Source organism: Festucalex cinctus, chromosome 12 (genome assembly GCF_051991245.1).
Source record: "Festucalex cinctus isolate MCC-2025b chromosome 12, RoL_Fcin_1.0, whole genome shotgun sequence".
Lineage (NCBI taxonomy): Eukaryota > Metazoa > Chordata > Actinopteri > Syngnathiformes > Syngnathidae > Festucalex > Festucalex cinctus.
The window spans coordinates 22,683,253-22,827,431 of record NC_135422.1 but is presented as its reverse complement, the minus strand read 5'-3'; the positions used below and the strand labels follow the sequence as shown (position 1 = coordinate 22,827,431).

The window sequence follows — 144,179 nt, the reverse complement described above, 5'->3', positions numbered from 1 at the left end:
TGCTCAGTAGTTACCATGAACACGTTTTATTGTACTGGAAACTGAAACTAAAAATACGTCCTCTGAGAGTGGTTAACCTTAACCATTTAGAATAAGTCGATTAAGTAACATGTAACTAGTGAAAGGGTAGCATTAAATTTAATTAAGCCACGGGGAGGCTGTGCATAGTTACTTTTTATTCTTATACGCTCTGCCATATTTGTCTGTTATAAAATTGTTAGAAAAACCACATCAGGTAAACCTAGCTGTGCATGTAAACACAATGATAACAGGAAGCCTGAGAACAAATCAACATTTTTGTGTGCAGAATTACCAACACCATGTGGTTTACTTACGTGCAACAGCAACAGTTTCTTCTGATGCGATGTTAAAGTTTACACTCTGTATCCACCCGCTTACAAAATAATTGTAAGCCTCCAGGGATTTGTTGGCGTGTTATGGAGCATGTTGTCAACACGAGGTAGGGAAAGATGTCCAGAGATGTCACATTTGGCCAGCAAGCTTTCTCCGTCAAAAAAAAAAATCACCCTTGGTCAGGACGTAATTAGGATCAATCCCGCCACACAGAGACACCTTCTGCCTGTATCGTTGTTTTTGATCTTCCGGTAAATCGTGAAAATACTGCGAAAATTACATCAGGTTGATAAGCTCTACCGTGTAACTCGCGAGTGTACCTTGTGAACCGGCGGACACCCAATATGGCGCCCGAAGGAAAAACTCCCATGATGCATTACGATGTGCAAGCGACCTATAAGCAGAAAATGTGCCCAAATTTGACCATTATTCATTCCATTATTATTATTATTATTATTATTATTATTATTATTATTATTATCATCATCATTATTATTATTATTATTATAGCATATTGTCCCTGCTATTTGAAGAACATGTCACGCCGCCACGCTGGTCATGCTTTTATTTTTGCACTCAGGTTTCCGGTTTACTTTGAAGTCATTAACCACCCTCTCACCTCAGGTCACTTGCCTTTCCCCTGCACAGTAATCACCGGTCCACGCCCATGATGGTTTCCACCTGCTCCCAATCAACCCGGACATAAAAGCCACCTGCATTCTCCCCTCCGTTGCCGAAGTGTCACATCTCAGTGCATGGAAGCGTCCTCACAGTCCTTGTTTCACAGCCCTTGTTCGATGTCTAGCCTTGCTTTGTCTTGCGCCCTTAGTTTGCCCCTTGTTTTCCTCCCTAGCGGAGCGCTTTTAGTTGTTCCTGTTTTTGAGTGCCCTTGTTTTTTCTCCAGTTTGGAGCTCTTTCTGTTCTGCCTTTTTTCCCTCCTTGAGAGGTGTTTTTTGTTCAATTGGATTAAAGCTGCAGCCTTGTTGGCCAACTTACACTCTGCGTCTGAGTCCTACCTCCTCGCTTCGTGTCAGTACACTTCGGCCAGCATGGACCCAGCGGAGAAGTTGGAGGCTGCACTTCGACGACAGGCCGTCCGCCTGTCGCAGACGGAGGAGGTCCAGCAGGCGATGGCCACCCGCATGGGAGAGCTCGTTGGACAGGTGCAGGAGCTAATGAGCCACCTGCGACCCTCCACGCCGGCCATCACGAATCCAGAGACAGCAGAACCACCGATCCCGACTCCAGCCTTGACCGGGGCTGGATTGAGACTGGCTCCCCCGGAGCGATACTCGGGAGACCAAGGACAATGTCAGGCATTCCTAACCGAATGCGACTTACATTTTGAACTTTCGCCACAGGCTTTCCCCACTGACCGTTCCCGTGTGGCCTTCATGATTTCACATCTGACTGGAAGAGCCAGAGACTGGGCCACCACGGAATGGGCAAGGCACTCCCCGACTTGCTCAACCGCAGCCGGGTTTAGCAGGGCACTTCGTCTCGTGTTCGATCCAACTAACATGGATCGGGAAAAGACTCGAGAGCTTAGTAACCTCAGACAGGGCAGAGAATCGGTGAATGACTACGCAATCCGATTCCGATCTCTAGCGGCCAGGAGTGGCTGGAATGACACAGCTCTTTTTGACCACTTTTTAAAGGGGCTTTCCACAACTATGCAAGAACTCCTATTGCCCGTAGACTTACCTGGCGATCTGGACTCATTGATCTCATTGGCCATTCGCACCGATCATCGACGGCGAGATCTTTTGCAGACATCAACAAGGACACGGTTCCGGATTCTTCCGGCATCCGGAAGCAAGAGGCCCTCCGCGAGGTGTCCTTCCCCAGTCACCCACCGCGGGAAGGCCCAGCGAGAGTGACGAGGAGCCGATGCAGCTGGACCGCGCCCGATTGTCTCACCACGAACGCCAGCGACGTCGTCAAGAGGGGCGATGCTACTACTGTGGAGAACAAGGCCATCTGGTGGTAGCTTGTCCCACCAAGAGAGGCTCTCCGGTGAGTACCGCGACTCACCAGCAAGGCAAAAACCGAAAACTCACGCAAGTCACGATTTCCTGCAATACCACTCCCACAGACCTACTAGCTCTCATTGACTCTGGAGCGGACGAGAGCCTCATGGATTGGGGTCTGGTGAAGAAATTGCAGGCCGGCACGGAACCACTTACTACCCACATGAGGGCCAGGGCGCTCAATGGCAAAGACCTATTCCTCATCACGCACGTCACAGAACCACTCGAGATCCACATTGGGCAGCACAGAGAACTCCTTCGCTTCCATGTCTTCCGGTCCCCATCACACACACTGGTCCTGGGTCATCCCTGGTTGCAGTTGCACAACCCCCGCATCGACTGGCGATCGGGGCGAGTCCTGGACTGGGGAGATGATTGTGACCACCATGGGGTGGAGCGGCCAGCGGCAGAGACACCTCCCGCTGCCATCCGACAGGTGTCTCTCGTAAATGACCAGGATTACCCGGACCTGAACACCGTTCCCTCCTGCTATCATCCGCTCAGGGAGGTGTTCAGCAAGACCAAGGCCATGTCACTTCCCCCACATCGATCCTATGACTGTGCGATCGAGTTGATTCCTGGATCTACCATCCCCAAGGGGAGATTGTACTCTGTGTCGGGTCCCGAACGCAAGGCCCTAAACGAGTACATAGACACTTCCTTGAAAGCAGGACTTATCCGGCCATCGTCATCGCCAGCTGGAGCCGGATTTTTCTTTGTGGGCAAGAAGGATGGCTCATTACGCCCTTGCATTGACTACAGTCCTCTGAATGAAATCACAGTCAAGAATCGTTATCCCCTGCCTTTGATGTCTTCAGTATTCGACCAGCTCCAGCAAGCCAAGATATTCACCAAACTGGATCTCCGCAACGCTTATCACCTTGTCCGTATTCGTGCAGGGGATGAGTGGAAGACTGGCTTCAATACTCCCCGAGGCCACTACGAATACTTAGTAATGCCTTTTGGACTCACTAATGCACCAGCGGTTTTCCAGGCCATGATTAATGATGTACTCAAGGACTTCCTCGACCAGTTCGTGTATGTGTATCTGGACGACATATTGATCTACTCACCGGATTTGAAAACCCACCAGCACCATGTCACCCAGGTCCTGAAACGCTTGCTAGAAAACAAGCTCTTTGTAAAGGCTGAAAAGAGCCTTTTTCATGCGGACACCGTCTTGTTTCTGGGATTCATCGTATCTCCGGGCAGAGTCGAGATGGAGCTGGAGAAGGTCAGCGCGGTCCGGGACTGGCCCACACCGGAATCCAGAAAAAAGGTGCAACAATTCCTAGGCTTCGCCAACTTTTACCGTCGCTTCATCCGCAACTTCAGCTCCATCGCTGCTCCACTCCATGCCTTGACCTCGCCACAGCAACGCTTCACCTGGACCCCGGAAGCCAACACTGCCTTCAAGGAACTCAAGAAAAGATTCACAGAGGCCCCGATACTCAGAGTTCCTGATCCTACCCGCCAGTTCGTGGTCGAGGTGGATGCCTCCAATCTGGGTATCGGGGCCGTCCTATCCCAAAGGAGCCAGGAAGATGGGAAGGTGCACCCCTGTGCATTTTTGTCCAGAAAGCTCTCCAAGGCTGAGCGCAATTACAGCGTGGGAGACCGAGAATTGCTGGCTGTCAAGGTCGCCTTGGAAGAATGGAGGCACTGGCTGGAGGGCGCGGAACACCCCTTCATCATCTGGACAGACCACCGCAACCTGGAATACCTACGTCACGCCAAAAGACTGAACCCACGACAGGCCAGATGGTCATTGTTTTTTAACAGGTTTTCGTTTTCTCTAACTTACAGACCCGGAAGCAAGAACGTCAAAGCAGATGCTCTGTCCCGAATCCATGACCCGGAAACCACAACAGCCGAACCTGAACCCATCCTGCCTAGGGACTGCATTGTCGGAACCATGTCCTGGCAGGTTGAAGAGGATGTCAAGGAGGCTCTCCAAGACACGATCGCTCCAAAAGAGTGTCCACCACGACGGCTCTACGTCCCGGAGGGTCTACGAGCACAGGTGATCAATTGGGCACACACCTCTCGTCTTTCTTGCCACCCAGGTACTCGCAGGACCCTGTACGTCGTCGCCCGGAGATTTTGGTGGCCTTCAATGGAGACCTCGGTACGTGATTATGTCAAGGCCTGCCCAGTCTGCGCCCGGAATAAATCATCAAATCAACCCCGGATGGGTCTCCTCCAACCAATGCCGATCCCCTCAAGGCCCTGGGCGGAGATTTCTATGGACTTTGTGACTGGACTTCCCACTTCGCATGGTAAAACCACAATACTCACTGTTGTCGACCGCTTTTCTAAGATGGCCCGCTTTATCCCATTACCTAAGCTTCCCTCAGCCAAAAGAACCGCCGAAGTCATGATCGACCAGGTGTTCAGGATCCATGGATTCCCGCGGCACATAGTGTCGACCACGGTCCCCAGTTTGTTTCTCGTTTTTGGAGGGAGTTCTGCAGAGCCATAGGGGCTAAGGCGAACTTGACCTCAGGCTACCACCCAGAGGCCAATGGACAGGCCGAGAGGCTCAACCAACAGCTGGAGACCGGACTACGATGCTTGGTCTCCCAAAATCCGTCCTCCTGGAGCAAGAACTTGGTCTGGGTTGAACTGGCGCATAACTCTTTACCTACTTCTGCCACAGGAATCACGCCTTTCAAATGTGTGCACGGATACGATCCGCCGTACTTCGCGGACCTGGAGGAGGAAGCCTCAGTTCCTTCGGTCCTCGCCATGACCCGCCGATGTCGCCGAATCTGGTCAGCAGCTCGACTGGCCCTTCAACGTCAAGGCGACAGAATGAAAAGAGCTGCTGACCGGAAGAGGAGGCCCGCGCCACAGTACCAGCCAGGTCAAAGAGTCTGGCTGTCCACAAAGAACCTACACCTCAAGGTACCATGTCCAAAGTTGGCCCCAAGATTTGTGGGCCCGTTTCCCATTGCCAAGTCCATAGGTGCTGCCGCCGTGCGCCTTCGCCTGCCTCGGTCCCTCCGCACCCACCCCACCTTCCACGTGAGCCAGGTCAAGCCGGTCCAGGACAGTTCCCTGGTCCCGCCCGAGCCTGCACCGCCCCCTCCGGAGATGGTGGAGGGGGGTCCGGTTTACAAGGTCAGGAAGTTGTTGGATGTCAGAAAGCGGGGCCGGGGACGTCAGTATCTGGTGGACTGGGAGGGATACGGGCCGGAGGAGAGGCAGTGGGTGCCCTCCCGTTTCATCGTGGACCCCTCCCTCATAGACGAGTTTCATGAGGAACATCCTGACTTGCCTGGGCCGTCAGGAGCCGGCCGTTGAGGGGGGGGTACTGTCACACCGCCACGCTGGTCATGCTTTTATTTTTGCACTCAGGTTTCCGGTTTACTTTGAAGTCATTAACCACCCTCTCACCTCAGGTCACTTGCCTTTCCCCTGCACAGTAATCACCGGTCCACGCCCATGATGGTTTCCACCTGCTCCCAATCAACCCGGACATAAAAGCCACCTGCATTCTCCCCTCCGTTGCCGAAGTGTCACATCTCAGTGCATGGAAGCGTCCTCACAGTCCTTGTTTCACAGCCCTTGTTCGATGTCTAGCCTTGCTTTGTCTTGCGCCCTTAGTTTGCCCCTTGTTTTCCTCCCTAGTGGAGCGCTTTTAGTTGTTCCTGTTTTTGAGTGCCCTTGTTTTTTCTCCAGTTTGGAGCTCTTTCTGTTCTGCCTTTTTTCCCTCCTTGAGAGGTGTTTTTTGTTCAATTGGATTAAAGCTGCAGCCTTGTTGGCCAACTTACACTCTGCGTCTGAGTCCTACCTCCTCGCTTCGTGTCAGAACACTTACGTCCATTTTTACATTTTTATGTTTTTGGGATACACCTGAATCCAGACATCACAAAAACAACTTTAGTTCAAACAATGATAAGCAATATTTATTGAGAAATATCGCAAATATCCTTGCTGAGGCTACTTTGATGAAAAAGTTTAAAACTTGTCTTCGGAATCACAAAAAAATTCAGAAGTTTTTTTTTTTTTTTTTTTTTTTTTTTTAAAAGGAAGACAATAAAACATTCAAAAAGTAACTCTAAAATGTCCAAAAACTAAAGAAGAAATAATGAAAATTACCATAAATTGTAGGGCTGGGAATATTTGACTGTTTCACGATTCGATTCGATTACAATTTTTGTGTCTACGATTCGATTCAGAATCGATTCTCGATTCGACCGATTTTCGATTCAAAATGATTTGATTGACAAATGATTTCTGCTTCAATTTACAGATACGCACAACATTGTCATGATGTACTCCAGTCTGCTTTGAAAGACAAAATGACAAATAGAGACATTAAAGTGTCTTCTTTTTTTTTTTTTTAAACATTTATAAATTTTGTATTGTAAGTGCCTTTTTCCACAAAAACAGCATTTGGGCTACAATTGCCTTTTCCCCTTCTTCTTCATTTCTAATTTAAATAAAATCTATTTTTTCATAGTAAAATAAATAAATAAATAAACAGAAAGAAAGAAATATAGGCATAAAATGTCCAATGTTGCCCTGCGATTGGTTGGCAACCAGTCCAGGGTGTCCCCCGCCTACTGCCCAGAGCCAGCTGAGATAGGCGCCAGCAGCCCCCGCGGCTGCGATTGGTTGGCAACCAGTCCAGGGTGTCCCCCGCCTACTGCCCAGAGCCAGCTGAGATAGGCGCCAGAAGCCCCCGCGACCCTTGTGAGGAATAAGCGGTCAAGAAAATGGATGGATGGATGGAATGTCCAATGTCCCAAAAAGGAAGAAGAGAGGCCGAGAACTACCATGTCCATAAAATTGCCAAAAAAAATCTAAAATTTGACCAAAAAAAGGAAGAAAAGTCAGAAAAGTATGAAAAATTAGGTATAAAAAATTACTAACATAAATAATAAAATAAATAATAATAATAATAATAATAATCCAAAAATGGAAGATGGAATGTATGGAATAAAAGGAATCTTAAAGCATTGGATGCTGCAGTACAGCTCTATTCTATGGCTCTCAGTACATCAGACTAACGCATAATTTCATTCATCATAATCTTCTAATGTTTTGCAGCTCCAGACAGATTTTTGGTTATTTATCTGGCCTAAAATGGCTCTTTTGACAGTAAAGGTCGCTGACCCCTGGGTTAAAGCATCCGTCTTATAAGGTCATGCACGGCTGCCGTGTGGAGTTTGGATGTTCTCCCTGTGCTAGCGTTGGTGTTTTCGGGCTTCTGATCATCAACACACGCACACACCAACACACACCCAAACAGGCACACATTCCAAAGCTATGCATGTCCTTGGGTGTGAATGTGAGTCCGAATGGTTGGCTGGCAACCACTCGAGGATCTACCCTGCATCTTGCCCCAAGTCAGCTAGAATAGGCCCCAGTCAGTCCCTGATGAGGATAAGCGATATAGAAAATGAATGGCTGGATGTTGCTGTAACAAAGCACTTTACAGGACACCAGCCTGGAAAAAGCCTCATCAGCTGCCACTGGATGTCACTGTCTGTCACAGAGCGCCATCTACTGTTTCTTCAAGTGATCCTCTACTATCTCCACATTTTCGCAAAGCACACGAATGTGAACACGCTATTAAATGTGTAGAATGAATATAGTACTGTAGTACTAGGTATATTTTATAGTACTATAAAAAAAATCTAGTATTTTAGCATGTCTCCTTAAACACAAATATCTGTGTTTTTATTGGAAGGTTTAGGTCAACGATGGGCAACATAAATGATGGAAGGAGTCACCATTTTTCATTTGTGCTCTTCTGGGACCACATAGGACCCCACATAACCACTTCCTAAGCAGATGCAAGGCTGAAAATATGTTTTTCTTCTTTGCGGAGCAGTTTTGAGAATCAATGACTTCATTTGAAGAGCACATTTTTAACTTTGTGGAGCATTTCTTTTTGGTTAATCCCAGGCAACTGAAGCTAAGGTTTTATGAAAATATCCATCCATCCATTTTCTTGACCGCTTATTCCTCACAAGGGTCGCGGGGGGTGCTGGCGCCTATCTCAGCTGGCTCTGGGCAGTAGGCGGGGGACACCCTGGACTGGTTGCCAGCCAATCGCAGGGCACACAGAGACGAACAACCCTCCACACTCACAAACACACCTAGGGACAATTTGGAGCACCCAATTAACCTGCCATGCATGTCTTTGGAATGTGGGAGGAGACCGGAGTACCCGGAGAAGACCTACGCGGCCACGGGGAGAACATGCAAACTCCACCCAGGAAGGCCGGAGCCTGGACTTGAACCGGAGTCCTCAGAACTGGGAGGCGGACGTGCTAACCACTCGATCACCGTGCCGCTTTATGAAAATATGATGAACCAAAAAAAAAAAAAAAAAATTGGTTTTCTTTTTAATAAAATCAACAGTTTTTGTCTCAAGTTCACAATGTGTATAGCAGCAAACTTCGTTTTCTTGTCTAGAAGTAAAGCTACACTGATTTTAAAAAGGCTTTGGTTTAATGTCATTTTGTAAAATAAGATTTGTTTAAAATTATTTATTTTGCTGTACATGGGGCTATAAAGAAGGGTAGGGTGGGGTGGGTGGCGTTAGTGTCCAGATAACTTTTGTATAGTTATACATTTGTATCCATATATCCATCCATTTATTACTACTTATCATTATCAGGGAAGCCCAGACGTCCCTCTCTTGTCTGTCATCATTAGACAGCACAAACTAATAGACATACTCACAACAAAGCATGTAAGAGCACCAACTATTTACAAGGAGTGCTGCAAAGTGTTGGGAAGTGTGTGGCCTCACAATCAATATATGTATGTTAAGCAGCAGTTAAGAACAAAGAGCAAACAGGGTTAAATGTATCTCATGCATATGACCCAGAGAGAGTGTGATTGTGTTCTGCGTAATAAATGTAGAGGAAACTTTGAACAGCACCCAGAACTGCCTTTATCCAGTTTCCTAAACCAGATAAGACCATATTTAAACACTAACCCCAGCTTGTAATCAATGACCCAACTTCACCACCAGCATACGTAACAACTCAAGGCCATAGATCAATGGACAGAAATCCAAAAAATAGGGAAATCATGACCAAAGGAAACTGTAACACAGTGCCTTGCTTTTCAGTACGGATTAATTGAGCGGTCACTCAACGAGATCATATTAGTCCCAAAATTGGGACATTTTCAATGAATTAGTTACATGTGCAATATTAGTATATTTCATTTTTTGCGTTTAACCCCCATATTTATGATGAATTGATCAAATATAATATTTGGTATATCAAGTAGACATTGGCCAATACTAGACAGTATTTATATTATATGTTCTTATATGTAGGCCTACTGGCGTGAGATCATGCAAAGCGCTATGATGAAGTGAGAACTTGGCTGGGTGAATGCATTTATTTGAATTTGGTCATCTAACAGGAAATGTTCACTTTTAAATATATAAAAAACAAACAAACACAAACAAACAAACAAACAAACAAAACATAACACAAATTGTTTGATCAAATAAATAGCAGAAGCAGTAGCAGAACAAATTATAATGTTTTTCTCCCCGTTTTTATTATTATCATGTAAACGACTTTAACGTTTGCAACGAACAATAAAAGAGCAATCTGCATTTACCATTGACGTTGAAAAAAGGAAGACCATATAACGCTAGGGGGATACATGAAAAACGGTACACAAGTGCATGATGAAATCGTCCATATTTTTGCCCTAATTTGGGTTTTACAGGCAATAAACCTCCGCTGAAAAATGTCAATACTTTTACGTTTAAATATGTAATGAGCAGATGGTGGCTCAGAAAATAAAAAATAAACAAAAAACAAATGTATATTAAAAAATATAGACGATTCCCCCAAATAAATGTGACGCAACAGGACAATTTGTGGCAAACTGTTCCTGCAAGAAAAATTAATGGTTATATTATAACAAACACAGAAGACGGACGTGACGCATCTATCTTTGGCCAATCAGAAAGTAGGCGTCTACTCACAGAAGCGTATCATTGGGTTGAAGTTTGTTCGCCCCCTTGTTGCTCATATAAATAATAACAACCGCAAAATAGGTTAGCATGTGCCTGCAATTCACGTTGCCACCCCAGCCGCTCTGTGCTTAAACCGAGAAACGACTGACACCACGCCACGACGGCAGCATGTCGGTCGACAGTGTGTTCCGGACCCGCTCGCTCGGCGTGGCCGCCGAGGGTCTTCCTGATCAGTACGCGGACGGCAAAGCAGCTAAAGTCTGGCAGCTCTACATTGGCAACACGCAGAGCAGGACGCAGGAGTACAAAAGCTGGGTGGTGTCACTGCTGAGAAAACACGGGGTCCGGAGGGTGCTGGATGTAGCCTGCGGAACTGGGTAAAGTCACACCGAGGAGGCACGAATGGCTTGCTGAAACTGACACTCCAATCTACATTTGGACCTTTATTCATAAGCAAAGCGGACATACCTCACCAATACATTTTGAGTGATCCAGTATTTTATGACTACAGTTTATTTTCTAGATCGGCATTGATTGTATTCAAATTGGACAGGTTTTAGAAAAACTGGAACGTGAAAATACTGTGCGAGCAATAAACATGCATTCTCAATAGACAATCACGAACTAAGATGCGATGGTTGGAAAACCTACAAGATTAAACGTGCCAGTTCAAATAGTCTGCTAATGAGGGGCTTGTGGAGGGTGCATTTGAACCCATTGAACCGGCCAACTGAGGATAAAATCTGGTTGAGGATGGAGAATAATGAAAGTGCAGAGTTGCACCACCCGTTTGTTTAGTTCCCGTCTCTTTGTGGCAGTAGAGGTGTAAGCAACGTGGCAAATAATCACTTCTAGGTGACTGACACTTGTAAAGGAAATCACTTTAGTGGGTGATGAATAGTGTTGTTCCGATACCGTTTTTTGGCTCCCGATACCGATACTCAGGTTTGCCGTATCCGATACTATGCCGATACTTAACTCTTTGACTGCCAATGACGTTTCATGATGATTAGTAAAATTCCAATGAATGGAATGCGATATTTCATTTCGTAGCCACATTGTATATGTAGTAAAGGAAAACAATATTCTTTTTGCCTTGAAAGATGAGTTAAAATGCTCAAAAGCGGCTGGAACTGTGGATTTTTTTGTTTTGTTTTTATAACGCCTGGCAGTCAAAGAGTTTTAAGGTGTTTTTTCCTCAACATGAAAAAGCTCTCCTGCCATTGGTTTAGAGCATTCAAGGGCTAATAGGATATCTTAGATCGGCATGCAGTGAACATGTCACATATCAGTGAATGTCGTGCATGAGCAAGACACAAGATGCTGCATCCAAAATCCTATATTAGCGTTGGAATTAATGGTATCGGCATGTTACTTGTGAGTAGTCACCGATACAGATACCACTGTTTTAATGCAGTATCGACACCTCTGCCGATACCAGTATCGGTATCGGAACAACACTCGTGATGAACTGGCCTGGAACAGCTGCAGTTAGTGTGACTGGTTCACATTTGTGTCATTTACCTCTTGTGATAGTGTATCAGCTGAGACAAGGCCACAAGTTCACACCAATTGCTCTACATTAGCCTATTTTTCCACTAGAGTTCTGGTGACTATGGCAGCCCCATTTGCACAAAATGTATTGCAGAGTGGGATTTTGGCCATTTTTTCCCACTCCATATTTTCTCATGGTCCATCATGATGGATCATGGGTGGGCTAAATTAGTTCAGGAGGCTCAAATGTGTATTACGGTTTAGCCCTTTGTCTATTACCGTTTAGCCATCTACACATTTGGTCAAGGCTTTCTACAGATGAAATGTAGACAGTGGGAAAGCTTTGTACCACATTTATTTTTTTTCATAATATTAATTTAATAACAACGTATTCACTTAGCAATGTTTTGTACCAAAATATGCAAAAGAGCTTGTTATTCACATATACTGGCTCACCAGGAAATACATATGGACCACCTCCAAGTTCTGTTTCTTCCTAAAATGTCGTGTCAGGTTTAGTTGCATGATCTGTACTGTGACTGCCTTGGCAATTGTTTTGCCACTTTAAAAATCTTGGTGGGCATCCACGGCAATCACGGCCTGTCACGTTTGGCCATTCTGTGACCCTGTTGTCTCATGACCTTCCCATTTGGTCCATGGTGCCGGACACAGGGCTGCCATTTTGTAAAATGACAATATCAGCCATGGTTTTTATTTGCTTTTCCGAACAACATCAATTTGGTCATAGACTGTCACACAGTCATTATTACACATTTTTGTCTGATTACTTGTTTCTAGAAGGAGGTCAGCACTGCACATCTTCATGGCTTTGCATAAGCAAAGTTAAACATTCTTAAATTTGTTATCTCACAGCAAAGTAGTTTGTTTATCTAATAGGGGTGTGAATTGCCTAGTATCTGACGATTCGATTCGTATCACGATTCACAGGTCACGATTCGATTCGATACCGATTAATCCCGATACGAATTTATAAGTCGATTGTTGCGATTTTTTTTCATTCAAATTTAGAAAATACTAATCAGTAAGCTTGTAGAGTGTAAGATTTATATGAAAATGTATTATTTATTTATCTGAAATTTCAGTCTTATAGAGGTTGTAATCTGTTTCATGTTTGAACAGCATTAAAATAAAATATTAAGGCTTAATGTTCCGTTCATATAACATTCTTCCATGCTCAAGGTGTGAATCCTAACCCGAAGTCAGACGTTTTGTTGAATATTTTTCCATTAAAAATGGAAGTTTAAAAATGGATTCACACACACACACACACACACACACACACACAAAAGAAAAGGCAATGATGATAAGACGTTGAATCGGTAAGACTACCGAATGAACAATTCTGAGCTCTTAAAAAAAAACAAAACAAAAAAACGATTTTTTTTTTATTGAATCGATTCGAGAATCGCGCGATGTAGTATCGCGATATATCGCAGAATCGATTTTTTTAACACCCCTATTATCTAATATTTGCTTTGAAATTAGTATGCTTCTCAGTCAACAAACATGTTTTGCCTGTTGCATAGCCATGTAGGGGCGATGTAAACGTGATCAGAGTGGAATGGTGTTACAACTGGCTTCACTGTTTTTAGCACCGCTAAAGAAGCCCAAAATGTTTTCTGTCACATATAACTCAATGGCTCATCTACAGAGATAATAAATTCTTGAAAGATTTGAAATTGTCAATAGGTGTGAATGTGCCTCCCTGGTGACCAGCTCAGAGTCGAGGCTGGGAGTGGCTTGCAGCTCAACTTGCACTGTAGATGGTAGATGAATAGCTCTCCACCCTCGGATCAATATTATTTGTTTCCAGTCAAGCAGCGTTAACACAAATTAGATTATATAATTTGTTGTCTGATTTTCACAGAACATTCCCCTTGCCATAATTAGTTGCTGTTAATCATTGCAGTGCGCTACCTTTTCAGGTCGTTGTCCGCTGCGTATTACCCAATCTGGTTTGTTTTGTTCAACAGGGACACCAACGGGAGCCTTTGAGGTCATGCACACGTTGTCACAAAATATTCCAGATTACAACCTCAATCCTGAATTGGAAATCAATTTCAAGTACAAATGCAAAACAACATATTGTTAAATTGGTACATCTCTCTTACAGTACCAATCAAAATTAAGTGAGTTTTTGAAAGACTGGTTTTTATTTTTGATTTTTTTGCTTGACTTTTATTAGACTGAACTAGTTCAGAGTAAATAGCAATGAGTGAATAGAATAGACACTCTTTATTGTCATGGGCAGATACTGTACAACAGAATTGGAGTGGCATTCCAGGATTGTGTTTAAAGAATGAAAAAATAAAAATAAATAGAAAAGCTATACCAAACAATACAAAATGATACAGTGCAGATGACAGTCAGGCATACACTGGTAAACTATTCGTGCCTCATTACATATTTTTGATTTTCTTGCAGGATTGTGCCCAAACCCGTTTACATGACCGTTTGTGCAGCAAATGTTTTTTGTTTTTTTATTTTATTTTTATTTGTTTTTTATTTTTTTTATGAGCCAAGTTTAGTGCTCACCAAACTTGCCAACAAATACAGACTCCATTTCTACCTACTTCATTCACTGTTGCAATTACATCTAGTCATATAAAGGGTAGATGGACAGGTATAAACCTGTCAACGCAGTTCTCGTAACATTGCTGTCTTACCTGTCCACACACAGCAGGATGGGCCAAACATTTCATTTGACTCACAAAACTAGCAGATTATCTTTAAATGAACCCATTAAACAACACATACTGTATAGTAGAACATAGTCGTAAAGAATTGTAGAGTTTGTTTCCACAACTTTTTTGTTTGTTTGTTTGCAGGGTGGACTCCATAATGTTGGTGGAGGAGGGCTTCAATATGGTGAGTGTGGATGCCAGTGACAAAATGCTCAAGTACGCCCTCAAGTCCAGATGGGAGAGAAGAAAAGAAGCAGCGTTTGACCAATGGGGTGCGATATTTTCGCTCTTGTACAACTTCCATGTTTGGTGTTTGGAAACATCAAAAAGTTCTATCCAGTGGAGTGGAATTTTATATCTCATTCTCACCGTTTTACACATCTTTATTTTTTGTGCAAATGTCCTCTGCCCTTATATGCACTTTAATGTGTGTGTTTGCTAGTGTGACATCACCAACCTGAAACAAATTCCACATTGAGTGTCATTTCATTATTATATTCAGTGCTTAACAAATTGATGAGACTAACATATAATGTGTATTTAATGAATTGATGTGATTATTTTTGTTATAATGTGTGTTTTGGGGGCGTTGGCAGTGATTGAAGAAGCCAACTGGCTGACGCTTCCAGAAGACGTCCAGAAACCAGGAAGAAACGGCTTTGACGCGGTTATTTGCCTTGGAAACTCCTTCGCCCACTTACCAGATTTTAAAGGTACATGTGGTCCAATTCGTGGTGACTTTGTTTTCAGTTACAAAACTTCCATTCTTCTTGATTTCACCAGTCTTGTTGACTCTGAATCTTGTCACAAGACGTGACCAAAATCAATGGTCTCGCATTATGATTGAATTTCATCTAATGTCACGTCTCAGTCATGACATTTTGTTGCGCTGCCCTTAGGGGACCAGAGTGACCAAAAGTTGGCTCTTCAGAACATCGCAAGCATGGTCAAACCCGGTGGCATCCTCATTATCGACCACCGCAATTATGACTACATCCTAGAGACTGGACGAGCACCACAAGGCAAAAATGTTTACTACAAGGTATGAACCATTACAGAATTGAGTGTGTTTGTTACCAAATGCGATGGAACTTCAAAGGCACGTCCAAATGACGTAGCTGGAGGTGATTGAAGTGGACCTTTACGAAACAGTTACGATTGTGATTCACACCTGCTCACTAAGCGATTGAGTACCTCACATCGATCAAGCCATAAAGATCCTGACATCGTGACTTTCTCTGAACATGCCCCCTGCTATAGGAAATTATTGGCCCAGTTTTAATGGGCTACAATGTTGTGGAGGGCGAAAACTAGCGTTTTTCCGTCAACTTTCCGTCCAAGATTATTGACAGTCACTTTGATGAAAAGGACATAGTATACATGGGCGAAGTGGACATGTTGAATTGCCCGATGACGTGTCAGGAGGTTTGTTTGTTTTTTCCCAACTTGGCAACGCTGCTAACATGGAATTATCCCCTCACTTGCTGGTGAGTGCTTTCAAATCTGATCAGACTGAGCTGTATAAATTTGTACAATCCGGATTTATTTCCCCTTTATGTATGGTCAAAATGCCATCGAAATTAGCAGTTTCACGCAAGTCTTGGCAGTTGGCAGTGTTATTTATGTACGTTAGCAACTTAGCTTCTAAATCGGCTGCGACCACCGTCAATTATACCGTATAAAGTCTTCTTTATGGTGTTGGTCAGTTATTAAATTCAACTGTGCAATATCTATTAAACCTTAGTAGCACAAAGGAACGAAACAGATTATTTCCCCCACATTTTGCGTGTGCTAACAGTTAGCATCGGCTGATTTAACCACCATGTACAAAGTGCAACATTGGTGGTTCGTCTTTTGGTAGCCTGGAGCCTGCTCAATTATTCTTCTTATTTTTTGTCTCTTCTCGTTGTGGCAGCTGGTCCACAACAGCTGTCAATCATTGTTCAAGTGTGGCGTTTGCCGTTTAACTCAGTGGCAGATGTGTTTTCTATCAGGCCAAAATGGCTGCGCTAATGGCTGTTTTGGGACGCGTGAGGTCAACATCAGGATCTCTATTGCACTTATATTTAAGTCTAAGTCATCAAAATTTCAGTCTAAGTAGAAAACAAGTCAGTTTGATGTGGATTTTCTTGCCCTGAAGTTCTATTTCTTATTGAATATCATTGTATTGTGTTTGTTAAGGGCAGAACATTGGAGCACGTCTGAGAGAGTCGAGATGTTCTGGGTTCAAATCTTGATTCCTGTATGGAGTTTGCATATTCTCCCCCGTGCTTGCACAGATGATGTCTCTGGCTTCTACCCATACGCTAATGGCGCCCACAGTCCGCTGAAATCAGTCCAGCTGTGTTGCTGGGAAGCAGTTACAGGTTTTAGGTTCTGAACTGAATTGAACACCAAGGTGCTGCTTTTGTGTCCGTTTAGGCAAACCACACCATAAAAATGATTGGGAGGACAACAGGTGGAAAACTGTTATGCGTTTGTTGTTTTATTTTATTTGGATCATCCATGTTTGATTGTATTTGTTTATATCACACCTTCGTTCCTTCTCTTTTTTCCAAACACCCTAGGGACTATACAGATGAAGGTTTGCATATAAATGCTAAATCAACAGTCACATGCTCAACCCTAATCCACTTCATACTTCAGTATAATCCCAGAGTCTGCTCCCATGCGGCAACCGCATGACCAACTACATTTTTGTTTATTTAATGACTCCTAAGCATACAATGATTGAATGAAGAAGCTTCAGCATTCATCCATGTTAAGTCGGACTTAACACACCGTGGAATTGTTTTGTTTTGCAGAGCGATCTAACTCAGGACATTTCCACTTCGGTGCTGTGGGTGAACAACAAGCCCCACATGATCACTCTGGACTACACCATCCAAGTTCCTCAGGTCAGCCCTCAGAGCCTGCCTGAGGTCAGGTAAGTGTTGTGGGATTCAAGACACTGACATTTGAACTCACTCACTGGCAGGGTTGGGAGCGTTACTTTTAAAATACCAAATTGCCTGCTTAAAAAATGTATAATGGTAACGTAAGCCAAGTACCATAATACTGTATTAAAGTAATGTAACTTGATTATTTCGGATTACTTTTGGATTACGTACTCCACTGGCATGCTCACTTTTAAATGTGTGTTCCCAGTAAATTCCGTCTGTCCTACTACCCTCACCGCCTGGAGAACTTCAAAATGCTGCTGCAAGAAGCCTTCAACGGTAAAATGGAGCACAACGTCTACGGAGATTTCATGGCATATGTCCCTGGTCAAAGTCAGGCGCCGTGCTACTTCATCCACGTTTGCAAGAAAACTGCATAAGGCAGACATTTGCACAAATGTCAATGTTTTGAGTTCAACCGCACACATTCTCCCTCATTCTTGTATATTTCATTTGAAAATGTATCTATTGCAAATTGGATCTGTTGATTACAGATTTCTGATCAAAACAATTAACAAGTTTACTCAGTAGCCACTAAAATCCAAAATATGATGGCTATAACTTGGTGGATCATTTCAATCTTCTGCTAATTTTTCACGGTTGGTTTTTACAAGTACCGATAATTCTTTTTTTGTTTACCACTTGGGTCTTAAAACACAGTTCATATAATGGCCTTTTTTTCCAGGGGAGAAAAGGGTAAAGAGAAAAAGGAAATCTCGTTTATACTATTTCAGTCTTTTAAGTAATGAGCATAGTCACAATGCCTTGCATTTGCAGCTGCAGCCTTGCACAGTTGTTGACGTCAATCCAACAAGAAGCCGCAAATGCTTTTGAGAACCGACCTGACGTCTTTTCAATGGAACCTCCCTGCGGTGTTATGCAGGGTATCGTTTTGATTACACACAGTCCTCACAGTTCCTATTGGTGAAGCTTCCAGACTTTAACTTGAAGGCCAAATGATCAAACCGAGTGACTGTTTGACAGTTCCAGCCTTTGCTAACTAACGTTTGGCATCAGACGAGAGAAAGATCGAGTTGAATTTTGTTGAATATTTCTAGGTTTGTGCATCTTTAACTCTGTCTTTGTGATTTCGTTTTATGCTAAACCAGAAAATAGTACCACTAGTATGTGACTTGCAGCAATGTGAGCTGTAGCGTCACAGTAAGTTTGAACACACAATCATCTTAAAATATGCTGTCAACCAAAGATTTGACATTTTGTCATTTACTTTCCTCAGTCTTTGATTTACAATTTGCACAGTAATTTGAATGTGTTGACTTTTTTTTTCCTGCTTTAACCATGCAAAATTAAATGCATGGAGCGAGTACAGTAGATTAGAACGGCAGGGTAAATCAGTGCCTCGTGTTAAAATGTATAGTAGAGTGATTTGTTGGAGAACAATATCCTGAAATACACTGAATGAAGGCATTTCGACACGTTTCACAACAGTCTTATGCTTCTGCTTCTTTAAAGATGTTCAATTGTAAGATGTTGCTGCAACATTTATTAAACCTCATTTCATTTTGTGCTGTTGTGTGTGTTTTGTTTTTTAATTTGCCTTTCAAGTAGTGGAACATTCAACATTCTGCTGGCGTTGGGCCAGAACCTTGGACCCCCAAAGTTGTCACTTTTCAAGAGACTCCAAACACAGCAGTTTTTATTTTATTTTTTTTCCAACCATAAATATTACATCAAAGAGAACAAGCCGTTTTCAACTCTTCAGATTGGTAAATAATTTATAAAAATGACACCAACACATGTAAATTGATCAAAAGTATAGATTTTAGAAAAACAATTTGCCAAATTGTGACTTACAACGTTTTGGTTTTTGGTTTCTGCTTACTTCACTAGTCCAACTGCTCAGTTGTGTTTGGGAAAGTAATAATATTAGAAGCTTTTCTTCAGAAGCTGCATCTTATGTTAGATTTTATGTTGCTCTTATATAGGGGTATAGTTGTGGAATTATGTAATATTTAGGGATGGGCGAGTACCGATACAGGTATCGGGCCGATACCAGCCTTTTTTTCAAGTACTCGAGTACTCGTGACGCAGACGAGTACAAGCGACCGATGACAGAGGGGGAAGGCGTTAAGTGAGTCCTCCTTGCCTGTAACTGGCGCTAGCTTGCAGCAGTTTTTCACCAAAACTCCACCGGTTTGGAAATACTTCAAAATTGTGAATCTTAAACTAAAAAAGCATTTTTGTGTTTTATTTTGAGCGTTAAGACTATAGAAGAGTGACTGTGTTGATTTTTTTTTGGGTCAAAATTAAAGGAAATATATTTGTTTAAAAATATCTTTTAGTGATTTTTTTTAATTTGTCAAAATGTACTACTGGTATCGGCAGTTGGTATCGGTATCGGTGAGTACTGAGGGTCTGAGTATCGGTATCGGTCTGAAAAAAAGTGGTATCAAACATCCCTAGTAATATTACATGAAGTTACCTACCTTGTATTGAGGTGAATGGGCCATCATGTCACATGAAAATGATGTCAAGTGAAATCAAAATCTTAGAGTTAATTAGGTTAATTGCATTTTTTTAAAATGTATTATGCATGTAATCCCTAATGGGGGGATTCAACTGTCTCTGTTGCCCGTCCCTCCCTCTGGAACGACCTTCCACTAAATATTAGGCAATCCCCCTCTTTTTCCTCTTTTAAAACACGTCTTAAAACACATCTGTATTCTTTGGCTTTTGGCGCACCATGAGACTTGTTCCTGGTGTTTTGTGGTGTGTACGAGTTTGATGTTTAGTCTACTTATTTATGTATTTATTTGTCTCTTTATTCACTACTTCTTATTCATTTATTGATGTAAAATGTATTTACTTGTTAAAAAAAAAACTTGTGTTCGCACTTCAAAATGTTTGCTTTGTTGTTTACTGCAAAACTGATATTTATGTTTATGTACAGCACTTTGTATACAGCAATGCCATCCATCCATTCATCCATTTTCTTGACCACTTATTCCTCACAAGGGTCGCAGGGGGTGCTGTAGCCTATCTCAGCTGGCTCTGGGCAGTAGGCGGGGGACACCCTGGACTGGTTGCCAGCCAATCGCAGGGCACTGTATACAGCGTTGTAGCAATGTTTGTTCTTAAAGCGCTTTATTAATAAAATTGAGTCGAGTCGAGTCGAGTCGAGTCGAGTCGAGTCGAGTCGAGTCGAGTCGAGTCGAGTCGAGCCGAGCCGAGCCGAGCCACATTGAGATAACACATCCATGTAAGAACAAATGGCAAGAGTGAAGTGGTGCTCAACCAGTCCTGCACAAGACCTTAAAAAAATTTTCCTCTCCATTTATTGATTCTTTTTTTTTTTTTTTTGCAAATCTGTATTTCTAGTCATTACATTTGACAACATCAATTATGTAGTTATCACTGGAGTCGAAAATGAACAATGTAGAATACAGATTCGACACAAGAGGGCGGTATAGCATAACATATACGCTACGGCTGAAAAAGGAGCAAATATGTTCAACCCAACTTATTCGCCGTTTCCCAGATGGGTTGGTTAAGGAAGGGCAAAACTGTACCAAAAGTATACTCGCTGCGGCGACCCCTGAATGACAGGGACTGAGCATCAAGTCAAAACAACAACTAGTAAAAGAATACCACAGCATGTTTTGAAATGTGAAATTTACTGTTGGCCAAGTTGGGTCCTCAAGAGCCCCTATTCAGCCTCTTTTCCATGTTTCTGTCCACTCACACACCTGATTCATGATCAGGATCGTTATCAAGCTTCTGCAAAGCTTGCTGATTAGCTGATCATTAAATTCAGCTGCGCTGAAGGAGGGAGACATGGAAAACAGGCTGGATTGGGGCTCTCGAGGACCCAACTTGGCCACCTCTGCTAATATGGGTCGTATGTCCAAGACCCTAATGTACTGTATTTAAATCTAGTGTAGTCTTTCTTTCTTTCTTTCTTTTTTTTTTTTTTTTTTTAAGACTGTGCAGCAATGTGCCCTGCGATTGGCTGGCAACCAGTCCAGGGTGTAACCCGCCAACTGCCCAAAGCCAGCTGAGATAGGCTCCAGCACCCCCTGCGTGAGGAATAGTCGGTCAAGAAAAGGGATGGATGGATGTGCAGCAATGAATTCCCAGATCATGTGAGGCTTTTCAACCCAAATAAATCAAGCAGCTCCTATCACAGGTAAACATTCCCAGCTTTGTCTATCTGGCCACTGAACACACCGTCTTCCCAAGAGTGTGTTGCTCATCTCATTTTCAGCCTCTGAGGTATCCTGTCAGATTTTAGTACTAGACAGCCACGCAGTGAGCTAATACGCAAAACAGATGTGACAAATTTGTGCCAGATGTGGCTACTTTGTTTTGCTTAAAGTGGTGAGGGTCGCTTTCACAGCACATCATTGGCCAAATCAAACAAAAAGAGATTTAATTACGGTTAATTACGGTGGAGGTTCATTCTCAAATGTTTAAAAAAGGAGGTCGGAATGAATAAGCGGTCAAGAAAATGGATGGATGGATGGATGGAATGAAAAATGTATTGTGCTTTGAAATATTTCCTGGAAGTTGATGTTTAACATTAGCCTATGACTCTTTTGGCAGTTGGAGAGGCCGGTCTTTTTGTAGCAGAACTCCCCAAATGTACGTTCGTGATACCAAAAAATAAAATAAAATAAAATAAAATAAAAATAAATGCACACTCTAATTTAGCACAATGTAAGCTAAAGAAGACAAAGTCATAAAAATACAAGCAAGACAAATCTAAGTCAAGTGCAATATCTAGATTTGAAAAAATCTTCTTCTGGCTTAGTTTGATGAAAATTGCACGGTGAAGCTGTGCTGTTCTCAGCATGCATTGCGTCATGCATTGCTGAATGTTTGCCACAAGAAGGACCTCAAACCTTACCGTTTGTGTTACCTCTGGTTTGTTGAAAGTGTGCTTAATTACTTTTCATTTACGTTCCACTATGTTTTCATGAAACCCTGATGGAGAATAACCAGTTATGTGAAATGTTACGTGAGCTCTGCTCTTTGCTAATTGCTCAGAGAAACTTTTGTTGTTGTTGTTGTTGTTGTTGTTGTTGTTGTTGTTGTTGTTGTTGAATCTCTGTTTTCTTTGTGTGGCTCATGACTGTTGCAGGATGCTCAGATGGGCAGCACCCAGTGCCAATAAGGAGGATGAAAGTATATGTGATAAAAGTAGTCAACAGTAGGAGTCATTGACTCACTCAGGATTCGATTTGATTCTGATTTTTGGGCCTGCGATTGATTCAAAACTATTTTTGATTCCAAATTATTTCATTGCCAATGATTTCTGCTTCAAACTATGGATGTGCAAATAATCGTCATGATCTACGCCAGTCTGCTTTAGAAGACGTAATATGACAAATGGATACATGAATATCTTTTTTTTTTTTTTTTTGCATTGAATTGTAAGAAAAATGCAGTTTTGCCACAAAAACAGCGCATGGACCACAATTGTAGTTAGCTATAAATTTGATAGCTTATCGTATAAAATAAATAAATAAAGTTGATTTTGGGACATTTTATATAGATTCTGAATCGTAGTAAATGAAAATCTCGATTATGCGAATCGATTTTTTGGAAAACAGGCACTTCAAAGGCAGGGCTCAGGCCACGTTTAAGTGCTGGCGGACAGTAGAACGCTTGTCTAGCGCGATTTTGCTGAATATGATTAGGTCACAGGCAGAAAGACACCAAGCTCCGTGGACATTCACTCTGGAAGTCAGATGTATTACATTCGTAAATGTGTAAACAGCGGCCATCAATAGAAATCAATTCATTGAATGCATTATTGTTCTTATTTTATGATTATTATATTTCTAAAAATCATCACGCTGGCTAACACTGTCATGTGAATGGGCTATGAATGATGGGAAGGGGACAATCTCATGGCACAGATGTTTTGGACATGCCCACTTCACCGCTCCACCATAACGAGTGTGCTGCATTTAAATATTTGATTTGATTGGCCATGATTAAAATCGGCTTTGATCACATTCGCTGTACTCGTCCGGGAAATTACCAACACCAAGTCTAACCCGCCTCTGGCACAGTTACAGTGCACAATCAATCCGTCATTCATTTGCAAAAATTGAAATCTACTTGCCACTGTTGGACAACTGATGAGTAAAGTAGACACAATGAAAGAAGTGGAATAGTTTCAAAATATGTGTTTTCATTTCTTCAGAATACTCGTAAACCCCACAGTGTGTGTGTGTATCTATTTACTTTCTTCATGTAGTTTGGAGACTATTAGAAGTCCCTTCCTGAGGCCAAGTTTACAGTCTGTTACCATTCACAGTCATTATCATAAAATAGTTGGTAATACCAAACAGCTGCTATGGGATTTTCCCGTCCAAAACCTAACCTGTGCCAAGTCATTATTTGGATCGAGAGCATGTCAGATTTTCAACGCAGTGTCGAGTGTTACTTGGAGGCACACAAAGTGTGACTCACATACTGCACCCGATCGTTTCTTCCTGCATGAAGGTTTACAAGCCATCGGGCCCCGGAAGACAATCAAAAAATGGACAACATTCCTCGCTGAGGGGCGGGACAACAAACAACAAACAACAACAGCAACAAAAACTGATTTGAAACACAACAATTTGGGGATTTTCAGGGTATACCCTCACCCAAAAAGACAGAAAGTAAAATTGTACAAAACAAACCCGCCTTGCATGAGCTCTTAGAATCAAGGGCGGCCCTGGTAAGCGGTCGCCTAGGGCGCCATCAGTGGAGGGGGTGCCAAATTGCAGGGCAAAAAAAGAGATACCAAATATTTTCCCTCCCAGGTTTTCGAAAATAAAATATGTTATACAGCATGTATATTTTAATTTATTTGACATTATTACTAGAGCCTGCGATTGGTTGGCAACCAGTCCAGGGTGTCCCCCGCCTACTGCCCAGAGCCAGCTGAGATAGGCGCCAGCAGCCCCCGCGACCCTTGTGAGGAATAAGCGGTCAAGAAAATGGATGGATGGATATTACTAGAGCTGTCAAACGACAACATTTCTTAACATCCTAGAATTTTTATTAATATCGACTAATCACTTAATTGGCTTTTTTTTAATCAACATTTTTTGCCCACCAAATTTGAAGAACACCTGTTATGATTTAATTCTTTTGACATTTAATGTTATGAGGACACCCTCAGCATTTTTTGATCCACTCACTCTCATCCTCCTCTTTTTCTAATCAGTTAATTACTTGCATAATTTAACATAAAAAAAAGTTCAGTAGTTTGACATGAACACATATTCTGAATGTCATACACAAACATTTGTTAAATGTGTTTACTTTAATGCATGTAGTTATGTTTATTGCTCAAACACAACCTGTGCTACCTTTAACGTAGCCATCGTAACGTTGTCAGGCTAATTTGTGGTCAAAATTAGTAGTGTGATTAATCACATTAATACATGACTAATGTTTTGTGATTCATTAAGAAAATGTGACCATGTGGAAGTATGCTTGAGCAAGATAGTGAACCCCCAGTTGGTCCTGATGCTGCGTCATCAGTAATGAATGGGTAGTCAAAAATGTAAAGCGTTTTGAGGGCCTTGTAAGGTGGAAAAGCGCTATTTAAAAAAAATCAAGTGCCATTTGCCATAAAGTTAATCACCGCTTGTCATCATTGTTTTGAGAGTTTTCACTCAACTTAGGTAACAACACATTTTCATTGCCGCTATACTGTATAGTTTTAACAATACATTTAGCATACCAAAGTCAATTTCATTTTAAAAAATAAAAATTGTGATGTTTTGGTGGAAATTTTCACAATTATAGTATTGCTAAAACAACAAATGTAATAGTGGTTTAAAGGGATACTTTAATTATTTAGACATTTTTGGCAGTCAAACTAATATTTTTCCTATAATAAATTTGATATTTTTATTATTTTTCATGTACAATTAGTACCTTTTAAAAACATATTTTGGAACTTGCAGTCGACTGAAAATGACATCACAAGGGCTCAGGTAACCAATCATAGCTCAGCTTGTGAATGTCACATGACCAAACCGAGAAAACAGGTGAGCTGTGATTGGTACCTGAGCCCTTGTGATGTCATTTACAGTCGACAGCAAGTTGCAAAATGTGTTGTTAAAGGTACTAATTGTACGTGAAAAATAATGAAAGTATCACATTAATTATAGACAACATATTAACTTTTTATTGCTAGTGAAGTATCCCTTTAAGATTTTTTTTACAGAACTGTAAATTGCTTTACCATTTGACTGTAATCCCTAAAAAAAAATAATTCTGCACCAGTCATACTAGAGAAAATGTTGAAAGTTTTTGTCGGGTATCATTCAAAAGAATGGACACTTTGTTCACAGTACATCACCAGTTTTGCCGTGTGCCTCTGCAATTTTCTAAAGCAGCTGAGAGGAGGGCATTGTAAATGAAGGTGTCTGACTCAGGCTAACGTCGCAATGGTTCTGTGGATTTCACAGTCAAGGCTTCAACACAATGGGAGTGTTTTATCAAAGACGAGCAGCCTCCGACTGCTTGGAAAATACACAAACATTATGTTGGAGGGAGAGACGCAGAAGCATCAGAAACAGCCCCAGAGGTCGTCTTGTTATGTAAGCTCAATCCAACGGATCCTGTTGGGATCATCCTTGTGGACTGGACTGTGTATTTGAATTCCGAAACATCATCATCATCATCACACTTTGTCTGCATTCAGCATGTTTATTTCCTCATTTTTGAAAGTTGATGTGTGGATTCTGTTGGGTGGGAGTCAGCTGAGGAGGTGAGAAAAGCGCTGAAAAGAAATCAAGTCCTGTCAATATGTTGAAATGTGTTGGAGACAGAGGTGAGGCGGAGGAGGGGATCTCTGAGCCTTTCCAGCCATTTGAGGACCTTGTGATGCAAAACCAGTCCTCGGCAACAGACAGTTCCCATGGCAACAGCGATCTGCCAAAGTTCTTTGTTGACAAATGACAGCTCTCCTTTTCCTCAGCACTTACTTGGCGCTGTGTGTGCGCGTGTTTGCGGGTGTTTTATTTGGCAAGAGCCCACATGCGATTCACATGTGCTTTTCTCATGCTCACGCACATGCTGTCACACACGCACACACGGTTTGTCTTACGCTTCCCTAATGGCCTCAGTACAATTTGTCCATCTTTGTGACCAAATCTCATGGCAAATGTTACTCTATTGACAAATTGGTGAAAAAAGCTTTCATCTGTCATTTAGCATTTTCATTCTTTTATTAGGTTAAATATTTGAAATGTCCAACTAATTGATACAAATGTATTCTAGTATAGCAGTTTTAGGATAAAATACAAATTTTCCATTTAAACTCTAATAGTGTCAATCAAGGCTGGGCCTTATTGTGAGGAGGCTGAATGTGTCACTGGCGTCGTGGCAAAACCTTGTAATGTACCTCCAAAATCGTCACTTTTCCGCTGACAGCCAAAACATCGTGTGTTCAACCGTGGTGGGTGCATTTAACACTTAAGATTGCCCAATAATTCGTAAAAATGACCGAACTGACCAAAGGTATAGATTTCTGAAAAAATGTGTCATTTACCAAATTGTGACGAGTTCTTGGCCTGACACCAGCGCTTTGTTGTTTCTATTTTTTTCCCTCCCACTTCTTTGATGTGCTTCTTCCACATAATTCATCCAATTCACATCATCCTGCCATGTGGGCTTCCTGTTTTTTTTTTTTTTTTAATTCCAAAAATTCGCAGTTTTTCCGTAATTCAGCTAACCTTGCTCTCCCAAGATGAATTCTCGCGGTATTTGCGACTTCACAAACTCTGGAGAATACATCTTGTACCGCTCCTGCAGATAACCGCCGTTTCAAACCACTGGTGGTTCTGACCAATCACAGAGCGACATTGTGTTTGGAGGCGGAATATGCAACTGTGACGAAACCAAGAAGCCAGCGCCGACGCCGGAGCTAACAAACAAACCTAACATGGACGAATGGATGCTGGCAGTTAATTCTGCAGAATTACTCACTGTTTCCTTGTTGAATGTTGAAATGGCGAGAGGCGCTTTGCGCATTTCTAGCTGGTAAGATGTTCGTGCTTTTCCGCCCTTCGGCAAGAACGAAGATGAAATTTTCACCCATGGCTGTGATTGGTTACAACAAACATGTAGAATGCCGCATCGTCCAATCAGCTCGAATTATTGTATAGAATGTCCCGCCTTTCCCGACAAAATTACTGTGGAGAGGTATGGCAGGTTATAATTCAGCAATTTTCACCTAAAAGTTCTCCATTCATTCCAATTCATGCGGAATTTCCCACAAATACTTATTTAAAGTTCATTTCCATTGGCACATTCAAAATAACAGATTCAAATAGTTCCCATTTGAAATTTAAATTATACTTCTTCAATTCACCTTGTGAATGATTTTCAACATGCTAAAACTTTGCACATACCCAAAACTCCCATTTTGTTCACCCCCCCAACATTCCCATGTTAGTACATATTCCACATTGAGCTATAGCTGTTTGAAAGTCACACAATTTTCAGACCTCCAGTTTCCTGTTCCAAGTTCAACATATTCAGCTCATTCCATGTCATTCAGTATCATTCCACGTTTCAGTGTTTTTTAATCCTCCTTTTGGCATTCACACGTAATTTCTCCAGAAATTGCAAATATCGAGTTCTCTTTGCAAAGGCAACATTTTTTTTTTTTAATCCATAACTCTTGCACTGGATTGTTTTCATAATGTTGTTGCAGGTGGGTGTAATAATGGTTTAATAGTGCAGTGATATGGAAGACAAAGAAATGGTGCTCTGAGGTCGGAGCCGAAAAAGATGGAGTCAGGCTGAGAGGCAGGATACAAACACCCCTGCGGCAAAAGTGTCATGAATAGATGATCTACCATCCCCACCTTACATCACCGCTGTCAACATGTTCACACCAGAACTGTGACTTTCGCACCACACGCACACACATGCTCACGCAGTCACACAAACGCACACAGTGTAAAATATGTTTCACAATGGCTTAGCGGCTTTCAAGCAATCTGCATTAATGTCATCCAGGACCTGCACAGTTTCAGCAATAATCCAGTAATTAGGGCACACATGCCGAGCACTATTGCTGGATCAAAGCAACATTTCACTGTCCAATGTCAGTGAGCCCCCATTGCACCAATAGATAAGAGTATTTTTAACAGCCACAATAACAAGTGAGAGAAGCTTTCAGAATTGCAGCCTCCTTGGACGGGGAATTTGCATGAGACGTGGGGATACATGTCTCATGCTTATATGAAGATTGCTGAGAAATGACATAACTCTGGCGGTACTCATTGTGCTGTATCTGAAAGCTTCCCAAGGATTAACAACATGCTTTGATAGACAATAGAAAAGAGGCGATTTTGCTTTTCTCCAGTTTTTACTGATTTCCACACATATCACAGAACATTACCTAAAGATATGAGAGCACATGCACTCTTATCTTGTTTTTCTTACACTTTTTTTTTTTTTCTTCAAAAACAGATTTGTCAAATTATTTCCTTAAAAAAAGAAACACTCATAATCACAGGATTTTTCATGGTGGAGAAAATGGTGGGGAAACAATTTGTCTGGCACGTCACTCGTCAATTTGTAAGAGTCACACATGCCAAACTAGTCATTAGTGTGCTGTTGTTTGAACAATAGATGAGAGAGAGGCAGGTAGCGAGGAAGAAAAGCTCACGGTAACAAACACATCCCAGACACACTACCTGTCAGACTAATTGGGAGCTTGAATTGTTTTTGGAAAGTAAGATCTTGTTCTGATATCTATTATTTATGTTGCTTAAAAAAACAAAACAAAAAAACTTTGTCTATAACAGGAAAAAAAAAAAAAACAATGGAAAAATCCACTAATCCTGAAATCACGCTATGAATACTAACACATTGTTAGATGTTGTATATCCTTCTGATTATCTGAAGCTTACACTGTCAGTGTCAAACAAAACAGGTCGAACGAGGTAACTGAATCAAAGCAGAGAAACATGGTGTGCCCTGCGTACTGTATATTAATAGTGGCGATGGAGCGTTTTGTAATAATACTGCAGGTGTCGTATGTATTTGTCTTTCAACAATAACAGAAAGTTCCAAATGGTGAAGCTTGTCATCATTTTTGTTCAACTTGCGCTGCCAGTCAAAAAGTCACTTAACAAGCAGCCATTGTGGCCACTATAAAATCAGAAATATTTGAGTCTTCTTCTTCTACTGATTAAATGGCTACTACAGGAGCATCCTTGCTACTATCGCTAATTGTTGGCACAATGTGTATCACCAAAAATGGGCATCGACAAATGGTAAACTGATTTTGGGTCATTATTCATGCTCACTGCAAATTGTTGTGCTTTAAGTTTTGTGGAATGTTCACACTTCAGTCACATAATGAGGGTTTCATTTTGGTTCAATTGTGGTGTTGTATAAAGGCAAATCATAAAAACCTTGTCATTGTCCTTATATACTTCTTGACTTATTAATTGTATCTTATCTACTGTAGATCATTTCCTAATATGTTAACTTTCTGTCATGCCATCCAAACCCTTGCCATCCGATTAAAATGTGACATTACAATAATTCATTATGATGATAAGGCATGATAAGTAAACATGTGCGACAGAAGAATGCACATTTGAAAGGACAAAACTAAGACAAACAAACTGTATGAACGTCATGAGATTCCAATGCTGTATTTCAGTTAAATGTTTTTTGGGACAAAACAAGAAAGAATATATCCTTAAGAAAACGATACAAACGAGGTTTCTGTAAACCATAACAAGTTTCCTTCAAGGCTGGATCAAGTTTGTGTATGGTCAGTGTTGAGTTATCCACAACTTGCATTCTAAATAACCACACACACACACACACACACACACACACACACACACACACACACACACACACACACACACACACACACACACACACACACACACACACACACACACACACACACACATATATATATATATATAATTATTATTATTTTTTTTAAATTATGCATTTTGTATGTTTATTAATAGTCTCGCCCACATTTGGGGGGAAAAAAAGCCACAGCATTCAACAAAATGCCAGTGTCAAGTCTTTGAAGAACAATTACATGAAGACACAATACGTGAACTGTCAAAACTCGAAGGCACTTACGTGTCGTCACTCTCTTAAAAGAATTGCCTAAGTCATTTTTTTTGCCTAAATCATCTCCTCATCATGATGCAAATGGCTCATTTTTTTGTGTTTTCTGAAAAATCTGAAAAATGACTTAGACGATTAGATTAAGCCGTGTCGAGGTGTGTTCTCAATGCTTACGATTGTTGTCTCTATAATATGGAGTAGACAATATGGTGTCTCTCTTGCAGGTCCAAATAACAGAATACTGTACATAATTTGATGTACCTGGTAACCAATATTCAAGAAAATAAGAGAAGAGTCAAGTTTTGGAATGCTACATGGTATTCTGAGCACAATCATAAACACATAAACACTCTCTCTTGTTTAGGGTCCTGAAGTAAGACCATTGCACCATTGCAAGGCTGCCTTTGAAACTTTTGTGCCGTTATTGATCTCGAAAATGATCTTGAAGACAGTGCAAGAGCCCGTAATATTTAACATAACAACACAATCCTTCAGTCTTTCTTTTATCAGCAAATTTCAGTTGGCTTGGCATTATGGGTAAAGTTCTACTAAAGACATTGTTGGTCATTACCTCATTGATGCATATTCCTCAAGGGCCCTATTTTCGGTTTCAGTGCAAGTGTAGCACAAAGCACGGTATAACTATGCACATGGATGTTATATTTTTTTTCTGGTATTTTTAAGAGATTGAAAACAGGTAAAAATTGAGTGAAGTTATGGGATGGAACGTCGTCAATCGTAGCGGCGCCCCTTTGCATTAAAATCAGAACACATGCCGGGCTTGACATTGCAGAAACAGGAACAGACTCGCTGGGGTCTGTGCGTGACATTGGCAGGTGAAACGTGCACCTGTGTGTGACCTCCTTAACTCATTCACTCCCAACCATTTAACTGAATGTTGCAAGGCCCACAGAATATTGTGTTCTATTGCTATAAAAACACAGAATCTACCAATCATCAGGCAAAAAAGTACATTTGTATCTGTTTCTGTTTGACAGTAATTAGTATTAGAATATAAGTTTTATCATTATTCACAAACCTGTTCAAAACAATGTGGAAAAGATCTTGTTGCAACATGGCCCTGGCTGATCTCTTATACTCCTCTTTTTAACCCCTTTTATTTATTTAGCTATTTTAATTTATAGTTTTTTTTAGCTTTGTTTTTGCCTTTTATTTTTTTATTTTCCGAGTGTTTAACTGTTTTATTTTAGTGTTTAAACATTTTTATTTGGTAGTTACTAAGTTTTTAGCTCCAGTGTATTCTCATGGGTGAGCCTCCACACTGGGAGGGATGGCCGTTCTTCTCCTGCGGGCGGGTGGTTGTCCCTTGGCCCCGGGGTCACTGTGAGCTTGCGGTCTCTGGGATGGCATTCCTCCCTGTGGTGGTTGGCTGTCATCCCTCTCAGTGTGGATGAACTCCTCCTGGGTGCCTTTCCTCACGGGGTTCTTCTGTGCCCCACCATGTTGTGGTTTGCGTGTGTGTCTGTGGGTACGATCGGGAGGATGTTTTAATTGTTCAGCACTTTGAGTTGCATTTGAATGTATGAAAGGTGCTATATAAATAAAGTTTGATTGATTGATTGACCTGATGGCCATTTTTATAACCACCATTGCTTTAAGTGACCTCTTCAGGTCAGAGGCTGCATATAAATACGTTTTGGGACCATGACAATCTTTAAAAAAGAGCATTTTTATACGTTTTTGGGAGCAAATGAGTTCAGAGTTGTGCTACATAGCCAGGGTGGTGCTATGAAGACAATAATGATTATAATTAATTCAATGAATTGATTGAGGGATTGTCCCACGCTGTTGCCATATTCATGAGTGAAACAGATGATATCCGCCACACCTGCCTCCGCCTCGATCCAAAGCACCAAAATAGTGATAAACCACTTGTGCCACTAGATAGACCTGGTTTTACAGAGTCAAAAATCTCATCTACTTTTTGGCACCAAATTGACGCGGCAGCTCAGTACGCCAGAACGGTCAGGGAGGTATAGCATGTCTACCAAATTTACAGACATAGACTTTCCCCGGCACGAAAAATAGGATGTGCCCGTTTTTTGGCCAAGCACAGTCTACTATCTGTTACCAAATTGCCAGATGCACCGGGGACGCAGCAGCTGTCTCCGCCAGAACACTCAGAGAGGCGCAATGTGGTCCCAAACATGATACACGAGACATGCCCCGTTTTTATGCTGAGCGCTCAAACACCTGTCTACAAAAATAGAGCCCCAAGATTTGCATGTAAGCAAATTGTCATTGTCTGTGACCCTTACGCCGCCAATAGTGAACCTTGAGAAGATCTCCTTCGGAATTCGAGTCCCACTCAGGTGGTGCGACGCCGCGCGCCTCCTCTTCTAACTCAGCCTCCTCCTGCTCTTCAACGCGAGATGTCAACGTCCTGGTGTGAGCGTGACCTTGCATGTTCCTTGCCTGACTTTTCTGTCTTGAAGTAGCTCGAAGCCAATCAGTAGAAGGTCCCGCCTGTCTCCTTTCAACAACCCCATCCTCCTCCTCTTCCTCCTCCTCAACTTCATCTTCCTCTTCTGCTTCCTCATCCTCATCGTCAGGCCCTTCTATGACAGTCAGTCCTAGCTTAGGATGGCTAGCTATTTGAAAGAAGGAGGACGAGTGCGGCGCGGACAGTTCTGCATCGTACATGGAGAACGGGAGGTGCAGGTAATGTCCCGCAGCTGCCGCCGCAGCGTAAATACAGCAGCATGTCTGGGTGCAGTCATCGCGGAGGTCGCCTTGCCCTGCACGGACCATTCGGAACCGCTTACGAAAGGGCGGTCCGGCTTGGGGTGCTAAGCAGAGGGGGGTGGGTACGGACCTGTTGAGTGCCTGCTGCGTGGGGTTCGAGGTCGGGGGTAAGACGGTGGTAAAAACCGGGTTGGGAGAGAAGCACCATTCAGTGCTCTGGAGCAGGATGTCAGCTCGTAGACGCCGGAGGAGGTTGTTGACAAGGACGGAGCGTCTTAGGAAAACCTCAGGGTCGTCAATGAAGCGCATCTTGTCCAGAGAGAGGCGCAGCACGTGGGCCCGTTCCTCCAAAACGGGGGCCACCTGACGGACAGTTGGCAACATGAGTTAAAAAAAAAAAAAAAAAAAAAAAAAAAAAAGCAATTATTCGGATTCAATCACAAAAATTATTTAACGCTTCCGTTGATAGTTTGTCATTTATGAGTATTTGTTCATCAAATGATGTAGTACAGTTTCAAATTAAGACAAAGACATTTGTAAAAGTATCGAGGTTCAACTGCCATCCTCTCATGACTTCTGCTGATCATCAGGCTCTCATTTCAACTCTGCTAATGTAACATCAACATTTCACCATAGTTCAACCTCTATAACTTCCTGCAGATTTCACAATTTTGTTTCAAAGAAAAAAAAGAAAAGCAAAGAAACACGTTCTTTTGATAACTGAACCAATAAATGAAGCATAAAATATGCCTTTCAATACTTACAGTCTGGCAGTATGTCCTGAAACTGAATGAAGCTTCATCATCATCGTCAACAAATTTCCTCTTGAAGTATGCAATTCTTGACATTGACACCTGGTCGGGAAGTCGTCGAATGGGAGGTTCTACACAAAACATAGAATTGCTATTATGTAGCTGTAGAAATGTAGTCAGTTAAACTTTCGATGGGAAAGAAGTACCCAATAGACAGTACAAAAAGACTAAATATGTTTCATCATCATGTTGTGAGTAAGCTAGTATTTCACTGGAAGTTGAGACACAATAGTAGAGGTGGGCACATCATCATTCATCCGTCAGTACTGACGGACAGTGCGTCACTAACACAGAAAGCAAAGATGATGGGCAGTTTGGGGAGGAGACATGGGTGTTTACCCTGTTTCGGATGGTGTTCCGTGTGGCCAAGTGCGGTGCTGTTTGACAGGCTCGTCTTACTGCAGCGCTCCATTTTCCATATTGGTTGGTATGTTGGCAAGGGAGGTTCTCCCTCGGGCTTCAAGAAAGGATTCATGGACAAGACGAGGGTCATCTCCCTTTCACGGATTTGGCTCTAGAAAAACAGCAACATTTTGTCAGTGATCAAGCCGATAGCAACCCTGTTCATTGAATCGAATAGATGAATGCCTTCTTTCGTGTTGATAAACTACGGTTTACATAAGATGATTTATACATGTTGTTGAATGTTGACCAACGATACACATCCGTGTTGGATAGCTCAGTTTGGAGTAGGGATAGACTGATTATCGGCCCAATATTTGGTATTTTGTCAAATATCAGCATCGGCTTTTTTTTTTTTTTTTACAAATCTGAAAGCCGATAATGGGGTATATGCCACGGAAGAGGCGGGACATTCAACTTCCGTGTTTTTGCACATCAGCTTTGATTCTGGTTCCGGTTTGCAACGCGTGGGCCGCGTCCAATACTTGTGCTTCCGACTTTGTGCCCCTCAGTTGTGCGTTCCCGTCGATGGGTGTGAGTGTGTCATGTGTCTGTCAGTTGTCCAAAAAATTGAGATGCCCTGCGTGCTCCCGCCCATTGACGGGAGCACGTGGTTGGGGGGGGGCGTGATTTTCAACGCGGCCCACACATCGCAACCCAGAACCAGAATTAAAGAGCTGATGTGCAAAAACACGGAAGTCGGAAGTCCCGCCTCTTCCGTGGCATATACCCCATTTCACTGAGCGGTGAATTCTTGCGAACGTAGCAAATTTAGTGTTTTCATCAGGATTTGTAAGATGTTCACAGACAGTTTTTACTTGTCGCAAAGACATTTTGAACATATTCAGACAATTGTCACTGTCTGCTTTTTTTTTTTTTTTTTTTTTTTAAAAGAGCTCAGAATTGTTCATTCGGCAGTCTTACCGATTCAACGTCTAATCATTATTGCTCTTTTTTTTTGTGTGTGTGTGTATGTGTGCGTGCGTTTGCGTGCGTGCGTTTGCGTGCGTGCGCGTGCGTGCAAATACGTATAAATTTATACTCATTAATTCACCTAAAACCTTATAAAAATCCCATTACCCTTCACCTTAACCAGGTACTTCAGAGTCTTGCCAGATTCGTGAGGTTCAAATGGTCAGGAGACCAGAGAAAAGGTCAGAAAAAATAAAGAGAAAAGAAAGATAAATCAAAGTGAAATCCAGCACCGACCAAACACTTCCTGCCTTCCCCATGGTTACAAAATCAAAGTCTTACGCCAACCCCGGAGGCCTCTAAATTCCAACAAATTAGCGAGATCTCAAGAGACCAGAGGAAAAACTAAAGAGAGGAAGGAGGGAAGGATCGATGAGGCAGAGTGAGATCCATAGAAGCCAGTACATCCAATCCATCAAAGTGAAATCCAGCACCAACCAAACCCCTCCTGCGTGGTTACAAAACCAGAGTCTTATGCCAACCCCAGAAACCTCAAACTTCCAATAAATTGAGATCTTAAGTGACCAGAGGAAAAACTAAAGAGAGGAAGGAGGGAAGGATAGATAAAGCAAAGTGAGATCCACAGAGACCAGCACCCACTGATTCAAGGGGCTGTGGGAGGGAGAGGCAAATTCTGTTTGAGTTTCAGTAGATGCTGGTGCGATGGATCTGGCATGCATAAGGACCACCACCAAAGAAAGAAGCCGTCAACCGCGGTCCAGCAAAGCGAGCACCCCCCCCCCCCCGGAATCCCCAGGACGCGGAAGCACCAAGGCCACCCCCACGCCACCCGACCCAGACGCCCGGAACACCCCCGCTCCAGCCCCGGCCCACACCCCCGAGCCCAAGACCGCAGAACGAGGCCCGGCGGGTCCCCACAGCGCCCCACCGGTCCCCAGCCCCCATCCCCCCACGGCCCCCCCGCACCCCACCCAAACCGCCACCCGTCACTGTCTGCTTTTGAAACCCTGACGAGCTACATTTGCATGCACAGTGAGATTCAGGGAACTTTTCATTTATGGATGCATTTAAATTTGCATTTTATAAGCATGATGCTGACACTGGGAACGCCCTACAGTTTTTATTTTTAAATATTAAAAAAAATGAAATAAAATTAAGAAATGATGTTGAGATTTTTAGAAAAAAACTTGATTCACAGTAGAAAACCATAAGGATTTTTTATTTACTTGCTTAGTTTTTATTTTAACTTAACACACGCTGATGACCCTGGAAGCTCGCTACAATTATTATTAGTATTATTATTTTGACAAAGCTGTCAATTCTTGATACGTTTAATAATAAAAGAAACGTTTTTTTTTTTTTTTTTTTATCTCAACACTCTTTTACTGCAAATGAATATCGGCTTGAAATATCAGTTATCGATTTCCTTGACTAATAATAATCGGTATCAGTATCGACCTTGAAAAAACCTTATCGCCTATCACTAGTTTGAAGTGCATATGGTCTTGAGCACCAAAGGTTGTCTGCCAGCTCCATAGCACGCATGCTAAGTAACAAGTGGGGAACAAATGACAGAATGACCACCCTCACTCCACCGATATCCTTGTCATTAATTGGTGAGAGAATTAGCGAAATGCTTGACAGTCATTTGTACGGTGAAATGGATCCCACACTGTGAATTGTTAAAGAAAACTGAGAAGCGTGAGTGAGACGTGTGAGTGAAACATAAAATGTCTGCTTGAAATATTTGTGTTGTCGTGTTGTGAAAATGACGCATGATGGTGTTTTGTCATTGGTCACCAGAGAAGTCCAACAAACACACATCTTTTCATACGAGCTATTGTTTTCTGAACTTTACAACAGAATCCCACTGTGAGAGGCATGAGCGTGATAGCGTTCCAAAAAGAGATTCCCTTTTATGTTGGGAAGGGGAGAAGTGAATTGAAAGTGAAGTTGGAGACGGTAATGTCCTTTTGATCACCGTGAACGTCTGTCATTTGATTTACGGATGAGTCCTCCCCTTCATGTACAATGCAAAGCCAGCTGTTCCAAACAGCAGCGGCTGGACTTTCTTGTCACTAGCTTTGCTCCTCAAAGCTGCTTCACTTTTGATTCCCTCTCTAGATACTCTCAAGTACAAGCCTCCATGACAGACCCAAGCTGAGGTGACACCATCCTCACTCCTGCTGGGCTAGCAGATTAAAGTGTCCGCTTCAATAAGCTCCCCACTTGGCATGACTGAACACATTTAAGTGTGTAGATTCCTCACAAGCATTTGTTCCTAAAGTCACAAGTGAGCTGTATGACACATCCAATGTTACATTTGATGTGCCACAGAAAATGGGCATGATCAATTGAATATTTTGTTCACAAAAACATGCAATTGTTTTGTAAGTTTTGAAGCACTGTTGGCATCATGGATTTCACACGTTTACAGAATGAAGAAATCACCAGTTAAGTGTTTCTAAAGCACTACATATTCTCATTTTGGAGACGTATTCGGCTGCTAAGAGTGCATTATAAGCTGCTTAATAGGACAAGTGGAAAAAAAACAAACAAACATGCTCAGTAAGGACCAGGGTAAATGACCTGAACTCTACATTTTAATGCATCACACAACAAAAAACTGTTATTAGCGTCAAACCATACATTTTATTGCAGAAGACCCCCAAACAAGGACCTCCCCTAGGGCCAATTATGTCATTGCCACTGAGTGCCGCAGTCATGGCTAATTAGCATCTTTCGCCCTGTGCGTTTCCCTCCAGAGCCGCTTCTTTCCCCGCAGCTATTTTCTTCTCCATCACCTCCCCTCACTGTCGCTGTTGCCACGTTTGCTTGGGCACAAAGGAACAAAGATGCCATCACTCCCTCTGCCCTCCGGAGGGACCTCTATCTTGACATCCCCATCCCTCCTTTACTATCGCTTTCATCCCCCTCGCCTCTCGCTTTCACTCCATCTGTCTTCCATCCTTTCAACAGCGGTCACAATTGACAGCTTACCAAACAACGTGGGGGTACAACAACAACAAAGAGAATGCAGACTGAGCAGCTTCCTTGCATGTTGCGTACAGCAAGATGTTATTCAAGGAACATGTGGAGGGTAGCGAGTCAGCGACAGAGGGAGTGTGAGCAATTGTTCATGGTTGTGTGCCAGAGAGGAAAAAGAAATGGATGCTTGATGAGAAGAATTGCAGAATGAGCATAGAAGCGTCTCCGGCTTGCTTTGCGTCTGCATCTCACAGGAATGTGATATGAGTGAGAGTGCAGGCTGGATGTGTGGATGTCTTCTGAGAGAGAAAAAAAGAACTTGTGAGAGTGAAAGCATATGCGATGTGTGAGTAGTATACGAGACACTGCTTCACCTGTGTTCAGTCAGAGCTCCTCCTGGCTTCATCCCTCTTATCTCTCCTCTCACAGATCCCCTACATCTGTCAAAGTCGATATTGCACTCTTTCACTACACTCTTTGATGATGAGAAGTTAATTGCAGTGCCAGGGCACGAGACAAACTGCGGGAGAGAGTCTGATTGAGAATGATAGAGACAGGGCGAGGATGGATGGAGAGAATGAGTCAGGAAGGGAAAGATAAGTGCCGTGGGGAGCCTTGTCATGAGTGGAGACAAGTCACCCGCAGTGATGATTTCTGCTCTTGTGATTGACTTCTTCCCTCCAGCGCCGAGACAGAGAGCGCACACAAACACTCGTGCACGCCTTGTAGTCGAGTGGAACATTTGGATTGGGAGTCAACCAAGGTCAACTCAGATGCTCAGTCACACAAAAAGTCTCATTCTGCTTTCAAATTGTCTGGATTTGCGTGTGCTTAATATATGCATGATACATATTCCTGTCAGCTAGAGGAAAACACAGATGAAGTTCAGTTATTTTAGATTTATATTGGGTCATTTGTGGTTTTGGATGTACATTCAAACCTTGTGGATGTATTGCCATTATCCAATTCAATACATTTACTAAAACCCAAATATAATAATAATAATAATAATAATAATAATAATAATAATAATAATAATAATAATAATAATAATTATTATTATTATTATTATTATTATTATTATTTGGGGTGTGAATTGCCTAGTACCTGGCGATTTGATCTGTATCACGATTCATAGGTCACAATTTGATTTGATATTGATTAATACCGTATGAATCTATAGGTCGATTATTATTATTATTTTTTTCACTCAAATTTAGAAAATACTAATCAGTAAACTTGTACATGTACACTGTAAGATTTTTATGAAAATGTACTTCAGGCTTATAACTGTGAGCTCTATTTAACAAGTTGCAATGTGTTTCATGTTTGAACAGCATTGAAATCTAATATTAAGGCTTTATGTTCTATTAATACAAAATTCTTCCATGCTTAAAGTTTGAACCCTAACCCTAAGTTAGACATTTTGTTGAATATTTCCATCAAAAATGTATGTTTAAACATCGATTGGGCAGCCTATCGAATCGATATGAGAATTGAACGCTTTAATATCGAGATATATTGCCGAATCAAATCTTTTAACACCCCTAATAATAATAATAATAATAATAATAATAATAATAATAATAATAATAATAAGAAGAAGAGATACAGCACTGCTAACATGTGCCACACAGCCATGTTGATGGGCACAAGCTAGCCGGCGTGCATGGTAGCTGGTGCGGTTAAACTTTATTCTTCCATGGTGCAGATCCTCTCCTCTAAGTAACCAATTCTCACTTCCATGGCAGCTGCAAAAAAAAAAAAAACTACACTCCTAATAAGCATGGTTATCACTAAAGAAGCACGAGGTGTAGCCAAGCAAGACAGCCCAGAAGGCAATGCTAATTGCTACGCTAACATTGTGTCGACATGTCGACATACACATAGCCTAAGTCGACATGCTTTGGTGTACAGTACTCTTTTACAGAAGTCTGGCTGGAACCGTGTTAGAGCGGAGGGCAATCAGCTATGAAGAGCAAATTAGCAGATAAATTAATGTCTAGAGAGACATTAATAATTCAGCTACATAGTAAGCACACACCCTCAAAAACAGAAATGAATCAGTTACATTAGCCACGACGAGGCGCTTAAAGGTAAGAAGTATATTATTTAACTGACTTTGCACTACTAGAATGTTCATTCATTCATTCATTCATTCATTCATTCATTTTATTTTCACATTTGAATAATTTCATACTCCCATTAAAATGTTTACACTTGTTTATATCACGAAAGATACCATTACTGTGAAGGGATTCAATGTAGAGGAATAGCTATTAATGTTTTCATGGAACAATGTCATTTTCTGTTAGATTTGTAAATGTTACTGTACACAGTGAATATGAATAAATATGAATCTTTGTTTGAAAAAAAATAGGAATCAAATCAAAATCACAATATCTGTCAGACAAAAGACAATTAATTCTTTTCCTAAAATCATTCAACTCTATCATGGGGTCATGTATTAATGAAAATGAAGGATTTGCAACAAATTATTGAGTGAAATTCACTTTAATTCATTCCAGGTCTCTCTGTTCTAATGCTTATTACTGTGACTGGTGTGCTTGTGGTTGTTATCCTGTTGAAACACACACAGGCGAGGACATTTCCTCTCCAGCATACGGCAATAAGACCTCTTCAAGTGTTATGATGCGGCCAAACGACTCTATGATCTCTGGTATGCAATATATAGGCCAAGAATTCAGTCTGAGGTCACCTGACAAGCTGCCTGCAGCCCCTAGAAAATCATCTTGTTTTCATCAGCCCACAAAGTGTTGCGCTATTTCTCTTTAGGACAGCCAGTGTTTTGTTTGGCAAATTATAACCTCTGCAACACATGTCGTTTTTCCACAATGGGACTTTCTTGCCAACAGCTTGGCTTCATAAGCGCCGGCGTTGGTATCTCTAAGAAATGTAGAGGAATGGCGGAATGAAGAACAATCACTCTGGGCTGGAAAAGCAGTTCACAGGTGCCAAAAGTTGGTCAACTTCATGTAACACAGATGTGAGGCAGTGCTCAAAAACTGTGGTTAGTAAATAAGTATTTTAAATCAATGATTCACATAAAGGTTTTGTAGTTGATATAGTAAGTGTTTGGATTTGTATAGAAACATGCTGACAAGCATTTTATTATGTTTCATTTTCTTTCTGTAAAGGATTCATACATTTAAAATGGAATGTGCAGCATTGCATGAAGTGCATAATGTTCAGAAATGTGTTCTGAAATCCATGCACTACACTGGGAGTGCTTATGTTCGGTAAGTCAAAGTGCGCTCTGTTCCCGTTCATTTCCAAACGCACCACTACTTGAGTTTTGTTTACAACTCAGCTCAGGAGTCGTCAACACTTTAGCCACCACAGCTAGCTAACGTGAACGTTAGCCAGCCTAGCAACCACCACGTAAAGTAAAGCCCCAGACAGAGCGCTACCAAACCACAAACTTCTGGAAAAAAAACATACCAACTTGAGAATTATCCACGGCACACAAAAGGTAACAACAATGGTTATTATACCCCCCCGTTAGGCCACAATCTTCGCATCTGGCTAGTACCATTTCCATCTCCTACTGCCAGACGCACTGGTTCACTGTGGCCCTACTTGAAGCACCTAGTGCGCACACTCGCACTTGGTTTTTGGTGCGCTCTGAATTCCGAATGGCAAGTTACACTGCAGCCAATGAACACAACATGTTTAAAAGAATAGAAACCTAAATTGGAGAAGCCATTGGATTGACAAGCACGCACAGCGCCACCTGTTTCCTGCTTTGAGAGTGGCGCACATTCAATAGGCTAATAGCCTGGGATGCTAGTTAGCAGTTAGCATCAGAGTAGTGCTCGAGCTCATTGAGAGGTAGGGGAGCGAGGCTAAGCCGAGCACTTTATGCAACTAACTGTAGAGGCAGCTCCACTACCTTTTTTTTTTTTTTTTACAACTGAAAGGAATATTAATGCGGGAGTTTCCACCCAACAACTTGTTGACAGATACAACAGTCATTTTGCATTCCAAAGGGATGATGATGAACATTTGCGGATTGGGGCATGCCTCCAACGTTGAACATTAATAGGTAGGTTTGCCACACCAACCTGGTGCAGTTCTAACCAAGCCCTGTTGCATGAACTGATGATTCCTACTCGGATGTGAGGCAACACAAACAGAGCAGGCCAGTTGTGACTGATTCAATGTCCTGAGAATGAAATGTGCCGAATGAATGAATGAGAATATTCACAAGTTAATGCGTTACTATAATAAATGTGTTACTATAATAAATCTATTTGCATCAGGTAAACATATTAGTCCACTTTCATGTTAGTTAACAAGACTATTAAAAACGAATTATTAAAGATATTATTTCATTGTATATTTAAACCGACACACACACAAAAAATCAATTAATTAGCTGTTAACCACAAGTTAACTACGGAAATCTAACAATTAATTAGAATAAAATTCTTAATTGACACTCCTGCTCTGAACACAATCAATTAATTTTGTTTTACTCTGTTAGTGTACTGATAATCATTGTATATAAGGGAGTTTTTTGTTTTTGTTTTTTAACTCTAATCTTGCAGTTTATTATGTTCATTTCCTCGATTCGAGGTTTACTGGGCGTTTATTTGTTCCATGAATTGGCTTTTGTCTTGTATTTGATGGAAACCATCCAAACATTGGTGAACATGTTATTTGCTAGATCTGATGGAGTATAAAACATGTCTCTAATAAACCTTGAGATCTGTAAAGTATTTTCTTCTGCAGCCTCAGAAATGCTAATGGATTCAGCATGTGTGTGTATGTGTTCAGAGTTTACTCCCTCTTCTCTTCTTTTTGCTAAGTGTTTCCGAGCCTTAGGGGAACAGATAGCAGTGAAAACAGTTCGTCGTCTGTGGTTTTCACATCAAAATAGTTCCAAGTCCGCCCAAGAGGGTCATAGCACAGAAACACAGGCACGCACGGACACACATTGCAATGTGTCATGACATATTAGTTGCTTGCATAGGCATGCAATTTGTGGAAAGGGAAAATGTGGAAGATCTATGAGAGAGATTTTTTCATTCCATTATTATCAGTTACACAAGCAGTGATTCAGAAATCCAAAACAGAATTTGAAGGAACAATCACATTCATGTCTTTGTGACTATTAAAAAAAACAAAAAAACAAAAAAACATGGCTTTTGTTTTCACTACTTGTACTTTTACACATTGCTACATAATTACGTTTCCAAGTTTGCAATTCCCGACCTGTTATTTGGTGTCAACGCTGATCTATTCAAAATTATCTTGCATTTTTACACAAGTCAAATAGCATAAGCCGAGTTGACATGGAGCCATGCGTTCCGATTAGAATGAATCCAAACTGAATGAAGTTGCTCCATAAAAACATCTCAATCGGAATGAAAAGACTGAATCCAAATGGAATTTCATTCTTAATCACAGGGGTGGTATGCTATATTTCCTTTGTCAATCCAAATAAGCGTCATGTAAACAGCTCAATCGGAAAGGACAGGGTGTGTCCGATATGTGCATGCTCTGGCTTGACATAATGCATCGTGATGTCATCCTTTCCACACTTTTAAACGGCGGCGACATCTTGGCATGAGCTCGTCGGCGATGGGAGAACTTCTTTTAAAGTGTGTAATAGTTGACCACTAGATGTCGCTATATCATGAAGCCGAAGTGAATGCATTTTGAAGCGCGCACACTACGGTGGCTCAGTGTGACCACACGTAGCAAGCCTAGCACAAATTGAATTTTGATTGAGCAAACGAGCTTCTCGGCAAGCGACGGCGAGTGATGCCGCAAGACCGATTTCATTCCGACTTCCATTAATAAATGAAATCATTTGACGGGTTACTGCCTCCGCAAAATTTACTTTGTAATTTAATGTTCGAGGACTTTTTACATGTCCTTGACATTTAAAAAGAATTAATGTGCCACAATTAATCGATATCGGATTGTATTGAAGTGAGTTGAATCAAATTGGGAAAACTGAATTGAACTCTTGTGAATCTAAATCGAATTGATTGAGGGAATTAGAATGGATAACCAGCATTTGTTTAAAGTGTGTCTTATTTTAATTTGTAGGATTACATTTTTAACGCATGCTGAGAGATGGCGCAGTGGAGTCCTCGACCATTCTCAAACTTTTTGGCCAAACAAGCGTTCCCAGTGGATAACTGGTCCCAATATAGCTCAATAGACCACCATTAGTCACCATTTCCCGCAGCAAGTAAATGAGGGCGGTCATTGGTTAGATATGTGTTTGTGCGGTTGGTTTCAAAACACACTAAAAAGGAATGGATGGTGACTTTTTCTTTATCATATTCACTGGAAGATGTATTCTTTCATTTTAATTGGCAAAATCAAAAGTCAAAACGTTTGCAGACGACGCCACAGACTGACATGGACCTCATCAAAGCCAATGGCGAGTCTGTATATGGACAAGAAGTGGAGCAGCTGGCATGCAGGTGTGGTCAGCGGAACCTGGAACTGAACACACTCCAGCTGCTCTGTGCTAGCCATCAAGACCTTCAGGAAGTTCAGGTTACTGGAAATTACAGTCTCTCAGGAACTGAAGTGGGAGACCAACATCAACTCCATCCGGAAAAAGGCCCAGCCAAGGATTTACTTCCTGCGGCTGCTAAAGAAGCACGGCCTCTGCCACAGAAGCTGTTGAGACCTTTCTATATGGCAGTCGTTGAATTAGTCCTGTGATTAAGTGCAGCCGCAAAAAAAGGACTGCAACGGCCAGTTATGACTGCTGAGAAAAAAAAAAAAAAAAAAATCATTGGTACGGTACACCCCCTACTCACGCTTCGGGACTTGCATGCCAAGACAAGGGCAGGCAAAATTCTCTTGGACCCTACACATCCTGGTCACCACCACTTCCAGCTCCTTCCTTGAGGTAGGCACTATCGATGTATGTACACAAAAACCAACAAACATTCCGATTGCTTCTTCCCCCTTGCCATTAACTTCCCCAAACAGCTGACTCACGATTCCATAGTGGCTTTTGAGAAGGTTTCCCGATTTTGCACAAGCCTGTGTGACACTATTACGAAGAAATATTACCTTGTTGAGAAGAAAGCCATGTGGTGTTTTTTCACATCAACAAATACCTCTTTGCAAACCGGGAGCATACATTAGCTGGTTCCACATTCCGCCAATCATATGAAACGTTACTGCTGGTCCTCTACATCAGAGCTTGTGATCAGCTCGATGTCAAGCCTATGACATGGCATGACATGCAATTGGCTACAAAAAGATGGAGGCAAGCGAAGCTACCCGCCAGCACACAGGAGAAGTAGCGTACATGATTTGGCTCGCAACTCAGGGTCAAGACACGATAGAAAGGAGCAGATTGTTCGCTGCTATGTGAAAAACACTTAACGTCCATTTTTTTTATTCATATTTTTTTTTTTCATTTTTACATTTTTTGGGGGGATGTCTGCATTCAGTTTCATCCCAAAATGATTTAAAAAGAAAAAAAAAGGCAAAAAAAATGACATAGTGTAATTCACAAATCAGCGACGATATGTTGGACTGCGTTATCTGTCTATTCAGTACTTGCCTAGAAATACAGTTCACATAGAACATCAAACATGGATGTCAAGTTTGTAGCGTTTAGAATTAGAACTTGATTGTCACTGTTTACAGAATTCACAGCCATATAGTACTTTATAATACAGTATACTGCAGGTGGGAGTGGTGAAGGCTATGAATAAGGATGGCAGCAAATGTGGGAGGCGAGGAATGAACGGGGCCAATTGATGTTATATAAATAAGAGCCAGCTGACCGGATAATGTTGGCTACATGCGCTTTGAAGGACAGTGTGCTGTCAAGATGTCACCCAGACTCTTACCTGAGGGGAGGAGAAGTATTAGGAGGTATCAGGTGGAACGGAAAAACTGTCAATTTTTGCTAGAGTGGACTTGGTACCAACAATAGAATTTGCGAAGCAGTCAGTAAGGGAGGAAAGAGGAGGCAGGTTTGGTGGAAGGTACACATGGCTGTCATCCACATAACAGTCAAATGTAACTTCAATTTAGGTGATAAAGAGGAGGAGGCAAAAAGCTTACATCGCCGAAGCCGATATTTGGCATTTTATAAAATCAAAAAAAATTACCGTCTTTTCACGGCTATAATGCGCACCGCATTATAAGGCGCACCTTCAATGAATGACATATTTTAAATATTGTTCTAAAGACAATAAAAATACTGCAGACAAAACGTAAATTCTAACAATGAAGACTCACTAGGAATGTAATGGGGTCAAAAGTAAAACGTTTGTCTTTAAAACCTGTAGAATTAAAATAGTTTCTTTATAATGCATCAAGAATGTAAAAAAAAATTTCAATGATATATCGTGTTTTTATGAATGCAGGCATATAAAGGTATTTTGTTCGAGTGGGGTTGCAGTAGTTAGCGATCCAAGATGGCGGGATCTTCTGCGCATGCGCGCCACCGATCGTGCAGACAGGTTGTGGCTCAATATTGATCCATACATAAGGCGCACTGGATTATAAGGCGCATGGTCAGCTTTTGAAAAAATTGAAGGCTTTTAAGTGCGCCTTATAGTCGTGAAAATACGGTAAATAAAAAAAAAAAAATAAATTAAAAAAGGGATGCAACAAGTGGTGTACAAAGAAAGCTGGCAAATGGCAGATGCTGCCGACCTCTTAATTGAATAAAACATTTTGATGCTAATATTTTCTATTTTACTGCAAATGAATATGGGATTGAAATATCGGTTATCGGCCTCCTTGACTACTAATAATTGGTATCAGCCCTAAAAAAGTCCTATAGGGGCCCCAGCGTGAAGGGGAAAAAAATGTTATACATGCAAGAAAGTGTCGGCCAACCGCTATGGTCCCCTCAACACACGTAAACCAGAATTTGTGTGTGTGTGTGAGCGTGCATGTGTGTCGGACCAAATCTAAGTGACACATCTCCGCAGTGAGAAAACAAGTGGGCGTAACCTGTAAGAGCTGCCTGCGGTTGCACTGACAGGCGCCTGACAGCAAGCATCCGAGCGCTGTGATCTCACGGAAGACACTTTCAAATCTCACTGGAGGAGACTTAGTTTGATGCCATCCACCTCCACTCCCACATAGAATGACAAACACTCAGTGTTGCTGCCAGATGACACGGTGGTCTGAGAAACAAATGATTCCAAATTGTTCATATACGTTCGGCAGTGGCTCATCTGTCAGGACTTGGACTTTGAAACCGGAGGGTCACAGTCAATTGTTGCTAGTCTGCCTCCTACCTATTGTCAAGGTGCCCTATAGCAAGGCACCGACCATCCCACCCACCTGCAGCAGCTCAAACATTTGTAGTTTGGGTTTCAAATGTGTCCTTTCTGACATGTCTTATACGTGATCCCCTCCACTCGTTTGGCCATGACTTGGGCAGCTACATCCGACATTTCAAGCGACAAAGTTTGGTTGCTCTACTGCATGGCAGCTTTAGTATGACAGCCAAAAGATAATCAGAGCTGCTTCAAGATGACACATACTCAAATAATTAATACTTGAAGTTGTTGACATGGGCTTGTATTTATGTGTAGCAATATGCCTGTTGCGTGTGCCATATGCATACATCTAGTACACTAATTGACAAGTGTAATTTGGCAGCTTGATGATGAAGTGCTTCGTTTATGAGTGAAAATACAATCATTTTTTTTCTTCAGCAGACTCTGGGCTAATAATAGCTTTTCCATGCCGCTTATCCTCACGAGGGTTGTGGGTGTGCTGGTGTGGAGGACACAAACCGATAACATTTAAAAATATATAAATGAATAAAAATGAAAATGATAAAAAAAAAATATATATAATTCAAAATTTAAATACAAACTATAAGTATAAATGGAAATTAAAACAACAAAATTTAATAAATAAATAAATAAATAAATAAGAGACTTTAAAAAAAAAGAAGTGCTTGATCATTCTATAATAAACGAGGCTTACTCAACTGTGCTGATTTAGTCGGCAAAATCGCTACTGTGGTTCTGACGTCACCTCGTCTCAGAAATCTATCGGGATCATTTTTAGAAAGGAAAATAGAGTGCTACTAATAGTTTTATCCATCCATCCATCCATCCATCCATCCATTTTCTCAACTGCTTTCTCCTCACAAGAGTCGCGGGGGTGCTGGAGCCTATCCCAGCTGCCTTCGGGCAGTAGGCGGGGCACACCCTGAACTGGTTGCCAGCCAATCGCAGGGCACACAGAGACGAACAACAGTCGACACTCACAAGCACACCTAGGGACAATTCAGAGCGCTTCATTAACCTGCCATGCATGCCTTAGGAAGTTGGGAGGAGACCGGAGTACCCGGAGAAGACCCATGCAGGCACAGGGAGAACATGCAAACTCCACCCAGGAAGGCCGGAGCCTGGACTCGAATCCGAGTCCTCAGTACTGTGAGGCACGTGCTAACCAGTCAGCCACTAAGAGTTTTAACTTAGGTTTATTAAAAAAAAGTTGATTATCTAAAAATGAAAAGCAGCTGGTCGCTCATTATTAAATTAAATGTTTTTCTTTTGTCTTCTGTATTTATAGTTGATAATATAGTTATAATTTTGTTCTTTAGGCAAATCATATATTTTTTAAAATCTTATCCAAATATATTCAATAGAATTTTCAGTGGAATATTCAAATACCAAAACATTTGCTAGCTCACTGCAGCCCTAAAACTATCAGTAATCGGAAAAAAAATCTCAGCTGCATCTTTTGTTGATTGGCAGCGGCATTTAAAAAATGACTTTGTCACAAAAGTGACTCTCCAGTTTATGTTAACATTTGCACTTTAGAACTAGATCATAAATTTTCTTGCAGTCTGCTCAATAAACGTAAAGTATTTTGAAAACTGGAAAATTTATATTGTGCATTTTTTAATATTACAATTTTTTTTTTTTTTTTTTTTTAAGTCACAAGTCCTGTAGAATAAAGTAAGGTAAACTACAATTTCCAAATGACCTTCCTTCTTCTGCATGGCTGAAAGAGTAATACCGAACGAAATACTTTTAAAATGAACCCCAAAAGTTCATGTCTGAAATTAGTTGACAAAAATTGATAGTTTTGTTTAGGCAATTCACATTAAAAGATGCAGTATGGTGCTAAATAATGAGAGCATAACAAGTGGATTTATTCAGGTCCATTTATCATTTGTACTGCAAAATATGTACACCTGCTCTTTCTGGTTTTTTTGTTGTTGTTTTTTGTTGTTTTTGGCAAGTACAAAACACTTGGGTCTTTGGTCGGTGCAGTCCAAGTCATGTTAATGTTTTGCTATGTGTGCCGAAAGGCCGTCCTTTAAATATGCATCGACTCTCTTTCAGCGTGTGCTCAGGGCCATGTTTTGAAATGCTGCTCCAGATGTGCGTCTCAGTGTCCTGCTGAGAGAGATGAATGGCTTGTGGTGCTGCTGGCTACCTACAAGTTCACTTCCTTAATGAGCAGAAGAATCTGCTGAGAGCACGATATGATTGATAACATCACAAGAGAACAAGAGGGAGGGAAACGCAGCAAGAGCTTGTGATAAAAACGGAAGGCCCGGTGGGCTCTGGCAAGCGCCGAAGACGACAAATGTGGCACTGGCCTTTGACAGCCCGCTGCCAGTTAGCCACCAAGCTGCCACTTCCTCCTGTTGGAACCTGCTCTCATTTGTGAACTTCAATGAAGGTGAGTAGGGGGACCATCATACTCTGTTACAGTGTAGTGTTCGTCCGAGGGAAATAATTATTGAAGCTGAAATGAATATTAATGGTATGATTGGAGGTGAATTGCAGCTTAGACCACACCTGCTCAACATTTTTTTTTTTTTTTTTTACTCTTCTGACACTGTTTTCATGGAGTACAACTTTACTTATATAACATTAATTAAGAAATAAAACAAACAAATGTTTACAGTAAAACATTAATCAAATGTTCAATATGTATGAAATGATAAGTAAGCAAGTCCAGGCTCCGGCCTTCCTGGGTGGAGTTTGCATGTTCTCCCCGTGCCTGCGTGGGTCTTCTCCGGGTACTCCGGTCTCCTCCCACATTCCAAAGACATGCATGGCAGGTTAATTGGGTGCTCAGAATTGTCCCTAGGTGTGTGTGTGAGTGTGGATGGTTGTTCGTCTCTGTGTGCCCTGCGATTGGCTGGCAACCAGTCCAGGGTGTCCCCCGCCTACTGCCCAGAGCCAGCTGAGATAGGCGCCAGCAGCCCCCGCGACCCTTGTGAGGAATAAGCGGTCAAGAAAATGGATGTATGAATGGATGGATAAGTAAGCAATGATCAGTGGAAACTCACATTTGCAAAACATTCAGTTTCCAAGCAACATTTTTGAAGAAACATTGCCATTGTTCTACGAACGTCTTGGTAAAGTTGTTCAAACGTAATAAAGTGGTTCAGCGTACTGGTAAAGTCGTTCGAACGTCTTGGGTGTGTAGACTTTTGCACTGTGCATTAATCTCTGACAATAAATGCGAAGTACGTGCAGTGAGATAGTAATTGTCGTAGTGTTTGAGGGCAATATGTAGTATCTTCAGAATATGTCACTTGTTAGGAGCAAAATGGGTCGAAGCAGCCACACACAAGTCACAAAGACAGAGCTAAAATATTTTCAAGCGTCAGCTTTCTAATCACAATTTAAAAATCCTGGATCCTTGTGCAAAATAATGAAGTGACGCTGGAGAGATGCCACGACTCGAGTGAGCCTGTTTCATGCAGTCTCTCATGTCACAGTACTCATTAACTGACCTGATTCGCACTGCTGATGATCATTCATCAGCAAAGCTGTGACAGGTCCATCCAGAAGTGGACACAGTTTAGCATGCTAAAAGTAACAACCTCAGTCACATCAGCTTTGTCTTTTGTTTTTGTTGTTGTTTTGGCATAGATTGTGCGAAATTCTTCAAAGAAAATAGACCAGTCTGAAAGACAGCAACAACCATTGTGTTGATTTGAGAGTAAACATGAGTAAAACTTCACATTTCAAGATATTTTACACTGTAATGACAGCTTGATTGTTGACGTTAAACATCCTTAAATAGTAGCCTCAATTCTTTTGGCTTACCTGAGTTGAATTCCTTTGGTATTTGCCTCCACGCTTGCTTTTTAAATGAAGACGAAATCCTAGCGCAGCAATAAAACGCTAAAGTTAAAAAAAAAAAAAAAAAAAAAAAAAAAAAAAAAAAAAAAAGGCTAAGCGTTGTTTCAAGTGTAATTGTGCGCAATAACGACAATGCCCAGGCGCGCGTTTCCACACGCAAACAGCCAAGAGGATCATCCAAACGCACCAAAAGGTGTTTTTCCCTTTCTTCAATTAGAGAGAGAGAGACAAAGCTGTCCTTAATGAGCGATTCCGTCCACGGAGCTTCCCCGAGAAGACGCGATTAAAGGCGCGGGTGCTGCTGTCGTCTTTCGAAAAGGTGGCGAAGAAGCGAAGAAGAGCAAAACAACAGCAGCGTCGCAGTGGCAGTTGCATCCCTTCAAGTCAACGGCTGCTGCTGTGAGGCGTTCGAGGACTGCTCGTAATTTGCCACACTGGTCAGCTGGCCGACACCAAGTTGACTTGTGTTTTGTTTTCATTTTGCTTGCTGTTGTTTTTATCACGTATTTACAAAAGCCAAGTTTAAAGCCATATAGTTCAAAATAACTTGTGCATGTTAGGTCTGTCTCAAATGTTAATTGTAGTCGTTATTATAGTATTTATCAAATCCGGATCTGATTTTATTTCGCGTGTGTATGTGTGCATTTCCTTTATTTCCGATAACAAGCAAAGGTATTGTACTACTTTTTTTTTTTTTTTTTTTTCTTTTAGAAGTATGGTTGCAAGGATGTGGCGGACAAAGAAAGGGGAGGGAGCAAGCCCCGTCATCTGTTCTGCATTTCCCCCTTGATTCCGCAAGCAGCCACTGAATCTTATTTTCCAGCATTTCTTCCCTCAAGCGCTTTGTTCTGTGTTCAGCTGTGGAATGTGCAGCAAGCACCCCACCACCCCAAATAAAATGGAAAAAACTAAACCCTCTGGCTTACCACTGAAGGTAATTGTAATAGAAAAAAAAGTCCACGTGGTCACAAACTTATCTCATATGATCAAACAGATAAGCGCGTGGAGATCAAAATAAGCAACTGCTTACCATTAAAACAATTTTATGATGCAGTGTGATAAAAAAGTCCAAATGATAAAGAATAATGACGTCCATCATAGCCCAAACTTTCACAAAAACGGGGAATTTGCCAACCTTTTCAAGAAATTCATTTCATGTCATTTCTATTTGTACATTGATTACATTTCATTTCATTTTAATCATCTTCCATGCATGCCACTCTAAACCTAAAATCTTTTTTTCCCCCTGTATTTGGGGATTTCAATTGCAAAAGTTGTTGACTAATGGGATATATTCCGTTTAATACTATCAAAAGAAGTCAATTGAAATGGTTGCTCCACCTGTCGGTTGCTTGGTGGTGATGCAGTGTCCATTGTCATGACCAAAATGAAACGCCAGCTTTCAATGTTCCCATTTTGAAAATGCCCTGCAAGTGGTACCTGTTGCCTGCAGTAGCACATTTACAAAATGTCAGACAAAAATACGTGAACCCCCTCATTTTTATCATAAAGCATTTCAACATTTTTTTTATATCCAAATTACAGATGAAGTACATTTGTAGGTACAAGTACATTAAGACATCAGATGACAAGTTGCTGTGTAAGAAACAATAAGGCACCGATGCCCTTGTGCAGCACGACTAGTTTGATGAGTGACAAAGCAATCAAAAGCAAACGTGGTTTGAAATCGTGTCAGACATCAACACTGCAATATTCAAGCTTGCCTTCTTTCCATGATACAGAAGCAATGATTACAATATTTCATGGACTTCAGTCATTACAGGGAAGTTTGGTTTTAGCAATAATAACAAATATTTTCCCAGATGTAAATGTATTTGAAATCACAAAAATGTGGCAAGATAGTTGTCATTGAATAAGTTACAGCCATCGACTGCTATTGGGTCCGTTTTACATGTAAATAAATGGTCAGTGCCATGTGATTTTCATAATAGTAACATAAAAAGGTACCGCTATAAACTTTGAACTATTCTCCACAAACACCAAATGTATAAATCAAATATATATCAAGATCATCAAATAAATTACCACAGCACTGCATAACAGAGTGAGTAAAGGATTCATTAATAAGTGACGTAATACATTTGTTTCCCCCCCATTATAACTGAGACAAAAAATAGATCGAAAGCAGTTCAGAGAGGGCACAGAAAATAATATTTTCGGAAAAATAAAATTTCAACTGGCCTTCTCTCTCTCACACACACACTATGTACGTAAACACTGCACCAAGCAAGCTTTCGTCACAAGTGCAAGAATTTTAAAGATGATTTCATACTTTGTGGTTGTCTGAACATGAAATGAGAAAATGGTCATCCGTGGCCATTTTGTCACCCCTCATAGTTTGATGTTTCCTCAGACGAGCGTTTAAGCGTCGAGTGTTGTAATCTGCCAGTCGCTGTTGATGATTTGACCGAAAAGGACTCCGCCATAAGGCGAGGGCTCGTTTGTGGGCTGCTAAGCAGCCGCATAGCACCACAATTGGCATCATGACGAATGGGAGCTGTTGGCATCAGTGGCAGAATGCGCTTCATTTGCATGGAACATCCATCCTACATTTCATTTGTCTCATCTGCTCAATCATGGACGAAAAGTCAGCGTCATAAAAGGAGGCATGACATAATCACTATATTCAACATGTCTGACGGTCCTTTGCATGTTTGGTAATGTGTTTGCTGCATGCTCCACATACACAGATCTGCACACAGATGGAAAATGATAATCCATCTTTTTAATGTCTTGAAGGGACTTTTCTTGCAACTTGCACCCCGCGTCCGTCGTCATGGCAATGCAAAGTTGATCTGTTGCACGATCCACAGTCCAGGGGGGCAGTGGCTCATTTGCATGAGACCAGACATCCTCTTCAAATCAGTGAGGCTCAAAAAAAAAAAAAGAGGGTGAACATTTTGCTGTAATTATTGATGCTTGGAGGATTTTGAAGGTCACCAACATTATAAAGACATCCAGGAAGTGATTTATTTTTTGTTTGTTTTTTGAATGCATGAGGTTAGCTGGAAATTGTGTTACTTATGACAGGACTGCAAGTTGACATGGGTGGCAGTGTAGGCTTTAAATATCCCAAATTGGAATATTGTGAATACAGTGGAACCTCTCAAGTTACCATCCACAAAAGTTTCACTTGAACCCCCCCCACCTCCAAAAAAAAAAAAAAAAAGAACAAAAAGACTCCAGAATATCTGTTGGCTTAGTGAACATGTCAAATATTGCTATTATTTTATTCTAATATTTTATATTATATAATATTTTTAGTAGGGATGGGCGAGTACCGATACCAGGTATCGGTATCGGGCCGATACCAGCCTTTTTTCAAGTACTCGAGTACTCGTGACGCAGACGAGTACAAGCGACCGATTGCAGAGGGGGAAGACGTTAAGTGAGTCCTCCTTGCCTGTAACTGGCGCTAGCTTGCAGCAGTTTTTCACCAAAACTTCACCGGTTTGGAAATACTTCAAAATTGTGAATCTTAAACTAAAAGAGCATTTTTGTGTTTTATTTTGAACGTTAAGACTACTGAAGAGTGACTGTGCTGTTTGTTTGTTTTTGTCAAAATTAAAGGAAATATATATATATATATATATATATATATATATATATATATATATATATATATATATATATATATATATATATATATATATATATATATATGGGCGGCACGGTAGTCGAGTGGTTAGCACGTCCGCTTCCCAGTTCTGAGGTCTCCGGTTCGAGTCCAGGCTCGGACCTTGCTGGGTGGAGTTTGCATGTTCTCCCCGTGCCCGCGTGGGTCTTCTCCGGGTACTCCGGTCTCCTCCCACATTCCAAAGACATGCATGGCAGGTTAATTGGGCGCTCCGAATTGTCCCTAGGTGTGCGTGTGAGTGTGGATGGTTGTTTGTCTCTGTGTGCCCTGCGATTGGTTGGCAACCAGTCCAGGGTGTCCCCCGCCTACTGCCCAGAGCCAGCTGAGATAGGCGCCAGCAGCCCCCGCGACCCTTGTGAGGAATAAGCGGTCAAGAAAATGGATGGATGGATATATATATATATATATATATATATATATATATATATATATATATATATATATATATATATATATATATATAATTGTGCTTTGTTTTTTCTTTATTTTTTGGCAAGGATTCTACTTTTCCAGAAGGTGGCGGTAACGCAACCTGCTTGTCAACAGCAGTTGATATTAACAAGAAAGAAGAAGGACTTTCCCAGCATGCCTAGCTGCATTTGTAAATAGTTCAAGCTCGGGGCTGTGTCCGAATGTCCAACCTTAAGTAGTCGTCTTATATGTATTGCCCTCATTCTGTTTGGCAAATCAGACAGCCAGCTTACTACATGCTCGTCGTCGCATACCACGTGACCACCGTACTTGTCATGACACAACAGCGAATAAATCTCTGACTATTTATAGTCAATCAAAATGTTTTAAATGGTATTTTATTTCCTTTGTCGTACCTATTTTCAACTAAAACAAATTATGTATTTCTGTACTATCTAGTTAACGCCCCATAATTAACTTGTCACCCTTCAATTCATATTTTCACAAATCTGCTGATGAAATATTGACTTACAGCTACATTAATGAAACCTTTGTCATGGCCTGAGGTGTTCTGCATCATATTTTTTTGACTGACACTAAACAACTTTGAGGAGGGTGGTAGGAACACTGCCACACAAAAAACTACAATCGTGCAGACTGCTTTACGGCATATGTCACATCCCCCTTTCCCCATTCCTTCCAAAGACCGAAGTTGAGTCGAATGTCTGCGCGTGATTACTGTTGTTCTGGAGAAGCTGCAAAACAACCCAAGAAATGAAGATTTTTGTCCAAAATTCATACATTACGGGCTTTATCTAGGGTTGTACCTCGCTATTTCACAGGTTTTTCAGAGATTACGACCCGCAATCATGGTGCATTGCAGCAATGTGTGTCAATCCAACTCAAGGTTAGCGGGAGAGGAGCATTTCATGACCCTACGTGCTGGTCCTCATGGGAAATGTGGTCTTCATTCAAAGCAAAAACACTACCGCTTTTGTCCATATGGTGCCACCATAATCAATGAAAATTGAAAACACTTTTGTGCTGCTTTAATGCATCACCTTTATTCTCGCGCGCCATTTTTTTTTTTTCAAAGCCGCAATGCATTGTGGTCTATATCAACTGGTTGTGACCTTAATTGTTCATTACTTTGCAAGTGCATTGTGGGTAATTTTGAGTGCAGCATTTCTTTTATCTTTTTAACATTTGAACCCCCCTACAAAATGGCGTGAGCTCTTAGTGCACTATATGGGGAGTTGTGTGCACATTCGGGCACAATAATAGATATGAAAACTAGATGTAAAGCAATGTCCTCACAGGGCAGCCATCTTGGGACAGGGCTGCTCGATTAACCGTAACATTACAGTCGCTTTGAAATCGCTGTAGATTGCTCAGTTCTCCCAAATTCTCAAGCGTTTTTCATTTTTATTGTTAGATATAACATGAGATGACATAAACAACAATGCCGCATATTTTGTTGCACCATTCATGAATTTAGGTGTTCAGTTTAATGACACGTGATCATGATCCTGCCTTAATAAGGTGTGGGGATGTTATTTGTTACTTTTGGCTCTGAAGTACTTTATACCCATCGGATTTACTCATGCTGGATACATGAATCTGTCATTGTTTGTTCAAAGCAAATTGGATTGATTTGATATCTTACCAAACTCACATTCTTAATTGTTTCATTGAGATTTGACTATCAAATATGCACATGAAGTTTATTGGGATGTTTGTTAAATGTACCGTATTTTCACGACTATAAGGCGCACCTAAAAGCCTTCAATTTTTTCAAAAGCTGACCATGCGCCTTATAATCCAGTGCGCCTTATATATGGATCAATATTGAGCTGCAACAGGTCTCGCTGTCAAGACGCTATCAGTGACCCTGCACGATCGGTGACGCGCATGCGCAGAAGATCCCGCCATCTTGGATCACTAGCTAATACTAATACTTTAGCTCAGAGAAAATAATAAAACAGCTGTTTATTCATTTTGGGAGTGAATGGGGTTGTCAGAAAGCTGGTTTGTAATCTATTAATAAAATTTGACTGACCTACCTGACTGTTTTGTAGACATTCCCTTTAGCGCAGCGCCATCTAATGGATGCATAACGAAACCCCTGCCTCTACTGTAGCACCTTATAAATGGAAAAGGTTTTAAAACGTCATTCGTTGAAGGTGCGCCTTATAATGCGGTGCGCCTTATAGTGCGGAAAATGCGTAGCGTAATTCAAATGGGTGGGAATTTTAGATCCACCTTTCTGTGAGGGTATGATGTGTAATGTACATCTTAAAATGGTCCATAAAAGATTGGATGGGGAAACAAATTAGAGTTCAGACATGGCGGGGGGTTTTGTGTTCAACCTTGGAGGTTCCACTGTAGTTTTTCAAATTATGGAAAGGTATATGTTTTCTCTGGACACAACATGTTATATTTCTGTGTATCTATCTTGCAATTAATTCAAAAGTAACTAGTGGTCCCTTCAGATTTATCATATTCCCATCTTTCACCAACTTCCCCCCCCCCAACTTGGATGACGAGTATGTCAAGTTTGTGTTGCGGTTAGGACTCTAAGAGACTGTGCCAGCGGCAAACCTGCTGTCCTCGGGACTCTTTCATCAGAGTCCAGTGGGTGAGCTCTTCCTCCCCAGAGCTGTTGAGCCCCAGCGAGATCCAGCCAATCATCTCCTTGCGTTTCATACTACGCTTGTTGTAGACGGAGAGGATGAGCGTTACATCCGACAGCTGGAAAAGGGCGACCTGGAAGACAAACGTCTCTTTGTAGGTCGGGTTGGGTTGGCCTCGACAGATGGATGTCTTACACTTGGACATCTCGTGGCCCATGGAGTTGAGTAAGGTCAGCTTCACGTATGTGTCTGAACAAAGGACAGAGAAACAAAGACACGCACAAATAGCGGCAGCACTCATTTGTCTCGATAAACGTTCATTTTCCGAGCCATTTAATGATCATTAATCTGACTAAAGAAATCGGTCATTTGTGCAAAACCGTTATGTCTCTCAATTGCCTGAATGAATTCAAAATAAGACATCAACAGTTTCTAATTGAGATAACGTCTGTATAGGATGTTTTTCTGCAGCTCCAACGGAAAGTGTTCCTCATAACAAAGGCAAGAGCTCAAAGGGCACAAGAAGCCTTTCTTCGGGCTTGTTGCTATGCAACTGTCTAACCTGAACATACTTTTCATGATCAAATGGGCCACCAGCATGTCTGCCTATCGAGGTAATGGAAGAGGATATTCTTCTCCTAAATAAAACCATGATTGACAAAAGTGGTGACAGCCTCGTGAAATCGGCCTCGCATCAGTGGCCATGCAAACAGGCCACATGGCCAATTAAATACATGTGGCCCATTCTGTTAGTTATTTGATGTTTTTAATATAGTGAAATGGTTTGTGATGTCTTAACTTATATCATTGCCAGCATTTTTTTCTTTTCCAAAAATGCCACTAAGTGCAATAAATAAACACTAGTTGGTTTTTTTTGTTTTGTTTTTTGTTGTTGAACTTTTTCACATCAACCATTTTGGTACAAAAACTGCAAATAAAGGCAGAGATCTAGTTAGCAGAATGATACAGGAAGTGTGACCAAAAAGTAACAATACTGGGTGTGCTGTATGAGCTATTGGCAAAAGAGAGATTAGTAAATTGCGTTTTCATTTAATATGATATCTTGAGAGTGTGTATTTTTTGTTAATATGCCTTTGTATACAAGTCATCTCTTTTTTTCTTAGACGTTTCAACTTCCTTTCGAGTTTCCGGTGGCTGTGTAGATGCTTATTTTTGTCATGGTTTTAGTTGGCTTTTTATTTTTTATGTCATGGTTCAGGTTCAGTTTGGGTTTTGTTTGATTTTATCCTTATATTTCTTTCTTTAAGTTTCTGTCATGATCTGTTTATTGCAATATTGTCCTTGTGTGCCCCAATAGTCTTGTTAAGCATTGTCATGTCCACCTGTGTTTACCTGCCCTTCCTCATGTGTCAACCAATCAGCACCCTCTGCCACTCATGTACTGCCAGGTGTGTCTCGTTGTGGCAATTAGTGTGTGTGTATTTAGGCTCTTGTCCCTTGGCTCTGTGTTGATTCATTGTTGTTTTTCCCCCCGTCATGCTGCTGTTTTTTTGCCTTGTTACAGCCCTGTAGAGTGATGTCACTTGTAGTCCGTCTTTTTTTGGACGTGGAATTTCCGAGTTCTCGTACACACTTCCTGGTTTAAACTCAGAAAAGTCAGACTTCTGACTATACTCAAATGCAGCATAAATTTTGTAAAATATTTTTTTAAAAAAAAGCTTTGACATGCATTTTTGCGTCGACAAATTTTTGTGGTCTACCTAACCGACTTTTTATTCCCAGTCCTAGTTGATCCCATGTTCTCTCTCTCCATTAGTTTCACAGCACAACTGCGAGCTAGGTGACCGCTTTTAGCCTGCATCTGTTGCCTTGGTTTAAAAATATTGACAAAATGTGTTCAAGAAATTTACAATAGTAATTCATCTTATATGTCCGTCTGGATCTTCCTTTTCTGTTGTAAAATTGTGAAGAAAGAACAGAGGTTTTCAACTGCCTTTTACTTTTTCCTTCTTGGGTGAACTTGTTGGAGCTCTGGAATTTTTTATTATTTTTTTTGCCTATAAAATCCATTAGGGCAGTTAAAAATTGTACAATGTGCAGCTGTCATTTTCTCACTTTAGGCTTGAATTATTGAACAGTTCGAAATAGTTTTTGAACGTAGTAATTGAATTTTTTATTTATTTATTTTTCCCCCAAATGGGTTTTGCTAGTTTTGGTTCACATTGGGGCAGTCGTGGCCAAGTGCTTTAGATCATCGTCGCCCGTTATTGTGGGGACAACAATTAAGAGCAACTACTCCCAACATTTCATGAACATGCTTTGGTGCCCTTGATACCCCGAACTGCCCCCTGGACACCCCTGCTCCAGTGTGTGCCGCTAACGGTGTGTGTTTGCTGTGTCCACAACTGTAATGGGCCAATTTTGGTTTATGTTTGTATGCATGAAAAATAAAGACGATTCTACTTCTGTCTCAATTTCTGTATGACCAACTTGGCATTTGAACAGGGGTGTGTAGACTTTTTAATCTCCACTGTACAGTGACGCCACCCATTTGATTGAAAGCAAACGAGGCAGGAATGAAAGTCAACAAGATAATCACAATGGCTGTGCGGGTGTTTGGCCCCTCATTTACAACTTGACAATAATACTGTGTATTGCGCTCCTCGTCTAGGAAGGAGTCAACGGAATGAATAGCTGCGGCTTTCATACTGTGGAGTGCCAGCTGCCTTCCAATGCCTCGCTCGCTGCTTTGAAAGATACATTCAGTTGCTCTCTTTGACATAAAAGCACTGTGGGAAGAAAATAGCCTTGATTTCTTTTTTTTGACGGCTGCTGAATGAGCTCTGAAGAGCTATGGATGTCTTAAGTGGTCACTAACGACGGTGCAAGGCAGTTTGGTATTGTTGCTGAATGAGAGGGGCTGCAACTGATGATTAACTTGATGTGCAGGCTTGCTACTGTTGAAATTATTTAACAAAAAAAAAAAAAAGAGTGAGCTTTTGAATTTGCAACATTCACCAGGCTGCTTCGCCTTTTGTAAGACACACAAAGTCAATCAAGACATACATAAAGATTTTGCACAAAGATATTTGATATGTATCGCCAGATGTGACTATTTCCTAGATTTCAAAAGACGACTACACAATATTCTAAAGATGCTATTGAGGCACGTAAAACCAGTACAATGCCAGTGCTTCTTAATTGTCACATTCAGTGATCCATATTAGTTCATGATTGCTGAACAGTGTGAAAAACATGAATATCAGTGCTCTACATAAACACGACAGTCTTATCTAAGTTTTGTGCACTGTATGTACACTATGAAAAGTAATACATTTGCAACCAAGCCTTGCTAAACAACACAGTTAAGCCAATCATCAAGTAAACTGGAGTGAAATTTCTAAGTGAAAGCACTCAATGATTTTAGGCATGATGAGGACACAGGGGAGCAATACCAAAGATTGGTGAAGGAGGTGGTTACATGCAAGGAAGCATTCATCTTTCAAATGAGCTCTTGTCTTCATGGATGAGTGGGGAAAATTTGAGTGAGTGAAATAATTCTGGATCCGACTCAACACTACATCCATGAAGGCGTATGAAATAAAAAAAAATTGAAACGTGTGCAATTTGAAGTAGGGATAGACACTCACCTCTGATAATATAAACCTGTCCACCTATCAAGTGTTTTAGACAACAGAACAGCCCGTCTGACAACAAGGGTTGGGCAGCAGTAAGAAAAACAGCGAACCAAGGTGTCAAATAGGTGGTACAGGGTGACAACATTTTAGGCAAAAACAGAAGATGCAAGGGAAGAAAAGCAGGGTCAAAAATTGCACAACATGACACCAAGTTCATAAGAGGTCATTTCAGTTTCAATATACTGATCCCTTAAAACTGACGGTGGAGGCCATCAAAAAAAGAAGAAAAAAAAACAACAATAACAAACTTTAATGGTAGAGAACCTTTTAAAAACAAGCATTTACAAGGTGCTTTAACAAACCATATACAATAAAAAAATAAAAATTCCAGACAATAAATGCAAATAACCATAGAAACAAAATAGGCATACTGTATACCGTACATACGTACCGGTACTTACACACACAAACACGTAAGAAGGAGGAAAAACTCAAGGTAAAGATAACCTGAGGCAATACAGGAATCCCACAACCCAACTTAGACCACAAGAGGGGGGACAGAGTAAAACAATTAAAAACTTCACAAACTCCATAAAATTAAAACAATAAAACTAAGATGGGCGGCACGTCCACCTCCCAGTTCTGAGGACTCGGGTTCGAGTCCAGGCTCCGGCCTTCCTGGGTGGAGTTTGCATGTTCTCCCCGTGCCTGCGTGGGTCTTCTCCGGGTACTCCGGTCTCCTCCCACATTCCAAAGACATGCATGGCAGGTTCATTGGGCGCTCCGAATTGTCCCTAGGTGTGCTTGTGAGTGTGCATGGTCGGTCGTATCTGTGTGCCCTGCAATTGGCTGGCAACCAGTCCAGGGTGTACCCCGCCTACTGCCCAAAGCCAGCTGAGATAGGCTGCAGCACCCCCCGTGACCCTTGTGAGGAATAAGTGGACAAGAAAATGGACAGATGGATGGATGGAAAACTAAAATAAAAATAAAACAATAGATAAGAAACTCCATAATTAAGAAACAAGGGGGGAAGATACCAACAATGAAAAGACAATCTATAAAAAGTGAGTCTTAAGAGGAGACTTAAAAGATGCAACAGAGTTTGAACGCCTCAGATCCAGAGGCAGATTATTCCTAAATCGACAGAAAAATCTCTACCACCTTTAGTTATAAGCCTCAACAGTCTGATAGAGCGATCACTATGGCATGGCGCAGATTCATGTAGATAATTCATTCGAATGTGGAGATTAAATGAGAAAGTGAATAAAAAGAGAGATCAAATAAAACACCAGACTGCAGTGTGACCTGTCTCCTGCGGTTCATTTCGTCTACGCCGTTTGGGGTAACTGCAACACGTTTGTACGTGGAGGCACGAAAGAATTCCACATCGGTGGAGGAAGCAAGAAAAAGAACTCAAAGCGGTTCATTTCGTCTACGCCGTTTGGGGTAACTGCAACACGTTTGTACGTGGAGGCACGAAAGAATTCCACATCGGTGGAGGAAGCAAGAAAAAGAACTCAAAACGGACGTGTCCACCGAGCACGCAGTCAAGAGTGGATCCATAACGGTCACGTGCGGTGTACCCCTGGGGGAATTTGTCATCATTCTGGGAGGATTAATGAAGGAACTCCAAGTCTCCAACTGTTGGATATTGGTGTAAACTTGGCGTTCAAATTAAAGTTCTGAGCAGCCTTTGTGCGCTGGATGAGCGATGGCGAACACACTTTCCCCAAACAAGGAGGCAGCGTCGGGTGAGTACGCCGCCGCATGCGAATAGATCGTGGACGTCTGGGCTCGCGAAAGTCGGCATCATTGCGAAACAGCCGCACGGCAACGAGACTGGTTCCGATAATGATGAGCGTGAACCTGGCATGTTTGAAGGAGAAACTGGTCAGCTGTTCAATTCGGATACAGAAGATGACGAAGAAGAAGACGTTGATGGATTTGTGAATGAAGACTGATCAAAAAATAACATGAATACATCCAACTCTCACTGGAGATTAATCTGCCTTACCTCCGGCAATGCAGACCAAACTCGGACACCGGTCATCAGGTACTGAACAGCTCATCGTATTATGGTGTCCAGTACCCGATACACCCAGAGCACCCTCCTGACTTCCTGAGGGATACGGTTGAATGTCTTCTCCAAGTCCATAAAGCAAATGTAGGCTGGTTTGGCGAACCCCCATGCACCTTCCAGAACCCTGCCAAGGGTGTGGTGTAGAGCTGGTCCATCCACTGCTCCACAACCAGGACAAAAACCAAACTTCCCTTCCTGAAACTGAAATTCCACTTCCCTGACGGACCCTACAGAGGTCCAGCACCCAGACAATCTGCCCGTCCAGAGACACTTTCCCTAATGTAACAATGTTGGAGAGGCGTCAACCAGCACAGCCCCACAACATTCAGAGCCTTGAAGAACTTCAGGTAGATCCCATCCAAACCAAGGCCCAGCCACCGATAAGTTTTGTATGTACCAAACTTCTATTTGGAAAATATCCCAGATAATTTAAACGGCAAGCTGAAGGAAATCTGTCATTAAAGCTTGCACAAGCACTGCACACAACTGAATCCAACACAACAATATGAGGGAAGTACAGGATCACAAATGAGACTGCATTTGCCATCCTTGGCAGACACTGTTCTTCTTATTATAAGCTACAAGTGTCTGAACCTGAATCTGAGGTGTTTAGAGGAATGCTACTTTTGGAGTTATTTTCCAGTATTTGATTAGGCATTAAAAGTGAAAATATCTGTGGCATCTTATTATTCCCTGAATTTTCTTTCAAACCGATGAAGTATCAAAATAAGAACATACCATGGGCAACGCCATTATCCTGGTCACGTGATCATGATGACATATCCGGTGCGTAAACGACAACCACCTTCGTTCATTTGAATGGGACTTTGCTGACGCAATGGGCAAGAAAAAGACCATCTTTTATCCCGAATACTGCGCCAATTCTGATCAGAGTAAAAAACAGGTTTCATGTCATTCCATCGGGGCTGGGGCGGTGGTGGTTGGCCTCTCCTAATTTGGGCTAAAGCACGCTGAGCACACAACATAGCTGGCCTGGCAGAGTAAAATTCACCTAGATGTTTACTGTCCAGGTTAGGGACCGTCCACAACTTACATTTCCAGATTGAACAATGTCAATGGTGACTTGACTGGTAATTTGAGCTTCTTTAAAACGCAACTTGCAGACGGTCCCTAACTTTGACTTTCTATGAGCCGGTCGGCTGAATGAGTCCACCTTATCGGCCAATTTCATCCCCCCTTTCGGCTGGCCACAAATCTTTGGCGAGTCCTCCTTGGCTATACTGCTTTTGAAGAAGTGCTTCTTTGCTATACGGTGTAATTCCACCTTTGATGTCCGCTGCCGAACGCAATAATTCCTCGCATGTCTCTTTGTAGTCATTGGCTGCCATGTTATGATCATAGCACGTGATACATCATGATGATCAATTGACTGTCCAAAATGGCCGATACTGTACTGTAAAAAATTCATAGAAAGTACTGGTACTATAAAATCGTAATCGCTCAACACAAATTGACAATTTATTCAGGGAAGAGTTGAAATGAACCATTTCACAGATTAGCTGGTTAGTTTTTCAAGTGTCTTTAATTCCTTTAAGCGTTAAATAAAAAAAATTTAAGAAACAATGGAAAAGAACTTGTTAATACTTACTGGGTGGCTTATTGGTAGCCAGGTTCTTGAAATGAATTCCTTTGATGACCTCCACAGAGAGATGTCCTGTTGTAGCATTGTAGACCAGGCCCACCAGGATTTCTGGTGTGGAAGTTTGACTGACTGATGGGAACGATGAGGCGCTTTCACTGCATGTCAGGTCTGAGAGACTGATTTGGGATTCAGCACCCTGCAAGTTTAAGAGCATTTAGATTTGTCACCGGTATAAATGTTTGCATATTATGCAGTCCACTTTATATTTTCTGCAGAAGCAAAAGGGACAGAGAAACATAAGATGAACCCAAATTCCCAAAATTGACACATGGCTTTTTTTCACTTTTAATTGACCTTTCGCATAAGCTCCGCCCCCCTTAGTTACTGTTGCTAGTCCGTCAAGCTTGGTGACTCCGACAGCACAAGCCGTGACGGGAAGACTTACACCGGCGTGTATTAGTGATTTCTTTTGGAGCAATACCAGTGCAATATCCTTCAGATCGAGGCAAAAAGGTTTACAATATGCAGTGGAGGGTTATAGTCATAATATTAAATTACCCAGCGAAGGGGAAACATACAGGACGCACGCTAAATCTGAGAAAACCCCATGACCTATACTTCAGATGCAACCAGCACAGCATTATGGACCAGTCGTGCTCTTGTACTGCCGGGTAAGTTTTCTTACTTATATCAGTCTAGTATTGTTAAAATATGAGGATTACTGTTAGGTCAGCAAGTTAGCTAAACCTCGGTGTTTATAGCTAGCTAAACATTAGTGGGGGGTTTTTGTCTTTGAAAGCATCAGATCAGTCATTGTTATTCTTTGTCACCCTAGCCATGGATTTAGTTAAGGTTAACAGCCTTCGAGCTGCCCCCTTGTCTGGTTCAACACTTGTACAGCAAGCACAAGGTTGGGATACTCCGGAGACGGGTGTCCGTTCACAAAATGCTGCATGAAAAATGAAAACAAGATAAGCTCGGGGCACTTATTAGGACGCTAAGTTTTCCAAAATTGACGAAGCTTTGTGTTAACGTTAGCTCGCAACATTTAGACAAATGCAAAAGCTAACAGAAGACATTAAACTAACATTAACCACTGACTGAACAAGCTTAACTTAGATGGCAATGACATTCTAGTAATATATATTATTCATTAATAGTAACTACAATAACTTTGATATTGTTTTGTTATTGCCCCGAAAGCAAACTACACTACAGCGAGCTAGTTAGCCCGATAGAGTTAGCATAGTCTTACCTTAGCACAGTCCGATTTACATACTCCGTAGGTACACTGCTTCATCATTTTGGAGGTCCGGAGCTTGTTAATGGTTGTCACTCTTCTTCCGTAAAGTTTTATGGTGGTTATCAGTCTCGTAAGCCATCAAATAAAATCAATCAGACTATGGACGTCATCGAGAGCTGAGTAAAGCGTGACGGACTATGCTTACATAGCAACGGTTGCTAAATGTGTGATTGGTCAATGCTCGTTTGGGGGGCGGAGTTTGCGAAAGGTCAATTGCGAAAACGCTGAACCAAATTCTCAGTGGCCTAAACTCATTTTTCGAATCTGACACTCTTTTGGTCAAATGATTAAACACTGTACAAGTCCTTCGACTCAATTTCCTAAAACACATTATGTTCTGTTTTTGCAAAACCTTATCACATTTCACACGTGTTGCAAAATTGTAAACACTGGCAACACATGTGCACCAACACATGTGCCGATAGCTGGGTTGATAATGTGACGCAGTCTGAACAGGGCTACATCTCATTTGCATACTTTCCAACAACATTGTGAAAGTCAACCCTACAAATTTGAGGAATCCGATTAGAATCAGATATGCCTGCAGTCTGAACACAGCATGTGCTCAGCTTGCGAATGTCACATGACCAAATCCAGCCATAGAACTTGACTTCCCCTTAAAGTGGTAGCCAAACACCTGCTTTAAACCTACTTACTGGGTACGTGCAGCATGGGTCCAGAATGACAGGCACAGACATTTTTCCCTGCAGGTTGAGCTTGGTGAGATAAAAGACATTTTCCCCGAGCACCTTCTCCTTCTTCATCCGCCGCATACTGTAAAGTCGAAATCTGATGGCATAGTTGCTGATCATCTCAGACTCCATATGGCAAAAGTGAAAGGTCTCTGTGAAGAGAGGGCACGGGCCTCTTTGTATACCCGTCTTTGCCCTCTGCTTCTTTGTGGGCAGCAGCACCAAGTGGACCTGCCAGGAGATGTTGCCAGTGTGTTTTAGACTGGGGAGGTCTGTTATCGCCATGATGGTCACCGCCAGCTGCTGCTCCTCTGGATCATAGTCAAACATTACATCAAGAGTGCCATATTTTGCAACCTGATCTACTTCGTAGCCTTTAGGGAGCTGTGCAGCAGAACCGCGGGCTGACATCTCCTATAGGGGCAGAGATATGTTGTGTTTACATCATTAATTAAATGAACCACCGCATTTGATGTTCATGTATATGTCTCTGTGGAAGCACATTATTTACCTCTGGGCTGAGGACAGCGGTGCTGTCGCTGGGCACATCCTCCTCATAGCCCTTGTTGAGATAACTCTCTGTCTCATGACCGTCACTTCCCTCACTGGCGCATTTGCGAAAGGAAAGGTGGGGGCTACCGCTGGTCAGTGAGAGATCACATTTGGCGTCACCCAGGTCTGACAGCGTGTAAGACATCCTTGGAGATCCATTTTCATCCTGATATGGAGGCGGTTGGAGTTCGTCCAGTGGGGGTGTCCTCCTCATCCTTTGGATGCAGTTGGCTGTTAAAGTATTGAGGAAGACAGGACCCAGACAACATCACTTATGTGTCGAAAATTGACTCCAGGAGACAATTGGCTCTGTTTTTATAGCAAGCACAAGTGCGGTTCAGCACATCCGGAGCCTTTCCCAACTGACTTTGGGCGAGATTCGAGGGTACACCCTGAACTGGTTGCCAGCCAATCGCAGGGCACATATCGGCAACCATTCACTCTCAAATTCACAATTAGGACCCTATGAATAACACTTCAATCAACCCTAATATGCAGGTTTTTGGAAAGTGGGAGGAAACCAGAATACCTGAAGAAAACCCATGCAACGATTGTGTTCATGTGTCATCTTTCAATTAAAAAGAAGGCAATGAAAAAATGGCATACTGATGATCACACTCATGACAAATATTAAACAGCGAGATTCTCAAACCAAATTTCATTGTCCAATTTGGCCATTTGCGGCCCACCATCCATTTTTCAGTGGCCCGTGGCAAATGCTAAGAATGGCGTTTTGACTCAGTTAAAATAAATTAACAAAAACAAAAATGTTTGGAAATGGTCAAAATAAGAAGGGAGGGTTTTGAAAAAAAGGTGCCATTAAAGGTTATTTTAGTTAACTAAAACTAATGAAAAAACTAAAACTAAAATTAGAAAAACAATATCCATCCATTTTCTGGACTGCTTAGTCCTCGCAAGGGTTGCGGGGAGTGCTAGAGCCTATCTCAGCTGGCTTTGGGTAGGAGGCGGGGTAATTCCTGGACTGATTGCCAGCCAATCGCAGCAAAAAAACAATAATGTAAATAAAATAAAAACAAAAATGCTTTTTAAAAAACAAAAACTAACTGAAACTACATTTTATGTTTACAAAACTACCTATAATTGTAGCAAACATGTCCTTCGTTTTAGTCTTTGGTAATTAATTTAATGCATGAGCTTTTGGGGATGATATTAAATGTGATTTTTAGTAATTTATTTTGATATAAACCGGAATAATGACGTTTGAAAGTATGTCACACAGAGGTGACATCATCTAGCAGCAGCCAATAGAAAAGCACCTTCAGATGACATTGCTCCCATGTTAAATATTGCGTACAAGTAATACACATTTCTTTAAAAAAAAACAAAAAAAACTAATACTAATACTGAACATAACAAACTAAACTAAACCTAAGCATTTTTTAAAAGAACGAAACTAATAAAAACTAACAGAACCACCATGAAAACTAATAAAAATTAACTAAAATGAAAAATTCCAAAACTTTATAAACCCTATTGCCATATTACAAATAAATTGGTTTATATGCTGTAGCTTTTTTCTAAATATGCAAAAGCACAAATAAATTATTTGTACAATTTTTAGGACGAAACACAATTTCTCTTCATAACATTATGTGGCCTTTGCGCCCTTCTGATTTTCTGTATGTGGCCCTCAAATTAAAAATTTTGGACACCCCTGCTCTATGTGGACACTTGCAGAAAAAAAGGGAAAATAAGACATGGCTCCGAAAACAAAACAAAAACAAAAACTACAACATCTGTCCTTATCTGTTTCTTAACTTTGAGAAAAAGCCAGCCAACTCTAACTTATTGTTTCCAGCTCTGGCAAATTCTTGGAACTTTCAGTCTCATGTCAGACAGTGAGACTTCACCTCAAAGTGGCACATATCAGCGGCACGATGGAGGCAACGGAGTTTTAACCAAGTGTCATGGAGGGCTTGATAAAAGAAGCAAACCCATTTTGAACGTTTTCTTCCCCCTGCTGAGCCGGGGGCGGTTGATTTGATGGAAGCTGCTGTGTAAAGGCATCACTATTTCCCGCTCCCTGCTAATTGGAATGGTTACAATTCCACTTCTCTTCTCAGCCCTCCTTCCTTCACAGAGATTCATCCCCTTCCTATGGGCTTGTTTTTCACTTCTTGTGAATCTTGGCTGTAGAGCCAAAGCACAAGTACCCAGTAATTTTTAGTTGGAAGTTGAAACTCATTCTGATAGGGGAGGAACCAGCAGACCACCACTGCCAGGCCTGAGGCTTTTCCCTCCTCATCATCGAGGCAATGAGTATGCTCACCACCGCTTGACACTCACCGGTGGCACATAGAAAGGGGGGCCCAGACTGCCTCTTTGGGCTCTGCACAGCCAGACCCCCATGAGTGCTGGCCCAGCCACCAAGAACTCGCCATCCAGCTGTGCTCTCTGTTTGTCACTTTTTTGAAACCTTATTTGATATATTTGTTTTGGGTTTTTTTTCCAATCAAATTTGGTAGACTTCTTACAGGGTCTTTAATCAAATTAACAGAGCTGAGCGGTTACGTTAATTGGCAATTATATGATGATTCCCACCTTGTGGCAAGTGCACAATGATGCAAAGCCTCGATAAAATACAGACCCGTCGATCGGGTCCATCCATCCATCTATTTTCTGAACCGATTGCTCCTCACAATGGTCGCGGGGGTTGCTGGAGCTTATCCCATCTGGCTTCGGGCAGTAGGCGGGGTGCACTCTGAACTGGTCGCCAGCCAATCGCAGACGGTCCATCTCATTCCGTGTATTTTTGCGAGCCTTCGTGTCATACAGCATTCACCCAATATGCGTAAGCACACACTGAAAGGTGGGCATCATTAACGACCGGAATTGACGATTAATGGAAGGCCCAGGTCTGAAAATTAAATAAGATTAAGAAGAAAATGTTCATGCATATTTCCCCACTGAGCTCCAAACAATCCAAATTCTGTTAGGTCTGTGAGATGTGCTGTTTACCCAAATGTTGCAGATGTAGCATGAACCACTCTTTTGTTTTTTTGGGGGTTTTTTGTCAGTTGGCTCATCCCTGTGTTTTGTCTTGATTTCCCCCTCGATGGTGCAGGGAATGTTGAGCAATTAGGGGCACCTGGGAGCTATAGGTAATCAGCTCCCAGACTCGGGTTATTACAAGAAGCAGGTTTAACATGCTCTTGTGCTGCATTCGAGGATGGTTGGAAGTCGGACATATCAGAGTTGTTTTTTCCTATTTCCGACCTGAAAGCGTTCGAGGCGAAAGTAACCAACCAAAATGGCGGATAGTGGTAAATTGTTTTTTTTTATTTTGTTTTTTTAAAACTCATTTTTGACCTCCAGCAAGCTTACCTTCTTGTAATTTTGCTTCATTTATTGTTTTTATCTTATTTCATAAGCATTCCATACAGTTGAGTAGTTGACCATATAATTTCATGACGGGAGATAGCGCCATACTGTCACGTACGTTGTTACGTGAAGTTATGTTGAATATTTACGAATGAAGAACGCTATCTAGTTTTATACTCAAGTAAATTGTGTTTTACCTTTCACAGTCTGTTTTTTCTAAAAAGGAAAACCATTGGAGAGTGACGTCACTTGTAATCCATCGGTGAACTCTGGGTCCTTCTTTTTTTCCGACTTCGGAAGCAAAAATTCCAACTTCAAGGGGGCGTTCCCGTACCCTACACAGTTTCTGGTTTGACCTCGGAAGAGTCCGACTTATGACCATCCTCGAATGCAGCATTAATCTTCACCTGTGTTCTGATTTGACTTCTCCTGAATTTGAAAAGTGATGATACGGGTGCAGAACACAGACGTGTGTATATATAAAAGGACTAACGATTGGTCCCTTGCGGCTGAAGCCTGAGGGCAGCCATCTTACGTTGCCACTGTTACTGACATTTTCTGTTACTTGTTTCCTTATCAGTGCATGTTACACCAGGGTCCCTGCATGGAGTAATGAAAGCTCTCAAAGAAAGAACTTCACTGTTTGCACTGATCATTATTCCAACGATATCTCAGTGCTGCAAAACGTGACTCAACAAAGGTTTGGTTTACATTTTGCAGCAAATTGTTTTAGGATGTTTTATGATTTACTTTTGTTGATGGTTCTGACATGATGCAGAATTGCAGATGAATCTTTGAGTAGCACTCAGAGATATACCTTATAAAAATATATATATATAAATCAGATATTTAGCATGAAAGGTTCATTAGAGTTTTTCCCAAACTTAGAGGTTCAATCGTATGCCACAAAGTGTGGCATTCTCCCCGCAGAGACATTAAATAATGTGAAAATGCCGCAGAGAAATTCAAGTTCGGCGAACTTAGTGAGTGGCAACCTCCGGTGGCTTCATTTCTCACTACGGTAACTATGAGGCATTGTTAATCCATTCATTATACGTCTGTGATCCAGAACAGATGATCTGAGTCAGTTCAAGGTTAGTACACACACCTTGAGCTAAACTTGTGCACAGCAAAGGTGGCGGATTCAAGTAACATGACTTGGACTCAAGTCGACAAAAGTCACTTACTTTTTGGACTTGTGAATTTAGGATAGTGTTTAAAAATTCACAACATCCATCCATCCAATGTGACAATATGTTGCTGTTATATTGTTGCTGTTATATTCTACCTGAACTGCTTTAAAAATGTCACTCCATACATGAATACAATATTTAAGCCGTGATATATTGCTGGAGAATGTTGGTGCTAGCTTTTTTTTCCCCGGTTTGTTTATGATGCTCACTTAGAACTGAAAGGATGTCAGCGTCTAACTTGAATCTGGCATCCACTTGGCACGAGATATGGAAATGGATCCATGAGGGAAAAGAACCGGCGCAAAAGTAAAAGAGAGGATTGAGAAGGACAGGAGATTCGAACCATTCCTTCCAATGATCTTTATGGTGAACGTGTGTCTTTTACCTTCACTGTGACCATCCGCTTATTCCTTGACAATTGCGTTGAATGTGTAAAACATGTAGTGTAGTATCCCATTAGTGCAGCCTCAAAATCCCATAAAAGGTTGCAGTTTTTATACAGCAAAAATGATTCACTTCTGTCGCATTTGGGCACAGTGCATGGTGTATGACAGGCCTTAAAGCAGCTATATAGAAGATTTGAAATTTCAAATCGCTACTGACACCTGTGGCCGAAAACAAACTGCACGCTCGTACACGCTGCATTCACTCGTACGTGCACGGCCTCATTCCTGAAGACTGGACTCTTCATATCCAATTAAACTATGTTTTCAGAGGTAAGATGTTTTATAATGTTATACAAAGCTGGCCACTTCACGGAATGAGACTCTCGATCCCCACTAAACAATTGATGTCCACGTGACGTGCAGATCATATTGCTTTAGTCGGTTGAAGTCCAGTTCTGTACTCCAAAATGATGTGCAAATTACCTCAATTAATTGGACCTCATTCCGATGTTAATATGCAGTTACATATTGTAGTCACCCCGCTCGACGGACGTCAACCTGATTCTAGTCATTATTAGTGTATGTCGCCCCCAGGCTAGCGTCATTGTGCATTAGCCGAAAGGTGGGCTGTCATTTATGGAAATTGACGATTGTGAAAAACATATAGACCCATTCACTCCTTAGTGTGATACGGCCGTGAATATTATCGCCATTCAGTAGTAGCGTTCACATTCCGCTAGCATAATGTAACTACAATAGGCTGTTTTCACGGAGGAAAATAAGGCAACATTTAGCCTGATTGAAACGCCGCGGAATGGAACGTCTGTTCTTCATAAAGTCATTCTGTTCTATTACATTCAACTTTGCCGCCACTTTCACGCTAAATGTTGCCATCCACCTCACTTTCACCCCTATAGTTACGACCGAGAAGTGATCGATCTTGAGGTTACTGCTATTTGAAAACAACATTTTTTTTTTTTCTAAATGTCAAGATACTTGCTTCTTACCTTTCGGAGTAGAATGAAAGCCAGCCCCACCACTTTGTCCCTCCATTTCCTTTTTTAATGCACCACACATATACATATTCATTTTTTTGGGGGGATGCAGGTGTGTCGGAGTAGGGGAAATTTTTTCCCTCTGCTCCGACTCACCTGCTCCCAATTGGGGGGGGTCGGGAGCTTGTTTGGGGGGGGTGGAGGTATGGGTGGGTGGGGGGTTGGGGGTCGGGGGTGGTGGGGCCTGGGTCGTGGCGGGTGGCGGGTTTGGGTGGGGTGCGGGGGGGTCATGGGGGGATGGGGGCTGGGGACCGGTGGGGCGCTGTGGGGGCTTCTGCGGCCTTGGGCTCGGGGGTGTGGGCCGGGGCTGGGGCGGGGGTGTTCCGGGCGTCTGGGTCGGCTCGCCGACCGGTGTCCGCTCGGGTGGCTTGGGGGTGGCCTTGGTGCTGCCGCGGCCTGGGGATTTGGGGGGGGGTGCTCGCTTTGCTGGACCGCGGTTGACGGCTTCTTTCTTTGGTGGTGGTCCTTATGCATGCCAGATCCATCGCACCAGCATCTACTGAAACTCAAACAGAATTTACCTCTCCCTCCCACAGCCCCTTGAATCAGTGGGTGCTGGTGTCTGTGGATCTCACTTTGCTTTATCTATCCTTCCCTCCTTCCTCTCTTTAGTTTTTCCTCTGGTCACTTGAGATCTCAATTTATTGGAAGTTTGAGGTTTCTGGGGTTGGCATAAGACTCTGGTTTTGTAACCACGCAGGAGGGGTTTTGTTGGTGCTGGATTTCACTTTGATGGATTGGATGTACTGGCTTCTATGGATCTCACTCTGCCTTATCGATCCTTCCCTCCTTCCTCTCTTTAGTTTTTCCTCTGGTCTCTTGAGATCTCGCTAAATTTGCTGGAATTTAGAGGCTTCCGGGGTTGGCGTAAGACTTTGATTTTGTAATCATGGGGAAGGCAGGAAGTGTTTGGTCGGTGCTGGATTTCACTTTGATTTATCTTTCTTTTCTCTTTATTTTTTTCTGACCTTTTCTCTGGTCTCCTGACCATTTAAACCTCACGACTCTGGCAAGATTCTGAAGTACCTGGTTAAGGCGAAGGGTAATGGGATATTTATAAGGCTTTAGGTGAATTAATGAGTATAAATTTATACGTATTTGCACGCACACGCACGCACGCGCACGCACACAAACGCACGCACGCAAACGCACACACGCAAACGCACGCACACACACACAAAAAATTAAAAAAAAAATTCAAATTTTTTTTAAAAAAAGAGCAATGATGATAAGACGTTGAATCGGTAAGACTACCGAATGAACAATTCTGAGCTCTTTTAGAAAAAAAAGAAAAAAGAAAAAAAAGAAGAAAAAAAAAAAAAAAAAAAAAGAAAGCCAGCTGTGAATCACTTTTCTAATCCAAGTCCGATCTCAACTCTCTCCACCGCTGAAAAGTCAAACTGATGTTCACTCTCGTTCTTGCCCGGCATCGGTCACTATCAAGTTTAGATTTATTCTTTTTTTCGTGGCACTTGACATTGTTTCATTTTTTTTTTTTTTTTAAAGTAGCCTTCCGCGGAGTAACAGCGGGTGTCTGGGGCAGCGAAAATCTGTACTAGTTCCGTCTTCGCGTGACAGGAAAAAACAGACGAGAACGCGCATGACGTCACATCCCGCAGACAGAAGGCGGGAAATTCGAAGGATTTGGACCGGACGCTTCCTAAATAATATTGGCCAGAGGCTTGTAGGAGTACCCATTGTGGACAGCTAAGATGTTGATCTACTAATTACAATATGTTTTAGTCATAAATGGTCAAATAGAAAGGCTATTGTTAAGATATTTTTTTGGGAAATCCTCCATATAGTAGCTTTAAGGTGAGCGGACCTACATATTTGGAGATCTTTGTAAAAGATCGCAATCATAGCAAATTTGTACAGCACGTCCACTTGCAGAGTGCACAAACTTTTTGGGTGAAGGCTCTGAAATCAGGCCCCATGTGCACCTGGTGTACAAGATTTTATGAGTAACCAACTGATTTGTATGGGAAGCATTGTGTCCCTTTTACGGACCACTAATCAGCAATTACTTGTCATTTAGCAAAGGATCACTGATTAGCTCTTCTGGTGACAATACGAGGAATCACTGCAGATTACATTGGAAATTGGAGATCAGATGAGACACATCTCCTCTAATCAGAGTGAAGTACATTAGTGAGGAAAAAGCATGTGTGTGTTGTGGTGAATCTGCAATATTTTAAGGAGGCATGAGACCCCTAAAAACGTGTCACTCCCATATTGGTGTCATTGGTCATGTATCTCGTTTAGATGGTATAGAAAATATCACAACAAAGCATCAAATTACCATCTTGTACCTTGGTTAAGTGCAGTTTTCTCAGTACGATTTATAATGTGTGATGCTTTGTTACCGATGGAACGAAGGCATGACATAAACTATTCATCATTCTGCAGCAGATTTGAACAATGCTTTAAATAGATTGCCCTAGACATTCAGTCTTAAAACCCACTTTCTTATATAACAGGAAGATACTTCAGACATGGTGCAGTGATTTAGAATGCAGGAAGAGTTTTCCTTTTTTTGATTTGTGATATAACAGTGTCATCGAAAGCACTGCATATTATTGCAAACTGAACTACTGTTCCAGAATCCAAACTGAACAGCATTGTTTTGTTTTGTTTTTATTATTATTATTATTTATTTATTTATTTTATTTTATTTTTTTTGGGGGGGGGGGTATAGTACGCAAAATATATAGTATACACAGATGGGCGAAATTATTGGTATATCTCTATTAATGGGGGAAAATAAAGTGGTCAGACAAATAATTTGAATCTGATATAAGTAAACAAACGAACCACATTTTTATGAAAATTAAAACCAAGGAAAGTCAGGAATTTCATCTGAATAGTTCAATAGAATTATTTTTAAAATAAACTCATTAAACAGGCCCAGACAAAAATAATGGTACCTCAAGAAAAGAGTGAATAGAATTTGACCATAGGGACATCGCAGGTGTCTTCAAACCTGTAATCAGTCAGTCGGTCTATTTACGGGCTGGCAAGTAGACATTGGCTACGTTTATATACTGTCAATATTTGAGTTAAGGTCAAACTTAAGGTTTTTGAACCATTTGGAATAACACGTTTACATGCATGAGCAGTTACTCATGTTAATTGTAATCAATTGGGATATCCCCATCCATGCCACAAAACACGGTCAATGTCATGATGCTTAAATTGTCATTTCCACCACTTCTTCCTGTTTGTTTACCCCTGCTTGTGCATTTCCGGTGGGCTGCACACCAGATACCACACACAAATACCAGTAATTCATGAACTCAAAAGTACAAGATTCCATGTGGATTGATCAGAACACAAATGAATGTTCCTTTCAATGGGATACTCCGTGCACGTTTATAAGACCAAATAACCAGGTTATTAAAGGAATATTATTCAGGCTTAAAAAAAAAAAAAAAAAGGGGTTTGAAAGGGTTACTGCAGCATGTAAACATGACCACTGTGCTATTTGATGTCCTGGTGTACATAAGCCATACTAAACAATGACTAGAGGAAGGGGAGAACGGTTTAAGGAGATCATAAATAAAATTAGCAAGCATGTTAAAGGTAAAGGCTAATATAACGTTTCCAAGCAGAATGACCTTCCTGTGACTACAATTGCACGAATTCAGAAATGTAAGCTCCACAGGATGTAGCCAACTTTGCTGGAGGAAAACTGATGACAAACTGAAGAGATTTATAATACGTATGGTAACCCAGACTGCGATTGGCTGGCACGAGTCCAGGGTATACCCCGCCTACTGCCCAGAGCCAGCTGAGATAGGCGCCAGCACCCCCCGCGACCCCTGTGAGGAATAAGCGGTCAAGAAGATGGATGGATGGATGGATGGATGGATGGATGGATGGATGGATGAATGGTAACCTAGAGCCCAAGACAAACCCAAAGACATTAAAAGTATACTCCAAGGTCAAGGTACATCAGTATCAGATTGCACCATCCGTCAGTGGTTGAGCCAAAGTAGACACCATGGGAGACAATTAGGAGTACACTACTGAAAAGAAATCATAAAATGTGAGACTGGAATTTTACAAACTGCATGTTGACAAGCCGCAAAGCTTCTGGGGGAATGCCCTATATGGTAGGGGTGTGCCAATACATCGATTATTAGATTCATTAAGGTTTGACACGTGACGATTAGATTACGATTCATAAATGTTGAAATACGATTATTCTCCATAATAATTTAATGACAGAAACACTACCGCAGCTTGTGAAATGAAAGTAAAAGAGACGCCTGCCGCCCCGACACTTAAAGGAACGCACATGGTGAGGATAGCGGCAGCAGAAGTTAATGAGAGACAGATTTTCTCCCCAGAATTAAAGGCTAGTGTTTGGAAGCATTTCGGTTTTGATTACGATTAATATATGTTCAAAAATGATTATTTTCCATAACAATTTAATGATGAAACACTCCTACTGCTAAAAGTATAGAAATCTGTGAAAACTGAAGTCTTATTTATTTCTAATGGCACTTTATGTTTAATATTTTCCAGAAAATGTGGAATTCATTACACCAGAGTAAATCTTATTTTATTGTAATAGAGAAATCTATTTTTGAAAAGTACCGCCGTTGAAACAATTGTTTTTGCATCTTCTTGTGAAAAAAGAGCAGCTTAAGGGCTGCGTTGTGTTGTATGGGCATCGTTTCCATTGTTCCTGTTGGATCATTTGGTGATTGGAAATAAAAAGTAATGGACATGAATTGGTTTGGCTACTTTAATTAAAGAATACTGACAAATATACCTTCAAACTGTACAAATAACGTTCTATAAATATCTTAATAGAGAGGAAAAAAAACAAGTTGTTAAAACTTTCATCCAGTGCTGATTAAGAATGACTAGTCCCCTTTTCAGTGTCTCTCTCTGAAAGCTGTCATCGGCTGAAGCATGCAGTGCAACTACAATGTCTCAAAATATGATTTATGTTCATGATTAGTTAGCGGGCACTCGAACTTTTTCATGTTTTAAAATGACCGCACACTTTTAGTCAAGTGACAAGATGAATGCAGAGAACAAACAGACTGATCCAAATAGTCTCCAAGTGGTTCTCCTGTGACTAGGTCCGTGCTGAATTTTTCCAGCACCGTGAATGAAGCATATTAAAAGAACAGAAAAATATACAGACAGTTGACTGCTTCGTAACCCTCCCATGGAGAGTGTGTTGAACGGGAGCTCCACTTTGATCACCTCTCTAAATCAACTGTGTATCAACTGGGTGTGTACATTTGTTTTATGTAGTGAATATGCACGGAACGAATTCTATCTACGATGAATGAGTGAACCTGATTGGATCGGATTGACACGTTAACCTACCGATATCATCTGAGGCCTCACTGCTGTAGCCGTCATAATCAGCCGTCAGGGGACTGTACTTCTGTCGCTTTCCCCACCTGAAGCGGCCCGCATGTTTGACGTTAGCAGACACCTCGGCCCCGCCCCTGAGACCTTGGGCCCGGCTGACTGCTTCTTGATACTGGCCCATCAATTCGTCCTCGCTGTCCGATGACGATGAGGCGTGCTGGTCGCCATCAGTGTAAACGTTCTCTGTTGGCAGAAACAAATTAAAATAAATTATCCAAACAAATTCAAGTGTGAGATCCCTATTTTGTTTGGATATATACTTGTTCGGACCTTGATTTTGTTTTTTAGTCTGTGCGTCAATATGTGCTTGTCTTGGAAGTCGAAAGAAAATTCCTTTTAAAATCACGCTTGTAATTATGAATAATTGAATATTGTGTTTTAAATCTTTTTTTTAACTTTTTTTTCAATTGTTATTTGTTACCCACAATTTTGAAAACAAGGCTCTTTTTTTTGTCAAAATATTCTCACAATTATCCAAACACTTTTGCTAATCACAGTGTGTACTTATTATTGCGCAACACTGTTTTGCTCCTTCAGTGTAAAGCATTGTGTGAATATTTGAATTAGTACAGTGAACTCCAGTTTCCACAAATTCACCTATTCGAGCACTTTTCAGGGAAGGGTGCGCTTGCTGTTTTTGTGCTTTATATAGGTTACCTTCATTTATAGTTCAGCTCAGTCCCTATCGCTTGTGAACGGTGGATATTTGCTGTAATTGATTTCATTATGAATGAATGAAAACGCGACTGGCTGGCGAACAGTTCTAGCTGCGGCACGTCCGCGATCTTGTGAGGATAAAAAGTTTGGATTGATAGATGAATGAATTGAGGAGGTAGAAAGAACAATTCAAGACATAAAGAAAGAAAAAATGAAAAATTGAAGACATATTCATTCTGAATATAATGTACAGAATTGGTAAGGTGACTCTTGGATATTTATACAGTACTAATATTTAATTTAAAAAATTAGTGGCGGTGATGCAATTGTGAATCCCAGTAAAATTGTAAATGATGTTTAATGTTTTTTTCCCAGCAAGCGGCAGTACAGCTTTAGAATGACTCCAGTTCTGACGCTTAACCAAAGACTGGCAAAAAATACAAAACCTCAAAATGATTGTTTTTTGTAAATTAGCCTACATCAGGGGTGTCCAAAATTTTTAATTTGAGGGCCACATACAGAAAATCAGAAGGACGCAAGGGCCACATAATGTAATGAAGAGAAATTGTGTTTAGTCCGAAAAATGTATTTGTGCTTTTGCATATTTAGAAAAATGCTACAGTATATAAACCAATTTATTTGTAATACGCCAGTAGGGTTATTATAGTTTTGGAATTTTTCATTTTAGTTATTTTTGTATTCGTTTTCAGGGTGGTTCTGTTAGTTTTTATTAGTTTAGTTCTTTAAAAATGCTTAGTTTTAAATGAGTTTGTTAATTTCAGTATTAGTATTAGTTTTATTTTTTAAATGTGTATGACTTGTGCGCAATATTTAAAAAACAGCATGGGAGCAACGTCATCTGAAGGTGCTTTTCTATTGGCTGCTGCTAGATGACGTCACTTCTGTGTGACATACTTTCAAACATCATTATTCCGGTTTATATAAAAATAAATCTACTAAAAATCACATTTAAAATCATCCCCAAAGGCTCATGCATTCAATTAATTAGCTAAGACTAAAACAAAGGACATGTTTGCTATAATTATAGCTAGTTTTAGTTAGTTTTGTAAACATAAAATGTAGTTTCAGTTAGTTTTTTTTTTTTAAAGCATTTTCGTTTTTACTTTATTTCTGTAACAATGTTGTTTTTTTTCATTTTATTTTTTTTCATTAGTTTTAGTGAACTAAAATAACCTTTAATGGCACCTGTTTTTTGACACACTCCCTTCTTAATTTGACCATCTCCAAACATTTTTGTTTTGTTTATTTTATTTGAACTGAGTCAAATGCCATTTTTAGCATATGTCACGGGCCACTGAAAAATGGACGGCGGGCCACAAATGGCCCCCGGGTCGTAGTTTGGACACCCCTGGCCTACATAAACCACAATTTTGGTCGGATCGTGGAGCATTAATATGTCTGCAATACAGAATTTCATTTCCAAATAAAATGCAAACAACAACTCACCCTGATTTAGAATTCCTTGGCAAAAAAATAAAAAAAGTGCAATAAAAGTGACAACTCTCTGACTTTTTTCGAAATAAATTGGTGCAAAATAATAATAACTTTTAAGCATGACTATGAAGCTGGAAAATAGGTCTGGGTGATACAGCTGAAAAGTTTAGGACAAAGTATTTCATATAAGATGATTTAGATAAATATCGATCTTTTGTAAACTACTCAAGAAAAATGGAATTAAACGGATTGAAGATAAAATATAACCACCCAGAAGAAAAACCTAGTATTACAAAATGTAGTTTCATGTAAGTAGAAAAAAAATGTAGGCAACAGGTGCGTGTTGCACTCTTTCTGATACACATAGATAAGCAAAAGTGTTATGTTGACTGTACTGCATTTAACAAGGGGAAATAATCCTTATCAATGCACTGAATAACAACATTCTATTTTTCTCAGTTGAAGAAAGCAGGTGAATGTGTAAGTAAATATGAAACACTGTACTGGAGCAACACACTAATAATGCACTCTAAGAATGAATATAAGCCTTATAAACATACATAAACCTACAGAAATTGCATATTAATGGGTATTTGAAAGGATAGACATGGATGCATTCGCTTAGAAGAGAAAAATATTCTGTCAGCCAGGAATGCCATTTTCATCATGATGGTAGAACAGCCACAAGAGGGCGCCAGTGACCGATATCAGTCACGGCTATTGGCAGCTTTTGTGAGTTCTCCATACTTTTACACAAGACCTCGTAGCGTTATTCTCCCATCCCTAACTTAGTTTTACTTTTAAGCACTATAATTTAAGTACTTTTCACATGGAGGCAATTTATTTCATGGCATTAGCTAAGAGGGAGCTGGGGAGTTGAAAGTACAGTAATCACAGAAAAAGTCTCTAACAATACATCTGGTAATGGTGGATCACCTTGCAATTCTATGTTTTTCCTGAAGTCATCAAGGCACTGAAGGCTCGCTGCATTCTCTAGTGTCAACTTGTTGTTGAGGTACCAAAAGAGAAGCGTCATGAGGATAATGAAGAGCCCGATGGCCGTCAGAAATCCAAGGACCTCCGGAGAGACTGAGAAACAGAAAAACATTGATTGAATTTGTGACAATTTCAAATGGGAATTTCCATTTGAGGATGATAGGGAAATTGCATTTAAAATGAATACCATTTCATGGGACACAAAACAACACGTTAAAGCCACAAGGCCCATGACTAAAATGTCCACATCCACGATATGCGCATAGTGGAGAAAGCCTTCCCTGCATGTGAAGAGTTAAAAAAATAAAATAAAATAAAATAAATAACAGGCTTACATAAAATCAGGGTAGTGCCAAAAAATGTTCAGTGGAGAGGCCAGATTGACACAATGACTCACTGAGGGGAAGCGATGATGATGATGATGATGATGATGATGATGATGCGTGCATATATAATAGGGATGCAACAGTTTGGTATACTGTAAGTCCGAGAACCGCTCCGTTGATGCTGTCTTATTCGAGTGGTGGTGCACGAGCTTAACTCCAGGTGAAACTACCCTGCGTTGATCAAACAAACTCCAATCGCAAAGTTTCCTATCTCAGAGTAGGTCAACTCACTGTTCAGTGTTAGTCTCAGAGTTTTGGAACCTGCTTTGTGAATTTGACCCCTGAACTTTACTTGAACTTCAGACGAGCCACCATTACATTCAATACAATGAAATGAGAAATGTAGCAATAATAAATCCACAAATAAATAATAAACATAAATTGTTGTCAAACAAACCGTACCTTTGGTGACCAGGATTATTAATCAAAACAAATGTTATGACAGAAAAGATTATAAATTAGCACACAATCAATATCCATCACTATACACATCTAAACGGTTAATCTCTTAGTATTCATTGTTTTATGTCAAACCCAAACGTTTTTAGTCTTTTTTTTTATTATTCTTATTATTTTCAACTTCCTTACGCTAAATGTTTTAAAGTTTGCTGAATAATGTTTTAATATTGTCATTGTATATTCTTTTAGTAAATTTTGTAACCTATTTTCATTTATTTTTCTTCCTCTGAATGTTAACTACTGTTTGTTGATGCTAATGTGTTGTCTTTCCTTGTGTAAAGCACATTGAGTCGCCTTGTGTATGAAATGTGCTATACAAATAAACTTGCCTTGCCTTTAGCGAAAAGAAATGATGTTGCCTCCTTGTTCCAATAGTTTTGGAAAAGAGCTTATCAGAGATCATAGGTTTTGGGATTTTTTTTAATTTATTTTTTTGACTTGTCAGGAGGTATTGCAAACTTAACAGGATCAATTATTGATCAATGCCTGGTTTGTTTCAAGCAATGCACAAATCTAAACACGCTAATCTAGCAGGAGGGTTTATGGCAAACCACTAACTGAATTGCAGTCAAGGGAAGATAAGATTGTCATCCTTTGTACTTATGCTTTATTGTTAAATATTTCTATTGTGCTACATCCATTATGTCTTATCTGCATGGAGACTGTTGCCATGTTGAATATCAAAATGAAAGAAAAAAAATAAATCTCACAATCACAAAGACACCCACATTCTTCACGGGCAGGCTGAAGCACTCTCACCAGCACTCCCACGCGTGTTCACACAAGACTCGAGCACATAAAACACACACAACAGACCCAAAACCAACAACTATAATACAAAAACAAAGCAATGCTGTTCAATAGTCTAAAAAAAAGCACATATTGGCATAAATAAAGCTTGAACAAATGGTTCACAAGGAGTACTATAGTCTGCGGCCTTCTGCCATTTCCCTGCCTAGTATATCAAGAAAACTGAAAAATTACTATTACTTTTTAAAAATAAATGGGGGAATTATTAGAACAAATTTAATCCTTCACACTCTCAAATTTCATATCTACAATATCCCACCTCCAACAATGTTAAAAGTCCCCTTCTGCCTTTTTTTTCTCTCTCCAGTCTTTGCTATCCTTTTAACAGGTTTGCAAGATAATTCGGGTTTGAAATGAGCAGTAGCTTTGCTGATCAGAATTTAATGCTGATTTTGATTGGTCTGTTTTCTCATTAATATAAAAAATATTGAACATGAAATGAATCATCTCCTTAATTATCCTGAATTTGATATGGAAAGCAGCTTCCCCCTGATTGGTTATTTATCTTTCAATCTATGCACAACTTGTGGTCACCAGTCCTCATCCTATTAGCTTTGTTGGAATTCAGCGGACCAGAATTGTGCTGTAGTTGACACATTTCCTGGAGGATGGCTTTGACTCAATACATACGACAAATACATTTCTGCATCAGCCACATATTAACTCACATTGGTCAGTTCTCTCTGCCATTGAGTAGGGCTGGGCGATTTTGCCTAAAAATAAAATCCCAGATTCTTTTCACAAAAAAAATCAATTTACGATTTTTTTTTTCAATTTATTTATTTATTTTAAGAAAACTAGTAAAAATGACATAACTCAAAGTAATATTTGCTTTTATTTTATCAAACAACAAATAAAAACTTCCCTTTCAAAATTAAAGTGCAAAATGTCTGCCTTAAATAAAATACTTCTAGAAACAAATCAAACACATTGAATTACATTTATAAAATTCAAACTTGGAACTTTTTTATTTTTTTAGTAATTAAATGACAGAAAACTCAAAACAACTTTTGCTTCTATTGTAACATAAGTAAACATTTCCTTTTCAAAATTAAAGTGCAAAATGTCTGCATGAAATAAAATATTTGTGGAAACAAATGTAACATAAGACTGAATCACATTGCAGTGCAAACTTGGAACTTTTTGTTTTCGTAATTAAATGACAGTAAACTCAAAACTTTTGCCTCTATTGAATCTAACACTTAACTAAATATTTCCTTTTCAATATTAAAGTGCAAAATTTCTGCCTTACATAAAATACTTTTTGAAAGTAATAAAAATGCATTTAATAAAATATTTCATTCATAACGACTGTGGCTTAATTGATCATATGGATGTCCAAAATGTTAATTCTCATGAGGATAACAATTGAAATGCTTTAAGCAATTCACTAAGTCAATATTTATTAAAAAAAAAAAAATAAAAAATAAATAAAATAATAATTGGGTTTGGGGAAACTCGAGTTAAATAAAGTTTAAATCGTCCACAACAAATAATTTGAATTAATTCAAAAAATCGATATATCGCCCGGGCCGACCATTGAGATTTGAGACCTATCTAGTAACATCTTTGTTTGTGCCGCACATTCCATGTCAGAGTGCTTGCCAGGTGTCACCATGGAGCCGGAAAAATGTTCCTCCAGGCCAGGGGACCAGGTTATTGGTGGAATTGTAGCCGACTGCAGGGCATCCACACGTGACCATGGTAGGGAGACAGACCGGTCCCCTTGGGGGAACATTTTTCCACCTGCGTAGTGACACAACGGGACCTCGTAACCACCAGAGGGACGTGTGAGTGGCTGTGTCACTTAAAACCCACAAATGAATTTATACCATGCGAAACGTAGAAAAACTTGGTGAAGCCATCCTCCACAAACTGTGCCCAACACAGCAAAATTCTGGTTCCAAAATGCTTTGGAGTTTTTCCAAAATAGAACTTTATTCCTCAACTCCTTTGACATTGGCAGCTGATGCAATGTTTTAGATCAGAGGTGTCAAATAGCTGGCCGGATCAGGCCCGCATAGGGGTTTAATCTCGGCCCGCGAGATGATTTTGGAAAGTTAAAAAAAAACAATGTGAAAACACATATATTTGTAATTTCACAAGCAGTCCTCAGATGAGCAATGCAACTTGTATGGGGGAATCGTCCTGGTTGTCATTGTTTTACACACAACTTAAAGTTACAGTTTGTTTCATTATTATAATTATAATTATAATTATAATTATAATTATAATTATAATTATAATTATTATTATTATTATTATTATTATTATTATTATTATTATTATAAATCATAGACCGACATAAACGTGTTAAATATGATACAAATTTCCTTACTGGTAACACAAGGATTAGCGTCCTCATAACGTCATGAACTTATGCTCCCAATATGTTCTATTTTAAATATTACCATGCTCCCAAAGACGTATTTATATGTTGTTGTTGTTGTTTTTTTCATTTTTTTTTGTTTTTTTTTAATGCTAGAGCACATAGGAGGCTTTGATGCAGCCTCTGAACTGAAGAGAATGCTTCAAGCAATGATAGTTATTACAAAAACGGCCAGCAGGTGGCAGCAGAGTATAAGAGATCAACCTGGGCCATGTTGCAGCAGGCTGTTTTCACCCACTGTTTTAAACAGATTTGTGAATAATGATGAAACTTTGCTAGATTTAATGCCAATTGCTGCAAAGTGGAAACAGATAGAAATATACTTTTTTTTCCTGATGAACGAAGAGACTCTCATCTTTTGTTTTGGTAGGGTCCATGTTTTGATAGCAATAGGACACAATATTCTGTGGGCCTTGCAAAATCAGTCAAAATCCAGTTAAATTGCGAAAAATGTGCTGGGAGTGAATGAGTTAACTGCGCCACGCAATGCATTCTGGGAACAATATATATGCAAAACAGGTAGATTTAACACGTCCAGAACTTATACCGGCAAAATGTTGTTGCGTTCCATTTGCGTCAGTGTTGTTTTTCGGAACAATGTGACTACAGTTTTGCTCCGTAATTTAGGGCTGGCCCACAAATAACGGAAATCTGCGTATAAATGACGGCAATCGTTTTTAAGTTATATACTTGGTAATATATTTTCCTCCATGCAGCCCCTGAGCTAACATGAGTTTGACACCCCTGTTTTAGATGCTGTGTGGTGCCGCTGTCAGTGATTTCCCCTCCCCCGAGTTGAATGGTCGCCTCGCATCCATGAAGTGGGCATATACCGGAATAATGAGTCATAATCTCAAGTCATCACAAACAAACAAATTAAAATCTGTTCATTTTTGCACAATCTGCATACTTTTTCCTTTCAAGGGTTATTGCATGTAAATGACAAACCACATACATGTCAACCTAAAACCATGTCACAGACTGAGCTCCACATATCGCGAGTTATGCATAAAAGAGCGGGAAGAAATGATGGAAGGCATCGCTAACATGAACTGATTAAAAACATTCAATGTCTGTAGCTTTATTATTATTATTATTTAAATCTATAATACATGAATTTAACAATTCACATCTGCAGCAAAGCTATGAAAGGGCTCTTACAAAGTCATTTGGTCATACAATATAGTGTTTGGTATTGGGATGTGCCTCAAAGGGCTTTGTTTTTTTTAGCTCTTTTTTTTAATTTTTTTTCCTACAAACACTGATAAGGGATCTCACATTCTGTTAAAAATGAAACTGCAACAATTATGTGTATTAGTTGGTTCACTTTCACAAACTGTGTATTTTATTTCTACAAAAAACCAGGAATAGTGATCCATTGTTCAATGTTGCACATTAGTCTATAGGAGCTTTATAAAGACAAGCAACACACGGCAAAACAAAACACAACAAGGAGGACACCACATTTACAAGGATGATGAAGCTTAACATGATGGGAAAAATGCATTTGTTGTCATTGTATGGTGCCGATACAACAACAAAAAAATGATGAATGATAATAATGGAGAAGGTGGTGTTGGAGGTGTGCTTTGGGGTGTCAAAGATCAACCACACTGCCCTACCTTTTCTGACGCAGATCAACTCGTGTACTCCACAGCTACGCTCGCCACCTGGAAAGACAACACATTTGAATGAGCCCCACTGTGGTGGAGGCAACAAAAGATATGATCATGAAAACAGAGTATAACACGTTTGCACAAGGACAAATGAAACATGTATACAGGACAGTGAAGGACAGAGGACAGTAACAGTTTGGTATATGAGTGCTCATGATCTCTAACACTTATAGATTCAATTTCTTGTTAATTTTCATTAACATAACAAAAAAGAAAGTATTTGAACACATTTTAACTGTTTTTGGCAGTTGAAATTCTAATATGTTAGTGGGCATAAACTGTATTATTTAAGAAGTGTTGGAGTTATTTATTTATTTATTTATTTATTTATTTATTTAGCTCAAACTCATGGTGTATGAGAAAATCACCTGTGGAGGTTCAAGTCCATGACTTTGATTTGATGAAATACATTCAAAGATAAAATTATAATTGGGATGTTTCTTTAGCACTTCAAACTTTCAATGATAGCAACTTCTAAACAGATTAATATGCCTGTTTCTATTGCAGCAGTTCTATCGGTGTCACACTTTTCTACAATTAAAAGAAAAAAAGCACAGAACTGTTTTTTCCCCCCTTCTCTTTTGTTTGAACGGATGGACTGACTATGATCAACCTCACCATTAAACATTGGGATCATGGATGCACCGATACCACTTTTATGAGACCAAGACACACTATGAGCACAAGTAATACAATTGAGTACTCTCTGATACCAAGTAGCAACACTTGATAATGCCATTACGTCACGCAACTGTGATGACAATGTGTTTTGCTTTAATCTAACATGGCATAAGTTTCCTTTTTATATATATGTATACAGTGTACGTATATATATTAGGGGTGGGAATCTCTGACATGAGGCCGATTCGATATGTATCTCGATACACAAGTTGCGATTCGATTGAAAAACGATTATCTTTCAGAACAGAACGGTTCGATTAAGTTTGGGAACGATACAATTTTCGATTCGATACGATTAATTTCAATATTCAAAACTTATAGTGACATTTGTTGCTTGTAAACATTCTTAAAACACCACAAATTTTTACAGTATCTACAAATGTGTTAAAAAAGAACAACAACAATGTCTTCTATATTTTTATATATTGAATCAATTATTTAAATGGACCGCAACAAAGGGCTGGGCGATATGACTGAAAAATGTATCAGTTTAAATATTTATTAGTTGTTATTGACAGTTATAATTGGGTTTTTTTTTTAATTAAAAATAAGGATCAGGAAAACAAAAGGCTGATAATTCAATTTGAAATATAAATATTTAACCTTTAGACAGACACCAACACAATTAAACAGAATATGTGCACATTGTGAAGTATTTCAGAAACATGAAATAAACCTACCGTCCAGCCAAAAGAAATATGAAGCCACCTTATGGAACAATAAATCTATCAAACACATTTTAACAACTTAATATATCCAAAAATATTTCCAAAAGTGCCCTAACCTTTTTATCAACAATTTTTGTTTTTAACAATTTTTGTTTTTCTTTGCCATCACATTCATTTTTTGTTAATGTATGATATCTTTTTTGTTTTTTTAATCTGAGACACGATGATGACCACGGAATCACTACTGTTTGTTTTGTTTTCTGGGCTGTCGTTCATTTTGAGTTTGATGACGTAATTGCGGGCACGTCTCAGTTCCCTGCTGCTCATGCTAGTTGTGTACATTGACAGGGAGCCACAAACTGATAAATGAGATACTTGCAGTGTACTTTTAGCATAGCTGGTGTGTTGGCTGTGGGACATACCTGTGTCGTTTGAATCCATGCATTGGATCGTCACGGGAGTTATTCTTTGTGGCTCACGCGCAGTACCAACGCCGGTGTTCTGACAAACCAGCATACCCGTCGAAGTAGCATACCTCACACATCTGCGCACGCGCTACGCATGCGCAGTAGGCAATTACGTCATCACGCTGTCGAACTCGTCGGAGCAGCATACCTCGGCTGACAAGTAAGTAAAAGTATGCAATAACTGATTATTTAGAACTGCATTTTACTTCGTTTTGTAATTATTTTATATAGTGAAAGTATTTTATTCAGAGAGTAAGTTTTGTTCTGCAGTTAGCGTCGTGGATCACTGTGCGTTATTATTATGGCACAGCGGCAGTTAGATGCTTGTACTGTACTACACTTATTCAAAAACAATTTTGGGGCTTCACTAATGTGTGTTTTTTCTTCTTATTTTAAGGTGCAATGTGAATTCTGTCTGCGGTGGACACATGCTGAATGTGCAGAATAACGTTTTTAAGTGTAAAAAAAAAAAAGCAACTTAAATAGCCTCAGTTTGGTGAGGAAACTCATCCGCGCCTGCATATGGTTTTTGTTTGATTTATTGACAACAGTTTGTTTTGATATATAAAAATGTTTTCGTATGACGACCCTATGCACATAAGCCTACACCTGAACGCAGCAGTCAGCAAAATGAACACAACGGAATGAGACGCGAAGACTTAAATCATCTAAAAATACAGAAATTCATGCAAATCGTTTGTGGGAGCGCGTTGGCTTATTGTCCTCTGAAGTTTTAATGTGGCTCTATAGTTGGCCTTATTTTTTCTTGACTAGTAAACTAAGGCAACAATGTGCTGTGGTTGCCCATTTCAGCCATCAAAACAACATACCGATGTTACAATCAGCCGTCAGAACAGCATGCTCGTGTTAAAACTAACTATACATATGCTTCTTTGGTAGCTCTAGTGTTTTAAATATGCATCTGTGTTTAGCCTAATTGCAGTGTATTATTATCATTTAAGGGATCGTCGTAACGTAGGAATGCTATTCTGACTACGTATGCTAGCCCGATAGAGGCAGCCGTCAGATCAGCATACGGGTATGCTGATCCGACGAGGTATGCTGATCCGACAGAACACCGGCCCGGGACATACAAGTGCACCGAGAGGACTCGATAGCCATGGGAAATACCAAGATGTACGGCACCGGCTTCTGCTAACTGTCTCCAGTGCATGTTGTCACTCGTTGTGCGCGACTGCGCGCGTGCCGTGTCGCGAGCACGGCGTTGACGGTAGGCGGCCCCCCCCAAAAAGGTGCGTAACGTCTTTGCATTCTGTTTACAACATCCGGGGAATGAAGCGTCTCTGAGCGCGACTTTGCTAGCTCTCTGTAAACACGGAAGTAGCTTGAATACTGATGCTACTGAAATGTAAACAAAACAAGTAGAGCACGGTGCAGAACTCTTGCTATTGTTATGAAAACCACAAAGCCTCACTCGCAACCGATTCACAGCAACGCGATATCCGGTCCACAGCTTTACGAGCAATGTATCTAAGGATTCCCGGCGGATTTTGTATCGGTTGACAAGTCTGCTACCGATAAGGCCGTTTAGCTCCCCTTAACGACAATTGGTTCGGTCGAATCGTTTTTTTGTCCCACCCCTAATATATATGTGTATATATATATATATATATATATATATATATATATATATATATATATATATATATATATATATATATATATATATATATATATATATACACACACACACACACACGATGTATTTTTTTTTCTATTGTTTCTGTTTCTATTCCTGTGTACAGTATTTGTTTTGTTTTTCAGTTTCTGGAGTGATCATTGGCGGAAAGGACCTTCCAGCAGGTGTGACACTTGAAGCGAGTTGCAATCTATGAGGCTCATAATTTTCAATCTATGACGTGCAAGCGTACCCATTTTTTTTTTTTTAGATCTTGGTTGTACAAAGCCAATTCAAATGAAGTTGGGATGTTGTGTGAAAAATAAATAAAAAACAGAATACTGTACTATGATTTACAAATCATGTTCAAAATATATTTAATTGAATACGCTACAAAGACAAGATATTTAATGTTTAAACTGATCGTTATTGTTTTTAGCAAGTAATCATTTCTTAGAATTTTATGGCTGCAACACGTTTCAAAACAGTTGGGCAGGTGGCAAAAAAGACTGACAAGCTTGATGAATGATCATCAAACACCTGTTTGAAACATCCTACAGGTGAACAGGCTGATTGGGAACAGGTGGGTGCTATTGGGTGTAAAAGAGGTTTCCTGAATTGCTCAGTCATTCACAAGCGAGGCTCACCTCTGTGAACCAGTGTGTGAGTAGTTGAATAGTTTAAAGACAATGTTCCTCTGCGCACAATTGCAAGGAATTTAAAGGGACAGTAACATGAACAATCAACTTTTTGGAGCTTTTAGCCATGTTAAAATGCTAATATCTCACCAAAACAAGACGGAAGTGGTGTTTTCCTCCATTTGCCCCTCTATGAGAAATTCTAGGTCATTCTGCTCTTCAAGCACGAGCCCCTCCCAACCTGAGAAAACGAGTGGGTGCTCACTTTGTGACGTTATTTGATGCGGAACCACCCCCTGCACCGCCTCTGCAGACTAAACAGACAGACACCCACTTTCTCTGAGACCTCCATGGGATAGTGACAAAAGTAGCCTTTATCAGTGAACATTCTGTCCAAATGAATTCTAAGCAAACAAATATCCTTCACATTTGCAATTCAAAGTGCAAAGACAATTGGCTGATTTAAAATCCGGTTCGGGCCGACACTTGCGTAAACTACAAGTAAAACTTTTGCACTGTTGAATGTAACTGAACAAATGGTGTAGTGGCTAGCACGCTTGCCCTCTAAGCAGCATGTCCCTGGTTCATGACCCACTGAGTTTTTTTTTCCTTCTTCTTCTTCTTTCCTCTTTCTTTTCCCCTCTGCTCCCCTCCTCCACTACGTCTTCTTGCGGCAAGAAGCTGTTTTGTTTCAAATGTTCATTGAAGAATTGACAGCTTGAGCATCCGTTAAGAGGAGTGCTCAAACACAGAGCTCCAGCAGCAGCCGGCTCGGACGAGAGGGGGCGCGGTAACCACACGGAGAGAGGCGGGGCTTTACTGAACCAAGCGTTTTACTTCCGCGTTAGAAAAATAACCAGTAACCACCTGATATTTCATTAAAAAAAAATGACATTGCCATGGTGTCAAAGGTAAGATTTAATCATTATATGCCTACTCTGGAAGGGCTTAAAATACCGTGATTTAATCCCTTTAAGGGGCTTCATCATCTAAGGTCCAAATATTACCAAACAGTTCAGAGAATCTGTAGAAATCAATGCATGTAAGCGACAAGGCCGAAACCAAAAAATTGAATGCACGTGACCTTCAATCCCTCAAGTTTTACTGCATCAAAAACTGACATCAATGTGTAAAGGATATCACTGTCATGTTCCATGCCTGCAGGCTGTGCTCTGTTTTCTTTTGTTGTTGTACTTCCAGTGGTAGCCTGACCTGTGGTGGCGCCATTGAGACTGCACAGCTGTTACTAATCAGCAATTGTCTTGTTTATTTAAGAGGCAACTTCTGCCACAGTCTTTTGTCGGACTATTCACTTGCCAGCCACCAATGCCCAAGCCTAGCCTCGACTATTCTTCGATCTCCGCTTCGCCTGTACTTCGATTTTGCCTTGCCCTTGTGAGTTTTATAGTGTAGTTATTTTTTCTATTCTGACTCTTACCTTTTTGTGTAAGCATTTTCAGTTAATCACCTTGCCCATTTTGTGCAAGCCTTTTTGTTAGTTACTTCCGCGTTGTTACGTGCGCTTTTTGTTACCGTTTTTTTCCTCCTTGCTTTGCAAGCGATTTCTGTTTGGATTTTTGTGTGTGTCTATTTTGTAAATAAATTTTTGTAAGCTGCTCTGTTGTCCGCGTTTCTGGGATCCACACTCGCGTCATAACAGAATAGTCCGACCATGGATCCCGCGGACACAAGCAAGATACGCCACGCCATTGCCATTCAGGGACAAATTGTGGGGCGCCACAAACAATCCCTGAATGAGCTAATGGAAGCGGTTACTAATTTAATAACTCGGGTCGACGTTTTGTTTGCGAATGGTAATGGGAGGTGTGAACCAGGAAGTTCCCCTCACCAGCCTGGACCGGTTGCTTCGGGCTCGTCGTCGTCCGAGGACACACACTATCGTGAGCCATCACTTCCTCATCCGTCTCGGTATGGCGGAGAGCCGGGTTTGTGTGGTCAGTTCATCCACCACTGCCTACTGATATTCGACCAGCAACCCAGGACATATTCACGCGATTGCAGTAAGGTAGCGTATATGATGAGTCTGTTGACAGACAAAGGAGCCACTTGGGCCTTGGTGGTTAGCAACGCTAACCCGGAATTGCGCACTTCACTACCGGCTTTCCTTACTGAACTTAAACGGGTATTTGACCACCCAGTAAAGGGAAGGGAAGCCGGGAGCCGGCTATTGGATCACAAACAAGGACAGTTATCTGTAGCCGACTACTCTATTGAATTCCGTATTTTGGCAGCCGAGAGCAGTTTCAAGGACACTGCCCTCTGCAGCATTTTTCGCAGGGGGTTGAACCCCGGGATCAAGGACGAACTGGCTGTTCGTGACGACACAACAGACCTGGAGGAACTCATTGCGCTTACTATTCGGCTGGACAACCGAATACGGGAACGGCAGCGAGAGCGTGATGTCGAGCCCCCTTACTGTCGTCCTGATCACGTTCAAGCAATTCCCCGGGCCCCGAGGGGAACAAGGGACCGGTTCGAGAGGCCACCGGGCGCACGTCTGCCTACGGCGAGGATCCCATGCAGATTGGTGGAGGGCGGCTCAGCACGGCAGAGCGGCTGCGACGGGTCCAGACCGGTGACTGCTTCTACTGCGGCCAGGCCGGCCACCGTGTTGCAGCGTGTCCAATTCGTCCGCCATGCCGAGCCGACTGCCAGACGAAGCTGGGGGGGCAAGGGCAGACTGAGAACATGACAACCGGGCCCAATCCACCGTGTGAGTACACCGAGGACGAGACCGAGGTGGTCGACGTGGTGTGTGATCCAGGGGCCAAGAGACTTGAACTACCAGGGGAAATCACGGGTTTTGGCTATCTAGCACAGGTTACCGCATTGATTGACGGGTTCTGATGACTGTTTCGTTGACCCTGGGTTAGTAGAGTTTCTAAAGTGCCCAACCTTTACCCTCCGTAAAGCCCGACGGATTCTCGATCTTAACGGGCGCCTCCTGGCGGAAGTTAGACGCATTACAGCCCCCCTTCAGGTTAAACTCTCTGGGAACCATAGTGAGTCCCGTCGGTTTTTAATTATGCCCTCGAGCTCCGTGCCGCTAGTGTTGGGCCTGCCATGGCTAAGGTTACATAATCCTGATATTAATTGGGAAATACCCGCTATCGAGAACTGGAGTGTCTTCTGTCACACACACTGTTTAAAATCAGCGGAAATTAACTGTTCACCGACTTCGGAGATCAAGGCGGAGATTATTGATTTATCTAAGGTACCCCCTGAGTATCATGTTTTAAGAAAAGTATTTAGTAAAGATCGAGCCCAGTCGCTTCCCCCACATCGCCTCTACGATTGTGCTATTGATCTTGTCCCTAATGCCCCACTACCCAACTCTAAGCTCTATCAAGTGTCACAGCCGGAGCATTTAGCGCTCCACGAGTATATTTCGAAATCGCTAGCTGCCGGACTAATTCGTCCCTCTTCCTCCCCTGTAGGAGCTGGATTTTTCTTCATTGATAAGAAAGATAAGACGTTGCGTCCCTGTGTGGATTACCGCGGTTTGAATGACATTACTATTAACTCTTTGACTGCCAGCCATTTTCGGAAAAGGTAACCCCATACTGCCAGCTGATTTACAGAATTTTACCGATCTTTCAAGCTCCACAGAAAATGTTGTGTTAGGACTATGGAAACGCGGATACTACCAAATGAAAGATTGAAGTCTCATCTTTCATCTAAAAAAAAAAAGTTATTTTCTACCTTATTCGGATCTTCAGTAATCAACAATAGAAAACAGCTTCGTTTCACCCAAATCCTCTATTTTCTTCCAAAATACGGAGAAATCAAGCTTTTGGTGAAACGATGTTATTTCATGCACTCTAGTGAATTTGGCACTTTTTTTTTTTTGCATGAGTGATTCTACAAACACCTAAACTTCTATAAAACACTACCCCAACAATAAAAAATGTTTTTTGATTGCAAAATAACAGTTTATTTACATGCAACAGTAGCAATCAGAACAAACAATTTGGAAAACTCTTTGCAAACTATTTACACGTGCGCAACAGTTTTTGTCAGTCTGCTTCTGCATGGACTGATTTGCGTAGAGGTTGGTATGATGAACGATGTGCTGGAGAAGTTCATCCGTGATGAAGAGCTCCAGGATGTCAGCTGGCAGGTGGGAATTCAGCTCTGCTGCAGCATCCCTTGGTCCTGGTTTTGCAGCAAAGGGGAAGATGGTTGGCTGCCAGCCAACTTCATCAACTTAAAGCCAGCCAGAATCTTTGGGATCTGCAAATATACATTTCAATATCATATCATTTTAGAGCAGTGTGATGCAATGTGTGTGTGTGTGTGCATATGTTTACCTTTTTTTCTTGGGTGTATTGGTTGATGCACATTCTGTAAATTATAGAAGACGTTTACCATCAAATATTTTATTAGTGCTGTGGAGAATCTTTTCTTTTTACCTTTGTTCTGCTCACTGTGAGAGGTCACTTTGGGCCCTATGAGGAGGAGCTGAAAGAAACATATACAATTACAATACTATCGAAAGACTTTCCTTTTATTGTTCGGTGTATTGAAAACGTTTTTTTGTTTTGTTTTGTTTTGACCTTTCTTTGTCGTAGAACCAGCGGTCGGACGTTGCTGTGAGCACGATCTATAAAATATACATTCACGTTTGTATAGGTAATAGATGTTTTAGTGTATATCAGCACATTTACACACGCTGCTAGCAGATCGCCCGAAAAGTAATCTTACTAGCAATCTCTTAGCATGTTAGCGCTTACCTTCACGTTCTTTGGAAGACTGTCCAAGACTGTCTTGCATCGGACCCATAGTAGTCGTCATCGTCCGATGAAACGTCATCTGTGCAGACGTGCTCGGTTGTGCACCACTTTTCTCCGGTGTTAGCATCGCTAGCTGGTGGGGCCTTAGGACGTTATTAGCATCGCTAGCCGGTGGGGCCTTAGGACGTGGTCGAAACGGCCGCGTCACCGCTTCAACTATGACTTAAGCCCGTCATCACTGTGCTCTTGAGCACTGGTCGATGCTTTTGAGCTTTGAAAATAAGGATCAAGCGTGAGGTCCCTGCCGATGGCCCAAGTGGCCGACTGTTTGTTCCCGGGCCACTTCGATCAGAGGTCCTGCAATGGGGTCACACCTGTCGGATTGCCTGCCACCCCGGGATCAGACGCACCCAGGCTCTTTTGACTCAAAGATTTTGGTGGCCTGGCATGCACAAGGACGTGTCTGAATTAGTCAATTCCTGCACTGTGTGTGCCCGCAAGGTCTCTCATAGGCCACCCGCCGGATTACTGCGACCTCTGCCTGTCCCGTCTCGTCCATGGTCGCATGTCTCTTTGGACTTTGTCACGGGCTTGCCAGCTTCCCGAGGAAACACTGTTGTTTTGACAATTGTGGACCGGTTCACAAAGATGACCCACTTCATCGCCTTGCCCAAGTTGCCATCTGCTTTAGGAACCGCCAACCTGCTCATCCGACATGTCTTCCGGCTCCATGGCATCCCCCAAGACATTGTTTCCGATCGTGGGCCCCAATTCATATCCAAGGTCTGGAGGAAGTTCTGCACAGCCATGGGAGCCACAGCAAGCCGTTCCTCCGGCTATCATCCCCAAACTAATGGACAGACGGAACGGGCCAATCAGGACCTTGAGGCCAGCCTCCGTTGCGTCTGCCAGAGCAACCCCACATCCTGGGTTACGCACTTGCCTTGGGTGGAATACGCTCACAACACGCTAATCTCATCCGCCACTGACCGTTCCCCGTTCATGGCAGCCTACGGGTACCAGCCTCCGCTCTTCCCAACCCAGGAGAAGGAAGTGTCCATTCCTTCCATCCAGCACCACCTCCGACGAGCCCACAAGGTGTGGAAAGAGACCCGAGCTGCTCTCTCACACACCACCACCCGAAACCAGGAAATCGCCAATCGCCGGAGACTACCTGCACCAGAGTACCGTCCGGGATAGCAGGTCTGGCTGTCCACCCGGCACTTGCACTTGGCTGGAGGGTCTAGGAAGATGGACCCTCGGTTCATTGGACCATTTGCAGTAGACTCTATCATCAACCCTGTCTCTGTCCGGCTCAAGCTCCCACCGACGCTCAAGATCCACCCGGTATTCCATGTTTCCCTGCTCAAGCCTGTGACCGCCAGTCCCCTGAGTCCTCCAACAGCGCCTCCTCCTCCTCCACGCATAGTCGACGGCGATCCAGTCTACACGGTCAGAGCCATCATTGATTCCAGGCGCCGGGGCCGCGGGGTGCAGTACCTGGTCGACTGGGAAGGCTACGGGCCGGAAGAGCGCCAGTGGGTCCCCAGCTCCTGGATCCTCGATCCGTCCTTGATCCGGGATTTCCACTCCGCCCATCCTGACAAGCCAGGTAGTCCGCCAGGGGGCGTCCGTTGAGTGGGGGGTACTGTCATGTTCCATGCCTGCAGGCTGTGCTCTGTTTTCTTTTGTTGTTGTACTTCCAGTGGTAGCCTGACCTGTGGTGGCGCCATTGAGACTGCACAGCTGCTACTAATCAGCAATTGTCTTGTTTATTTAAGAGGCAACTTCTGCCACAGTCTTTTGTCGGACTATTCACTTGCCAGCCACCAATGCCCAAGCCTAGCCTCGACTATTCTTCGATCTCCGCTTCGCCTGTACTTCGATTTTGCCTTGCCCTTGTGAGTTTTATAGTGTAGTGATTTTTTGTATTCTGACTCTTACCTTTTTGTGTAAGCACTTTCAGTTAATCCCCTTGCCCATTTTGTGCAAGCCTTTTTGTTAGTTACTTCCGCGTTGTTACGTGCGCTTTTTGTTACCGTTTTTTTCCTCCTTGCTTTGCAAGCGATTTCTGTTTGGATTTTTGTGTGTGTCTATTTTGTAACTAAATTTTTGTAAGCTGCTCTGTTGTCCGCGTTTCTGGGATCCACACTCGCGTCATAACAATCACGACATGGGCTCAGGAATACTTCAGAAAATCAATGTCAGTCAGTACAGTTTGGCGCTACATCAGTAAATGCAACTTAAAACTCTACTATGCAAAGCAATTCCATTTATCAACACACCCAGAAACGCAGTCGTCTTCTCTGGGCTCTAAAATGGACTGATACAAAGTGGAAAAGTGCTCCGTCGACATTTCAAATTGGTTTTGGAAATTGTGGACGTTGTGTCCTCCAGGCCAAAGATGAAAACATTAAATATCTCGTCTTTGTAGTGTATTCAATTCAATATGACATCCAAATCATTGTATTCTGTTTTTAATTATGTGTCCTTAATTAACACAATGTCCCAACTTCATTGGAATTAAGTTCATACTTGATGTTTTTTCTGGCTACTTGTTACCGATAAGCACCTCATTTTTTTCAGCTTGTTTACTTTTGTACAAATGATTCTGCTCTTAGATTGTCTTTAGTTATTCCTTATTGGCGACTTCTTTCCCCGTGGTTCCGTCCACCTGTTTTAGTCCTAGTTAGTTTTGAGTATCTTTTTTTCCACATAGCTGAGAAAATGGATGGATGTTTTTTGTTTCCTTATTGTATTTTGTGCTGTTTGTGTTTACATGAATTAAATGTGTATTTTTTAAATCACGTCCTGACATTTTTAGAGTAACAACTTGTCATTGCAACCAACCGCATGTTTTTCAGTCACCTGACAATTCAGGTAAATGCCGCCTGTTACACAAGGTACTTTAATTGTGTAGTTTGAACAAGAGAGGAACTTTGCAAAAGGAGTACATGTGCAGTTAACAGACAAGTAAAATGTAGATTAGTCTGGAAGTATCAATACAGATGCCACGTTACCTCTGTGTATTGACTACAAAATAGAGATAGACCGATATGCTTTTTTCAGGGCCGATACCGATTCCGATTATCGGTAGTCAAGGAGGCAGATAACCGATATTTGAAGCCGATATTCATTTGCAGTAAAAGTTAAAATGTTGGCACCAAATTTTTGAATAATGCAAACCCTAACCGTTCTTTACAATGGATTCTAACACTACACTTTTCATTTTACATCCTTCTATCTGCAATAAGACGTTGGTGGCGGGGGGAGTTAAATGTGGGGGCCAATGTGACATTACCTTTTATAGCATTTGGGATACTTGTAGTTTTATTCTATAAATGTTATATTTTTATATTTTGAAGTAATAGCAGGAACCCTGTCATTCAAAATGTGCATCAGCTGTGGCATTACTTATTACTACAGCAAAAATAAATAAAAAAATTCCATGAGAAAAACTATTCATCCCTGAACACCATACAGTTCTTGTAGACCTTATTATGATTATTGTTATTGTTACCATATAGACAGTTTTGATAAGCTGAGGATCTTAAATCGAGAACAGCAATATCATGCTACTCCTCTCTACAAGAGAACTGTCAAAAGACACTTCATCATGTAGTTTACTGCCACTTAGGATGCCCCAATCAACGCAGAAAAAGGTAGAGTAAAATAACTTGGTTATAATAATAGTAAGAATAACTTGGTTAAACAGACATTGTTGCGGTGGACCGCTGCCAGTTTCTGCTGTTTAATGTGTTTTACAGTTATAGACACGTGTGTGTATATGGGCACACTATTCTCTCACTACTGTACTGTACTGTATCACTTAATGGCACAGATGTACTTGTCTAAGTAATAACTGGGCTGCAACATTGCTAATTCACATTAACAAGCACTGTCTTAGCTGTCCACATGAATAGTTACTAACACACGAGAAAGTTATACAACACACCAAACATGAGCTCATTATTCAAAGTATGATGCACGTAACGAAATTACATCACTGAACATTAATTGCAGCCGTGTACGGCCGTAGATGTTACATATTAGTGGCATCCATTGAGAGGATAATGTCCCAAATGACGGCAGACATGACGTGAAAAGAGAGACAAAACGAGCAAATAAGCACACTATACTTTAGTGCACTTCTCTACTAATGCCAAACATACGGAAGAGAACACGTTCGTGTAGTTAAACGGTGTTTGAGACACTTAATTTGTTACGGAGCGGACTTTAACGAGGTGCACAACGAGCTGTCAATCAAATCGACGTCGAAGCTTAAGGCACACAATGGCAAACCAGTGCGACAAATAAACACAATATAAAGTAACTAAACGCTATTTAGTGTCACTGTGGCATCTAACTGCATAATAACCGCTATGCAACAAGTAGTGGACGTGACCCAGAATGCAATGTGTGCGTCACGAGAGGTAAATATAATGACGTTACTCTACTCTTAACATGGAACTAGACAATATAATAATGACAACTGTTAATATTTGGAACCTTTCCAACAAACATTATTTACTTAATTAAGTGAAAATGTGTGTGATTCCCTCCCCGAGTAGTTCAAGTAGCGAATTAGCTACTGGGTGTTAGCCTACATGCTAAGCTGAACACACCACTGTTAGCTAGCGGGGATTCAATGCAAGGCAATGCAGCTCCATTCATATAGTGCATTTAATACACAACATAATTCAATGTGTTTAGCTTATCATGGTGAAACGATCGGCGGAGTCTCTTCTCTTTTAACTTACCTTCGAAGCATGTGTCTCGCGTTGTGTCCGTGGGTGCGTGTGTGACCGGCTACTGTGATACACGGCATACACTACTGATTGGTTCTGGCTCTTGCACGGCTAACCAATCAAATGCTGCTATGGGCGTTACATTTCTGGAGTTGGACTCCATAACAGACAGAGACAGACAGAGTCAGGGGCTGCATTTGAAGCGAAAAGACGGAGTTTTAAATGGATCGCTCATATCGGCCGTCAGATTAATAAAACAGACCGATACCGATATGTACCAATATGTCAAATATCGGCCCCGATTATCGGCCCGACCGATTATCGGTCTATCTCTAAAAGTTAGCAAAAAGAAACCCAAGACTACTTCCTGAGAATACCACCAAGTTTCAAAATACAACTGTGGCATGACAACTGAAGTGATAGATAGATAGATAGATAGATAGATAGATAGATAGATAGATACATATCTATGAAGACTACAAAAAACTAACATGAGGTTGTTTCTACCTTATTTTAGGCTGGAATGAGTTGTCACTCAAAACTATGCAATTCAATTGTGCATATGCAGTACTCATGTCCAACAGCACTGCACCAATTCTCCTGTTATGTAGACAATGCAAACCTGCTACAGACTTTCTGCAATAATTGTATCATCTACCAAGCAGTGGATGTAATTCTTAACTATTACTCACACTTGTGAAAGCCTCTAAGTCTCAGAGCTGTGCAGCAGGGGATCAGCCTACAGGTTGAAGTTTCAAATAGCCTTCACGTCTTCCATTCTCAATATGTATCAGCTAAAAAAGGCTTAGCACATCAACTGTAATGCAGACAGTGCAACTTAATATTTGTTTTGCCATTTTGACAATGCCCGTACAAAAAAGTAAGTAAGTAACAGGCAGGTCATAATGACAGTACTGTTTGGGAGTCTTGTACATTATGTACAGTATGGCCAAAAGTAATGGGCCAGTCTAATAGCATCTATCATCATTTAACTAAATTACTTTAACTAAATTTAATTTAATTGATCAATCAATTCAGGGTTTGATAATATCACTCACTTGCCAACAAAATCTTATTTTATTACCGATGATGTATAGCATATGAGCAATGGTATGATTTCAGCTTCATGTGTACGTTTTGGTCTTTTTATGAGCTAGGATAAAGGTGCTCGAGTGTATAAAACAAGGTTCATAAAGGCATGGTTGAATGAGCTTGGTGAGTAGGATGATGCTGTTCCAGGCCTAACCTTGACCCCGTTAAACACACCCTTGTTTAATACAGAATAGAGAACTACCTGAGTCAGACTTTCTTCTACATCATCAGAGATCTCCGACACTATATAAATGACTTGACCTAACAAATAGATGAGTGGAATGTCACCTCTTAAACCAAGCACTGTCACTGCCATTTCAAGTTAAAAAAAAAAAAAAAAGTTCTCAAGTTCTATTAGTTGAAGGACAACAAGAAGCGTATACGAAATGTACATTTTTGATTTGGAAATTTGTTTTTGGTAGATTATTTATCCACCAAGAAAATGTCTTTGCTCAATACCAATGGACTTCTTCACAACTATTGTGAAGTCTGTGCCAACTGATTTGCAGCAAATAAATCGGCAATTGCGGACTTCGGTGAGGCGAGTTTGCCAAAACACTAAGCAGCTACACAGTAAATTCTGTCAAGTCAACTTGACTCTATTTAGATAGGGAACATAGACATTAGACTCAGTTTTAGAGTAATATTTAGTCCTGGAAGAGAGTAAAATAAAGAATTGGATAAATAAAAGTGACTCAAGGTAAGAAGGAACTCACGACCTTCAGCTTGATAGACAGCCGATCTACTCCCTGAGCCACACAGCTCCTGTTTTCTGCTAGTGTATCGTTCATATATAGACGACCACTGGTATGCGTGTGTGAGAATGGGTGAATGGAAGGCTTCAAATGTAAAGCACTTTGAATACCTGACCGGGATTTACATCGGATGCAGCTGCGGTGTGGTTGCGGTGCGTTCCGTCGACGCAACCAAATTAGATTCCATTCATTCGAATGTGCAATTTAGACCGCTTGCGTGTGCGTTGCATGTCGACTGCGTCTCAGCTGTGGCGTGCCGCAGCCCATTTCGCACGGATAGACCTATTTTCTACTTTTGCCGGATGCCGAAATGGCAAGCTAGCACAAAACACATTGAGTGGGACAGGAAGACCGACGCAGTTTCAAAATACATTTCCGGTTACCTTTCAAAATAAAACACTCGCCAGCTCCTATTTCGCAAGCATGTTAGCAAAACGTGATGTGGGCATAGCCGGGCCTGGAGTAAACGTGTGAGGTGCTCATTCACGGTTTAGACACCAACAAACATGGACGAGGAGAGGTTTATATTGGACATGGAAAGCCACAAAATAATAAAAGTCCACCTCTCTTTCTGCTTCTCTGTTGAGCACAGACTTTCTGTGCGTTTGTTGTTGTTTTTAATGCCACATGATCGCGCGCGGTCACGCGAGACACGGCGGGAAGTGGTCGGCGACGGAGATGCCGGACCGCAGCTGTGCGGAGCCGGTGTGAGTTGGCCAAAAAATTGATGCGTCTGGAGCACGCAGTCAAGACGCACCGCACCGCACACACAACCGGTGTAAATCCCAGGTTATGGTGTAGTTAAAGTGCTATATAAAAATCAGTCCATTCACCATAGGAGAGAAATGTCAGCTGCAGCTGATTCCATGATTGCATGGAATCCTCTCGACCGCACCAAAAACGAACTTTGTTCTCTTGGAGAAAAGCAAACAGTAGGAGGGGCATAGCTCAGGTGGTAATGTGGCAGTCTCCCAAACTGAAGGTCGTGAGTTAGAACATTAACCCTTGAGTGATATTTTTCCTTTTTTTTATTTTTTTTATTTTACTCTCTTCCTTATGGAGTTAGAATCATGCCAAAACCCCGTAAACACAAAAAACGTTATCTACGTACACAAAATGTGATCTACGTACACAAAACATGATCTACGTACACAAAACCTGATCCACGTACACAAAACCTGATCCACGTACACAAAACCTGATCTACGTACACAAAACGTGTGTTCTACGTACACAAACCCTGATCTATGTACACAAAACGTGATCCACGTACACAAAACGTGATCCACATTCACAAAACCTGATCTACGTACACAAAATGTGATCTACGTACACAAAACGTGATCTACGTACACAAAACGTGATCCACATACACAAAACGTGATCCACGTACGCAAAACCTGATCTACGTACACAAAACGTGTGTTCTACGTACACAAAACCTGATCTACGTTCACAAAACGTGATCCACGTACAAAAAACGTGATCCACGCACAAAACGTGATCCACGCACAAAACGTGATCCACGTACACAAAACGTGATCTACGTACACAAAACGTGATCTACGTACACAAAGAAGCATATCTTCAATTACAACAACAACGAAATTTTTGCGTATGTAAAAAGCAATTCTACGTTTACGGATACAACTCACGTGACTTTTGGCAGCGATATTCTGCCAAGCAGTTTTACGTGCCGAAAACCCAAGATCCACACGTGCAAAGCCAGTAAACTTTACAGCAGGGGGCGCTGTTGAATCAGCGCCGTATTGAGAGAGCGTTTGGCCAACTCGTTGAAGAACTACTACGCTGTGATTGGTCAACTGCTGGTCACATGACATATGGACGCCTTGTCCTTACTTTTTTTTTTTTTAGATGCTTTATTGAACCAACTGTTGCAAACTTACAGTAAATAGCCTTGTCGTTACTAAGCCGCTGCGATTACGTAACGTGTTGCATTGGGCGTTTATGGCGTTCACAAACAAACACTTCATTAATCTCAAGTCTTAAAAAAAAAAAAAAAAAAAAGTAACACGGCACACCACTCATTTGACGAGGTAGAAAGCTGCAGTGTGCAGTCCCACCTACATCAAATCGTGGTATTTTACTTACTTTATTTAACCCTAAATCTAATCCTGCATCATAAGGCCACTGCCTGGTTGTAATTGTGAACAACGCCATGCTGAATAACACGGCATCATTGCAATATGTAAGTGATAACAACAATAGCGACACCAATTGCACCAACACCATGGTAACGAAAAGACGTCCATATGTCATGTGACCTGCAGTTGGCCAATCACAGCGTAGTAGTTCTTCAACGAGTTGGCCAAATGCTCTCGCAATACGGCGCTGATTCAACAGCGCCCCCTGCTGTAAAGTTTACTGGCTTTGCGAGTGTGAATCATGGGTTTTCGTCACGTAAAACTGCTCGGCGGAATATCACTGCCAAAAGTCACGTGAGTTATATCCGTAATTGTAGAATTGCTTTTGACGTATGCAAAACATTTTGTTGTTGTTGTAATTGAAGATATGCTTCTTTGTGTACGGAGATCACGTTTTGTGTACGTAGATCGTTTTTTGTTTTTACGGGGTTTTGGCATGATTCGAACTCCATACTTCTTAGTGTAAATCTTCGTTTACTCTAAAACTGAGTCTATTTGGTCTCTATCTAAATAGAGTCGAATTTGACTCGAATAGTCAAATTTACACTACTGAATTTACTGTGTATCATTAAGCCATTTCTGAGAGAGAGAGAGAGAGAGAGAAAGAGAGAGAGAGAGAGAGAGAGAGAGAGAGAGAGAGAGAGAGAGAGAAAGAGAGAGAGAGAGAGAGAGAGAGAGAGAGAGATGGATTCTAAACTATAGACATCTCTCAAACAAACTCCCATTCTTAGCCAAGACTGTGCAGAAAGTGTTTTAGTGAAAAACTAGCTAAGACAATGCTAGTCTGAGAGTATGAGCAAGGAATGATCCAGATATGTAGTCTTTGCACATAGTGATGTTACACTGTATCTGTTGTGGATAATACAGTTTATCCTTCTCTGGTTTTGCCCAATATGACAGGTCTCAAATAAAAATTCAAGTATGCACCTGAAATCCCCCCCCCCCGCCACCTCCCTCCCAGCCCCAAGGACGCACAAACAATAACATGAACATTGTTGTTGTGTTCCGATGTGCACATCCTCAACCAAGTTCTATACAGATTTCCTGTCCATGTTCACTTTCCGCCCACATTCAATGTTGTCCTTTGTCTAAGTGGCTCAATAGTTCATCTCCAACAAATGACAAGTACAACACAGACAGTTTGGGCCTGTCATTTTGTCCACTGTAGTTTTGCTTTTCAAAGGAAAACATTTTTAGTTGGGGCTACTTGTCTCTCTACCTTTGAGTACTTGCTTGGATGAAAGATCCTTCACCAATCGCCATTCCATCAAACTTGTGCTGTCCACGCACCAGCATAAACTGATAAATCCTGCTCGACTGAGAGATGAAACATCATTTAAGACAGTGTTTCTCAACCACTGTGCCGTAGCACACTAGTGTGCCTTGAGATACTATCTGGTGTGCCGTATTTGTGCCTGTCATGTTTTGGTTTTGGTGTTTTTGGTTGTTTGTCATGTGTTCCTTGTCTCTTCCCTTGTCCCGTTATGTCAAACCACGTCCACCTGAGTGTTTTTTCCCTTCCCAGTGTATCCACCAATCAGCTTCCCTTGCCACTTGTGTCTTGCCCAGCTGTGTCTAGTCATTGTCAATTAGCCTGTGTGTATTTAGTCACCTGTTTTCCGTTCGGTTCTGGTGGAGTCATTGTGCCTGTTGTTGTCCCTGTGTTCCATGCCATGCCATGCCTTGTGTGTTTTCGACCTTGTTGTTTTAGTCACAGAGTACCTCGTTTGCCTTTTTGTTAATTAAACCCCTTTTTTTTACTTGCATCCCTGCCTTGCCCTGTTTTTGTTGCCCCCTGCATTTGGGTCCTGCCTCCAACACCCCCACTTCTTGACAGTGCCCATATTTGAAACGCCGTTATTGTCATTGTATGTCAAATGCATTACAATTCATTTATTAGTTTCAAGGCTCGAAGTAAGCTTACAAGACGTTGTAAGCCACATTATGTGGAGACAGCCTATTTTGCCATTTATATTTCATCACTGTCCTCATTGTTCAGCTTTAGTCAGCTTTAGAGCACAGTCAGCTTTTATAACTCAAACCATGCTTACAGTGTGATAGAAATGGGCTACCTCTGCAGCAGTAATCTGTCAATTTAAAAAACTATTTTTTACTGTGGGCAGCACGGTGATTGAGCGGTTAGCACGTCTGCCTCCCAGTACCGAGGACGCAAGATCAAGTCCAGGCTTCGGCGTTCATGGGGGTAGTTTGCATGTTCTCCCCGTGCCCACGTGGGTCTTCTCCGGGTACTCTGGTCTCGTTCCAAAGACATGCATGGCAGGTTTATTGGGCGCTCCCAATTGTCCCTAGGTGTGCATGTGCGTGTGGATGGTTGTTTGTCTCTGTGTGCCCTGCGATTGGCTGGCAACCAGTTCAGGGTGTATCCTGCCTATTGGCCGAAGCCAGCTGGGATGGCTCCAAAAAAGCGCATGATACCAAATTGACTACTATTATTTTTTATTTTTTACTTGCAGCTGTGGCCTGTTTTTAGTGACACTTAAAATAATGCTTATCACATTTCAAGCTTTGAGACAACAAGCTGTTCAGTTAAACACGAAAGCTGCATGTGTACAACCCACAAAGTTACCTATAGAAACAGACTTGACACATTTGACGAGTACAATCACTCACTTTACAAATAATGGCGTTATTAAAAATCCAAGTTGCACGAAGGGATGGACATCAAGGGGATCCATGCAATATCGAGACGTGAAGTGAGGTACATTGTAAGGTTTCGTTCAATAAAATGCGAATGTAAACAGCGGAACTGTCCCTTCAGCACCAACAAAACGAGACTGAACTCCACGAAAAACTACCACAGAAAATAACCGCTAACAAGAAGCAATGGAACTTGCATCTCATTCGACCATTCTGCTGAAACTAACAAGTGGCATTTAAACCATGACAAGTCCCACATGGCAGGTGTTTATGGCAGTGGGGGTGAATTTGGAAAGAAGAGAGACGGCTTTCGCCGACTTACCATCAATCGCCATGATGTTGTGTTTTGGATTCAACCAAATTAGGCGGCGAAGAAGGGGAGGGGGGCGGACCCCTGCAAGACAGAGCGGAGGGGGGAGTTAAGCTAATGGTTTAGTCCACTATAAATTCAGGTAGCTACCAAATAGCGCTTAGGGAGCGAAAGAAAAATAACAACGTCCCTATCTGATTTGAAATAGTAAATGACTTAATGGTCATGACCCCTTTATTTGCGTGTTTAGGTTTCCGTAACTCCATCAATAATGTTATTCTAATGTTGAGAATATTTGCCCACACTGGTACAGGCTATAATTAATATTATGCATCATTCGGTGCTCAGTGCCGCTGATTCAGATGCACATGGGGGGTGACCGAAAATGATTGCAATCCATACTACGGCTGATAAAATTGTTGTGAATAATGCTATTTATCTAACATTTCCAACTATTTCAATGGAAGGGATGAAACAGAAAATACTTGGACAACTGAGCAGAGAACTTTTTGTATACCCACTTTGGTTGTTCATCACGCAGTGATTGCAGATGTTTGGAAAGGAAAAGGAAATCAACCAACAGTGGTCTAATTCTTGAGAACAAACTACTCAGGAATGAACACTAACGATGAGTCATTGAGCCCACTCCAAATAAATGAGCAGGAAGCTTCCTACACTCTCCTCATGTCGAATCAGACTCATCACAACTCAGGGTTGCAATTTCAAACTGTATCTGACAGAAAATGTACATACTTTATACATTTTATCAATTTTATTTCATCTTTTCAGAGTATAACCAGGGGATTCTGGGAGAATGTCATCTACAGTAACAGTGCTTCCAACCACCTGATGAGAAATCATCAGGCATGCAGCAGGAAATGATGCACTTCACCTAATTGGTCGGAAAAAGTGTTATTTATTTACTTCAAATATTGGTTGCTTGTTTGTATGTATACCAGGCCCAGAGACGCATGCATGCAGTAGCCTTCTGTGGAGTCACTTCAATGCTCACGTGCACCTCAATGAACGGAAGCTCTCGAAAGCGCAAACATTTGATTTTGAACATGTACAGCATGACAAAAGAAATCGTTTTAGTATGCATAACCAGCATGTCTGCCAGCCATAATCAGGTTGAATATATCCATGCAGATGCTGCATTGCACGAAACACTGACAAAGACGACCCAATTGGCGAGCAAGCATAGTGCATATAATGCTGATCTCAAATTACAAAACAAACTTCCAGTCAATGCACCTGAGATTTTTGTTCTTGATATGTGACCAATTCAAAGTTGAAGAGGATTCGGACATTCTTTTACACCATATTTACATCAAATCAACATTTGACAGCATAGTCATAAAAAAACAACAACTGATACGCTAAAGAAAGTTAAATGAAAGCATTAAATATTTTTCCTATGCTGTCACAAATTTCTATTCATAAATAAATTGAAAATTAAATTAACACAAGGCTGGTATTAGCCACATGTTCAATATAGACAGATGTCGGTCAACTCATCATTGACGGACGCCCATTTTGTTGTCGATTAACAATTGATGAGAGATTTAGAAAAGTCAATGTAATCATCAATAACCGGGTCAGTACTAAAACATCTTGGGCATTTTGATCCATTTTGCTGAGAAATGACCGAAACAATGACGGAGGCACACTTTTTCTGACGCAACGCAGACTCAGAGTACTTCCACTTCTTTCCTGGGAATGGCCGAGCCACTCTTTTTCTCCTTCACTAAACAAGTCAATCAAAATATACTTACCAGCCTTGTTGTTCGAGATCACCCGTTTTGTGTGTTCTGGATCTGGCGTTGTCGGAGTGTTTGGCTAGTATTTCGTAAGGCCTTCTCGGCAGACCCATGGAGGTCTCATCCGGGATGTTACAAATGCGAGAACGGGTCAATTTGTACTGTAATCCAATGTTGATTAAGTCCACATGATTATAGAATCAAAGACGCAGCTCGGTCTTCCTTAGTCTCCAGTGCCCGAGTCCTCCGGCTCTGGCGGCGTATGGCGGACGCCAATTTTCATTATTAAATGTAATCAGCCACCTACTCCATCCTGTGTGTGTCACTAACAGTGTGTGTTGCTGCAATAGGTCAAATGCAGCGGTCAAATTTTGCAGACGTGTGTACATGACAAAAAAATAAATAAATCCAAACATCACGATGCGATATTAACACGATATGAAGGTCACGATACGATAATTACCACGATATTGTGGGGGCGTTGGCGATATTTAAAAAAGATCACAATATTGTAAAGAAAAAGAGCTCATACTAAAAAAAGCACAATATTGTGCTTTTGTACATAACAGCAATGCATACAAACCACCTACAATCTCTAATAACAATAGTGAAGAACTGACTTGCTAATGCAAGCACACATTGATCGCTTCACTTGCAAATTATGTTGCCCTTCATCTTACAATTAGCATAATTTTAAACATAGAAGGCCAAAACATCCCTAATGAAAATTAAATTGCACTAATGAACTAGACACTAGAGGCTGCTAGAACTGCACAATTGGAAATCAACCTGACTTTTTTAACAGATGTGTTCCTTTTAAATATTGTGAACACAATATTGACGATGTTGTCGCAGTTTTAACATCACGATATCACGATATTGACCTTATCGTGACATCCCTATTCATTACTGTACACTCCAGTGCATTTTGCAACACATGGCACAAGTAAGTTGTAGATTACAACAGCAGTCTGATATCAAATCATAAATGCTTGCACATGAACATATCCACACAAAACTAAACCATGTATCCTTTGCACTCCTATTTTTAGCCCAACCGCTGCTCAAATACTCTCTCTTGGACACATTGCAACTCCATACCGTAGTCATAGAAATGGGTTGTAAATTTCTGTGTGCCTGCCAAATCATGGTTAGTAGGAGAGAGTATTGTGGTGTGTCATCCAAGCAGGTACACTGGCTATCTGCAAAACAATGTATATATAACAACTACCAACCCTATGAGGTCGGTGGGATAACCAGGCTTGGGGAGTGATGCTGTTACATATTCAGGATACAAAATATAAATGCAACTAAATGTAATCCATTACACTTACAGAAAAAGAAACACATAATCAGATTACAGGCACATTTTCTTTTAAATGATTGCAGCGATATTACTACTGTACATTTTACTTGCAAGGAAGTGATGCCACAGGCGAATCCTTGTCTGCTCTCAAACTTGTTGGCCAAACAAGTTTTCCTGGAGTAAAGTGGATAACTAACCACAATATAGCTCAATGGACTGCCGTTGCTCCCCACGTAAGGTTTTTGTTGGCCCATGGGTCACTGAATACATATTGGTCTTAAAGGGGTCGGCTTCAAAAGTGACTCAATTGGGAATGGTGACAGTTTCATATTGACTGGAGGACCGATTCATTTTAAATAACATTTACATAGAAACGTGTCAGCTGTCAAAAATCTCGACCATTACCATGCAGGCGATGCCCGCAATCTATAATGCTGCACTGATTGCTGTCACAAAAAAAGTTTTTTTTTTTTTTTTTGTTCCCCCCAGTTTGACATAAAGCAACTCCGTGTGTGATCACTACTTGGGCTCCTCCCAGGATTCACACATTTGAGTCAGCCTACTGCTGGGGAAGTGGTGATGGAAGCTGTATTTCGAAGCTCGCAGAGTGACTCAATCGTTGCATTACATAACATTAAGACAGACACTTGTCTCATCTTGATTACATTAAGAACCTGATGCTTAGCAACAAGCGTTTCAGAATATTGTAGCTAATGTCTAGCCAGGCATCTCCATCTGCACCCGGCTGAACACATGAAGAAGTATTTGGAAAATAACAAATGATACTGACTTTCACCACCATGGACTTAAAATGAAACAATCAAACTGTAACTGCTGTGTCGATTTTCAGCTTTAAATTCGCATATACAATATGTCATTTAGAAATGAAAGACATTTTATGTGGAGCATCTTCATTTTCTGAATTGCTACACATTTTAGACCAAGGAACATCCATCCATTTTCTTGACCGCTTATTCCTAACAAGGGTCGCGGGGGGTGCTGGCGCCTATCTCAGCTGGCTCTGGGCAGTAGGCGGGGGACACCCTGGACTGGTTGCCAACCAATCGCAGGACCAAGGAACATAAATGTATTTAAATACAGTGTAATCATAATGTAAAACATATGGGGTACTAGTTTTTGGACATTTCCATTCCTACCGCAGCAACAAACGCCAATTTGTGCGTAAGTTGGAATGCACCATACTCATATTCATATACACATACTAAATAGGGATGTCCCGATCCGATCACTGACTCAATCGGAATCGGACGTTGTCTTCCAATCAGGATAAGATTGTATAAATATGTTGTTTTTTTTGTTGATTTTTTAAATACGTTTTTATTAAATGAGGAGTTGGGCGGTGGCACAGGGTGACACTTCATTTTTCAACACAGTGCGTGCGGCATGGCGTCACTTTACTACGGTGACACTATTAATAAAGATAGTTTTATTAAAAAAAAAAAAAAAAAAAAAAAAAAAATCTCCTTAATAAAATGCAGAGGTATCGGATCGGGACTCGGAATCGGCCGATCTCAAAATGAGGTGACTCAGACTCGGGTCCAAAAAAGTGTGATCGGGACGTCGCTAGTCACTAACCTACGCCGACACAAAAGTCATGTTTCTCGTATGTAAAAATTTGCATGAAAAACAATTCAAAACAGAAAATACAAAACAATCAAAATAATACTTAATTACTGCAGTGTCAGGCTCAGTTGGTAGAGCAAATTGTCCAGTGACTGAAAGGTTGGCGGTTCGAAGTGTCATGTCTAAAACACAGACTCCCAGTGGGCTTGGCATCAACTTGCATGGCATTGGCAGCAGCTGCCCATTAGTGTATGAATTGTGCGCGTAAACGGGTGAATGTGAACCTTTGTAAAATACTTTGGGCACCGTGATGGTGAAAATTAAAGGACAACCAAGTTGGCTCCAACCAGCCTAGCTTGTGAGTCTGTCACATGCAAAATACACTCATTCAGTCATGAATATCCCACCATCAATTTATTGCCATCAATTGACAACAACCAGCAAAAATGTTGGGGTGTGTCTTCCTCACGCCAACAAGATAAGAAAAGACAAAGAAAACATAACAGTAGGAAAAAAATTATTAGGGCCCGAGCAGTGACTGCTGTGAAGTCTTTATTAGTCTTTATTAGTACAGAAACAGCTCTGATTAAAGTACTGAATGATATAAGATTGAGCACTGATGCAGGGAAAGTATCAGTGCTCGTCTTGTTGGACCTCAGTGCAGCATTTGACACGATTGATCATAATATACTGTTAGACAGGCTGGAAACTTGGGTGGGATTAAATGGAACAGTCCTTAAATGGTTCAGGTCCTATTTGGAGGAAAGGAGTTACTTTGTGACCATTGGAAATTTTGAATCTGATCGAAAGGCCATGACATGTGGGGTCCCTCAAGGGTCAGTCCTTGGACCTCTGTTGTTCAGTCTGTATATGTTACCTTTGGGTCAAATGCTTCAGAACACCGATGTTGACTATCATAGTTATGCAGATGACACACAACTGTATTTATCTATGTCCCCAAATGACAGCAGTTCTATTAACGCATTGTGTCATTCTCTAGAGCAAGTTAACAACTGGATGAACCAAAATTTCCTTCAGCTGAACGAAAACAAAACGGAGCTCATTGTTTTCGGCAATAAAGAAAAGAGGATTGCTGTTAAAAAACAGCTTGAGTCACTGTCTTTAGAAACTAAAGACCAAGTTCGAAATCTTGGGGTACTAATAGACTCAGATCTGACCTTCAGCAATCATATTAAATTCATCACTAAAACAGCCTTTTACCAGCTGAAAAACATATCCAGACTGAAGGACTGCATGCGTCAAGCAGACCAAGAGAAGCTTATCCATGCTTTTATCTCCAGCAGACTAGATTACTGTAACGGTCTTCTGACTGGACTCTCTCAAAAGAACATGAGACAATTGCAGCTCATTCAGAACGCTGCAGCTCGAGTTTTGACCAAAACAAAAAGATCAGAACATATTACTCCAGTTCTTAAGGATTTACACTGGCTCCCTGTCAGCTGTAGAATCGATTTTAAAGTTCTGCTACTCGTCTATAAATCACTAAATGGTTTGGGTCCTGAATATATCCAAGAAATGCTGATTGAGTACAAGCCCAGCAGGGCTCTGAGATCTACAGACTTGGACCAACTAGTGGAACCCAGAGTTCGAAGCAAACATGGTGAAGCTGCATTTAGCTATTATGCTGCACACAGATGGAATAGGCTACCAACTAGAGGTGGGAATCTTGGGGCACCTCACGATTCGATTGCGATTACGATTCAGAGGCGACGATTCGATTAGAAAACGATTATTGATTTCCCCCCAGGCAGCAGAAAAAAAACAATGTATTTTGGCGCTTTTAATGTTTCGTACATTAGTTACAAAAATAGTACAAAAGTCCTCTCAGGCCTAAATAAACTATTATTTCAGTATCAAGTTAACAGTTCAAAACAGTAAATAAAATACTCAAGTCCTCATTCTGTAACAACAGCTTTTAAGTATATTCAGTCTTCAACAGAATAAAACATAGCATTGAGCAAAAATATATTATTTTTATCCACTCAAAAGTGCACTGAGGTATAAATGAAAGACAATGTGAACTACTACTTCAATACAAATGCCTTAAAAAAAAAAGTGCTTTCCTGCTTTTTAAGTTGTGTAAAGATGAACATGTAAACATTAAAGTTTCTCAGAGGTACAAAAAAAAAAACCTCAAGTGCTTTTCTGCTTTTTAACTTGTGTAAACATGAACGTGTAAACATTAATGGGATCGTTCGGCTTTTTTAACATGAATCTCAATTTGATCCTCACCTCCCGTGTGTGCGATCAGCACTGACTTCGGCGTTGGACGAGAGGAAAATAGTCCAGCAAGCTGGCTGGGGTCTCGGAAATAAAGCGTTTTTCTTCTAAAAACTATTTGTTTTCAAAAGCGTGATACATTTCCACCACAATACTCTTTTCTGAATAAAGTCAGACGCCATTACCGCCAGCCACTACTTTTCTGTTCGTTCGTTCGTATCACTGCGCGGCGCCCTGTAGAACGCTAACCGACGCACTGCAGCCAGCTAGCTGATACTTCCGCCTGAAGTTGTTTGCCTTTTCGGAGCAGGTCTGATCTGACGAAGAGGTGGGTTGGTCAGCTCAGCCATGCTTGTTGTTGTTTTGAATCTCGAGGCGTGAGTTGTGGATGTGTACTCTCGGTCCGTCCCAAAAAGCGTCCCGAAGACCGCGCGCGCTACTGCGTTTCAGTTCCGCGTACTTTTCGCTCGTTTCGCTTCCCTTGGCATATTTATATAATCGGAATTTGGACATTTGTGAATCGTTCTCGATTGTTGCACGGCCGAATCGTGAATAATCTAAGAATCGGAAATTTTGCACACCTCTACTACCAACAGAAGTGAAGTCAGCCCCGAGTGTAAATGCTTTCAAATCCAGGTTAAAAACTTTGCTTTTTTCTTATACCTTTGATTAGGGACTTTTAAACAGCTTTAATTAAGTGTTTTTTTAATTTTTATTTTTATTTTTATTTTTTTCATTATCATTTTAAACTTCCTTATGTTAAATTTTTTAAAGTTTGTTGAATAATGTTTTAAGATTGTTAGTTTGTAACCTATTTTCATTTATTTTTCTTCCTCTGAATGTTAACTACTGTTTCTTGATGCTTATGTGTTGTCTTTCCTCGTGTAAAGCACATTGAGTTGCCTTGTGTATGAAATGTGCTATACAAATAAACTTGCCTTGCCTTGCCTTGCCTTTATTGTATCTGTAGTTATTATTTGCTTTCCTCCACCCTCTCAAGTAAGGATTGGTTTACTGCAAAAGGATTTGATTGGGTCAGAATGATGGACTGCAACTCAGCCAAGTGTACAAGTGCAATAATTTTCATTTTTCATACAGATTTGATTAGATTCACTTTAACTCTTTGACCGCCAAAAATGTTTAATAACGATTAATAAAATCATGATGTATGCCACCATAAATGTTAAATGACGTCAACTATGTTTTTTTATTTATTTATTTATTTTTTTTTTTTTTAATAAATCAGCGGGCAGTGCAATGTCTAAGTACAGCTCTGCCTGATCAATGGGTTGTGGAATCAAAAACTCCCACTAACAATGGGCAGCAGATGTCACCATTGTATTTTTTTGTGTGGAATTGAATGAAACATGCAATGAAACATGAAGGAATCTGATGACATCTGATGAAATAGAACATTTTCAAGGATGTCACTAAACAAAAAATGTGTCACTGTTGTGGAGAAAACGTATCTTTTCACAAAAAGCTTTTCTCCTTTTCAATTTTCGCTCAGTGTCACTCAAATGACCTATTTTCAAATGGTGATTACAGAAGAACAGAATAAGGTAGAAACTAGGGGTGGGAATCTCTGACATGAGGCCGATTCGATATGTATCTCGATACACAAGTTGCGATTCGATTGAAAAACGATTATCTTTCAGAACAGAACGGTTCGATACGGTTCGATTAAGTTTGGGAACGATACAATTTTCGATTCGATACGATTAATTTCAATATTCAAAACTTATAGTGACATTTGTTGCTTGTAAACATTAATCTTAAAACACCACAAATTTTTACAGTATCTACAAATGTGTTAAAAAAGAACAACAACAATGTCTTCTATATTTTTATATATTGAATCAATTATTTAAATGGACCACAACAAAGGGCTGGGCGATATGACTGAAAAATTTATCAGTTTAAATATTTATTAGTTGTTATTGACAGTTATAATTGTTTTTTGTTTTGTTTTTTTAAATTAAAAATAAGGATCAGGAAATTAAAAGGCTGATAATTCAATTTGAAATATAAATATTTAACCTTTAGACAGACACCAACACAATTAAACAGAATATGTGCACATTGTAAAGTATTTCAGAAACATGAAATAAACCTACCGTCCAGCCAAAAGAATGAAGCCACCTTATGGAACAATAAATCTATCAAACACATTTTAACAACTTAATATATCCAAAAATATTTCCAAAAGTGCCCTAACCTTTTTATCAACAATTTTTGTTTTTAACAATTTTTGTTTTTCTTTGCCATCACATTCATTTTTGGTTAATGTATGATATCTTTTTTGTTTTTTTTAATCTGAGACACGATGATGACCACGGAATCACTACTGTTTGTTTTGTTTTCTGGGCTGTCGTTCATTTTGAGTTTGATGACGTAATTGCGGGCACGTCTCAGTTCCCTGCTGCTCATGCTAGTTGTGTACATTGACAGGGAGCCACAAACTGATAAATGAGATACTTGCAGTGTGCTTTTAGCATAGCTGGTGTGTTGGCTGTGGGACATACCTGTGTCGTTTGAATCCATGCATTGGATCGTCACGGGAGTTATTCTTTTTGGCTCGCGCGCAGTACCAACGCCGGCCCGGGACATACCGGGCCGGCGTTGGTACGCCGAGTGCACCGAGAGGACTCGATAGCCATGGGAAATACCGAGATGTACGGCACCGGCTTCTGCTAACTGTCTCCAGTGCATGTTGTCACTCGTTGTGCGCGACTGCGCGCGCGCGCGCGTGCCGTGTCGCGAGCACGGCGTTGACGGTAGGCGGCCCCCCCTCCCCCCCAAAAAAGGTGCGTAACGTCTTTGCATTCTGTTTACAACATCCGGGGAATGAAGCGTCTCTGAGCGCGACTTTGCTAGCTCTCTGTAAACACGGAAGTAGCTTGAATACTGATGCTACTGAAATGTAAACAAAACAAGTAGAGCACGGCGCAGAACTCTTGCTATTGTTATGAAAACCATAAAGCCTCACTCGCAACCGATTCACAGCAACGCGATATCCGGTCCACAGCTTTACAAGCAATGTATCTAAGGATTCCCGGCGGATTTTGTATCGGTTGACAAGTCTGCTACCGATACGGCCGTTTAGCTCCCCTTAACGACCGATGGTTCGGTCGAATCGGTTTTTTGTCCCACCCCTAGTAGAAACATACTTTTTTTCTAATAAAAGAACGGAATGCGATCTTTCATGTGGTACGCACCTTGTATATGTAGTAAAAGCACACAATATTTTGTTTGCCTTGAAAGATGAGTTAAAATACTCGAAATCGGCTGGCATTGCGGGGATTTTTTTATTTTATTTATTTTTTGATAATGTGTGGCAGTAAAAGAGTTAAAAACAACTGTTTAGGTAATCAAAGCATATTAACAACCTATGTTTCTAAAATGTCATTTCTTGCATATGTTTATAAAATAATAGCTGCATTTATTCATCTCTGACAATGAATTCTTCTCTGTTATCCACTTTAACTGACTGCCAAGCCAAACATTTATTTTGTTTGCAGCTTGTGTTTCAGAATGGAGAGTTGCTGCGCGTCGATGTTGCTGCCTCCACACACTATTACCAGCAGGGGGCCCAAGAGAGCAGGTAGACGACCTAAAATGAGTCACACGTCATTATGGTGGTTGTATTATAGCTCCTCCTTTCTTGTTGATTGACTCACGTCACATTGCAAATTGAACATTCCAAAATGTGCTAAGAAATCTATGGGAAGGAGATGCCGTACCTTCAGCCTGTAATCGGGGCACAACTCGGCTGTAGACAGCTGCAAGTGTCGCTCCACATGCCATTTCCACTAGTACACGTTCCTCATCTAACAAATGTAGACACAAACAACTAGGCTCTTGTTGCACTTTTGTCATAAGCAAATGGCATAAACTTTGATGCCCTTTGAAAAAGAACCTTACCCAGGAATGTCTCCATAGCATGAAGAGCCTGCTGGTCAGTCACCACTTCAGAAATGATTGTGACCTCATTGCTCTGACTGTATTCAAACGCTTTCGTACAAACGGTCTTTGCACCAAGGCTTTTAGCTTCACTGAGGAGTGAGAAAGGGAGAAGGGCGGACATTTTTAAGTCACCGGCGCTAGAACAAATGTCAAAAGAGACACTTTTAGATCGCGTAATTTCTTGGATACGCAATATTACCATTGAAAAGATGTTTTTCCTTTGTACTCATGTATTATGCACTCCCCCAAAAGTTTGCTGGTATCAAAAATCGAAATAGCTGCATAGAAATTTGATAGCCTGGGATTTCTCATGTTCAGACATTATTTGGGGAAAAGAGAATTCTCTTACATTGCAATCAGTTTCAGCTGTCAGCACTTATAACTAGGGATGGGCGAGTACCGATACCATGTATCGGTATCGGGCCGGTACCAGCCTTTTTTCAAGTACTCGAGTACTCGTGACGCAGACGAGTACAAGCGACCGATGGCAGAGGGGGAAGACGTTAAGTGAGTCCTCCTTGCCTGTAACTGGCGCTAGCTTGCAGCAGTTTTTCACCAAAACTCCACCGGTTTGGAAATACTTCAAAATTGTGAATCTTAAACTAAAAGAGCATTTTTGTCTTTTATTTTGAGCGTTAAGACTATTGAAGAGTGACTGTGCTGTTTTTTTTTTTTTGTCAAAATTAAAGGAAATATATTTGTTTAAAATATCTTTTGGTGATTTTTTTTATTTGTCAAAATGTACTACTGGTATAGGCAGTTGGTATCGGTATCGGTGAGTACTGAGGGTCTGAGTATCGGTATTGGTCTGAAAAAAAAGTGGTATCAAACATCCCTACTTATAACTGTCGATACCTAGATACAACATACATACCACATTTGAGCTGTGTGCCTGCAGCAACTCTAAACTAGGAGATCGTCAGCGTTTCTAGTTGTAGATAACACGCTTCAACATTGACACTAAGTAAACCTCATCAAAACCAGTTGAGAAAGCCACATCTTATGACTTAATTTTAAATTATTGAATATCCATCCATCCATCCATCCATCTTCCTCCGCTTAGCTGGGGTCGGGTCGCGGGGGCAGCAGCTTCAGGAGGCAAACCCAGCTCCTCCGGCGGGATCCCAAGGCGGCCAGCCGAGAGACATAGTGTCTCCAGCGTGTTCTGGGTCGTCCCCAGGGCCTCCCGCCGGTGGGACATGCCCGGAACACCTCCCCAAGGAGGCGTCCAGGAGGCATCCGAACCAGATGCCTGAGCCACCTCAGCTGGCTCCTCTCAACGCGGAGGAGCAACAGCTCTACTCTGAGTCCCTCCCGGATGACCGAGCTTCTCACCCTATCTCTAAGGGAGAGCCTTGCGGAGGAAACTCATTTCGGCCGCTTGTATCCGAGATCTCGTACTTTCGGTCATGATTTCCCCTCCGTGAGCCGGCACCTTAACGTGGTGGAGGGGTTTGCGTGTCCCAATGATCCTAGTAGCTATGTTGTCTGGGGCTTTATGCCCCTGGCAGGGTCACCCATGGCAAACAGGTCCTAGTTGAGGGGCCAGACTAAGCACGGCTCAGAAGACCCCTTATGACAGGGGTGGCAAACTGCGGTCCTCGAGGGCCGGTGTCCTGCAGGTTTTGCAGGTTTCCCTACTCGAAGTGCAGCTGATTCCAATTACCAGGCTCATTATCAGGTTTCTGCAGAGCTTGCTGATGAGCTGATCATGAATCAGCTGTGTTGAAGAAGGGAAATATCCAAAACCAGCAGGACTGCGGCCCTCGAGGACCGGATCTCGCCACCCCTGCCTTATGATGAGTGATATAAATGGAAGCACGTTTCCCTTGCCTGAACGCGGGTGACCGGGGCCCCCCTCTGGAGCCAGGCCTGGAGGTGGGGCTCGTTGGCGAGCGCCTGGTGGCCGGGCCTGCACCCATGGGGCCCGGCCGGGCACAGCCTGAAGAGGCAACGTGGGTCCCCCTTCCCACGGGCTCACCACCGGTGGGAGGGGCCAAAGGGGTCGGTTACAGAGCAGGCTGGGTGGCAGCCAAAGGCGGAGACCTTGGCGGACCGATCCCCGGCTACAGAAGCTGGCTCTCGGGTCGTGGAATCCCAAATTATTGAATATTAAAGAATTTAATGTCCAGACTGCCACACGTCATTAGCCATCTGTGATTTACAGCACGAACATATCTAGCACAGTTAGGCGTAATGCTGCATTCAAGGAAGGTGGGAAGTTGGATTGTCCACATTTTCAATAATTGTCGGATAATTCCATTTTACAGCGATTATACTTTTAAGAGTTATATGCTGTTGTTATCGGGTTCGGGCAGTACTTCTTAACCTGTGTTTTCGAACCCCAGAGGTTTCGGTGAGTATGTGTCAGGGTTTCGACGGAGATCAAGACACATAACTGAAATGATTCTTGATGATATGCCCCACTTGGCCATCATTGCCTACATTGCTTGGCCAATCTGTGCTGCAGGGAATTTGGTGCACTCAATAGTTGACTTGTGGCTGTTGTGATGGTACATTGTGTGATTTCTTTTCTTTGTAATCCCTTCATACTATGTTGAGCAAAAAAAGACGAATAAGTGCAATATGAATTTACATGGGGGGGACTTTGCTGCTTTCAATCTCCTGCCCCTGGGTTCCATTTTAAGAAAACAGTGGTGGTTGTTTTAAAGTGTGCTATAAATATAGAGTTGAGTTGCTTGATGGGAGTCAGTGCCCTAATTGTCTGATTTGCAATGACTACTTGAGCAATTCTAATCCAGCACAACTAGCTGTTATTGGGGAGTTTTTCTTTTTTTTCTTCTCCTAACTCTGATTTTAGATGAGTTTCGCCCTCCAATAGATGCATCTTAAACTGGAGAAATGACGGTAATGAGGCAAGCCTCAAAGAAGAAGGTGACCTGGTGATGTCATCCAAGGTAACGATCTTTCCTGCCTTAAGTGAGGCATTCAAACAGTCTGCACCAAGTGTTTCCATGGCGATGATAGGCACGTCCATCCAGCCCACATCCTTCAGGCCCTGGACGATCCCGCAGAGGAGTCCCCCTCCACCCACTGATACCAGCACTGCTCCCAGCTTGACATTTGGACCCAGACTGGCTGCAGCCTCTGCGATCACACTCGAATGCCCCTTCCTTTTGTGGAAGAACATTTGAAATGTTAAGAATTTAGAAGAAATAAAGTAGTGATACATAAATAAGTGATGATTATCTACCATATCAAAGGATGATCAAATGGAGCCACATAGGAAAGTCCCTCTGTTTGGACTAGTCTGAGAGCCTCAGCGTTTGCATCATCCCAAACCTGTGTACAGACCTTGCTTATATGTCCTTTTCCGAACACCATTTACTATTTTCATACATTTCAAACACTAAATAATTGAACCCAAATAACGTGTTGAGGTCCAAATTGGTGAGTTACCTTGCCCACAATCTTGACAGTAGCACCTTGATCCTCAAGTCTCTGGGCAACAAAATGAGGTGTTGATGAGGGGATTATTATGGTGACTGGCACACCCATTTTTCGTGTTACATAGGCAGCTGCCATCCCAGCATTTCCACCTGAAAGAAGATATCATGTTCCAAGTTCAATATTTAAGTCATAGAAGGCTCTATTAAAAGATAAGCAGTGACCTGAAGAGCAGACAAATCCTTTGGATTGCGATAGCTGGAAAGGGGGAAAACAAAGAATATGAAATATGGTACTTCCCCGCATGCGCCATGCTTTTCAACATGTATATGAAAGGTATATACCTGCTGGCACAAGTACCCAATGCCGCGGACCTTGAAAGAACCAGATGGCTGGGAATTCTCCATTTTCAGATACACAGTGGTTCCCACACGTTTGGACATTGCAGCACTTTCCAGTAAGGGTGTGTTGATGTGGAAATGTTCAGCCATGATGTGACAACTTGCACTGAGCTGAAAAATGACTGACAAGTTGTTAACACAATACAATCAGTCATTCGGATTGACGATGAATTGAACAGTTGATTGGTGCATGGATGTACTTTTTGCTACACACACGGTTGCCCTTTTAAGAATGGAAAAAATGAAGAATGAATGCCAGCACCGTAAATCTGTACTTCTGGCAGAAGTTAGATGAAGACAAAGAAGAAGGAGACGAAGAAGAATAGGCCGCATTAACCCACCAGGATTATACCTTTGTGATGCAGTATTCTGGTTAAAGGTAAATCATTTTAAACAAAAAAGAACATCTTTGTCACGCCGCCATAGGCGGGCCAGTGTTCACTTTTGCCAAGTCCCTTCCTGTTTTATTTTGAAGTTACTAACCACCCTCTCACCTCAGGTCACTTGCCCTTCCTTCTGCTCTGCTCATCACTGGTCCACGCCCATGATTGCTTCCACCTGCCACCAATTAATCAGCCAATAAAAGCCATCATCCACCACCTGCAGTTTGCCGAAGTGTCACAACCCGTGCATGGAAGCGTCCTCACAGCCCTTGCCTTGCCTTGCCTTGCCTTGCCTTGCCTTGCCTTGCCTTGCCTTGCCTTGCCTTGCCTTGCCTTGCCTTGCCTTGCCTTGCCTTCCTTGCCTTGCCTTGCCTTGCGCCTTGAGTTTGCCCCTCTTTTTTTCTCCCTAGCGGAGCGCCTTTTGTTGTCCCTTTTTTGAGTGCCCTTTTTCTCCTCTCCAGTTTGGAGCTCTTTATGTTCAGCGTTTTGTCCCTCTGTAAGAGGTGTTTTTATGTTTCCTGTAAATAAACTGCAGCCTTTGAGGCCAACTGTCCACCTGCGCCTGAGTCCTCCATTCCGACGTCGTGTCAATCTTTAAGCGTTTAACTGAACATGTGGTATAGTTAAAGTTGTATGGTTGTCGTTTGTGGAAAAGCCTGCTGCAGGCTGATTGTGTTTTTAAGAACAGTAAACCGGTACAGCTCTGCCTCTATGTTGATGCGTGCGACTAAAGCACGGCAATTCCATCATTGTACACTTGACGCAAAGTGGGCATCGTCATAGACGGGAATTGCCCAGCTCAGTGTGCGACCTCGCTGCCATCTGAGGGGAACTGACCAATGTATGTGACCGTGGTGCTTAAAACCCGGAAATGTATTTATAGCGTGTGAATGGAAGGTTGACTTGACAAAGGCATCCTTCACAAAATGTGCCAAACTCGGCACAATTCTAGGCCACTGAATTCCATCCATCCATCCATCCATCCATTTACTGCCGCTTATCTGGGGTCAGGTCGCTGGGGAAGCAGCTTTAGCAGGGAAGCCCAGACTTCACTCTCCCCAGCCACTTCGCCCACCATCTCCGGCGGGATCACAAGGTGTTACCAGGCCAGCCATGAGACATAGTCTCTCCGACGTGTCCTGGGTCGTCCCCGCGGTTATCAGGGGGCTCGGTAACCCATACTTCCAAAGCACCCCTCACAGGACTCCCCAAGGGACACGGTCGAATGCCTTCGTCAAATCCACAGAACACATGTAGGTTGAGCGAACTCCCACGCACCCTCGAGGACCCTGCTGAGGGTGTAGCGCTGATCCACTGTTCCACAGCCGGAATGAAAACCACACTGCTCCTCCTGAATCCGAGATTCGACTTCCCGACTGACCCTCCTCTCCAGCACCCCTGAATAGACCTTACCAGGCAGGCTGAGGAGTGTGATTCCTCTGTATTTGGAACACACCCTCCGGCCCCACTTCTTAAAAAGGGGGACCACCACCCCGGTCTGCCAATCCAGATGTACTGTCCCTGATGACGTCCACGCGATATTGTAGAGGCGTGTCAGCCACGACAGCCCCACAACATCCAGAGCATTTAGGAACAGGCAGGTCTCATTCAACCCGGGGGCCTTACCACCAAGGAGCTTTCCAACCACCTCAGTGACTTCGTCTCCAGAGGTAGGGGAACCCACCTCAGAGTCCCCAGACTCTGCTTCCTCAAAGGAAGGTGTGTCGGTGGGATTGAGAAAGTCTTCGAAGTATTCTCCCCAACGATTCACAACGTCCCAAGTCAAGTTTGCGTCCGGGCAAGGGAAATGTCTGTCCATTTATTGCACTCATCATAAGGGATCGATGAGCCATGCTTTTTCTGGCCCCTCACCTAGGACCTGTTTGCCATGGGTGACTCTGCCAGGATGGTCTTCCGCATGCACATTTTTTTTAAAAAGTGACAAACGGACGTTTGGCTTGTACTTTTTGAGAAGATCCTTGAATACACCTTTGATACATTTCTTACAAGTGTCATTCTGATGAAGTGAGAAGCCATGTTAATTGATAAGCTAGTGTGATAAACACCAGAATTAAGCGCTTGGGTGATCACCTCAACTTTTCTTTTCTTTCTTTTTTAAAAATCTCTTCATATGCAAAAACAGACAAAACAAACAAAAATACTAAGTGAACGTAACACAGAGCAGCAGTTAAATTCAGACAGTTTGTCAGCTTCTCAAAATCACGGCAGCAGGCTGAATCCATACTAAAAATAAAAAAATAAAAGCATGGTAAGGCAACACCGAGCTAGCAAGGAAGAAGCTTAACACGGGATTCGTCAGTGTTACACAGTAGGCCTAACTAGGGCTGGGCGATATGGCCAAAAAATAAAATCTCGATTTTTTGCAGTCATTCAGGACGATTACGATTTTAATCGTTTTTAACCTAAGAAATCCAACAAACGTTTACTTAAAGGTTTCATTTATTCAAAAATAATTCCTGTGCAAAATGTTCAGACACCAGTAACGTATACTGATTCTAGATCAGTTTTAAGGCAAAATTACATCACATAAAAGCATTTGGATGTAACAGAACATAAGAACAACAGCTTATAATCGTCCAGAAGACAAAATTCGATTTCAAGATTTAGCAAATTTTCAACGATTCGATTTTTTAAAATGACGATGTATCGAATTATTCGATTGCCCAGCCCTATGTTTAGAAAAGTTACCTGCATCTCACTGAGTGACAAATGCAAACAAATGTAGCTCATTTGGGTTTTTTGTTAAGGTTGGAAAAAAGTTTTCAAAAGATCTTCAGTGAAAAATTGTCTGAATATGTTTCAAATGTTTTTACGACAAATAAAATCTGACTGCGGCACGGTGCACGAGTGGTTAGCACGTCCGCCTCCCAGTTCTGAGGACTCCGGTTCGAGTCCAGGCTCCGGCTTACCTGGGTGGAGTTTGCATGTTCTCCCCGTGCCCGCGTGGGTCTTCTCCGGGTACTCCGGTCTCCTCCCACATTCCAAAGACATGCATGGCAGGTTAATTGAGCGCTCTGAATTGTCCCTAGGTGTGCTTGTGAGTGTGGGTGGTTGTTCGTCTCTGTGTGCCCTGCGATTGGCTGGCAACCAGTCCAGGGTGTCCCCCGCCTGCTGCCCAGAGCCAGCTGAGATAGGCGCCAGCACCCCCCGCGACCCTTGTGAGGAATAAGCGGTCAAGAAAATGGATGGATGGATAAAATCTGACTGTGAAGGAAATACACCATAAAACACTACCAAGTACCAACATAAACATAAATTATTCCCACCGCCCTAAAAATGAATGTAATTTGATTTGTCAGGATTATTTAGATGTCAAAATGTGATGAAATTTCGTTTGACTACTATTAACAACCTGCCTGTTTTGTATGCTGCTCACAGAAAAAGCAATACAATACGCCTTTGTTTTCATCGTGTAAAGGAAGCATTTGCATTGCGTTGCATTGCAGAAATATCAGAAATGCAGATGTTCGGAAATGTCAATTGGCCTAATAGGCTCATTTAAAGGCACTCAAAAGCACTGATGCGTTCTGACGGTCTATGGGGACCTCTTGCGGCTAAAAAGAACAGTGCAAAATGGTGAATGCAGCAGAAATCTCGCCCTGCGATTCCCTCTCAATTTTAAACTCCATATAAGGACCATAAAACTGAGATAAATGTTACATATATATTTACAAGAGAAAATAAAGAACATATGAAAGCTTACTTTATGGTAATGAACTCTGACAAACGAAATGTAGCTTGCAACGTGATCTATTGTACATAAACCTGCTTTGCTCTCTTCCGGACGGAACCGCGCATGCGCAAAGGTCAACCGTCGTCCTACGTTGGTACGTAGTCACATGACAATGGTAGGCACGACTTTACAAAGTAAAAGAGTGGTTAGTGCAAAAATATAATATAAAGTACTGTACTCAATTGTACTTGGAACACAACTCGATAATTGTATTTCTCAAACACATAAAAAAAAAAGAAAAATAAATAATCTACTCAAAGATATTAAAAATTATATAAAACGTAAAAATATAACCTATACACGTTCGAAAAAAAGGAGTAGGAAGAAATATATGTTGTTGTTTTTTAAACTCCTACCCATATAACTTAAAATGTTCTCAAACAATAAGATTAATTTTAAACAGAATTCAAAACACAGTCCTATACATCCACATGAAGTCACATAAAAATGCAACAAAATAAAGAAAATAATCATTCCACGGGCACCAAAACGTTTTCCTAAAACCCCGATAAGGAAATACATAGCTTCAGCTCATCACGAAAAACAATCGAGGACTTATGTTATTGTATTGTAATTTGATTCTGGGATTGTGGGGCTATAGAAAAGTTTTGTTGACTTTTTTTTCTTTCCCTTTTGAACAAGATACATATTGACTAATGTTTTCTTTGCTGGGTTATGTAAGACATCCTGAATTTGCAATGGTTGATCAATTGGCGTTTTTTTTTTTGCGTGTGTGTTTTTAATTGTAAAATATAGTTTATTATTTTGTAAATTGTGTCAGACAATTGCAACTCGCTTCAAGTGTCACACCTGCTGGAAGGTCCTTTCCACCAATGATCACTCCAGAAACTGAAAAACAAAACAAATACTGTACACAGGAATAGAAACAGAAACAATAGAAAAAAAAATACATCGTGTGTGTGTGTGTGTGTGTGTGTACATATATATATATATATATATATATATATATATATATATATATATATATATATATATATATATATATATATATATATATATATATATATATATATATATATATATATATATATATATATATACACACACACACACACACACACACAATAGATCACGTTGCAACCCGACTCACACGCGTCACCATGGGCGGGCCATAGGGGTCCGTGCCCGCCCAGTTGAGGCATGGATCTCTAAAATGGTTCTCCTTTTTTTATTATTATATTTTTCCATTCATTCGGTTTAGCAATCTTATATCCGAGTGTCAGTAAACGCAACGCAGGTCTCGCGGTGTCGGAGGTATGTTATGTTTGTGTTGGCTGCTTCAGTTCATTGCTTCTAATGCTCGCGCTCGCCGAATTGTTCTTGTTATTGGCGTCGGCTATGGCCAACGGTGGCCATTTGTACAAGTAACGTTTTCTGGCGGCATTCTTGCAAGATGTCACAATATGAAGAAATAGTGGTATGGTTTTGTTTGATTGATAACCAGATAGTCTTATCTGCAACAGCCATCACAGTCTTACTGAAAATAATGCTAGGTATGCCTTACGCTGACTTATACGCATACGCGACAAATATGTCAATGTTGGCGTTCAATGCAAGAGTCATGTACATTTTGTACAAGTGAAGCTGCATGTTGCTGAGGACGCTGGCGCACAAGACAAGTGAGGAGGGACATACTACAAACTTCTTTCGTGTCGGCAACTAAAGAGTCACTTGGAAAAAAACGAAAAAAACTATACGGGACCCACATATCGTTTTGGCATCTACAATGAGGTAGAATTTTGCTTTCCTTTTTTCTTTTTAATTCTGCTGCAGACACCGTTCAAACAGGTGGCCCGTTCGAAGGAGAAACAGAAGGAGGCATCTTTACAAATAGCTTCACTTTGCCTCATCCAATATGGCTGCGGCGTCAACGTACTCACGACGCCACTGCAGTCTACTTTATGTGTGTGTACTGTAAATGTGGTCTATGATAATACTGTCAGCGGGCGCCATTCAATGGATAGATGCACAGTGCTACATACATTTATCCAAATATATTGGGCAAGTTAATGCTGTCAGTATGGTATTCATAATAATTGGGCCCGCCCATGCATTTCATGTGCCCCCCTTAAGCCTGGGCTCTGGTGACGGGTCTGTAATATATATATATATATATATATATATATATATATATATATATATATATATATATATATATATATAAACATGTTGCATTTCAACATAAAATGTTCGTGACCTGACTGTCATTCGTTCCAAATTCAACGAGATATTGGAATGTATTTACTCAACAATTCCAGTTTTTCATAAAACAATGGGAAAAATTAGTAATACAGTTCTTACTGTAATAATGTAAAAAGTAAAAATGTCCATTAATCCATCAATAAACTTATTCAGTGATGTCAGATCAAGGATCAAAGCAAATGTTTAAACTCAAGGTCAAGAGCAAATGGCTTGAACTGTAATTTTCTCGAGATCCTTCATAAAACGAAAGTTACGGACGTAACTACTAGCGGTGTTAAAAAAAAAAATCGATTCGGCAATATATCGCGATACTACATCGCGCAATTCTCGAATCGATTCAATAGGCGGCTGAATCGATTTTTAAACTTCAATTTTTGATGGAAATATATTCAACAAAACGTCTTACTTCGGGTTAGGGTTCACACCTTAAGCATGGAAGAATGTTATATGAACGGAACATTAAGCCTTAATATTTTATTTTAATGTTGTTCAAACATGAAACAGATTACAACCTGTATAAGACTGAAGTTTCAGATAAATAAATAATACATTTTCATACAAATCTTACACTGTACAAGTTTACTGATTAGTATTTTCGAAATTTGAAGGAAAAAAAATCGCAACAGTCGACTTATAAATTCGTACCGGGATTAATCGGCATCGAATCGAATCGTGACCTGTGAATCGTGATACGAATCGAATCGTCAGGCACTAGGCAATTCACACCCCTAGTAACTACGGTTCTATAAGTCCCGAACGACCGCCAGCATGCTCCATGCTGTAACCAGCATGGAATTCCCCTTATCGCGCCAGCAGCATCGAGCAAGAATAATAGAATATGCTTGTCCCATAGACAGACCACACGTAACCACACCAGCATCACCTCCGAGATCTTCCGAGACCTGACATCTGCTGAAACCGTTTTTTCATAAGCAAAAAATCATCTTCATCACTGACTGCCGTTTGTTGTCATAACCGACTTGAGTGAGCAAATGCTCACCCTTGATAGTGTGTGACACTTTGGAGGTGTTCTCTTGATGGATTTTAAACCGTTACAGGGCAGACAGCATGTATGCCATACATGGTATGGCATTACATGGGTGAGTGGTTTGCTGCTATGGGTGGTATACGTTACGAGCCACAAGCGCAGGTCCATTTTATTACATGGCCATTTGAGAGAAACTGCCCTTTTCGATATATAGAGAAAGTCTTCAATCTTTGAGTTCAGCTCGTGAAAAATGGGAGCAAAAGTGTTGCAGCTGTTTAATTTAAGATGTGTCACGCCGCCACCAGGCGTGGCGGTTCATGCTTTTATTTTTGTGTCTCTGTTTCCCGTTTTACTTTGAAATCCTAACTCTCCTCTCACCCCAGGTCACTTGCCCTTCCTGCCGCGCCATAATTACCGGTCCCCGCCCTTGATTATCACCACCTGCCACCAATCACCTACTGCAATAAAAGCCACCTGCATTCTCCCCTCAGTGCCGAATAGAGGTGGGAATCTTGGGGCACCTCACGATTCGATTGCGATTACGATTCAGAGGCTACGATTCGATTATAAAACGATTATTGATTTCCCCCCCAGGCAGCAGAAAAAAAACAATGTATTTTTGTGCTTTTAATGTTTCGTACATTAGTTACAAAAATAGTACAAAAGTCGTCTCAGGCCTACATAAACTACTATTTCAGTATCAAGTTAACAGTTCAAAACAGTAAATAAAATACTCAAGTCCTCATTCTGTAACAACAGCTTTTAAGTATATTCAGTCTTCAACAGAATAAAACATAGCATTGAGCAAAAATATATTATTTTTATCCACTCAAAAGTGCATTGAGGTATAAATGAAAGACAATGTGAACTACTACTTCAATACAAATGCCTAAAAAAAAAAAAAAGTGCTTTCCTGCTTTTTAAATTGTGTAAAGATGAACATGTAAACATTAAAGTTTCTCAGAGGTACAAAAAAAAAACAAAAAACCCTCAAGTGCTTTTCTGCTTTTTAACTTGTGTAAACATGAACGTGTAAACATTAATGGGATCGTTCGGCTTTTTTAACATGAATCTCAATTTGATCCTCACCTCCCGTGTGTGCGATCAGCACTGACTTCTTTCTGACAGCGTTCGGTGACACCAGTTCTGGTTCGACGTTGGACGAGAAGAAAATAAAAAAAGAAAATAGTCCAGCAAGCTGGCTGGGGTCTCGGAAATAAAGCGTTTTTCTTCTAAAAACTATTTGTTTTCAAAAGCGTGATACATTTCCATCACAATACTCTTTTCTGAATAAAGTCAGACGCCATTACCGCCAGCCACTACTTTTCTGTTCGTTCGTTCGTATCACTGCGCGGCGCCCTGTAGAACGCTAACCGACGCACTGCAGCCAGCTAGCTGATACTTCCGCCTCAAGTTGTTTGCCTTTTCGGAGCAGGTCTGATCTCACGAAGAGGTGGGTTGGTCAGCTCAGCCATGCTTGTTGTTGTTTTGAATCTCGAGGCGTGAGTTGTGGATGTGTACTCTCGGTCCGTCCCAAAAAGCGTCCCGAAGACCGCGCGCGCTACTGCGTTTCAGTTCCGCGTACTTTTCGCTCGTTTCGCTTCCCTTGGCATATTTATATAATCGGAATTTGGACGTTTGTGAATCGTTCTCGATTGTTCCACGGCCGAATCGTGAATAATCTAAGAATCGGAAATTTTGCACACCTCTAGTGCCGAAGTGTCACAGTCAGTGCATGGAAGCGTCCCACAGTCCTTATGTCCTCGTTAATGTTGCCACGTATTTTTGCCTTGTTTTTGTGCTTTTTCCTCCCCAGTGGAGCGCCTTTTGTTACCCCTTTTGCCTTGTGCCCTTTTTCCTCCCTAGCGGAGCGCTTTTCGTTGTCCCCAGTACCTTTTGCCTGTTTTTTCCTCCCTAGTGGAGCGCTTTTTGTTCTCCACTTTTTTGCCTCCCTGTTCTCCTCTCAGCTTGAGAGGAGACCCCTGTTGGCCGGTAATAAACCTGCTGCCTTGGTGGCTTACCTTACGCCTGCGTCTGAGTCCTACCTTACCTCGCCTTGTCAGTACACTTCGGCCAGCATGGACCCAGCAGGCCAGGTCGAGGCCGCACTGCAGAGCCAGGAGGCCCGGCTCGACAACCAGGACCGGATCCAGCAGACCATGCTGTCCCAGATTGGGGAATTGACCAGCCAGGTCCACGAGCTGGTAAGCCTCTCACGGCGTCGAGCGCCAGCTCCTACTGGACAAATTCCTCATCCTGAGTTCTCCGTACCGACCACGCCATTCACCGGGGTAGGATTAAGACTGGCCTCCCCAGAACGATACTCCGGTGAACCCGGACGCTGTCAGACTTTCCTCACGGAATGCGACATTCATTTTGAACAGTTACCACAGGCATTTCCCACAGCCCGATCCCGAGTGGCCTTCATGGTGTCTCACCTGACGGGACGGGCCAAAACCTGGGCGACCGCGGAATGGGCCAGGGGTTCCTCGGTCTGCCAAAGCGTACAGGACTTTCAAATCGCTTTGCGCCAAGTCTTTGATCAAGAAAACAATGACCGAGAGAAGGCACGAGAACTGAGCCGACTTCAGCAAGGCAAAGAATCTGTCAGCGATTACGCTGTCCGTTTTCGAACACTGGCAACGAACAGTGGCTGGAACGCCATAGCTCTTCATGACCATTTCTTGAAAGGACTCTCACCTGCCATTCAAGAGCTTCTGATTCCCGTAGATCTCCCCACGGACTTGGACGCTTTAATTTCCCTCGCCATCCGCACCGATCATCGTCGCCAGGAGCTGGCCAAGATCGGCGGACCTCGAAGGAGGGAGGAACCCACCCCCTGGACACGGACACCGGAGGCCAGAAGGCTGCGACCCATCTTTCCTTCCCGACCGGAACCAGGAGAGGTGGACCTCGCCAGCGACGAACCCATGCAACTGGGAAGGGCTCGGCTTTCGTCGGAGGAGAGACAGCGCCGACGCCGAGAGGGCCGTTGCTACTATTGTGGTGGTCTTGGACACTTGGTGGAATCCTGCACCACGAAGGGAAACCCTCCGGTGAGTTCTCCGTCACCCCGACCCGCCAAGAACCACAGACTCACGCAAATTCAGATAACCCACCACAATGTCACCACAGATCTGTCAGCCCTTATCGACTCCGGATCCGACGAAAGTCTCATGGACTGGGAGCTCGTAAAGCAAATACGATGCTCCACCGAACCCCTTTCCTCGACCATCCTGGCTAGAGCGCTGAATGGTAAAGAGCTCTTCAAAATTACCCACATCACTGAACCTCTGGAAGTACAAATCGGGCAGCACCTCGAGACTCTTCGTTTCCATGTTTTCCACGCTGCTTCCCCCACTTTGGTTCTGGGACACCCTTGGCTGCGTCTACATAGCCCCAGAATCGACTGGAACACTGGAGTTGTTCTGGAGTGGGGAAAGGACTGCAGCTCTCACGGGTCGGAACAACCCGCACTCCGAAACTCCACAGCCCAGGTTCACCAGGTGACTCTCGTCCCACCGGCTCAAGAAGAGTACCCGAACCTGCACACTGTTCCCTCCTGCTTCCACCACCTGCGGGAGGTCTTCAGCAAAACCAAAGCCATGACTCTCCCTCCACACCGCCCATATGACTGCCCGATCGATCTGATTCCCGGTTCAACCATTCCCAAGGGGAGACTGTACTCAGTCTCAGGACCCGAACGCCAGGCCATGAACAACTACATTGATGACTCCTTGAAATCCGGCCTCATCCGACCGTCTTCCTCACCTGCTGGCGCAGGGTTTTTCTTTGTGAGTAAAAAGGATGGATCCCTACGCCCCTGCATTGATTACAGTCCTTTGAACGACATCACTGTTAAGAACCGGTACCCATTGCCCTTGATGTCCTCGGTGTTCGATCAGCTGCAACAAGCCAAGATCTTCACGAAGCTCGATCTGCGGAACGCCTATCACCTCATTCGGATCCGTGAGGGAGACGAATGGAAGACAGGCTTCAACACTCCTCGGGGACATTATGAGTACCTGGTCATGCCATTTGGCCTCACGAATGCTCCAGCCGTCTTCCAGGCCATGATAAATGAGGTACTCAAGGACTTCATAGATAACTTTGTGTACGTTTACTTGGATGACATTCTGATCTACTCACCTGACCTAATGAGCCATCGAGACCACGTAAACCGAGTACTGCAACGTCTTTTGGATCACCATCTGTACGTGAAAGCTGAGAAGAGCCTACTTCATGTTAACACCATCTCCTTCCTGGGATTCATCGTGTCACCAGGGAAGGTGGAAATGGACGCGGACAAGGTCAGCGCCGTACGAGAGTGGCCCACGCCAGACTCTCGGAAGAAAGTTCAACAGTTCGTCGGATTCGCCAACTTCTACCGCAGATTCATAAGAAGCTTCAGCACCATTGCCGCTCCCCTACACGCCTTGACCTCCCCACAAGTCCGTTTTTCATGGAACCCGGAAGCCGAAAAGGCATTCAAGGACTTAAAAGCACGCTTCACCAATGCCCCAATTCTCAGAGTCCCAGACCCCAAACGCCTGTTCGTGGTGGAAGTAGACGCCTCCAGTGTTGGAATTGGGGCGGTACTGTCCCAGCGTTGTCAAGAGGACGGCAAGACACATCCCTGCGCATTTCTTTCACGTAAATTATCCAAGGCTGAATGCAATTACTCAGTCGGAGATCGGGAGCTTCTTGCTGTCAAAGTGGCCCTAGAAGAATGGAGACACTGGCTGGAAGGCGCTGAAATGCCTTTTGTGATCTGGACCGATCACCGAAATTTGGAGTACCTACGCCAGGCCAAAAGACTCAATCCCCGACAGGCCAGATGGTCCTTGTTTTTTAACCGCTTTGTATTCTCTCTAACTTACAGACCAGGCAGTAAAAACGTCAAGGCGGACGCATTGTCAAGAATCCACGAATCCGAGCTATTGGAAGCCGAGCCTGAGACCATCCTGCCCCGGGATTGCATAATTGGAGCCATGAGATGGCAAATTGAGGACGATGTTAAGGAGGCATTGCGCAACGTCACTCCCCCCACGTCTTGTCCACCACGTCGACTCTTCGTGCCTGAGGAACTAAGATCTCAGGTGATACACTGGGCTCACACATCACAGTTGTTTTGTCATCCTGGAGTCCGCAGGACCATGTATGCTGTTGCCAGGAGATTCTGGTGGCCGGCTATGGAAACCACCATAAAAGAGTACGTCGCTGCCTGTCCAACTTGTGCCCGCAACAAGACCTCAAATCAGTCCCGGATGGGCCTTCTTCAACCACTGCCAATCCCATCCAGACCATGGGCAGAAATCTCATTGGACTTCGTAACCGGTCTACCCTCATCCCATGGTAAAACCACAATTCTCACAGTTGTCGACAGATTCTCCAAGATGGTTCACTTCATTCCACTGTCCAAGCTCCCATCCGCCAAAGCAACCGCCGACATTATGATCCACCACATATTCAGATTTTATGGTTTTCCCTTACACATCGTTTCCGACCGTGGACCACAGTTCGTCTCCCGATTCTGGACACAGTTCTGCAAAGCCCTAGGAGCCAAAGCCAATCTTACTTCTGGATACCACCCTGAGGCCAATGGACAGGCAGAACGACTGAACCAACAGCTTGAAACCGGTCTCTGATGCCTTGTCTCCCAGAACCCGACCACCTGGAGCAAGTATCTGGTATGGGTCGAACTTGCGCACAACTCATTGCCCACATCTGCCACAGGTCTCACCCCGTTTAAATGCGTCCACGGCTACGATCCACCATTCTTCGCTGAACTGGAGGAGGAGGCAACGGTTCCCTCGGTCCAGGCCATGATCCGTCGGTGCCACAAAGTCTGGTCGGCGGCCCGGACGGCGCTTCAACGCCAGGGAGACCGGGTGAAGAGGGCCGCCGACCGGAAAAGGAGACCGGCACCCGAATACCGCCCAGGCCAGCGGGTGTGGCTATCGGCCAAACACCTCCGACTCAAGGTACCATGTCCAAAGCTGGCCCCGCGATTTGTGGGGCCTTTCCCAGTAACCAAGTCCATAGGGCCTGCCGCCGTTCGACTCCGTCTGCCCCGATCCCTCAGAGTTCATCCTACATTTCACGTCAGCCAAGTCAAGCCTGTTCACGAAAGCCCGCTGGTGCCCTCCGAACCCGACCCCCCCGGAGATGATAGAAGGCGGCCCCGTTTACAAGGTCAGAAAACTCTTAGATGTTCGTAATCGGGGCCGCGGGAGGCAATACCTTGTCGACTGGGAGGGGTACGGCCCGGAGGAAAGACAATGGGTCCCCTCCCGGTTCATCGTTGATCCCTCCCTCATTGATGATTTTTATGCTGAGCACCCTGACATTCCTGGGCCGTCAAGAGCCGGCCGTTGAGGGGGGGGTACTGTCACGCCGCCACCAGGCGTGGCGGTTCATGCTTTTATTTTTGTGTCTCTGTTTCCCGTTTTACTTTGAAATCCTAACTCTCCTCTCACCCCAGGTCACTTGCCCTTCCTGCCGCGCCATAATTACCAGTCCCCGCCCTTGATTATCACCACCTGCCACCAATCACCTACTGCAATAAAAGCCACCTGCATTCTCCCCTCAGTGCGGTGGAAGCGTCCCACAGTCCTTATGTCCTCGTTCATGTTGCCACGTATTTTTGCCTTGTTTTTGTGCTTTTTCCTCCCCAGTGGAGCGCCTTTTGTTACCCCTTTTGCCTTGTGCCCTTTTTCCTCCCTAGCGGAGCGCTTTTCGTTGTCCCCAGTACCTTTTGCCTGTTTTTTCCTCCCTAGTGGAGCGCTTTTTGTTCTCCACTTTTTTGCCTCCCTGTTCTCCTCTCAGCTTGAGAGGAGACCCCTGTTGGCCGGTAATAAACCTGCTGCCTTGTAATTTCTAATGCCTGGTGGAAGGCATTAGAAATTACAAACTCCCAATTGGCGCCCTATGGGCTCTCTCCCATTTGGCATAACCCCGACTTTCAACTTAATAATCAGCCGTTCCATTTAAGCCTATGGGAGCAGAAAGGAATTACACACCTTCATCATCTTTTCTCAGATAATAAGTTTATATCGTATACAAACTTGGTCCAGAAATATGAAATAAAAAAGGGAAATTTCTTACATTATCTGCAAGTTAAAAATATGGTTAAGAAACAAATCCCAACACTTCAGGATACGCTCCAACTGCCTGTCTTAGCTAAAGATATTATAAAGCTTTCTCCAACAACAATAAAGAAAATATCAAAAATATATAAGTTATTTTTATACACAAATAAAACGTATTTACCGACTTTAAAATGGGAAAAAGACTTGTCTATAGTTCCGGAACCAGACTTTTGGACCCAAATCTGTGAAAATGTATTTAAAATGACCAAACAGACAAATTTGCAACTTATCCAATATAAGATACTTCATAGAACATATATTACACAATATATGATGAAAAAAATGGGACTCTCTGACTCCGACATTTGTCTCCAGTGCTCACAAAACACTGCCGATACTTATCTTCATGCTTTATGGTCATGTACTCCAGTGCTGCATTTCTGGACTAAAATCTTGGAAAAGCTCGCTGATATATTAAACTGTAGGCTTCCTTTATCTCCAAGATTGTGTTTACTAGGTGACTTAACAATAACTGAGCTACCATGTAAACAATCTCAATCTATATTTATAGCCCTTACTATTGCTAAAAAAATAATCCTTGTCAATTGGAAAAATAAACAATCTCTAAATATCGACCACTGGTTAAACTTACTAATAAATTATATCTCAATGGAAAAAATCTCTGCCTTAAATAAAAATCAAGTATCAAGATTTAAACAAATATGGTCTATGTACATAGAATATTTTAATCTTAATTTGGCAACTTAATCCTGCCAAGATTCTGCCTGTTAACGAGAGCCACCACATCGTTACAACTTCTGTTTTCGCTGCTCCTGTATTTGGTATTTTGTATCTGATTGTTTTTATTTTTATATAGTCAGGAACCTAGTTGCTGCTAGTGGGCTCGAGCATACCACACTATACGACACTATACTCAATAACTCCTTAAGATCTATTTCTAGTGGGCACTAAGCATCAACACTTGGTGTTACTGCATGCTAATTAGTCAATTTTCTTGACGCCGTCCCCTGTGGTCGGGCGGGGGTGGTTCTGCCCCCCCCCCCCCCCCCCCCCCGTTGTCTGCTCGGTGGCGGTTGCGTCTTGGCCGCTCCCTGGGCCCCCTGTGGGGTGCGGTGTTGGGGTGCTTCCCCTGGTGCCCGGGGCGGTGCCGTCCCGGCGCGGTCCGCTGCTCCGTGCCCGGCGGCGCGGTTCGGGGTGGGTGGGCCTCCGGTGTGCCCCGTGGTTCCCTCTCCCCTCCCCCTTCCTCCCCCCCGTCGCCTCTCCCTCCTCGCCTCCTCCCGCCCATCCTCCTCTGCCTCCCGGTCCCTTTTCCCTTGTCACCCTCCCTCCTCCTCTCCCCCCCCGCCTCCTGCCCTGCAGCCGCCCTTTCGCCTTCTTGTCGTCTTCTCCCCGCTTCCCCCGCCCCCCCCCCCTTCCCTGTCTGCCCTGCGGCCCCTCCCCCTCCCTCTCCCTGGGCCTGGGGCTCCCTCCCCGGCCCGGGCGTCGGGCTCCGGGGGCCGGGCGAGGGTTTGGGGCCTGCCCCACTCCGGTATAACTCCTGGCGCCCCGGGCGGGCTCCGGTGGCCGGTGGGCTGTCCGGTAGCCCTGCTGCGCTGGCTGTCCGCCCATTGTGGTGCCGGGTGGATGAGGTGGGGGGCGGCAGGGGGTGGGGGTGCTGGGGGGCGGGCGTGCCACCTACACCCGCCGGGTTGGGTGAGGCCCCGCTGGTCGCTCCTCTTACTCACTTCACTAGCTTGCACTATACACTTTGTAAATATACACATTGGGCACACAACACATTTCTTGGTGGGGTGGGGAAGGGTGGAAACACCGTCTTCACCCTTCAACTCCCCTCCAATTTTAATGCACCTCACGTCCAAGGGGAGGGGTGAGTTGGGGCGGGGAGCCATCAGAGGGGATGGACTGCAGTGCCTGGCAGCGCTGTGGTCCCCCCCATTTGTATCCCTGCCCCACCACTTTGTCCCTCCATTCCCTTTTTTAATGCACCACACATATACATATTCATTTTTTTGGGGGGGATACGGGTGTGTCGGAGTAGGGGAAATTTTTTCCCTCTGCTCCGACTCACCTGCTCCCAATTTTAATGCACCACACGCACACACTTGTATATACACTGGGTGGGGCCACATTCACGGTGTAAGGGTAGAGCTCGCCAGTCGGCGAGCTGGCGGACTCAGTAACAGGGTTAGGTGTCACTAATACTCTGGCGTGACGACCGGGGCCTCTCCCCACCGGGCTCGGTGTTCTGGTGTTCCGCCTTCTCCCCTGGTGCTTCCTCCTCTGCTTCCCCCCTCCCGCCGCTGTGCAAATCTCGCGCGGCTGGAGGTGGGGTGGGCACATCTTCCCTCTCTGCGCTGCTGCCCGGTGCCGGTTTCCGGGGGGGGGTGGGGGGTTCTCGCGGGGGGGCGGGTTCGCGGGGGGGGGGGTGGCGGCCGTCGGGGGGGGGCGGCTTGTTTGGGGGGGGGTGGAGGTATGGGTGGGTGGGGGGTTGGGTGCTGGGGGTCGGGGTGTGTTCGGGGGTTTGGGGGTCGGGGGTGGTGGGGCCTGGGTCGTGGTGGATGGCGGGTTTGGGTGGGGTGCGGGGGGGTCGTGGGGGGATGGGGGCTGGGGACCGGTGGGGCGCTGTGGGGGCCCGCTGGGCCTCGTTCTGCGGCCTTGGGCTCGGGGGTGTGGGCCGGGGCTGGGGCGGGGGTGTTCCGGGTGTCTGGGTCGGCTCGCCGACCGGTGTCCGCTCGGGTGGCTTGGGGGGTGGCCTTGGTGCTGCCGCGGCCTGGGGATTCCGGGGGGGGGGGGCTCGCTTTGCTGGACCGCGGTTGACGGCTTCTTTCTTTGGTGGTGGTCCTTATGCATGCCAGATCCGTCGCACCAGCATCTACTGAAACTCAACAGAAGTACCCTCTCCCTCCCACAGCCCCTTGAATCAGTTGGTGCTGGTGTCTGTGGTTCTCACTTTGCTTTATCTATCCTTCCCTCCTTCCTCTCTTTAGTTTTTCCTCTGGTCACTTGAGATCTTAATTTATTAGAAGTATGAGGTTTCTGGGGTTGGCATAAGACTCCGGTTTTGTAACCACGCAGGAGGGGTCTTGTTGGTGCTGGACTTCACTTTGATGGATTGGATGTACTGGCTTCTATTGATCTCACTCTGCCTTATCGATCCTTCCCTCCTTCCTCTCTTTAGTTTTTCCTCTGGGCTCTTGAGATCTCGCTAAATTTGCTGGAATTTAGAGGCTTCCGGGGTTGGCGTAAGACTTTGATTTTGTAATCATGGGGAAGGCAGGAAGTGTTTGGTCGGTGCTGGATGTCACTTTGATTTACCTTTCTTTTCTCTTTATTTCTTTTTTTTTTCTGACCTTTTCTCTGGTCTCCTGACCATTTAAATCTCACGACTCTGGCAAGATTCTGAAGTACCTGGTTAAGGCGAAGGGTAATGGGATATTTATAAGGTTTTAGGTGAATGAATGAGTATAAATTTATACGTATTTGCACGCACGCACACGCACGCACGCAAACGCACGCAAACGCACACACGCAAACGCACGCACGCACGCAAACGCACGCACACATACACACACACAAAAAAAAAAAAAAAAAAAAAAAAAGAGCAATGATGACAAGACGTTGAATCGGTAAGACTACCGAATGAACAATTCTGAGCTCTTCAAAAAAAAAAAAAAAAAAAAAAAAAAAACCTGCTGCCTTGGTGGCTTACCTTACGCCTGCGTCTGAGTCCTACCTTACCTCGCCTTGTCAAGATGCTAATGTCCAGTTGTGCATTTCCATTCTAAACAGAAAAATGTGTTACTTATGGGATGCCTGTTATAGGTTGATTAATTTCGGACTTCTCAGGGAAACCCAGTTTGTCGGCTCAATTATTGACTGTACAAGTTAAATCATTGGCAAAGTTCCTCCCTCTTGATCAAAATGAGAAATGTCCAAAGCTCACCGGATTTGAAATAGTCCATGATAAAGCACTTTATTATGCTGAATGGGTTCAGAAAGGTGATCTAACACATTTGTCAAATTGATTAGATGGTCGGTCATAAAAACACAATTCATCATTTACTATAAACTTCAGAGTGTTTCATTTGATGTGGCATTACATATTTTCCCACAATATGCAAAAGAAAAATCATCAAGCCAGATTCTAAAAGCTGCTTAATACAGTCCAGTTCTTAGCATTGTTGTGGAATTTTTAGATATTTTATTTTACAGGTAAACACAAATTGTGGTGTTTGTCAAAAGACTGCAACTCAAATGCACTTTGGTTTTACAAATACATCTTCATTCATCACCTCATAAACACTCTCATCCATGTTCGTATTTTCTTTTGGTTCTTCATCACCTCGGCAGTCTTTGCAAAGTTCAGGAGCAGCTGTAATGCGTGTTGAAGCTTGTCGAAGGCATCCTACCATGCTATCATATTAAAAAGCATATCGGGGACGTCAGTGCATGCTTGAATGGGAAAAGTTGCAACTTTATTTTATAACTGCTTCATCAACAACCTCAGCACCAACAATGTCTCACTTTTGTTGAAGTCAACCAAATATTTGTGTTCACTCTCCCTTCACATACTCAATCACCACATTAACAACTTGCTTGTCACACCAACTTTCCTCCATAGAATATCTTTAAAAGGAAATTCAAAAGTTACAGTACATACTGTATAGTTCACCAGATTATAACATGGCCGTCTGGGTGCTGATATTTCAGAGAAAACCATACAAAAATAGTCATTTTAAAATGGCAAAATATGAACTCTCTATGAAACAGCATCCAAACATGTTAAGATAATGTGTTTTTGTTCAGAGACAGATGTTTTCTAATCTAATCGGAATCTCATGCAGCTGAACTCTTTTCAGTAGCTTTTTTAAGATGACTGAGACTAAGCCAAAAGTTGAACAACAATTTTGTCAAACACCATTGCATTGAATTTGCAGCAGCTTTAACATGTGTTTGTGGGAGTGCAACATTTCAAATAACATCACTTTGTTGGAAGAGGAACTTCCTCCTCGCTTCTCACACTGTGCATCCCATCCCACTCTACTCCACGTCATCCATCTGCAACACACGCCGATTCTCTCCTCTTCTGTGCACGAAGCTGTTGACGAGTTTTAGGCCAGTGAGCGTTGTCTGGGTTTGATCCTTGGATACAGCTGGAGAGAAACACAGTGAATGGTCTGACATTGTGTTTCAATAAGACACTGAATAAACATTCAACAACAACAAAAAATAAATACAAAAATAAAAATAAATAAATAAATAAAAAGGGGGAAAAAAATTAGAGTCGCCAGTTCGCATCCTGTCCAGTAGATGGAGCCATTTAGTGCTGTGTCACTCCTCAAACTCTGAGGGATGGCATTTTTTGGAGTGAATGTCACTCTGGCCATCCGCCCATTTTGCCCCAATGAAGAACCACCACTGATCTTCTCCCGGTTGGACAATTGAAACTTCCCCTACACGTGCCTGAGTCTGTCTTCTCTTAATTTTACGCTATTTTTTAGGCTTTTGCTCGAAAATTACATACTCAAAAAGAGGATATGTCTGCAACCACAAGATCTACATGAATAATTCTTGTGTCATAATGAAAAGAACACGTGAGATTTGTTTAGATGTGTAAATATATGTGTCATAAATGTTACTGTTTAAAAATACATAAAGATGGCATGCAGCGCAAATGTGAAAAGAACAAAACACAAAAACACGTGTTTTGCATGAAGTACCACAATGGGAGAGCCAAGTTATTTCACTGGTGGTGCAATACCTATTTCTATATTTGATAATCAAATTAGTTACCGTTTGAGTTGTGTTTGGGGCATGTAAAAATGCCATATATATTCTTGTAGCCACAGTTTTGCAGTTTAATTTGATGTGCGACATCATTATATTATTTGGGGGGGGCGCTCTGGCCTAAAGGGCTACAAAAAAAAAGTCACCCAATATACAGCAGCTAGACTTCTAAGATTCACATTAGCCATGTTTTGTGATGGCAAAATGAAGCACTTGTGATTATGTTTACGTCGTGGAACCCCTCTCTCCAATTGGCTGACAAGTTTCAGTTCAAAATAGCCACCAATTACTCATACACAAAATTACGAGATGTCAAAGGGTCAAAATTAGTGTCGTGTTTCAAACGCCAACACTTGACCTAAAAACTCGTAGTTTAGTTTAGTCTAGTCAAGTTTTATAGTTTTAGTGCTACAGCATTAATGGAAGATTATTGGT

At 42.0% G+C, this 144,179-nt stretch overlaps 5 protein-coding genes and 2 long non-coding RNA genes across 16 annotated transcripts in view; 1 reads left to right on the top strand and 6 right to left on the bottom strand.

Moving 5' to 3' along the window:
- Positions 1 to 703, bottom strand: part of LOC144032026 (uncharacterized) — a 1,750-nt gene extending 1,047 nt beyond the window's left edge. Inside the window, exon 1 of the long non-coding RNA XR_013287665.1 lies at positions 336 to 703. This is a non-coding gene — a long non-coding RNA (uncharacterized LOC144032026). The remainder of the gene's footprint in view (positions 1 to 335) is intronic.
- A 9,708-nt stretch (positions 704 to 10,411) lies between these two features.
- Positions 10,412 to 19,014, top strand: gnmt (glycine N-methyltransferase). The gene is made up of 6 exons (XM_077539489.1): positions 10,412 to 10,727; positions 14,694 to 14,821; positions 15,146 to 15,262; positions 15,449 to 15,591; positions 17,354 to 17,475; positions 17,697 to 19,014. The coding sequence occupies exons 1-6, from the start codon at positions 10,519 to 10,521 to the stop codon at positions 17,866 to 17,868; spliced, it is 891 nt and encodes a 296-aa protein (XP_077395615.1). The 5' UTR covers positions 10,412 to 10,518; the 3' UTR covers positions 17,869 to 19,014.
- An 11,431-nt stretch (positions 19,015 to 30,445) lies between these two features.
- Positions 30,446 to 51,584, bottom strand: sertad4 (SERTA domain containing 4). Its single transcript, XM_077539738.1, has 4 exons — positions 51,489 to 51,584; positions 34,441 to 34,615; positions 34,054 to 34,172; positions 30,446 to 33,652 (listed from the first exon to the last, which is right to left on the bottom strand). The coding sequence occupies exons 2-4, from the start codon at positions 34,592 to 34,594 to the stop codon at positions 32,843 to 32,845; spliced, it is 1,083 nt and encodes a 360-aa protein (XP_077395864.1). The 5' UTR covers positions 34,595 to 34,615; positions 51,489 to 51,584; the 3' UTR covers positions 30,446 to 32,842.
- A 4,047-nt stretch (positions 51,585 to 55,631) lies between these two features.
- LOC144031955 (synaptotagmin-14-like) lies at positions 55,632 to 108,916 on the bottom strand. Of its 5 annotated transcripts, none has more exons than XM_077539504.1 (9): positions 108,844 to 108,916; positions 88,203 to 88,250; positions 82,477 to 82,629; positions 79,381 to 79,611; positions 68,015 to 68,286; positions 67,468 to 67,917; positions 65,515 to 65,704; positions 61,838 to 61,915; positions 55,632 to 58,475 (listed from the first exon to the last, which is right to left on the bottom strand). In XM_077539504.1, exons 1-9 carry the CDS (start codon positions 108,854 to 108,856, stop codon positions 58,162 to 58,164), a joined length of 1,749 nt encoding a protein of 582 aa, XP_077395630.1. In that variant the 5' UTR covers positions 108,857 to 108,916; the 3' UTR covers positions 55,632 to 58,161. The 5 variants fall into 5 exon arrangements, with proteins under 5 accessions (XP_077395630.1, XP_077395627.1, XP_077395629.1 ...); XM_077539501.1 differs by lacking the exon at positions 108,844 to 108,916 and adding an exon at positions 90,028 to 90,473 and having other exon boundaries at positions 61,838 to 61,894; XM_077539505.1 differs by lacking the exons at positions 61,838 to 61,915; positions 108,844 to 108,916 and adding an exon at positions 90,028 to 90,476 and having other exon boundaries at positions 58,163 to 58,359; positions 58,422 to 58,475.
- Positions 96,281 to 97,484, bottom strand: LOC144032011 (uncharacterized). Of its 2 annotated transcripts, XR_013287657.1 has the most exons (5): positions 97,104 to 97,484; positions 96,927 to 96,973; positions 96,783 to 96,831; positions 96,681 to 96,714; positions 96,281 to 96,603 (listed from the first exon to the last, which is right to left on the bottom strand). It is a non-coding gene; the product is annotated as an uncharacterized LOC144032011 (long non-coding RNA). The 2 variants fall into 2 exon arrangements; XR_013287656.1 differs by having other exon boundaries at positions 96,681 to 96,831; positions 96,927 to 97,484.
- A 9,969-nt stretch (positions 108,917 to 118,885) lies between the features above and the next one.
- Positions 118,886 to 127,707, bottom strand: sdsl (serine dehydratase-like). The gene is made up of 9 exons (XM_077539509.1): positions 127,605 to 127,707; positions 123,441 to 123,619; positions 123,321 to 123,354; positions 123,109 to 123,248; positions 122,903 to 122,991; positions 122,589 to 122,822; positions 119,647 to 119,777; positions 119,466 to 119,552; positions 118,886 to 119,335 (listed from the first exon to the last, which is right to left on the bottom strand). Exons 2-9 carry the CDS (start codon positions 123,585 to 123,587, stop codon positions 119,229 to 119,231), a joined length of 969 nt encoding a protein of 322 aa, XP_077395635.1. The 5' UTR covers positions 123,588 to 123,619; positions 127,605 to 127,707; the 3' UTR covers positions 118,886 to 119,228.
- A 14,197-nt stretch (positions 127,708 to 141,904) lies between these two features.
- Positions 141,905 to 144,179, bottom strand: part of LOC144031571 (apoptosis-stimulating of p53 protein 1-like) — a 68,178-nt gene continuing 65,903 nt past the window's right edge. For all 5 annotated transcript variants that reach the window (XM_077538854.1, XM_077538856.1, XM_077538855.1 and 2 more), the window contains one exon: positions 141,905 to 143,110. In XM_077538854.1, coding sequence (XP_077394980.1) covers positions 143,069 to 143,110 — 42 coding nt within the window. In that variant the 3' untranslated portion in view covers positions 141,905 to 143,068. The remainder of the gene's footprint in view (positions 143,111 to 144,179) is intronic.

Coding starts and splice junctions, on each gene's coding strand:
- gnmt (XM_077539489.1), top strand. CDS start 10,519: ATGTCGGTCGACAGTGTGTTCCGGACCCGCTCGCTCGGCGTGGCCGCC. Junction 10,728..14,693: donor GATGTAGCCTGCGGAACTGG/GTAAAGTCACAC, acceptor GTTTGTTTGCAG/GGTGGACTCCATAATGTTGG. Junction 14,822..15,145: donor AGCAGCGTTTGACCAATGGG/GTGCGATATTTT, acceptor GGGCGTTGGCAG/TGATTGAAGAAGCCAACTGG.
- sdsl (XM_077539509.1), bottom strand. CDS start 123,587: ATGGCTGAACATTTCCACATCAACACACCCTTACTGGAAAGTGCTGCA. Junction 123,249..123,320: donor AGGATTTGTCTGCTCTTCAG/GTCACTGCTTAT, acceptor ATCTTCTTTCAG/GTGGAAATGCTGGGATGGCA. Junction 122,992..123,108: donor CTGTCAAGATTGTGGGCAAG/GTAACTCACCAA, acceptor GTCTGTACACAG/GTTTGGGATGATGCAAACGC.
- LOC144031955 (XM_077539501.1), bottom strand. CDS start 90,121: ATGCTGGTTTGTCAGAACACCGGCGTTGGTACTGCGCGTGAGCCACAA. Junction 82,630..88,202: donor GTTGATCTGCGTCAGAAAAG/GTAGGGCAGTGT, acceptor TCTGTTTCTCAG/TCTCTCCGGAGGTCCTTGGA. Junction 67,918..68,014: donor CCGCTGTCCTCAGCCCAGAG/GTAAATAATGTG, acceptor CTGCCCCTATAG/GAGATGTCAGCCCGCGGTTC.
- sertad4 (XM_077539738.1), bottom strand. CDS start 34,594: ATGACCCTCGTCTTGTCCATGAATCCTTTCTTGAAGCCCGAGGGAGAA. Junction 34,173..34,440: donor GGAACACCATCCGAAACAGG/GTAAACACCCAT, acceptor TGTTTTGTGTAG/AACCTCCCATTCGACGACTT. Junction 33,653..34,053: donor TCAGGACATACTGCCAGACT/GTAAGTATTGAA, acceptor ACTGTCCGTCAG/GTGGCCCCCGTTTTGGAGGA.